Here is a 144,179-nt window from a genome sequence, read left to right as displayed (position 1 = left end):
TTTATTCCAATTTTGAGTCAGGATAAACTTTCAATAACTATCTTGTTTTTCAACAAAAATGGTTTACAAGAAAGTGAGAACTTCAATGAAATTAAATATAAATACAAAGAAGTTGAATTTCAGAAATAATATATTATACAATAAATAATTTTCGTTAAATTTTATGTTGACCAATCACAATAAAAATGTTAAATGTTAAAATTAAGGTAAAATCTAATTTCCAACCGCACCCTATTATAAGAAAAGAAAATTTCTAACATAAATGGTTTTAGGTGTTGCAAGCTTATTTACAAAGGAAAAATTCCTACCTAAATTGTTTAGAATAGATATCCAATAAAACCTAAATCATTTCAAAAATTATTATTATATCAATTTCACATGTGAGCCCTAATGTATCATAACAACATTATCTTACGCTGCTTAACATGAGTGAAACCAACGGTAGAAGCTAGTTTTTTATTCATTCTCATGAGTAGTGTTTTCTTTCGCTTGTGACCTTGCATGGATATCCTTTGATGCCCATGCAATTTTTCCAAAGCACGTGTGAGTGATCTCTTTGCACATTAATTGCCAATAGGTCTGGCTCATGTGTCCCAAAAAAATGTGTATAAAAAATGGTGTATAACGTAAATTTGAACTTTGATATTATTAATTAAGTAATTTGGTCTCTCAAGGGTCTCTATCAAGTATTAGAGATTTTATCTCAATGAAGAGCATTTACATTAGAAGTGATTCTTCATTTGAGCTCAAAGTTTGCATATAAATAAAGTCCATGGGTGGTTTTTAAGAAGAAGAAGAATTGCAAAGTTATGTTAGAGGAAATTATGAGTTTGAAGACTAATTATCTCGCTCTCTCATCTCTACCATGCATTACCCTCATGCTTTCATGTGTTCTTTTTTCAACAAACCAATGATTTTAAGAATAAAAAAGACTCATCCCAATGAGTGTTGGAGCACACTTGTCTCTAGTTATTCTTCTCATGTATGTTATTTTGTTGCTTATTTTCTATTGTAATATATTTGTGCTTGTCTTGCAACTAACCAATGTAAGGTGAGGTTTAAATCCCCCCTAAATTACAGTGTGGGTTGTGCATGGTAGTGCATATGAGTTCACCTAGAGGTTATAGTGGCAACAACCTTGTGTCATGCAAGTACAAGCCATTACAAATTCCTTTAGATGCCAAAACAAAAACAAAAAACATTGTATGATGTTTAGCTTACAACCTAGTTAAATCATACCAATTTCACTAACTAATGCAACAAGTCCTTAGCGCAAATAATTTTGGTTTAAATTATTTAATATTACCTATTAGGTTGTTTTTAGTTGATTTCTAACCGCTAGTGACTTGTAGGATCATTATTCATTGTATAGCTTCACTTAACAACCACCATTAGTAGTTGGATTTTGAAAATTTTCATTCTTCATAATCTTGACTATTTTCCTAACCATTTTTATTTGTTTTGCTCAATTACTTTGGAAAATCTTCAATTTTTATGATACTTTTATGGCTCAACTTAGTGTTTCCATGTCAATCTCTTTCATTGTTAGTGTAGCTATCACTGTGTGAAACAATGTGATTTTCCTTGTAACAATCCATTCAAGTAGGCTTAAAATATATTTTTAGGCATCCAGAAAATGTTCCTTGGAATTTAAATAGCATGTTCTAATTTCTTAGAAATGATCAATGGTTTTAGCTATTGTTTTGCATTGTAATTAAATCACATAATTGCTAGGAGGTGGAATAACATTTCCTAGCATTTTACTTGTGGATAGACATGGATGCATAGCTTAGAAAAATATTTATTTGGTTATTATCACAATCACACAAACAATGGACCTAAAATCTCTCCCAACCTCTAGTTTGCTCTTGTCTTTACACTCACAAGCAACCTTGGCAAATTAAAAAAATATTAGAGAGTGCAATGCCTCCATTAACACATTTTCATATGTGGTGTGATTTATTGTTTGCAAAAGTTTATAAAATTTAGAAATTAATTGCTCAAACGTTCACATATTTTATTTTCATCAAATTTCTTTAAAAGCTTTTTGCAATCTAGCTTCATGCATTCCATTGTTGAGCATTATTGTTTCACCATTTGAAGCACATAGTTGAAGAACATAATGAGTCACCTTTTATCCCAAGTATGCTCTGCATCATGTTCCCACAAAAGATCTTGGTGAATAGAAAAGGTGAAAATTCTAAAACACCCCCTTCACCACACCATAAATAAATCCACTAATTCATGATCCCACTATAGCTGCCTTAAATTAACTAACATAAGCATATAACAATCTTAATTCCTCCATTTGATGTAAAAAATAAGTGATATTCTAACTTATGATTACGGGGATAGGCATCTCAATAACTCCCCATACTCATTTCTTAGTGTAAACATGCTAGTTTTTTTATGGAGTTTAAGATCCTTTACTTTAAATGTGCAAAATTCAAGTCAAGGAAATAACTTGTCAGAGCATAGGTTGATATTGGGTTGTTTTTACCATTAAACCACCTAGCTCCCATTTGGTTATGACCCTTGATTGATGAAGGGTAAGATTCCTTTTACCACACTTGAAAATGTATCTTAGTGGCCAAAATTTAGGATTTCTAAGTAGGTGGCAATTATGGGCTATATTTGTACTCGAGAGAGATAGTAGTGGCCTTTGGGAAATATAATTAGTTTGAGTTGAGTGTGGAATAGCATGTTCAAAGTTTTTAATCAAACACAATGTTTCAGACTTCTACGTGAGTCCATCCTCACGGGAACACCAATTATTTTTTAGAAGATTAATGTGTTTGGTGTAGAGATAATTAAAGTTTGATGTGTGTGTGTGTGTGTGTGTGTATATATATATATATATATATATATATATATATATATATAAGCATAAAAAAAATTATGGGTCAGCTTGATAAAATTGATTATTATTTATTTTATAGTTATTATTATATTAATATATATGTCAAAAGGTAGTAATTAGTTTAAGTTGTTATTATGAGTAGTGTGTTTTAATAAAGGTTTCCAGGTGTTGCTAAAGTTTAAACCCTCATTATTGTTCATGTTGTTTTTTCTTTTTTCAATTTCTATGACCTCTTTAATTTTTCTTTTTAGGTAATGCTCTTCTTTTTTGATAAGTTTTTCTTCTTCCATATAGATTTAGTGAGAGGATGAGTGGGCATGTTCTGCAGGGGCATAATTTGTAGTTTTGTTCCTTGATATGTTTGCAGCATGTTATTTTAGTCTAATGTTAATTGATCTACTAGTTTCACTTATGTATTCTATTCCACATGAACAAGGAACTATGTAAACCCCTTTTTTGTTGGTTAGGGTTTGCAGGGTCTTTTTCGGAGCCTGTTATTTTTATAATGGTATTAAGGGGGGTGAAATCTATATTGATATTGTGATTGTTTAGAATTTTAGCAATTTTATCAGTGGTACCTTTTATGCAGATATTTTTGGTATGTCTAAGGTTATTTTTACATTTTTCCTTTTTAGGGTTTGATGAATGGTTTTATTAATGGTGTTTCTTTTGTATCCATTTTGTTCAAAGACTTGGCGAAGATGGTTGAGTTCGTATTTCAGATGATCGGAGCCTGAAATTCTGGTAGCTCTTGTAGTTAGGGTTTTAATGATACTAGATTTTTGTTTGGGATGGTGATGAGAGTTAGCGTGTAGGTATCTTTGATGGAACAGTTGCAGGTGTTAAAGTCAATTTTCCAAATCTGTCAGCGAGGTCTTCTATGCCTTCGTCAATTCCCTGTTCTTCAGGTCTGAGCGCCTCAGTCATCAAACTTATATATTCATTTCAAAACCTCACTGTCGAGCCTTACAACAACCCGTGGCTTTTAAAAGAATTTTAAAAGAGATGCTGTTGGAGGACTTATGCGCATAATACACACATATATCCACCTTATACATATACATTCATAGCACGTTTATTATTATTTTTTTTTTTTTTTTGTAGGCTGGGGTAGGACCATTTTTTACATCAATCTCAATTTTTCTTACATCAATCTCTCACATTTACATCCATCTCTCAATACCATCACTCGCCTGCCTCGGCAGGATTCGAACCTGGGTGGGGGGTGCTACAGGCAACCGCCCTCACCATTACACCGTGCACCGAAGTGCATAGCACGTTTATTATTAACAAGGCTCCAGTACATATGTTATAATGACCTTACCAAAGACAAGGCGCATAAAGAGATATCATAACGTATTGCCATATGCTAGACTCGTTTGTATAGATATATCACACCGGTTGTATGCGTTGGCTTTAGCCACGGCTGAAGGCTCTTAAATCATGGACCGAAACCCAAGTCAATATATATAACCGCTTGCTGTAGTTAAAGTCGAAATACACAGCAATTCTATCTCCGCTCCTTATGCTTGGTTCATCGCACATATACGATTCGGCGATCGCTCCAGCAGAGGTCTCTTAAGCGGAACCGATACACTATTATTCAGTAATTAAAACTTTCGCTAGTTCCGCTGCCCGGCGATTACTCAAGCGATGTTCCTCTGTTCATCCGGAACCGATACCATTATAAGCTACGTTTAATTGACTCGGCGGTTCCACTATTCGGTGGTTGCCTTACCAAACAATTTCTCCACCTCCGAATGCCGGACCTGGCGATACAATTGTATAACGGTTTATATTAATTCGCCTCCAAGGTTGGAACTCGTCCCCTGTTGCGATAAGACTCCTTTCGGATGGCAGACTTTGCAATTTGAGCGTATAAGTAACAATTTCAACAAACCTTTCTACACTAATATGCCTCAGAACCTCGATGGTAAGGGGATTCCGCTTATAAGGTTCTAACATTCACTACAGTCACTTTAAGGAAGTCGCAAGAAGCTGAATACAAACAGAGAAAGCTGCGCTAATGAAACTCAAAGCCAGCATAACCAGAAACGCAAAGAAATGATTCAATAATTTATATACAATAGTTGCAACGGAAGGAATTAAAACCATTTAACGCTATCTATCTCATAGTCCAGGCATGCATATACAGAATCATTGATAGAGAACAAATTTTCAAAACAATATTTTGGCACTCGCCCCTCTCCTCTGTTTGATGAGAGCTTTGCTGCCATTTTATTTATAATTAAGGATAGGCACTCTTGTCCTTATCCAATACAAGAAAAGCATGCTTTACAGGTGATTTAAAGCTTGAAAGCTCTGTTACAATTAGCATGATTTATTGCTAGATTTATTCTAATTTTTAACTAAAAAACATAGAAATTGCAGGCTAAAGGACCCCACTCCCTTGCCTGTAATTTTTTTTGGATTTTTGGAATAATTTGGAAGATTCTTCCCCTCTGAGTCATATGCTCCCGCATCAGACTCTTGAGGACAAAACTCTTCATGGGCTCCTGTCCATGAGCTTATCTACAGATTTGCCCAATTTCTGTAGAATGTCTTCTGTAACCCAAGTAGCTTCAGTAATCGGCTGTCCCTTCGATTTCACCAGATACTGGAAATACTCCTGTGCTCTTGTCTTCTTATACAATTTCTTGTCCAGAATTCTTTATGGCTGTAAATTCTTGGCTGTGGGTAATTGTTTTACCCAGTCAATCTCTGGAGTCTCTTGATCTTGTGTTGTATCATCTGCAGCTTCATTCTCATACTTGTACAGGTCTGAAACATTAAAAATTGGTGATATTCCCACACCAGGTGGTAATTCAATCTCATAAGCATTTGCAGAGAATTTCCTCAGTATTCTGCATGGTCCAATTTTCTTGGATTTTAATTTGTTATATTCTCCCTTTGGAAATCTCTCCTTTCTGAGGTGTGCTAAAACCAAGTCTCCAACTTCAAAATTCATTTCTCTTCTCTTCATGTCTGCTCTGGTTTTATATTTAATGCTGTTGTCCTGTAGCTGTTGTTTCACCTGCTCATGTATTGCCTGCATTCTTGAAGCAAAGTCTTCACCTTCTGCACTTCTTATTTCTTCTTTTCCCAGATTTCTTAATTCAGATATTCCCCTTGGGTGCATTCCATAGACAATATGGAATGGGTTCTGTCCTGTGCTTCTGTTCGGTGAATCATTGTATGCATATTCAACTTGTGGTAACACTTGATCCCACTGCTTTGGATGCTCTGCAGTAAAACTCCTCAAAAGATTGCCTAAACTTCTATTCACCACCTCAGTCTGTCCATCAGTCTGTGGATGATAGGCAGAACTGAAATTTAATTTAGTTCCCAGTTTCTTCCATAGCGTTCTCCAGAAATGTCCAACAAATTTTGAATCCCTGTCTGAAACAATGCTTTTGGGCAATCCATGTAATCTTACAATCTCTTTAAAAAACAAGTTAGCAATATGAGAAGCATCACTAGTTTTATAACATGGAATAAAGTGTGCCATTTTTGAAAATCTGTCCACTACCACAAAAATTGAATCATAGCCTCTTTGAGTCTTTGGTAATCCTAACACAAAATCCATACTTATCATATCCCAAGGCCTATCTGGAATTGGCAATGGAATATACAACCCTGTATTCTGGCTCCTTCCTTTTGCATACTGACAGACTTTACAATTCCTTACATACTTCTCTACTTCAGATTTCATTTTCGGCCAGAAGTAAAATCTGTTAAGCTGTTCAAAGGTCTTCTCTCTACCAAAATGTCCTGCAAGTCCTCCACTATGCTTCTCTTTGATTAAATTTTCTCTCATTGAACAGTTGGGTATGCACAGCTGATTTTTCTTGAATAACAGTCCATCTTGTATAAAATAATCCAGCCACTTGCTTCTGTCCGCCAAAACAGGATTCTTACAAGCTTCATATGCCTCCTTAAAATCTGAATCGGTCTCATATAATTCCTTAAGAAAATCAAAACCCAACACTTGGATTTGACTTTCTTGCAGCAATATATTCCTCCTACTTAAGGCATCTACAACTTTGTTTGACTGTCCAGTTATATGTTTCAACACAAAATGAAAGCCTTGAATATATTCTACCCATTTAGCATGTCTCTGGCTGAGTTTTGGCTGCTGCATTATAAACTGCAATGCATGATTATCTGAGTAAAGAATAAATTCCTTTGACATTAAATAATGTCTCCACTTCTTTAGTGCCTGTACAACTGCATAAAACTCTTTATCATAAGAGGAATACTTCCTTTTTGCCTCATTCAACTTTTCACTGAAGTAAGCTATTGGTCTATCTTCTTGGCTCAAAACTCCTCCAATTGCTTCTACGTTGGCATCACACTTAACTTGAAAAGTTTTGTTAAAATCAGGGAGAACCAAAACAGGCTTTTCAGTTATTTTCCTCTTCAACAGCTGAAAATTTCTCTCTGCTTCAGCAGTCCATTTGAATGGTTGTTTATCTTTCTTTATGGTCTCAATAATAGGTGCATTAATCTTACTAAAATTCTTAATAAATTTTCTGTAAAAACTAGCAAGACCATGAAAACTCCTTACCTCAAAAATACTCTTGGGTGAAGGCCACTCCACAATTGCTTTGATCTTTTCTAGATCCATCTTCAATCCTTCAGCTGAGATAACAAATCCCAAGTACACCAGCTCTTCTTTCATAAATAAACACTTCTTCAGATTCAACAATAATTTTTCTTGCTGCAGCTTCTGTAGAAAATAATTTAAATGCCTCAAGTGTTCTTCCTTGGATCTACTATAGACTAATATATCATCCAGATATACGATTACAAATTTACCAATGAATTCTTTGAGGACTTCATTCATAAGTCTCATGAATGTACTTGGTGCATTGGACAGCCCAAAAGGCATTACTCTCCATTCATATAATCCCTCATTGGTCTTAAAAGCGGTTTTCCATTCATCCCCTTCTCTTATCCTTATCTGATGATAACCACTCTTAAGATCTAACTTTGAAAAATATTTTGCGCCAGATAAACAATCCAGTAAATCTTCAATTCTGGGTAATGGAAATCTGTACCTGATTGTGATCTTATTAATGGCTCTTGAATCTGTACACATTCTCCAGCCTCCATCTTTTTTCGGGCTCAGCACTGTTGGCACTGCACAAGGACTCAAGCTTTCTTTAATTAACCCCTTGTCAAGCAATTCTTGCACCTGTTTCTTAACTTCTTCATTCTCTACAGGAGTCATTCTATATGCGGCTTTGTTAGGTAGACTTGCTCCAGGAATCAAGTCTATATGATGACTGATTTTTCGAATTGGCAGTAATTCATTAGGCAAATCATCAACAATAATATAACAATAATTCTCCAGCATTTATTGAATTTCAATGGGTAATTCAAAAATTTTAGTAGAAGTCAATATTACCTTGGGCTTGCAAATCACAGCAAAATTTACCTCATTTTCTTCAATCTGCTTCAAGTATTCTCTCCCTCCAAGCAACAGAGTTTTTGGATCAATCTTCTGTCCTGATACATCTTCTTCTTGCAAAGGCAACAATGTATGATTAACACCATCTTTTCCAAACTTGTAGGTGTTCCGCTTCCCGTCATGTATGGCTCCTCTGTCATATTGCCAAGGCCTCCCGAGCAACATGTGACACATGTCCATAGGCATCACATCACAAACAATTTTATCCTTGTGCTTGCCCACTTGAAATTCCACTTCACACTGTTCACTTACCAACAGTTGATGTCCCTTTTGTAACCATGACACCTTATAAGGTGTTGGATGCTTCATTGTCTTCAGCTTCAATTTCTCCACTACCTCTGTAGAGACCAAATTATCAGTGCTGCTACTATCAATGATCATCTGGCAACATTTCCCTTGGACTTTGCACACTGTCCTGAACAAATTTTTCCTCTGCGGCGGTTCAGAAGTCACCTCTTTCACTGGCTTAAGTAAAACTTTATTTATCACCAGAGATTCTCCCCTTTCTGGTGTGTTTTCTTCTTCTATCGCCGCTGCCGCTGGTGCTTCTACTTCAGCTGGAGCAACAATTGCATTTCTTTGCTTTGTGTTAGCATTCTCTGGGCACTCAAAAGCTCTGTGTCCCAGTTTGTTACACCTGTAACATCTCATTTCTCTGCCTCTTCCTCTGCCTCCTCTTCCTCTGGAAAAACTCCCTCTGCCTCTTGCATCACCTTCTCTGGGTGCATGCTGGGTTGAGCTGCTGCTAGCTCCTTCTCTAGGTGTTGTAGATCTACCTCTACCACCTTGACTTCCTTTTCCTCTGAAAGTCCCTCTCCCTCTGGCAGACTGCTTCCTTATGAGCTTTTCCTCCGCTTTCAGTGCTATCTGATAAGCTTCCTCTACTGTTTTAGGAGACAACAGGTTTATATCGTCCTGAATGTCCATTCTGAGGCCATTCATGTATCTAGCCACCTTCTCATCTGTGTCTTGGGCTTCTCCAGCTCTTGTACTCACTTTATAAAACTCTTCTGTATACTCCTTTACTGTTAAAGCTCTCTGTCTAAGATTTTGCACTTGTCTAAACAATGTTTGCTGATAATTACTTGGCAAGAACTTACCTCTTAACTTTGCTACCATTCGGCTCCAGTTCTTGATTGGCTGCTTACCAAGTCTCTTCCTTTCCGCCTGCACACCATCCCACCAAAGTGCTGCATGGCCTTTTAATTTGGTAACATCAAACTTCACTTTCTTCTCATCCTCTGTTTCTTCGTAATCGAAGAATTTCTCCATGTTGTTAATCCAGTCGATCAATTCTTCTGGATTCAATCCTCCTTGATATACTGGTACTAATTGGTTCCATGGCCTGGATGTAGATTTTAACACTGACTGGAAGAATCTCATCTCAGGAGTAACCTGTACAGCTTCTTCTTCTTCAGCAGCTTCCATTTCAGGCTCACTGACATCTCCTTCATCTATATTTCGATCTGTAGTTAAAGCATCTACTCTAGCTCGCAGTTCCTCCACTGATTCAAATAATTCAGCATGTGCAGCAGGTCGTCCTCTTCCACCACGTCCTCGTCCTATTCCAACTCTGAAAGCCATCCTTCTTCTGCTCCTGAGATTCAATTCAATGTCAGTTGTGGGCTCCGATACCACTAATGATGGAACAGTTGCAGGTGTTAAAGTCAATTTTCCAAATCTGTCAGCGAGGTCTTCTATGCCTTCGTCAATTCCCTGTTCTTCAGGTCTGAGCGCCTCAGTCATCAAACTTATATATTCATTTCAAAACCTCACCGTCGAGCCTTACAGCAACCCGTGGCTTTTAAAGGAATTTTTAAAAGAGATGTCGTTGGAGGACTTATGCGCATAACACACATATATCCACCTTATACATATACATTCATAGCACGTTTATTATTAACAAGGCTCGAGTACATATGTTATAATGACCTTACCAAAGACAAGGCACATAAAGAGATATCATAACGTATTGCCATATGCTAGACTCATTTGTATAGATATATCACACGATTGTATGCGTTGGCTTTAGCCACGGCTGAAGGCTCTTAAATCATGGACCGAAACCCAAGTCAATCTATATAACCGCTTGCTGTAGTTAAAGTCGAAATACACAGCAATTCTATCTCCGCTCCTTATACTTGGTTCATCGCACCTATACGATTCGGCGATCGCTCCAGCAGAGGTTTCTTAAGCGAAACCGATACACTATTATTTAGTAATTAAAACTTTCGCTAGTTCCGCTGCCTGGCGATTACTCAAGCGATGTTCCTCTGTTCATCCGGAATCGATACCATTATAAGCTACGTTTAATTGACTCGGCGGTTCCACTATTCGGTGGTTGCCTTACTAAACAATTTCTCCACCTCCGAATGCCGGACCTAGCGATACAATTGTATAACGGTTTATATTAATTCGCCTCCAAGGTTGGAACTCGTCCCCTGTTGCGATAAGACTCCTTTCGGATGGCAAAATTTGCAATTTGAGCGTATAAGCAACAATTTCAACAAACCTTTCTACACTAATATGCCTCACAACCTCGATGGTAAGGGGATTCCACTTATAAGGTTCTAACATTCACTACAGTCACTTTAAGGAAGTCGCAAGAAGCTGAATACAAACAGAGATAGCTGTGCTAATGAAACTCAAAGCCAGCATAACCAGAAACGCAAAGAAATGATTCAATAATTTATATACAGTAGTTGCAACGGAAGGAATTAAAACCATTTAACGCTATCTATCTCATAGTCCAGGCATGCATATACAGAATCATTGATAAGAGACACTGAGAGAACAAATTTTCAAAACAATATTGTGGCACTCGCCCCTCTCCTCTGTCTGATGAGAGCTTTGCTGCCATTTTATTTATAATTAAGGATAGGCACTCTCGTCCTTATCCAATACAAGAAAAGCATGCTTTACAGGTGATTTAAAGCTTGAAAGCTCTGTTACAATTAGCATGATTTATTGCTAGATTTATTCTAATTTTTAACTAAAAAAACATAGAAATTGCAGGCTAAAGGACCCCACTCCCTTGCCTGTAAATTTTTTTGGATTTTTGGAATAATTTGGAAGATTCTTCCCCTCTGAGTCATATGCTCCCGCATCAATCTTCCAGTGTGCGTTTCTTTCTGAATACTCTGAAACCAAGTTTTCTGTATTTTTTGGTTAGAAGGATCTCAAGAAAGGCTAATTGGTTATCCTTTTCTACTTCAATAGTGAACTTAATGTGTTCTGAGAGACTATTAATGTGAGCTAATAATTCTTCCATTTTTTCTTTACCATGACTCCATTTTGTGAATACATGATCGACATATCTTTTCCATTCTTTTGGAGTGTAAGGGAAAGATGAGAGGGATTTTTGTTCAAAGTGTTCCATATATATGTTTGCAGTTATAGGAGATAAAGGTGAGCCCATGGCTACACCATGAGTTTGTTCATAAATTATTCCTTCAAAACTAAAATATGAAGATTTTATACAAAGTTTTAAGAGATCTACAGCTTCATTATCAGTAATTGTTCTCATGACATTGATGGCTTCATCTACAGGAATCATTGTGTAAAGGCATACTATGTCAAAACTAACATGGGATCTTCATTATTCATTTCTAGGTTCTTTAATCCATTGTACAAATGATGCAGAATCTTTTATATATGAGGAGGTGTTTCCAGATAAGGGACCAAAATTCTTAGCAAGGTATGGACAAAGAAGGTAAGTGGGTGAACCTATGGGATTGATTATGGGTCTTAATGGGATGCCATCTTTATGGACTTTAGGAGCTCCATATATTCTTGGAGTAATGGAGCTAGTAGGAGTGATCATCTTTTTTGTGATTGAGTCGAGAGATGATTCATTGATTTTTTTTTATGACTTCCCAGAGGATTTTTGTGCATGGGTCTTTTTCTATAATTTTATAGCATATGCTTTTGTTTAGGTGCTCAATTTTTTTATCATATTGGCAATGTCTTATCTTATCTATTCGGCTTCGATTGAGTTAAGATCTTTTATGGCTACTTTTATATTTCTAATTATATCTTCCATGGGTATTTTATTAGGTGTTATAGTGGAATTAAGACCTTTGTGTAGAAGGGATTCTGCATAATGGTTCAAGAAAATGTTGGACAATTTGATGATCTTCGGTTTGTCAGGCTCTTTATTGCTGATTGAAATTGTCAAAATTTGTGAGATGGACCTGTTTCAATTTTTCAATGAGTGTGCAAAACATGCACACTCATCCTCTCACTAGATTTGCATGGAAGAAGCAAAACTTATAAAAAAAGAAGAGAATTACCTAAAAAGAAAAATTAAAGAGGCCATAGAAATTGAAAAAAGAAAAAACAACATGAACCATGATTAAACATTAGCAACACCTGGAAACCTTTATTAAAACACACTACTCATAATAACAACTTAAACTAATTACTACCTTTTGACATATATATTATAATAATAATAACTATAAAATCAATAATAATCAATTTTATCAAGATGACCCCTAAAATTTTTTTTATGCTAATTCATATATATATATATATATATATATATATATATATATATATATATATATATATATATATCTCAAACTTTCATTAGCTCTACACCAAGCACATTAATCTTCTAAAAAATAATTGCCATTCCCCTGAAGATGGTCTCACATAGAAGTATGAAATGTTGGGTTTGATTAAAAAGTTTGAACAGGTTATACACTAAACTCAAAATAACTTACATGTATGGACTCACTACTCAACATCATCAAGTCGTGCCATGGAAGGGACAAGATGGAAAACAAAACCCTTTTTGAGAAGCTTTGATTATCTAGAGCTAAAAACCTATCAAATCTCATCTTTCTTAAACATTGCAGAGACAAAAGTATTATTCCAAAATTCGTTATGTGTAAACATCCTCTCCGGCGCGACCATAACTTATCCATCTTCAACAAAATAAACGAAACCCTAATCAGGAATGAAATCAAAACTACAAGACTCCATTTAATTAAAATCTCATAAGAACTATTGAATCTTCACCTCTCGTTGGTTTCATCTCTCTAATTTGACTTATGGCAATCCCTAGATGCCCTCACATACACGAAATATGAAAGGTAGCTTGATAAAGATAGTGAAAAGAAATTAAGAAAAATAAATAATCTATCACGTTCTCAAGATAACACTTTCTCCTCTGATCTCGTATGCTCTTATTCAACTATCAACCCCATCCATTTGGAACGATATCCCTCCTTCCCAGGATAACACTCACTCCCCCAAACTCGTCCGCTCCTCTGATCCCGTACGCTCTTGTTCGACTATCAACCCCAACCATTGCAATGATATCCCTCCTACCCAGGATAACACTCACTCCCCCAAACTTGTCTGCACTAGTTCAAGAAATTTAACAAAAAAATCTAGCCATGGAAATGACATCGCTCATCAGACGTCATCACCCCCACTTACAACTCGTATAATTCAGAAACTAGTCTCACGCATTGGGAAATCTTACAAACCATCGATAGAAGACTAGACTCCAAGTCTGATCACACGAATTCTCCAGATATGAAAGATGCCCGTAACAAATCACAAAACTACGTCAACATAGCTCAGTCAGTCTCAAACACTAAACACACTCAGTCGAAATTCTCAGTAAATACAGTGAAGATTGATGACATTGACTCATCTTCGCACCAGATCGAATATCAGGACACGTCCATCTCACAAATTTTGACAAATTCGATCATCAATAAAGACCCTGACAAACCAAAGGTCATCAACTTGTCCAACATTGCCTTGAACCATTCTGTAGAATCCCTTCTACACAAAGGTCTTAATTTCACTATAACACCTAATAAAATTCCCATTGAAGATCTAATTAACAATATAGAAGTAGCCATAAAAGATCTTAACTCAATCGAAGTGAAGAGATAAGACCAGACATTGCCAATATGATAATAAAAATATGAAGGAGTGCCTAAACAACAGTGGATGCTATAAAATTATAAAAAGAGATCCAAGCACAAAAATCATCCGAGAAGTCACCAAAAAAATCAAAGAATCATCTCTCAACTCAATCACAAAAAAGAAGATCACTCCCACTAGCTCCATCACTCCAAGAATATATGGAGCTCCTAAAGTCCATAAAGATGGCATCCTGTTAAAACCCATAATCAATACCATAGGTTAACCCACTTGCCTTCTTGCTCAATACCTTGCTAAGAAATTGTGTCCCTTATTTGGAAACACCTCCTCATATATAAAAGATTATGCAGCATTTGTACAATGGATTAAAAACCTAGAAACGAATAATGAAAATCTCATGGTTAGTTTTGAAATATTATCCCTTTACACAATGATTCCTATAGATGAAGCCATCGATGTCATGAGAACAATTACTGATAATGAAACTGTAGATCTCTTAAAACTTTGTCTAAAATCTTCATATTTTAGTTTTAAAGGAATAATTTATGAACAAATTCATGGTGTAGCCATGGGCTCACCTTTATCTCCTATAATTGAAAACATATATATGAAACACTTTGAACAAAAATCCCTCAGATCTTTCCCTAACACTCCAGAAGAATGGAAAATATATGTCGGTGATGTATTCGCAAAATGGAGTCATGGTAAATAAAAATTGGAAGAATTCTTATCTCACATTAACAGTCTCTTAGAACACATTAAGTTCACTATTGAATTAGAAAAGGATAACCAATTGCCCTTTCTTGACATCCTTCTAACCAAAAAGGACGGAAAACTTGGTTTCAAAGTATTTAGAGAGAAAACCCACACTGAAAGATACCTACATGCTAACTCTCATCACCATCCCAAACAAAAATCTGGTATCATTAAAACCCTAAATACAAGAGCTACCGTAATTTCAGACTCTAATCATTTGAAACACGAACTCAACCATCTTCGCCAAGTCTTTGAACAAAATGGATACAAAAGAAACATCATTGATAAAACCATCCATCAAACCCTAAAAAGGAAAAATGTAAAAAGAACCTTAGACATACCAAAAATATCCATGCCATACATAAAAGGAACCACTGATAAAATTGCTAAAATTATAAACAAGCACAATATTAATATAATTTTCACCCCCCTTAATACCATTAGAAAAATAATACACTTTGCAAAAGACCCTGTAAACCCTAACTAGCAAAAAGTGGTTTACAAAGTTCCTTGTTCATGTGGAATAGATACATAGGTGAAACCGGTATATCATTTAACATTAGACTAAAATAACATGTTCCAAAAATATCAAGGAACAAAACTATAACATATGCCCTTGAAGAACATGCAAATTCATCCTCTCACTACATCTGTATGGAAGAAGCAAAGCTTATCAAAAAAGAAGAGCATTACCTAAAAATAAAAATTAAAGAGGCCATAGAAATTGAAAAAAGAAAAAGAAAAAAACATGAACTGTGATGAGGGTTTAAACATTAGCAACACCTGGAAACCTTTATTAAAACACACTACTCATAATAACAACTTAAACTAAATACTACCTTTTGACATATATATTATAATAATAATAAGTTTATATATATATATATATATATGTAGAGAGAGAGAGAGAGATCAAATTTTCATTAGCTCTAGACCAAGCAGATTAATCTTCTAAAAAATAATTGGCATTCCCCTGAAGATGGGCTCACGTAGAAGTCTGAAATGTTGGGTTTGATTAAAAACTTTGAACAGGTTATCACACACTCAACTCAAAGTAACTCACTTGTATGGACTCACTATTCAACAATACAACTGGTTCCATTAAGACATACCCCTAATACCTTTCACTATAACTAACCCTTTCATGTCCTCACTTGTTTTCTTTGATGGGTTTACACCCCATTGATTGAGAGCTTTTGGAATGTACAATTACATTTGAGTGAAAGGTCATTAGAGTAATGTGACACATGTTTGTATTTTTCAAAACCATCACGTGAAAAACCTCTACATCAAAAAACATGTTGTATAGTGAAATTTAATGAAATATTGTTGCACCATATTCACATGTCATTCAATTTTACACATGTTTTCTTCAAATGGACCTTCATTTTTTATTAGCATTGTTTCATTGGCCCTTTAATTGTGTTGTAGTTGCAACAACCCTCCTCAATTTCGCTCTGAGCGTTGTTCCTAGAGGGAATTGAAGGACCCACTTATTCAAATCAATGTAGAGATCACCTTGTGAAGCCTATCTAACACTTGTCAGCTATGACCAACCATCCTAACTTGAGATAATGGAGGAATACTTGTGAGGCTAAGAAAACTTTGTGGGCTAATCTAGAAGCACAAAGTGACCTTTCATGCTTTATGTATAAATTCTCATTGTAGATCACCTGATAATGCAATATAACTAAAGAAAAATACTTGATCTAGTTCTACAAACAAACTTGTAGAAGCTTAATCAATTTTGAGCAAGATCAAATAGAACACATATAACAGATGAAGAAGAAATCAATCACACATGAACACAGTAGAATACTCTGGGGAAAGCCTCAGCTAAAAACCTTGATATCTGTATTATCATACAAGTGGAAATATCTCAGGATTACACAAAGTTTTAGCTCACAAGCTATCTAGCTCTCAGTACAATCCCTCACTGCTGCTCATAGACAGAATAGACAACACATGTGCCTTTCCTCTGCCCTCCAAGCCTCCTATTTCCTTGCGCAGTTTCTCCTGGGTCCTCAAGTTTCCACCTGTGTGTAATTACCTCACGCACTGCACACTAACCTCTGAAATAACTGCGCAATCCTCAAGGAAAGAATTCTTTCTACATGCAAGAGATATCCTCCTGGGAATATTCCTACAACTGATAGTACACTGTCCCATCCTTTGATCTCAACTAGGTCTCTGTCTGAACTGACATGCATGAGTTATTTATGAGAGAATATTCAGCTATCTGAAGTACACTAATTGCATGCATGCATGCATTGACTAACTAAACTCACAATCAGTTCCACAAACTATTGGAACTAATCTAACTGGACTTAACTTAGTTAACTGAGCTAACTAATTACAACTCAAAGTACAACTCAGCCTGATCTCCTTAATTAAGGGATAACTTCCTCAATCAAAGGGATAATTGTTGCATGTCTTCACATAGACTTCATGTTTGATTTTCTCCAACTAATTAACTCAAGATGAATTAATTAATTATTTTACAAACAATTGTTGAGATCAAATTCGAATTTTAATTCTCAATTTTAATTTAGGGACTAATTAAAATTGAAATGTATCCCGAAATGCTATCTATAGGAATGTTATTTTTAGCATTTCTTGTCACTATTTTCAACACTCCCTCTCAACAAGAAAGGGATTATCCATTACCCCGATCCTGTCTCTGTGGAACTCGAAATTGCATTTTGACAATGCCTTAGTCAAAATGTCTGCATCCTGCTCCTCGGTTGAAATATACTACAACAACATGATCCTCTTCACCACACAGTCTCGAAGATGATGATACTAGATATCGATGTGCTTGGACCTATCATGAAATACTAGATTCTCAAAGAGTTTGATACAACTCTGATTATCGCAGTAGATCATAGTTGGATCCATCCTCTGATCAAATAATCCAACTATAATTTTCCACATCCACATGGCCTCACATGTTGCCTGGCTTGCAGCCATGTATTCAGCCTCTGTTGAGCTAAGTGCAACTGACCTCTGTTTCCTGCTGTACCAAGAAACTGCAACTAAACCAAGGTTGAAAATTCCTCTTGAAGTGCTCTTCCAATCTAATGGACTCCCTGCCCAATCTGCATCTGTGAAGCCCTAAAGATTCACTCCCTCTGTCCGTCTGTACCATAATCCATACTGAGATGTGCCTCTGAGGTATCTTAGCACATGCTTAGCTGCCTTCCAAAACAGCTTGGTAGGTTGAACCATAGCTTGACTCAGCTGGTTCACCGCAAAGCACAAATATGGTCGTGTGTTCACTAAATACATCAATGAACCCACAAGCTACCGATACACAGTAGCAGCTACTACCTCACCTGAAGTAGCATCCTCCTTCCTCTAGTTACCTGCTAGAGGAGCCTACATGGGCTTTCATTTCTCCATGTGGAATCTCTTGAGTATCTCATTGGCATACTTGCCTTGAGACACAAACACTTCCCCATCTTTTTGCCACACTTCCATGCCTAGAAAGTAGTGCATGAGACCCATGTCTTTCATCTCGAACTCTCTTGCAAGGTCCTCCTTGCAATACATGATCAATTGATCATCACCTGTCAATATCAAATCATCAACATAAAGAACAATGATCAATTGCTTACCTTCTACCATGATGTGGTAAAGGTTCGCATCTGCTTCACTCTTTGTGAAGCCCAACCCGGTGAAATAGTTGTCGATCCTGGTGTACCAAGCACGAGGTGCTTGCTTCAGCCCATACAAATCTCTCTTGAGTCGGCACACATGTGACTCACGATCGAAGGTCTCAAATCCTTCCAGTTGCTCTATGTACACCTCTTCCTCAATCTTGCCATTGAGGAATGCAGTCTTCACATCCATCTGATGGATCTTCCAACCCATCTGTGTTGATAGTGCCAACATTGATCTGATAGATGAGTACCTTGCTACAGGAGCAAAAGTCTCATCATAGTCGATCCCCTCGACCTGTGAGAAACCACGGGCAACAAACCTTGCCTTATGTTTCTCCACACTACCATCAGCTGCTTGCTTTACCTTGTAAAGCCAACAGGAACTCACCACTGACTTGTTCTCTGGTCTTGGAACAACATCCCAAACACTGTTCCGAACTATGGAGTCATACTCCTCCACCATAGCATCAACCTAGACTGGTTGTTGCACTGCTTCCTTGAAGGAAGATGATTCAGTCTCTATACATTCCCCAACAAGGGCCATGTACCTAGTGTACCACTCAGGTGACCTCCTCTGTCTGCGCTAAGAAGATGGCTCTCCCACATTCTCTCTCACATCCATCAACAATTTGTCATCTTCCCTTGAGCGTTTCCGCCCATCTCTAGAAGACTCTGCATGAGTGGATGTCTCCACTCCTGGATCCTCTGCATGTGGCTGCTCCACATCAGTCTGAGGCTCCTCCTCCTTAGGAACCAAAAGTTCCTCCTCTGCATGCAACTTGAGCTCCCTCTCAAGGGAAACTCGCATGGCCTTCAACTCATCGAACTTAAGATCTCTGCGAACCACTGTCCTCTGATTGGTAGGCAAATACACCCGATAGTAGTGGGGAGTATCAATGTACTCCACAAGTATCCCCAACTTTGCTGTTGGCTCTAACTTCTTCCAGGCATCTTTGGTCACATGGAAAAATACCAATGAGCCAAAGATCCTGAATTGACTCACATTTGGTCTCTTCCGAGAGAAAGCCTCCTCTAGTGTCTTCATTCGAAGTATGCGATGCGGGCGTCTATTCTGCAAGTATACTGTTGTATTGCATGCCTCAGCCCACAAATGAAGTGGTAGACCTTGGTCATGCAGCATCGCCCAAGCTGCTCCCACAATCATTTTGTTCTTCCTTTTGGCCACCCCATTCTGCTGTGGGTTATGGGGTGTCATCAATTCTCGTTTAATTCCTTCTTCTGCACAGAATTCCTTAAACTCTTGAGAGACATACTCTCCACCATTGTCGCTTCACAAGGCCCTGGTATTCTTTCCTGATTCTTTCTCAACCAAGGCTTTGAACTCACAAAACCTTGAGAAGGTTTGATCCCTCTTCTACATGAAATAGATCCAGCATCTACGAGAAAAATCATCAATGAAAATAACATAGTACCTTTGTTTGGCATTGGAGGCTGTCAAGAATGGTCCACACACATCTATATGTACTCACTCCAAGATTGCTTCAGCTCGACTGTCTCGATCATGAAAGGAAGATTTTGCATACTTACCTAAGGTACAACCTTTGCATGTGTCCACTTTCTCAAGTTTACCCTTGGGAAGTCCGATAGAAATCTGCTGCATGATCTTTAAGGCCCCATGGTGCAATTGGCCCAATCTTCTATGCCATAGCTCACCAATATCTTGGCTTTGCACCAAATCTACTTTGGAACTCAATGTAGCACAGTCATCTACCTCCAGCTTGTAGATATTCTTTACTCGAATCCCAATCCTCTTGGTCTGACCCATCGCGATGTGTCTTAGGAACGCCTTTCCTTTACTGAAGAGTACATCATAGCCTTTGTCTTCCAACATTGCGATGGATACCAAGTTCTTCTTCACTCTAGGCACATAATTTACATCAATCAGGGTGAGAGGAGCTCCATGCTCCCTCTGAAACATAATCTTGCCTTCACCTGAAACACGGTACTTTCCATCATCGCCCATCTCTATGCGCATCTAGAGGTCCTTCTCCTCCAAGGTACTAAATAAACTCTTGTCGCCGGTCATGTGTAATGAGGATCCACTGTCCAGGTACCAAACACAACCCACCATCGATGAAACCATGCATGCGATGAGGGTGAAATCCAATTCGAACTGTGAGGCCAGTGCCTCACCATCTGATCCTTTCGAGGATCCCTTCTTGGATTTCTTCTATGGACAATTTGTTGCATAATGGCCCACCTCATGAAAATTAAAGCATCGCACTTTAGATTTGTCAATCTTCTTCCCACCATGGGAAGAAATCGATTTGGAATGGGAAGCCTTCCCTTTCCCTCTCCTCGCCTTACTTGCTAAGGCTGGATTTTCTTCATCATCATGCTTTGATGAAGAACCATCTCTGGTGCTTCTCCTAATCTCCTCTTGCATGAGATCCGACCACAGTCATTCCCAATCTGGCAGTTTCTCTCTTCCATTCACTGAGTCTTGATAGCTATGCCAGCTCTTAAGAAGACCGAAGAGAGCAAGACTCACCATGTCATCATCAGCTGTCGTGATTCCTACACTTCCAAGCTCATCCCTATAGGTGGTGAGCTTGTTCAGATATGTAGAGATCGTGTCGCCCTTTTCACACTTGATTTTCTAAAGCTTGTATTTCAGCACCATGGTGAGCTCCAGTATTGCAACAATGATGTTGCAACTCCTGAGACTCCCTACTTTACTTTTATCAACCCGGTAGTTCGTAACAAACTTGGATGCGACGGTGCTATATGCACAAGTACTAGCTCTTACTGCAGGCTGTCACTTGTTCAGCTGGCACAAGTTCGCTAGGAGCTTAAGCCAACTTCTATGAGTTCTCAGAAGAAGCTTTTAACTGTGACGGAAGAAAGCTAACTCAAAAGAGACTAGTCTACTTGCAGAAAGAAGATGAAAGCTGAAAGGAAACACAAACCCTAGCAAACCCTAGTTTTACCGACTAACCCTACTTATGCAAGAAAAGAGATGTAAACTACTAAAATGGATGCCATTGACTATTGAGAAGGTAAAATGCAAGTGTTCAAGCTACTTCTAAAGGAAAATATGGAAAAATCATCTTTTTGTATTTCTGAGCAATTTTATGTAGAATTATTATGCTTGTGTTTTAACTGTTTATGACTGTGCAGAAGTTTAGAGGCGAAAGGAAATGGAGTGGGCGTTTGTAGGAGGTTGGGAAGGTGTGGGGAGGACCTAAGGAGTCCCTGGTACCCTTATGGAGATTTCCACTGCGCTCAGATTTAGAAAAATTACTCGCATGAACTTCTACAGGAGGCTGCAGGGGATCTACAGGAAATTCTACAGGAAGTGGCCGAAAGTGGTTTTTTAGAGGGTTGGAGGTGGAAAAACAGTGGGAAAGTGGAAATTAAGGATGGATAGAGATGTTAAGGGGTTTAGGACCAGGTAAATGAAGCTCAAGAGTGAAGAAGATGGTTGGATTTGTTCAAAGGTGAAGGAAGCAATTTTGCACAAGAATGTAGAAATTAGGGCAGTTTGGGAAAGTATGGCGAATGAGTGAAGGAAATCTTGAGAGAGGGGCTGGAGCAGGTTGTATGATGGAGGAAGGATAGGTTGGAGTGTCTTATAGGTGTTCTACACACTTCTTTTCAAAACTGACCCAAGCAAACACTAAGAAAACAGAGTTTTACCTATTTTGACCTAATTCTGACCTAAAAACCAGAAAAGTGATGAAAAGAACTTTATAGACAGGAAGTTATGCAAGAAAGCTATGGAAACTGAGCAAGAATAGATCTAAGCATGAAAACACAACTAATATCAACTTTTCCAACTCAAAATCGAACACTAACAATTGCATTGGAAGGCATCACCAGTGTTTTTGTGGCAGCAAGAGTGCCTTGGTCTCAATTCATGGTCCTGTTGTGATCACCAACAACCCCCCTCTTTGTTTGATATTAGCAATAACATCAAGCAAATGGGGACCCTTAACAAAAAATCCCAAAAATATTTTTATCAAAATTTTTGTATTTAACTCCCTAAAAGCTATATAGCATCGCAAAGAGAGAGTGAAGCATTTTCCTATGCGCGTAAATAAGCTGCAAAGAAGCGATGCGAAATTCATCGCATCACATATTTTGAAAGCGACCATAAAAGAAAGGAATCGCCGACGGCCGATATGCGACGTTGCATATCGCAACGTCGCATAAGCAGCGCACATTGATCAAATGAAAAATGCGATATTGCGATCTGCGATCTGCGATCCTACAATCTGCGATCTTGCGATTTGCGATCTGCGACGAATGAGACTATCAAATTGCTACGATGCGAATCGCAGAAACCACTCATCGCAAAGTCTCTTCGGCATGATCTGTAAACCCAAAATGGAGCACGCACCTTAAGGGAAATTAATGATTGCACGCCTGAGTATCCAAAGATGATCGTGTTGCGTTTTTCGAAGAGTCAAGTCATTATGAGTGTCATGATTATGCATTCATTAGAACTTAAAGCTTTCATGTCAATCTTTTCGTCAATTCTCTTTTCCTTTGCGTGAACTGTAAGGCAGCAACTAATATAAATCTATATGAAGGAAACATCTAAGGAAAAGGGGAAAGCGCCAATATTAGAAGAACAGAGAGGAGATGCCTTTGCAGATGGATGCCGCATGCAGCAGAGCCGCGGATTCCAGAGTATCACTCAACAGACACTGATGAAAATAGACTATCCAAGACTCAGAGTCAAAGGCACACAAAAGCAGCATGTTTGCAAAAGATCCTGAAGCTCAGATTGGATAAAGCAAAAAGAAAAACGCTAAAAAGGGATGATGCTTCAGAAAAGCCTGGAACAAACAACGGAAGCAATTTTCAATACGTAAGATTGTTCAGGCAACGAAATCCCTAACTCATTGAGTCATTCGCACGGCCGGAAACCGAAATAGCAACAGCACAATCAGTTTGAAAGAAATCTGGGTTATACTAAGTATACACACAGCAAATACACCCAGCGAGAGGAAGATTTTCAAAAATATCTTCTAGTTTGTCAGAGAGAGGTGCCAGCTTTTGTTATTTCTACTTTGATCGCTCGAGCAAAGGAAAAAGACAACCATCCGACTCTTTCCAGGCGAACCTTGCATTGCTTATAGCACTAAGGAGCAGATACAGAAACGGTTAGAAATTAGATTCAATTTTTAGAAATAAATTTGTTTTAGTAAAAGGGCGGTCATTTGAAGCCGTTTCCTAAATTTGTGTAATTAAGATTAGTTAGTTAGTAGTATTTAACCCTTCTCATGGCATTTGGAGAAGGGTCCGGAAATTTGTCAAAAAACTTGTCCTCAGAACATGCACTTTTGCACCCTCGAAGGGGGTTTTTGATGAATGGATGGATTGAGATTTATTTATGTTTGCATTTTAATGTCTGCTACTGATGTTGCACTTCTGTATTCTTAGTAGATGTTAGAAGTAAGTAGAGATAAATCGTTATTGCTTGAAGTTTGTGAGTGAAATCAGTCATAAATGGTACTTTTATCTCTTGATTAATTTCTGCTCATATTCTTAGAGTGATATACAGCTGAGTTGTTTATATGTTAATGTATGAATGTTTGGGTTACCATTTGGCACTTTTGTACGGTGGAGTCATTTGTTTGTGCTTGACATATGAATAACTGATTATGCAATATGTTGTTCACAACTGTTTTGCCTAACTTCTTATGCAGAATGGTTTATCTTAATTGATTTATATTCGTATGATAGCTGAATGATCTTTATTACCAGTTGTTATATGAAATATTTTTAGATCGCATAATGAAATAATTTTACACCGGGTTAGTATAGATTAGATGTGATGTTTTTGTTAGATTACAGTAGCATAGAGTCATTTTAGAGTTTAGAATTAAATTAGCTTAAAATTACCTTTAGATTAGCATCGTCAAAATCTACACACACACACACACATCTTTTAGATTGGGAAGCTGGTCCCATTATCCCCAGTCGGACCCGCTACACCAAATGGGCAAGGAGCCTCCAACCAGGTTCTTGACCGGGTGAGTATCCCCCTTGTTGTTGACCCGATTTCGGGGCCCTCAACATATTTGGCGCTAGAAGGAGGGCACGAACTATGAATGGCAACTAAGTCAAAATCTAAATGCCATTCCGAGAGTAAATCACCCTCATCAACTCCCCCGACTTCTCCAGAACGGTTAAACCTGGAGTTAGGAATCGCTCGAGTATCCACCGCTGCTACCTACTCTAATATATCAGACCAACTCATTATTGAACCCCCTGAAATTCAAACTTTGATTCATAAACTCCAGGGATTCTCTATCTTTTCTCATAGGTCTGATAAATCTAACAACAGTGTGACTTCGCAGTACAATCCTGCTCATCCTCTGACCAGATTGAAGAGTGAAAAATTTGGTATTCAACCAAGTGAACTCCCTCTCCCTACTAGGAAAAGAGCAAGGAAAGCACCACCAGAGTCTAATCGAGAGACTCTTTCATCTACTTCGTCCATTTCAACACCCTCACCACGAAGTCAACCACCCACATCCTCATCCCAAATCACTCATCCATCTTCCACAACACTTCCTCTTCAATCATCAAAGATCATAATATCTTCATCTTCTCAGCATCAGGGATTATCTTCTGCACTTTCATTAACTAGCAGCTCAACGATGGCCCAGTCTCCATGGAACAATCCTGGGGCGGTTTTAATGCCTCCACCCCTGAGCCCAATACCGGCCCATCCTGAGAAATGGCTACCTAAGTTCAATCCAGAAACAGGCATGCTAGCTGAAGAGCATATCAATAATTTCATGCTTTCTGTTAATCTCAACGGAGTTACTAACGAAGATGCTATCGTCCGACTTTTTCCTTACACAATGCAAGGAACAGCCGGGTCATGGTACTTTTCGTTACCTTCCGGGTCCATCACAAGTTGGGACATTTTTCAAAGTCAATTCCTCACCAAGTTTGGCGATGACAGATCAACAGCGACATTGATCAATGACCTATCTAATCTTAAAGCTGAGGCTAGAGAACCCATTAAAGATTTCAATTTACGGTTCAATAAGATCCTCAACAAAATTCCCGCTGCTTCTCAACCCAGCGAGGAAGTAAGATGTGAATGGTACATCACGGCCTTACCATCTAACTTGGCTATCTTCGTAGATAGGGCAAACAAGACGACCTTAGTTGAAAACTTAACTGAGGCGTTAGCAGTAGAAAAACGCGTAGTTGCCCTAGAAAAGAGATCTGCAATAGAAGAACGCAAATCTAAGAAGATCTCTTACAAAGAAGACACCAAGAAGAAGCAAACGAAAGATCCTTTCGATATGGAAGGATTACAAAAGGTGTTAAAGGCCATGTCCAACAAGATGATTGATATAAGAAAGCAAGTAGCAGAAGCTTCTTCAAAAAATCCCTACAGATCTTTTAAAAGAAATCCTCCCATGGAGGTGAAACCACCCAATGCTGTCTCAAACGTCGAATCTGAAGAAGAAGAAGAAGAAGAGAATACCACTGAAGGGCAGACCGATGATGAAGAAGTTGTGGAACTACAAGGAATGTGGGATTTCATCTTCCCACAAGAAGAGGATCAAGAAGCATTTCCGGTTAGCACACGAAGCAAAAATCAACTTGATCCTCCCCAAACTACCCCTAAACAGAAGGGCGCAAGCCCTGCAACAAAAGATAAGGTCGCAACAAAGAAAACAACTGCTAAAGCGACCCAATTTAGCCCTGTCCAATTAGATCAAGCACCTCCATCAAGAACACTGATAGTGTCGGATGAAATGGAGTATAACATTATCGATGACGTGAAAAAGACTAGGGCTAATATCACTCTTTACGAATTGAGCAAATTGAAACATCAACAGAAAATAATGATGAAAGAATTACATGCCGTGCCTACTACATCTTTACCTACAGCTGTAGCTTCCCATAACATGGGAAGACCTCCAACCAACATGATCAATAAGATTGATCCGAATGATATTGCTTTGATTGGAGGAAGGTCAAGATCCCATACTCCTCCTTTTCTTCTCACTTATGAAATTTTTAATAAAAACGTGCACAATTGCTTGGTTGATTCTGGTGCTTCGACGAATATTTTACCCAGATCAATATGTGCCAAATTGAATGTTCAGCCTCAGAAATTCGCAGTGCGCATAGTTCAACTTGATCGATCTCAAGTCGAAGTGATTGGTGAACTTAACTAGGTGACCATAAGATTGTCGTCTAACCCGAAAGTATGTCAGGTTATTGACATTCTAGTAGCTGATATCCCTGAATTCTATGGTTTAATTCTTAGAAGGGATTGGTCCGAAAAAATCCACGGATATTTCTCAACCGACTGGTCGCACATGTGGTTACCCTACAATGGTAAACCCAATCAAATAAAGGTTGAGCGAGAGTTGCACCAAAAGTACATAGTGACAAAATTGGAAGGAGAGAACAAAGCAATAGCATACAACAGCAGTATCATAGGCAATTACTCGGTAGATTCTTTCCTCGGCAATTTCAATGCTCACACTTCACCTTACTTAGAAAATTCAGTTGTGTCCCAAGTTGAAAATTTTTCCCAAACTGATGATTCAAAGTGTTTTAATTTTTTAGATAACTCTGTAAATACATCTTTATTTTGGAAATTATATTTTGATGGCTCTAAATCTAACGAGGGAGCAGGAGCAGGATGCGTTCTGATTAACCCAGATGGGAACAAGATCATGCTTACATGCAGACTTGAGTTCGATTGCACAAACAATACAGCGGAGTATGAAGCCTTGGTGCAAGGCCTATACAAAGCAATCGGGTTGAATGTTAAGTATCTTCAAGTCTTTGGAGATTCCGAAATTGTCGTCAAACAGGTACGTAACACCATACATTGCCTGTCAAGTCATTTAAAGCACTATCAATCTTTAGTACAAGATCTGACTTCACATTTCATAGCATTCAATATTTCGTCAATCCCAAGACTCCAAAATGCGAGCGCAGACCTGTTAGCTAACGTAGCCTCTAGACTGATTCCCTCCGAAGATTTTAGTCCAGATAGGTTTTCAATAGAATTAATCTTTAGACCATCCATCCCTGACAACATCACCAACTGGAGAGTATTCAACGACGATCCAGACATTGTAAATTTCTTCACTTCCGAAGGCTCCTACTCAAATCAAATAATTGACGAAGACCATCATGATCACCAAATTCAGCAAAATAGCACTGATAATGCTATACCTAAATCGGTGGTTAAGTTAGAAGATTTATATGATTTGAAAAGTCGGTTTAAAAGGTCTACCAATTCTAAACTCTACAGTTCAACTCTGAACTATGAATTAGTGAACCTAGGAACCGATCAGAAGCCGCAAAACGTTAATCTAGGCCACGACCTAGCCCCTGAAGAAAAATCAGCATATATCCGTCTTCTGAGACAATACAAAAACGTTTTTGCATGGAATTACGATGAGCTGAAGACATACAACACTTCTATCATTCAACACACTATCCCTATGACTGACAATGAAAAACCTGTCCAGCAGAAGCTCAGAAAAATCCACCCCAACTTAGAAAATCAGATAAAGACTGAGCTAAATAAATTGTTGAGAGCCAGAATAATTTTCCTCGTCAGACACTCCAAATGGGTATCCAATATGGTGCCCATTAGAAAGAAAAACGGAGATATTAGAATCTGTATTGATTTCCGGAACCTCAACAAAGCCTGTCAGAAAGATAATTTTCCCCTCCCACCTATGGAGCAAATACTACAGGCAGTAGCGGGCTCTGAATTAATGTCTTTCCTGGATGGATTTTCAGGATACAATCAAGTGCTGGTACATCCCGATGATCAGTTGAAAACCACATTCCGAACCAAATGGGGCACATACGCATATCAGAAGATGCCATTTGGTCTGATCAATGTCGGCGCTACCTTTCAGAGAGCCATGGACATCGCGTTTAAAGGTTTAGTCAATAAATCGGTAGTGATTTACCTGGATGATATAACAGTGTACTCCAAGAAGCGAAGCGACCATCTCAAAGATTTGAAACAAATCTTTCAAAGATGCTTAAGGTATGGGATTTCACTTAACCCAAAGAAATTTTTTTTCGCATTAAGTGAAGGGAAATTGCTTGGATGCATAGTGTCGAAATCTGGTATTCACATTGAACCTAACAGAATCAAAGAAATTTCCGAAATATCCATACCCCATAACAAAAAGGCCATGCAATCTTTCCTTGGACAGATCAATTTTGTAAAAAGGTTTGTCCCGGATTTTTCACGTATTATTTCTCCTTTACAAAATATGATAAAAAAGAATTCAAATTTTAAATGGGGCCTAGATGAGCACGAAGCATTCAACTTGATCAAACAAGTTATCATCAACGCTCCATCTTTAGCTACCCCAAATTTTTCAGAATCTTTCATCTTATACACTTTTGCCTCAGAGAAATCTTATGCCGCGATTTTGACTCAAGTAAATCAAGAGAAGGCGGAAGCTCCAATCGTATTCTTTAGCTCGAACTTACAAGGTGCTGAACTCAATTATTCAGACGTGGAGAAACAGGCATATGTCGTTTTCAAAGCGATCAAATATTTCAGACCTTTCTTACTTAAAGCCCATACCAAAGTCGTAGTACCGTTTCCAGCGGTAAGAAACCTTTTGGTACAGAAGGATGTGGGCGAAAAGAGAGCAAATTGGATTACTGATCCAGGTGGATGTTGGTGGCCACCCACCAACCCATTTGGACCCCCACAACTGTCTCTTTCAGTCTTTTCAGTTTCCTAAATTGTAGCACAGTTTACTATTTTTAGCAGTTTTTCGGGTCCTGAACTTCCGGAGCCGTTTTGAGGCCCTAAACGACGTTTTTTTGGGATTCTGGGGCAACATGGGTCCATGGACCGATGTTGCCTCCCAAAGTGGTAGTACTCGGATAGATATTTCTAACGAGCTATCGTATGCGTCAAACGGAGATCGTATGCCAAAGTTACGACCCCGGGAAATTGATGTACCAATTTACCCAAACGGGGCCCACAATTTGGCGTTTCATCTTCTAGGGTTAGGTTTCGGGATGTGAAGGGTTTTCCATTGTTTCTCAACAATAAATAGGTCTTCGAGCCTCATTGTAACACAGTTTTGGAACAGTTCAGAGGCATGTAGCCGCCACATCTCTTCTCAGAGATAAGCTACCATCGCCCTAGCTGGTTTATTTCCATTTCTGGTTGTAAGCATATTTCAGTATTTTCCATTAATGAAATGAAGCATTATTTCCGCTACATCTCTGTGTTTATGGTTATTGCATCTCTGTTTTTATGGTTATCTCTATAATCTATTGCGTTCCCATTTAAATCCGGATCAGTGGTATCAGAGCGGTCTGCTTTTTCTCTGCTTTTCTTTGCATGTCCCCAACGAGGTCGGGATATAAGGAGTTAGGGCTTGAACTGGTCGAACCTTTGCAAGACCAGCCTGGCAAATCCCGACGGCCTCCCAAGGGGGATGAGAAGAAAGACGAGGGAGTAGGAGATCCTATCAAAATCTTGCTCGAAGAAGCACTCGAGCAGCAAAGGAACGCGATGATGGATAGCTTTGCGCAGATTCTTCAGCGGCTACCCAGAGGCGACGCATCGGCTTCCAACAGCGACTCTGGAAATTCCACACCCTTCAAGGTACAAGTTAATTTTGAAATCCCCATCTTCGAGGGTCAAATAGACGCAGATGCCATAGATAAATGGTTAAATCTGCTAGATGGGTATTTTTCTGTTCATGAATTTTCAAGTCGGGAAAAGATTGTTTTCGCTCTTCTCAAAGCAGCCCCCCACGTCAAGGACTGGTGGGAAACCTACTGCGAGCAGAAGGATGAAAGTACAGGCTCACTATTTTCAGCCGCACCCACTTGGAATGACTTCCAGGATGCCATCAAGGAGCAGTACTACCCTGTCGGAAGCTATGAGGACAAATACATCAAATGGACCACACTACGGCAGGGACGAGACCAAGATGTGCCGGAGTTCACAAACATTTTTCATACCCTTCGCACACAGTTGGGTATCAAAGATTCTGAGCTGCATCTGGTACTCAAATACCGTGGCTTCCTGCACAGATACATCCAGGAAGAGATGGTGTTTTTGAACATCCCCTCACTCGGCACAGCATACCGATACGCTGTCAAAATCGAGCAAAAGTTCAAACAGAAGAAGCGAGACTTTGGATCTGCAAATCCGAAGCCCAAAGGACAAAGCCAAGGCGGGGTGACCCAAGACAACCCGTCAAAGCCGCAAGAAAAGAACAACACCATGAAGCCAAAGAAGGACACAGGGAAGTGGTGTGAGCTCCACAAGAGTCCCACTCATAACACAAGTGAGTGTCGGACCAAGCAGTCGCTGGTGGCTGAGTTGAAGGCTTCCGAATCAGATGCATGTTCCGACCCTGAGCCAGAACCCGACAAGGGAAATGGCAAAGGGAAGCAGATCATTGATGCGGATCCCAGCGCCACTGTTGCCACTGCCAAGATCCAGAAAGATGAGCCCGAAAATCCAGAGGAAGGGGAGCGCCTTTTCCACTCATAGATGTGGGTGAAGGGTTCGCCGCTACAATTCATTGTCGACAGTGGCAGCCAAAAGAACCTTGTTTCAGCAGAGGTCGTGAAGCGGTTGGGCCTACCGACTACACCACACCCACAGCCGTACAGTATCGGGTGGCTTCATGAAGGACGAGATCTCAAAGTTCGCCAGCAGTGCCGCCTTCCCTACAGCATCAAGCCCTTCACAGACGAGGTATTGTGTGATGTTACACCTCTGGATGTTTGTGATGTATTATTAGGCCAACCATACTTGTGGAGGCGACATGCTTTGTATGAGTCCAGGCCTCGTGCTGTCATTATTTCTTTGAATAATTCATTATACAGGATACCAGAGGTAGCCCCACCTACTGCCACATCTTTGATCACTGCTAAGAAAGGCAGCAAGCTTATCTCCCAGACCAGGAAATTCATCTATCTGGTTCACTCCCAAAATAAGGGGAAGATTGTTGCTACATCCATGACCCCTGCAAAGGGTTCCTCTACGCAGCAGCAGCAACAAAGGGATACGGTCATGACAAAACACAGGAACAACTTCTCCTCACCCACATGGGTACCACACAAGTTTCAGGTGGGCAACAAAGTCTGGTTGCATATGCAGAAAGAACGCCTTACCAGAACCCATCAGAAGCTCAGATCACTCCAACATGGTCCTTACAGCAGTACCAAGGCTATGGGGAACAATGCTTTGGAGCACATCATTCCTCCATTCCTTCGCCTGCACCAAATGTTCAATGTGGACCATCGTCGACCATGCTTCCCACCATCACTGGACACATCAGAGATTGCAGGACAAGTTCAGCAGATGGAGGAACTCAACGCAATGGGGACCATTGCTTCCTAAGGGGGGAGGAATGATCCAGGTGGATGTTGGTGGCCACCCACCAACCCATTTGGACCCCCACAACTGTCTCTTTCAGTCTTTTCAGTTTCCTAAATTGTAGCACAGTTTACTATTTTTAGCAGTTTTTCGGGTCCTGAACTTCCGGAGCCGTTTTGAGGCCCTAAACGACGTTTTTTTGGGATTCTGGGGCAACATGGGTCCATGGACCGATGTTGCCTCTCAAAGTGGTAGTACTCGGATAGATCTTTCTAACGAGCTATCGTACGCGTCAAACGGAGATCGTATGCCAAAGTTACGACCCCGGGAAATCGATGTACCAATTTACCCAAACGGGGCCCACAATTTGGCGTTTCATCTTCTAGGGTTAGGTTTCGGGATGTGAAGGGTTTTCCATTGTTTCTCAACAATAAATAGGCCTTCGAGCCTCATTGTAACACAGTTTTGGAACAGTTCAGAGGCATGTAGCCGCCACATCTCTTCTCAGAGATAAGCTACCGTCGCCCTAGCTGGTTTATTTCCATTTCTGGTTGTAAGCATATTTCAGTATTTTCCATTAATGAAATGAAGCATTATTTCCGCTGCATCTCTGTGTTTATGGTTATTGCATCTCTGTTTTTATGGTTATCTCTATAATCTATTGCGTTCCCATTTAAATTCGAATCAATTACCGCTCTACAAGAATACGATCTTGAGATCAAACCAGCAAACATCGTAAGGGGTCAAGGCTTCTGCAAGATGTTAGCTGGAGCGTCGCAAATTCCTGAGAATTCATCTGAAGAGGTACACACGTATGAGGTAAGCCTAAACGACGCAGAATCATTATATGCGGACACCATTTATTATCTTAAGAACGGGTATGCTCCATTACACATGGATCACACCAAGAAAAGAGCTCTGAGGTTGAAAGCTAAACAATACCAGCTCATAAATGATGTTCTGTTTAAAAGGAATTATGATTCTGTACTTCTTAGGTGTCTTGAGAAAACTGAAGCCGAAAAGGTTTTGCAGGAACTCCACGATGGACCAGCAGGTGGACACTATGCTGGAGAAGCTACTGCGCATAAGATCTTACGTGCAGGATATTATTGGCCCACGCTGTTCAAAGACTCATACAATTACGTAAGGAAATGCCAAATCTGCCAGACTGCTGCAGGGAAACAAAGGAAATCGTCCATGCCACTACAGCCGGTTAACATCGAGCAACCATTCAACCAATGGGGCTTGGACATAATAGGTGAGATCGTTCCTCACTCTTCTAAGCAGCATAGGTATATCCTCACAGCAACAGATTATTTTACTAAATGGGTAGAAGCAGTTCCTCTCAAGACAGTTAATTCTGAAAACGTTATTGAATTCATAGATCAATTTATCATCACTAGGTTTGGATTGCCAATGGCCTTAATGTTTGATAATGCATCATACTTTTCTGGAAATGCAATGACTGAGTTTGCACTGAAAAGAGGGTTCAAACTGAAATATTCTGCCAATTACTATCCGCAAGGTAATGGGTTGGTTGAATCGACAAACAAAAACCTAATCAGGATTATCAAAAGAACAATCGACCAAAACCAAAAGAATTGGCACAAAGCGCTGGTAAATGCTTTATGGGCAGATAGAATCACGAATAAAGCTTCAATCGGCACTTCTCCCTTTAATTTAGTTTATGGGAAAGAAGTGGTTCTTCCAACTCACTTATTCATTCCCTCTTTGTCTTTAGTACAACACATCGATGAAGTATCTACTTCCTCTTTGCAATTGAGACAAATGGAGATAATCAAACTAGAAGAACGTCGAGAACAAGCTAAGAAAACCCATGCTCACCACCAAGCGCTAATAAAATCCTCTTTTGACTCAGCCATCATAACCAGAAAGAACTTTCAGATGGGAGATTTAGTTTTGAAATGGGATAAGGCTCATGAAGAAAAGGGCAAACATACGAAATTTCAGAAGCTGTGGCTTGGTCCTTTTCAGATTGTAGAAGTCATAGGCCCATCGACGTTTGTGTTGCAGGATTTGGCAGGTAGAAGAGATTCTTTGCCTGTGAATGGACAGATTATTAAAATGTATTTTCCATAGAAGATCATTCTTCTATTTTTGTAGGATAGTTTTAGTTTTTTTTATTTTGTTTTTCTCTTTCTTATAAATAAAACCGGTTGTAAATGATCATTGAAAAGGATTCATGAAAGAGCACACCAACTCTCTATCAGATTTTGATTTCACTTGTACAAATAGCAAAACTTTTCGAAAAATCTGACTTTTATTATTGACAAATAGAGTTAACTTTAACCTGGATTTGATATTAGTTTCAACCTCTCAAAAAACTTTGATGAGAACAACCTTTGGTAAAAAATTGTTTTATGCCAGCATAATGAAAGGTATCATCAATAATAAAATAAATATTCTCTGTAAAGTTGTTGTTTTCAAACTCTATTATTGTCGTCCAGAGCTTTCTTAAGGAAAAACAATGACTTCCTCCCTGCTAAAGGAAACCGCAGCATTCAGAGGAACAATCTGAGAAAACACTATATCTCAAAGAATAAGAGGTCTCATCACGAGCCGGCTTATCATGATCACAGATATTATAACTTGCTGACTTTGCCAATACTGTCTATCAAAACAGGGCAACAACTCAAGATTGTTGCAATCAAAAGACAAGGGGTCTCATCACGAGCCAGCTTGTTCAGCAAAAGTGTAAATCAAGTGAATGACTGTGTCATAATTTGGCCACCAAACCAAGACATTGTTCTTTAGAGAATAAAAAAAGAAAAAGTTTCAAAAAGGATTTTTCTCTGAAATTTTGTAAATAACCTCAAGCAGGAAAAATGATCATTGCTGGATAACATGGTAACCCTGTCGAGGCTATGGACGCTTGCGGGCAGCAGAGGCTCTACCTATGACAAATGAGCATATTTTAAAGCCAATACGCAGAGAAGACTTTATTTTATCTTTAAAAAGGACCGAGTAATGTCTGGTATGAATGCAAGAACTAAGCCTTAGGAAGTAGACAATTGGAATAAAAGAAAAGTTGAGACAAAGTATCATTGACAGGATAAGGGGTACTCTACTCTATCTGTCCATAACAAAATTTAGACACATGAAAATTTTTCTATTTCGGAAGTGGAAATGTCAATAGAAAAACAGAGATAACTGGTTCTTCACAGTGAATCGCCATTGTTGTGGTCACCAACAACCCCCCTCTTTGTTTGATATTAGCAATAACATCAAGCAAATGTGGACCCTTAACAAAAAATCCCAAAAATATTTTTATCAAAATTTTTGTATTTAACTCCCTAAAAGCTATATCGCATCGCAAAGAGAGAGTGAAGCGTTTTCCTATGCGCGTAAATAAGCTGCAAAGAAGCGATGCGAAATTCATTGCATCGCATATTTTGAAAGCGCCCATAAAAGAAAGGAATCGCCGACGACCGATATGCGACATCGCATATCGCAACGTCGCATAAGCAGCGCACATTGATCAAATGAAAAATGCGATATTGCGATCTGCGATCTGCGATCCTACAATTTGCGATCTTGCGATTTACGATCTGCGACGAATGAGACTATCAAATTGCTGCGATGCGAATCGCAGAAACCACTCATCGCAAAGTCTCTTCAGCATGATCTGTAAACCCAAAATGGAGCGCGCACCTTAAGGGAAATTAATGATTGCACGCATGAGTATCCAAAGATGATCGTGTTTCGTTTTTCGAAGAGTCAAGTCATTATGAGTGTCATGATTATGCATTCATTAGAACTTAAAGCTTTCATGTCAATCTTTTCGTCAATTCTCTTTTCCTTTGCGTAAACTGTAAGGTAGCAACTAATATAAATCTATATGCAGAAAACATCTAAGGAAAAGGGGAAAGCGCCAATATTAGAAGAACAGAGAGGAGATGCCTTCGCAGATGGATGCCACATGCAGCAGAGCCGCGGATTCCAGAGTATCACTCAACAGACACTGATGAAAATAGACTATCCAAGACTCAGAGTCAAAGGCGCACAAAAGCAGCATGTTTGCAAAAGATCCTGAAGCTCAGATTGGATAAAGCAAAAAGAAAAACGCTAAAAAGGGATGATGCTTCAGAAAAGCCTGGAACAAAGAACGGAAGCAATTTTCAATACGTAAGATTGTTCAGGCAACGAAATCCCTAACTCATTGAGTCATTCGCACGGCCGGAAACCGAAATAGCAACAGCACAATCAGTTTGAAAGAAATCTGGGTTATACTAAGTATACACACAGCAAATACACCCAGCAAATACACCCAGCCAGAGGAAGATTTTCAAAAATATCTTCTAGTTTGTCAGAGAGAGGTGCCAGCTTTTGTTATTTCTACTTTTATCGCTCGAGCAAAGGAAAAAGACAACCAGCCGACTCTTTCCAGGCGAACCTTGCATTGCTTACAGCACTAAGGAGCAGATACAGAAACGGTTAGAAATTAGATTCAATTTTTAGAAATAAATTTGTTTTAGTAAAAGGGCGTTCATTTGAAGCTGTTTCCTAAATTTGTGTAATTAAGATTAGTTAGTTAGTAGTATTTAACCCTTCTCATGGCATTTGGAGAAGGGTCCGGAAATTTGTCAAAAAACTTGTCCTCAAAACATGCACTTTTCACCCTCGAAGGGGGTTTTTGATGAATGGATGGATCCCGATTTATTTATGTTTGCATTTTAATGTCTGCTACTGATGTTGCACTTCTGTACTCTTAGTAGATGTTAGAAGTAAGTAGAGATAAATCGTTATTGCTTGAAGTTTGTGAGTGAAATCAGTGATAAATGGTACTTTTATCTCTTGATTAATTTCTGCTCATATTCTTAGAGTGATATACAGCTGAGTTGTTTATATGTTAATGTATGAATGTGTGGGTTACCATTTGGCACTTTTGTACGGTGGAGTCATTTGTTTGTGCTTGACATATGAATAACTGATTATGTGATATGCTGTTCACAACTGTTTTGCCTAACTTCTTATGCAGAATGGTTTATCTTAATTGATTTATATTCTTATGATAGCTGAATGATCTTTATTACCAGTTGTTATATGAAATCTTTTTAGATCGCATAATGAAAGAATTTTACCCTGGGTTAGTATAGATTAGATGTGATGTTTTTGTTAGATTACAGTAGCATAGAGTCAGTTTAGAGTTTAGAATTAAATTAGCTTAAAATTACCTTTAGATTAGCATCGTCAAAATCTACACACACACACACACATCTTTTAGATTGGGAATCTGGTCCCATTATCCCCAGTCGGACCCGCTACACCAAACGGGCAAGGAGCCGCCAACCAGGTTCCCGACCGGGTGGGTATCCCCCTTGTTGTTGACCCGATTTCGGGGCCCTCAACAGGTCCCTAGGAGGGAGAAAGGAGATCAAGGCCTGCTTGGTAGCCTTTTTGTGGATCTTTTCTGTTATCAAACTATCACATCAACCTGAAGCAAGAACAACTATCTTAATCATCAAAAATAACCTAAGTAGCAAAGCAAGATTTAACCTAAATAGCAGAAATTATTCTATGAATGCAATAAAAACACATAAAAGTACACAAAGGAGGTACTGGGCGCTTGGGTTGGGCCCAACCCCAAGATCTACAACCCCTTAGGAAAGTTTAGTGCTGGTTCAAAGCTAGGTTCATCTTCATTGATAAAAAAAAATAATAGTTACATCACAAAACTCTCTGCAAAAGGAGCTCGAAAATGAGCTGAGTACAAGGCTGCACTAAAGTGCAAAAATAGACTATCAAATGGCTAAACTACTAAGGCTTGAAGCCTTCCTATTTATGTAAGTGAGGACTCCCAACAGTCCTCCTAAACTTTAGGAACTCGGCTGCCCAAAACTGCAGATAACAGCCACTTCACTAGACCTGCTCGGCTGCCCCTTGAAATCATCTTTGGTGGGTTGTTGAACTTCGAGCTGTTGATGGAGAACTCGAGGAAGGGGTCATTTAGTGCAGGAGACACCCATCCTATAAATCCTCAGCCTTGTTTCTTCGAGTTTGGCTGCCAATCTGCTCATAAATGCCTGGTCTTGGTCCAAAAATGTCCAAAAATATGCAATAAACACGTATTAGACTTTGTGGTAAAGTGACTATTCCCATTCACTCAATTAACATAAATATATTCAAAAGCATGCACAAAACTATGGAGAATGGTGGATTAAATGAAAATAATAGGCAAAACGAACTCATATAGTTACCCATTTCCGGGGCTCATCATCACCCCCTGCTGAATGTGTTGCTCATTCTCTGAGCAACTAATCCAGTTCTTCATCTTTGATAGCTTTGACTACCTCCATGACATCACAGGGCTCTGAGGTGATGTCCTCTTCTCTGTCATGAAAACCTGTCTTTCTGTCCACTTCCTCCCATTGTTTTTGTTCCTCTTCTTCCTTAACCCCTTCTAACAGCCTAACCGTAGTGGAGGGCTAAACTTAAGGCCAATCCATTTGGCTTTCAAGTTCTACATTGATTTTTTGTATAGGGGTACTCTTCTCATAGCCTCCCTCATTCTGGTTGGGGAGTGATACTCTCTTATTTTCAGACTATGGGACAATGTATTCTATCTTCTTGTGCAAGCATGAAGACAATTATCACCAAACAGTCTTTCCATATCTTCAACGTGAGGAATGGCCTATGCTTGCCTTTCAACATAGTCAAGTGCAATGTGAGGGTTATCTGCAAGGTGCCGATGGGCATATATGAGAGTTAAGGGATCTTCTAGTTATGCCCTTATCATGAGTGGCTCACTTAGTTCCCTGGTCATAATCTTTTGAATCTCTACTGCCCTCTTTTCCTCATGGCTTAACCAAGAAGCCATAGCCATGAGTTGTGTTAGAGTTGGTCTTTTCAGTCCTCCGTCAGAGATCAAAACTCTTTCTGCATCTCATTTTTAGGTGTCTCGCTCCATTCACTCAGCTGCATTCCGCTAGAGGCATGCCATAATCTGATGGAAGGGTCTTGTCAATTCATTCCCCTCATGTCTTGTATCTGCTGGCTTAGGTCTTTTCATAAAATTTCTTAAGTTCCATGATAGTAAATGTTTGATATTTTAATGGACAAGAGTCATTTCAGTCATTAGGTGTAGGGTTTGCAAATTGTTGTTCTCAAATAATACTTGCAGGCCAGAGGAAGGTTCAATAATTCACTCAAATGATGTTTCCAAGAAAGAAAAGATGAATTTTGGAAAACTTAGAGAGATTTTTGTCCACAATAGGCCAAGGAAGAAAAACCTCCTTCACTTTTTACACAGGTGTCATGGTTTAAGAGAAATGTCAAAAACTATCATTGCCTCAGGGAATTGAATGCACCTCTGGAGTGACCTTGGGACAATCAAGTTTTCTCCTAGCTTGGTTGGCCAAATGACTTGCTTGATGATTCAAACAATGACTAGACACAAATATCTTTCCAATGAGCTATCATGAGCTCAATTTGGAGTTGAGGAAAACCTTCACAAGTTGACTGCAACATCACTCTGCCTTGAGGCAGCCTCATTGGGCACATTTTGACCAGTCTTGGGAGATTTGAATTTTGACAAGGCAAATGAACTCTAAATTGAAAAATTGCAGTTGGGTTGTAAAGTAGACTGAAATACCTTTCCAATGAGCTATCCTCCACCCAATTGGGACACCGGGAAGGCCTCCAAACATCTCCTGAAAAAAGCGCTATGCACAGGCTCTATGCGCCGCGCCAAAATTGGGAGCTCCAAATGAAGAATGGTTTGCATTTTTGAATTCAGCATGAAAAATCACGACCACTGGTACTTGGCCAAGAAATTTGGAGAATTTTTGGGGCATTTTTGGTCATTTGACAAATTTTTGTGCACAAACAGGTTTTTTCTCCCTGTGGCGCGGCGCTAAAATTTGGGAGCTCCAAATGAAGAATGGTTTGCATTTTTGGATTCAGCATGAAAAATCACAACTGCTGATGCTTGGACAAGAAATTTGGGCAAGATCTAAGTCTCCAGGAGGTCAAAAACACCCAAAAAATGATCTCTCTGCCCCTACTTTGACACACAGGAAGCAGTCTTGGGAGAATGAAGATTTGGAGGGGCAAATGAGCACCAAATTCAGAAATTCCAGTTGGGTTAGAAAGTAGACAGGACAGGATTTCCAAAAAACACACTTGGGAACATTTTGGACACCTAAAAGTGCCTCAAATTAGGCTCCAAAGTAGTGTAGCGCACACAGGAAAAATTGCTAAATTTGCTTCCGTTCCGCGAAATTTCGATTCACGACTTCTCCAAGTGGGCCCGCTCATCTACATTTCAGTTTTTTTACACCTAAGGTGGCATTTAAAGTATTTTCTCTCTAGATTGGCTTCTATCCAAGTGGCAAAAGAAGGCAAAAGGTCTCCCAAGCCATTTTTCATGTTTGCAACGCTGCACCTGTAGCTGATGGTTGGCTCTTGATCTCCATTTTGTAATGATTCGATTAACTCCCCAACCCTTGGGCATTCTATCTCTTCATGGCACATTCTATATATTGTATGTAAACCATTTGAAAAGGGTTGGTTGGCTTGTAACTTCTGGGAGACTGTGGGGAAAGAAACTCTGTTTCTTCACTGTGTATTTTTGACAGCGAATTAATGAAAGGTAGTGGCTCTGTTTCATGAGATTCATGTGGTTGTGAGTGTAGTAAATGTGTGTCTTCTGTTTCTTATGTATTTTGAAATGTTCATAGTTCAACACATATCCATTTCCCATGAAATTTTCTGAGTTAGATAAGGTAGAATTCAATTTTATTGCTCTGCCTGTGGGAAAATTTCATGTTCAGTGTTCTTCTTCTGTTGAAAAGGATTCATGAATGTATGCCCTTTTCACTCTCCTAAGCAATCTATCCATTCTGCCTTATATCGAACTAAATTGCTACACTTTCCACCTGTCTTGCCTCACGAAGTAATCTGTGCCTTTGTATTAAATTCTCTGTTCATTGATGTCCGTTGGTCCCATACCATCCCAGAAACTCAGTCATTCATAAAAAAAAGTTTCTTGTATCCATATTCACTTACTAGCCTAAGATCAATATTTCACTGTAAGTCATCTCAGACTGTTTCATTTATCTATTCACTGAGCGTGACTCGGAGAGAACCCTCTCCGGTTCTGGTAGGGCTAGCTACCAGACTGAGCGTGGTTTGTGGTTACCCTGAATTTTTCCTTCCTTCAACCTAAGGGAGATTTAGGTGCTAACAAGTTGTAGGTCTCCTAATACAGTGTTTGGGTCCCATAGATTCATGTTAGGAAGTGTCAGGTTGTGTAAATAGAATTCTGCTAACTTGGCCTTATCTTTAGCTGAGCTACTGTCACACAAATGCATAAACTGATTGTAATTCTGGAATGGGATGGTGCCCCTTTGGGCCAATGTTTTAATTTGAAATTGCAGCCATTAGTCTTTAAGATATAATGCATAGGATCTAGCAGGTTTCCTACATTGTAAGGCTTCTATTGCCCAACTGGCCATGCAGGCTGTGATGCAGGAAAGTGTTCTCTCTGCGAACAGAGGCAACCCCTCTAGCCCTAGAGTGGGTCTAGTCACAAACAAAGACAGATCAATAATAGCTTTCCTTAAACAGTCATAGTTGGAGGCCTACCTCAACCAGTGGTCGATGGAATTCCGTTGCACTGCTCCAACTTCCGCTTCCTTCTCCTTAACGAGTGATCAACCTGAAACAATGCAAAGGAAATACAACAAAGCACGTAACCAGAAAACAAAAATGATCTATTTACTCACAAACTCAAGAAGTCATCAGCTATCAAGTACATTACATACAAGACATAGGAAAACATCATTGATTGTATTAATAATGGAATAAGAGTAAGCTTACAACCAAAGTCTTGACGTCACAAACCTTCTCAGAGGGATCCAGCCAGCATGCTCCTCAAGCATTCACTCTTTGAAGATGGATCTCCCAACATGTAAGTCTCTCTCACTCATAAGTTTTACACAATATTAAGGACACTTCACAACCTTCCACAAGCTATCAACAATCCCACACTTGTCACACTCACACCAGCTATCTAGCAAATTCACAAACACTAACAGCACTGCTCAACTAGCCAACTATCAGAAACTAGCAATGCATAGCAATGGTGAGAGTTTAAATAGGAGAAGGAGTCTCCATGAAAGGTGGAAGAGTGACCTTATCTCCAAGGAAGGTAGCACAAATGACGGAACAACCATGCCAGAGAAAGGAAGGCGATACAAACTATGCCAACAACGAGGTCTGGAGTCATCTGGAAGGCCGACTGTTGGAACAAATTCGCCCAATTTGGATCATCGCGGGGGCATAACTGATCTATAGCCTTGACATCGCTATTGAGTAATACAGCCATTCAAGTCATCGCTAAAGATTACAAGTAACCTCGCGCTAGGACATGAAATTAGACCATCGTGGGAATCAGGTGTACTTCTGCACTGGCAGAGCGGCTGGACTGTTTATAGGCACCTTTCAGCGCGTATATTTAGTCCACAGACGTGATGAGGCAGATAACTTAGGAAAAGTGGGTCATTTGGCAGCACAAGAGAGCATTTGTTCAATATGAGCATGTTTGACTTGGACAGATGACACAGTAGGAGGACTGGAGTGAAGACAGTGAAAAATTACTGTGTAACAGATGCCCCCTAAAGTATGAAGCCCGAGAGAGTGGGAGGGGTGAAATTCTTTACGAAACTGACTGAGCTGGAACACCATCTGGAAGAACCTGTACGCAAGTAGAACTGATATCTCTGATAATGAAATACATGTAGTCTAGGCATGGGCGCAACCATTTAAGAGACGTACGAAATAGGTCTGTGGTATGGACGCAGCCATCCAACGAATGAGACCATTATAATGATAAAGGTATGGTCGCAGCCATCCATGAAGACTCAGGTATGGTCGCAGCGATCCATCAATGAGTCATGTAATCATAAACCAATCCACGCAGCCCGAACATATGTAATCTGAGTTTGGGCCCTTGAACCCATCCGATCATAGTACAAATTCTAGCATGTGAATAGTTGTGCTGAGGTCGAGCATGATAGAAAGTCACTTGATTACCGGTCAATGATGAAAACCGTTAACAAGTGCGAGAGAAACCACCAATAATGCCAATGCTTCTCAAGGTACTAGCTAGCACAATCCACGAAGTGTGAAAAAGGAGCTGAAGTCGAACACTCGTGAAATCACCAAATCAACGACCAATGATGAAAGTTGACTGTCAAGTGCGAAGAACTTGCCATTGAGGCATGCAAGCTCTAAGGTACCAAAGGGGATCTCTAGATCAATCTCCTAGATAATGAGCTGATGTCGACAGGAGATGACCTATCGCAAGAGGGCCATAATGTTTCCCCCATCAACGACACGAGATAAGGAACAAGTGGTATATGGTGAAATATAGTATCAGAGGAGAAGGCGAGGGTGTAAACTGCAGAAGGATTATACTCTTGAACATGTCGGCGACACGACTCCGGAGGGTGGCAACATTTAGGTACCAAGGGATTAGAGGCTCGATGAAGATGGTGTGAATCAAATGGAATGAGGCTAAATGACAACCCAAACTTGCAGAAGGCCAAATGATGATGTATGGATGTCCCAACTCAACAAGAAGCAAAAGTATCGATGTTCAAGAGTGACTAGCCGCCATGGACAATCAATGATAACCCTGTTGTTGAATCCAACCTAGTAATAGTTTAACGAGCCCTAGGGAGGAGAAGCTCGAGTCTCGTCATGGTGACGAGTCCAATGCTGTCAAGGTTTAACGAGTCCGACATAGGTAAAACTTAGAGTCTTTTTCATGTTTAGAGAGTTTGAAAAAGACACGGAAAAGAAAACTCCAGGGGGGTTCTTTTTCATAGATTTGTGTCTCCCGAGCCTGAAAAAGTATAAAATGATACTTGAAAGAACCGCTTGACCATTACGATCAAGGAGTACTTTTCGTGATTAGTGACCTCGACCCGAAAAAGTAGAAAAGCGATCGAAGACACGTCGTTTCGTAACCAATATTGAACCTGAAATGACAAAAGTTCGACAATCTTTTCGTGTTTACACGGTCAGAAAAGAGCTTAAAGGGGACCGCCTTTTTAATTCCATTTAACGAGTTAAAAGGGAAAACTCAGCAATCTTTTCATCTTTTACGAGTCAGAAAAGGGCTTAAAGGTGACTCGTCCTAGAGGAACGAGTGGTATAAAGGGTAGCAACTGGTTCCGGCAATGGTGGAACTACTCAAAACATGTAATGGTCAAGAGGCTGGCTAATAAAACCACTCATCGCTACAGTTCCTCAAGAAAGGATAAACAACCAAGTGAAAGCATATGATTAGCCAAAGAGATGGTGGCGATGGAATGAAACAACCAAGGCTCATCTAGCAAAATTTAGCAGATAAAAACGACAATCACGAGGTGTAAATTAGGTATGGGTTCATTTTTACACAAGCTTGAACCATGGAGAACTCTGCTTGGATTCGGTTTCATGTTTACACAAGCTTCAAACGAAAAACTATGCTTGTTATAAGTTCACATGCCCCCAGCATAATGACACAAATTGAGGTGCATGCCCCCCAAGCTTCATTGCATTCAACAAGGTGGATGGAATGAAGGTTCACATTCGAGATCTTGGAAAGACTCGACTTGGATTTTACGAGATCTTAATCAAAGACTCAATTTGGAAAAGGAGGAGTTGTTTCATTTTTTAATGAGGTTGACACGGTAAAAGAACTATCCTCATAACCCTTGTTTCATTTTTTAATGAGGTTGACATAAGATCAAGAACTTTCCTCAAGACTCCTTGTTTCATTTTTTAACGAGCTTGACACAAGACAAGGAACAATGCTCGTGACACCCGGTTTCATTTTTTAATGAGGTTGAGACAGGAACAAACTATCCTCGTGATTCCTTGTTTCGTTTTTTAACGAGCTTGACACAAGATCGGGAACTATGCTCGTACACCTTGTTTCATTTTTTAATGAGGTCGACACAAGATAAGAACTATCCTCGAGACTCTTGTTCATGGGCCATACAAGAACATGGCTCCCAAGAGGTCTTCGCGGGATGGAAGAAACGCACTCTAGGAGGAATACATGTCATGAGGCGCTAATGACAGATCAGGTTCCAATGCCCCCAGTACATGATGTACCAAACCATCTGCATGATCATCAGTAGAGGCGGAGATGGAACAGGTAGCCACATAATTGACCTGTGGCAAGGAAGGTACTACTTGTGAGCAAGAACCGATAGGGGATGACAGTTGCGCAGGAGGCACCGGGGGACTAAAGAATGATAATTGATCTATGGTCACCATTCTTCTATCGTGTGGAAAACAGACCACATGGAAAAGTGAAGAGACGAGGGCCCCCATGGCATAAACATAGTCACAGCCAAGGAGAAGACTAAAATCTAAAGCACCTTGGACAACCATGATGTCTATATAGACGGTTTTGCCCCCCAAAGTAACAGGAAGCTTCAGGAGGATCCCTAAAGGTTGACTGGTTCCTCTGTTAAATGCCAACAGATTCTGCATGACTAGCACAAGCTGTGGGGAGCTCAAAGCTTGCCAAGTAGTGGAAGGCATAAGACTGATAGACACACCCTCATCCAAGATAGTGCCAGGTACTGCCTTATCATAGGCATGTACTGTAATCTGAAAATGCACATAGGATGGAAGGTGGAATGCAGTCAAATGACTCCAGTCAAAGGAAAAAACTGAACTACTCGGTGGGGGTATCGTATGATTGCCCCCCTGCTCTACAGGAACCGAAGAAGGACTCTCGTGATCAGCAGGGATAGGAGGGTCATTCTTAGACTCAGGAGAATCTGACGAGACGAGAAGAACATGAGCATGACACTCTTCTGAAATAGAGTGATCAACAGGTGGTGAACCTAAGTTGACACTCTCCCCGACCAATGGTTGGTTTGGAACAGGCTTAGCACAGCCAGGCTCGGAAGGAGGAGGACAGACAAGAGAAGAATCTAAGTCAATCTCTTTGTCAATCGAGAGAGGGTCTGAAGAGAGCCTCTGATAACCAACGGGAAGTTGGGGTGAAGAAGCTGTAAGACTTTCCAAAACGGCGAAAGCTTTATCCATGAGCAGACAAAGGTGAAGGGGATGGTTGCCTTCACATAGCCTACAAGGGAATCGAATCTTCCCTTTCTTCTTACCATTGCCAGTTGATAGGGTAGCATCGCCATGAGCTTCAGAGGATGATGAGGGACAAGCCGGATTGTGAGACCATACTTCTAAGATCCTAGAAATGCCAGGACAATCACGAAGAAGATGGTCACCCTTTGTTATGCTCTTAACCTGCAAGACGATTACCAGAACACCAAATATGCGAAGAAATATACCTAGAACATAAAATAGTGAGAAACAAGAGCAAGTATTTTATTATTCAGAAAGCAATGTTCACTTGCCTCTTCGAGGGGGCAACCTCCAATAGAGCAGAGCTCGATTACAAAATAAGATACAATGCTCCTCGCAGGGAGTCTCTATCCTTTATATATGACTCATACATGCAATACCATGGATCAATACCCTGGTTCTTATTAATACCATCTATCTAATACCATGGCCCATTTGCAACTAACTGTGGTCCCGTCATTAATTGTGGGTTAACCACTTACAATTATTAATATGGGCTTTATTGACTCCTTACTTAACTATAACTATGACTTGATTCTACTACATAAATAAGGGGGTTAGGGTGGGACCCTAACATGCCCTCCCCCTTAAGAATAGCCTTGTCCTCAAGGCTGAAGCTGCGGAAACTGCTGAAGAATAGTGGTTGGTTCCCAAGTTGCATCTTCCAGAGAGGTGTCTTTCCACTTGACGAGGACTTCCCTGATCATGCGGCCACGCAGGTGCCGTTCTCGTGTGTCTAGGACTTGTTCAAGTTGGAGCCAGATTGACCCTTCTTCATCCAATTTAGGTAGACTGGTTTGAATTCTGCAATTGTTCCCAATCACTTTCTTGAGGCATGAGACATGGAAAACTGGATGGATTTTTACAGTGGGTGGCAAAGCTAGCTTGTAGGCCACTTCTCCAATGCGCTGAAGTACTTGATATGGTCCATAGAATTTTGGAGATATTTTATGACAACCCTTGTCTTTGAGTGAAGTTTTCTTATATGGTTGTAGCCTCAAAAATACCTGATCCTGTTCTTGAAATTGGCGCTCTGAGCGATGTTGATCTACCTGTTGTTTCATGTGGTTTTGAGCTTGATGAAGATGCTCTCTAAGATGGGCGAGCATGGTTGTGCGGTTTTGTAGGAGTTGATCCATTGCTTGTACCTTTGAGCACCCCTTGATATCAGAAGTAGGGGAAGGAGGGAGTTGACCATAAACTGCTTCATAGGGAGTCACTTTGGTGGTGGCATGATAGTTGGTGTTATACCACCATTTAGCTAGAGGCAACCACTGTACCCATAGATGTTGCTTTTCTAAAGTGAAACACCTAAGGTAGGTTTCGAGACATTTGTTGACGGCTTCAGTTTGACCATCCTTTTGTGGATGATAGGAAGTACTAAGTTTTAGTTGGGTGCCTTGTAGCCTGAAGAGTTCCTGTTGTAGGGAAAAGTATCCGACTCGGATGACCCTATCCCACTCTAAGGGTGATAGTACCTTAGCAACAACTGTAAAACAAACTACTTAAGGTTTACTTCTTTATGAAAGCAAAAGAGAATGGAGAAATGCACTAACCGTTGCCTTGCGCTTAATGTCGAATCCAAACTCTTCTCTTTGGCTGCTTGCTCCCAGCTCCTTGCTCTTTTGCTGGCCCAGCTACAATGAGATCCTACAAAATAACAAAGAAGGAAACTACAAGAAGCATGCAATCATAACTGGTTCAAGGATTAGTGTAAACCAAACATGCAATTATCACAATATATTATTGAAACAAGAGCACATAGAAGAACCTCAATAGCTTTTATTAATGAAGAAGTAAAGGTTCTGAGAGTATTACAACCATTGGAGGCTCCAATCCAGCAACACCTCCCAGCAGAAAGAATTTCTCCTCTTCACCTCTCTCAAACAATCACCCAATAGCTCTATAGTGAAACCAACATCATATCATTACTTTGCACCAAATTCCAGCCTCCTGAGCTCATAGGAGAGAGCTCAATATATAGATGAATTGAGAAAGGATGAGTCAGCTTGCAACTGATGTGTAGCTGCCTTGTGTCCTCTCTCTCTTCAGTTAATCTTTAGTTGATCTTCAGTTCTTGAGTCCACTTGGAGAACCTTGCTTCCACTTGGAGAAACAGAGCCTCTGACTCATCACAAGGCGAAATCCCTGATCCAAGTGTCATTTTTGGAAGATTCCAGAGCAATGACTCATTGTGCCACTTGTCCCATCTCACTCAGCGCAGGTGGCCTTTATTCCACTTGCTTTGCAACGCAGGTACACTATGGAGCAACTGAGTTTCAGCGCAGAAACCTAGTGGAGCACCTGCTTTGATTTCATGATTGCTTGTTTTTGAGTGTTTTCAGGTGGAGAACTGATCTGAGAGCTGTTGGTTTGCTGACCTTGTTCCTCTAGGGGTAGGAACATCATGTTTAGGGAATTTTGGATCCCTTGGATTATTGACAATTCATGCTTGTTGCTGTAAGGCACAAAATTGTCTATAACAGATGCCCCCTAAAGTATGAGGTCGTTTATCGGGTGAAATGCTTTATTGAGAGGATCCGAAGTTCATTCAATCTGCTGAGAAGTGTCTTGTAATAAGATACAATACAATACATTATTTTTCATACATTTTCATGATCTAGCTGAGGCGGGCATTCCCATGCTCAGCTTTATAAATACATTTTGGTACATAGAACAGACGATCGTCTGATTGTAGACTGATAATCCTCTGCTGAAATTATCATCCTTTGAGAAGGATGATCATCTGCTGTAATGATGTACATATCAAATGTCTTTATGTCCTGAATATATATCGCAGCCCGGATGGATGAAACTAGATCCGGGGTCTTCAATCTCTTCCGATCTTCACTCGATGTACAAGTCGATCCATGTGAGAATTTTTTGAAGTCGAACATGGAAAGACATCGCTTGATTACCGGTCAATGATGTAAACCGTTAACAAGCGCGAGAGGAATCACCGATAAGGATGATGACCCTCAAGGTACGGCAGTACAATTCACATGGCGGGAATAAAGGACTTGGCGTCGACCACCATGCAAAATCTTCTGGTCGAAGGTCATTGATGTATACCTGTCGCCGGAAGTGAGAAACTTGCCATTGAGGCATGCAAGCTTCAAAGTACTGAAGGGGGTGTTCCTAGATCAACTCCTTGGATAATGAGCTGATGTCGACAAGGAGCGATCCGTCAAAGGAGGGCCTTAATGAATCCCACATCAGTGACACGGAACGGAGCTAGTGATTGTGATGAGGTGAAAACAAACTGTGATGTATGATTCAGGGTGGCGGTCATGAAGTGGATGAAGGATAATGTATGGAAGTGGATGGGACACGGTTGACTCTTTGCAGAACCACATCTCTTGAACATATAACGACACTGATGTGATGGATTGGTAGCATTACCCCAATTGAGGATGGTGTGGCGAGGACCATGGTTATGAGACCGGTGAATGAAACAACCCAACCCGATGTGATACGGAGGACAAAGTGTCATGTTCAAGAGCGACTTGCTACCATTAATGCTGTGAGGTTCTCCCAATTTTTCCCCAGTCATTGCTGACCAGTACCTCTTTATTTTTGTCAAGCTTGAGGAGGATAACATATGCTTGTTCTATAACCTGCCCTTCGGGCAAGCCCATCGCTATGTTTTAACGAGCCTAGCGATAGGGAAACTCGTTCTCGTCTAAAGACAAGTTTGTCGCTATTTAATCATTTTAACGAGTCTAATGACAAGGAAAACTCGGTCCTTTTCATTTTTAGAGAGTCTGAAAAGGTACGAAAAGTTAACTCCAAAATTCCTTTTTCGTCATCTAATCCCTTAAGTCCGAAAAAGTATAAAACCATACAGAAGGGATGAATTTTCGATTTCTTTAACGAGCCGAACAAAACAAGCACTCGATCTTTTTGTGCAATAATCCCTCAGGTCCAAAAAGATTAAAATCTAGAGGAGGGATAGCTCTTCCGGTCCTTTTAACGAGCTGGAAGGCCAAAACTCGACAATCTTTTCATATTTTACGAGTCAGTGAAAAGAGCTCAAAGAAGACTCGTCTTTTGAGGAACGAGTGATAAACAGGGATAGCAGCAGATTCCAGGTACAGGTTGGAATTTTCCAATCACGGCAGTGTCACAAGGATGGCTAAGTGAAATCACTCTTCGCAGCTGTTCCTCAAAATGGGTAAACACACATATGGAGATGAACGATTGGCCAAAATGAACGGATGGAGGTGATGGCATATAAACACGACCAAGAGCTTTTAATATGGCTTTCAAAGGTTACTTTTCTCAATGGTTATTTACCGGTTCATTTTTTCTGAGTGAGCTTGAACTGCTAGGGAAAGATTGCTCACAATTTATGTTTATTTTTTAACGAGCATGAACTCTTCTAAAACTGCTCAATTCTTGCGTTTATTTTTTAACGAGCATGAACATTGCTAAAACTGCTCAATTTATACCAGTCTTAATACAAGGAATGCTTTAGGTGAGGTAATCTTATTTAAGGAGCGATACCTCACTAATTACTCCAATTTGGCAGGTTTTAACTTTTGCCTTTCATCCTTTCTTTATGCAAGCTGGAAACGGCTAATCCTACGAGTTTAACAGGTTAGACCTACAGGTTTAAAGGGAGGACCTAAAAATTTAAAAAAAATAAATAGTCGTCCCGTGCTTGCACTCCAAAAGGTTTGCATGCCCCCAGGTATAAAGTATAATTTCGAGATTCTGTCCTCTTACTTATTATCCGAAAAATGGTTTTGTTTGCTGCCGCAAATTAAACTCTCTTTTCGGCGATGTCTATCATTAGGTTGCTAAGGATGGTGACTACTTGTTGCAGCAATTTCCTCTCTTTCTTTGAAGACTGCCCCTACTCTCTTTCAAAACATATTGTTTTAATGGGTGAGGCTTGACATTCAAAGATGGTGCCTATTTGCTGCCACAAATAGATCTCCTCCTTAGGAGAGCCTACTTTTTTAGACAAAGGGAGCGATTCTTCCGCTTCACATAACTTTGACAAAAGAATTTTATTCTAGAACAACCCTCTCTTCCTTTTTCGGACGGGGTACGGACTAGTCCATTCTTCTGCGGAAATTAACTTTATACCTAAGGTTTCCTCTGCCCAAGGCAGGCCAGGGTGCATGCCCCCTGGGTCCCAGTTCTTTCTTTCCGAATTACTCACATTCATCGGGAAGTAGAACCGGGGGTGGTGGCATTCCTTGAGTGAATAAACCGTTAAGGGATGGTATTTGACTATTTGCGATGCGTGATCCTGGAAATGAAAGTTGGTCTACGAGCTTGACCATTCTTCCTTCGTGCGGAAAACACATGACTCTAAAGAGCGAGGACACTATTGCCTCCATGCAATATATATAGTCTCGTCCAAGGAGTAAGTTATAAACCAAGGGTCCCTGGACGACCATGATGTTCATATGAACTGTCTTCCCTTTCAATGTAACTGGAACATTGGGGAGAATCCCTAACGGGTGACTGGTTCCTTTATCAAAACCTGATAGATTTCTCATCTCAGGTAAAAGCGCCGGGCAACCCAGTGCTTTCCAAGCAATAGAGGAAAGGATACTCACAGATGCCCCTTCATCAATGATAGTTCCAGCCATCACCATTCTGTAGATTTGGACTATGATTCTGAATGGGATACTGGCTGGTAACCGGGGTCTGCCTAGTTGATTCCAATCAAAGGATACGACTAGGTTGCTTGGTGGTGGGACCGAATATACGGCCGGATACGACCCTGACGATGTTCCTTCCTGCGATAAAGGAATGGGCACATTGCCCTGATGCTCATCAGAGTCTGTGTTGATGAAAAGAATATGGACGGTGTCATCCTTATCCTCTTCAGTGAGGGTGTCATTTGAAGATGGGTCTTCAATGACGGAGTCATTGGAGGATGAAACCTCTGAAGGAAGAACCGGGTCAACTGTCGTTTCGACCTTTAGACTTTTGTCTGGTCTGGATTCAGTAGGTTCATTCTCAATGACCGACACTTCAGCCGACCACTTGAGCGGGTCAGCTGGATTTTCAACTGTCGAGGGATTAGGCACGAGTTTTTGGTATCCAGGAGGAAGTCGTAACGGTGAAACCGGACGATCTTCCAAAACTCTCTTTGCCTCATCTAAGAATGGACATCGATGGATGGCATGATCGCCTTCACACAACATACAGGGTGATCTTGGTCTCCCTCTTCGTCCTTCACTCTCGCTAGTTGACGGACTGCAATCAACATGACTACCAGAGGTCGATGCTACCGGATTGTGCAACCTTGGGGACCAGTCCCTTAGTATCCGGGGAATACAAGGACAATCACGATTGAAGTGGGTCCCTTTGCAAATGACACATGGCGATTTAGGCCCGGTCGGTGCAGTGTGTGGGTTTTTGTCAGCTGTCTTTTGCTTGCCCCCAGTTGCCTTCGCCATAGGCCCCTTCTGCTTCTTTTCTCTTTTCTTCTTTTCCTTCTTCTCCATGGGAGGCTGACTTTTGCCGGCTCTACCTTGTGAAGATGAAGGATCAGAGGAAGAATTGTAAGAAGTGGAAGGCTGGTGGGTAGTTTTAGACTGGTCTGACTGTTGATTCGACTGCTCAGGATTAGTGGCGATCTGAACTACATTAGTTGAAAAGAGCCATACAGGTAGGCCGATTGTCAATCCTGGAAGTGACAGTGTGGCCATATGAGGCGCACCAACATCTCCCCAAGAGGAGAAGGGATTTGGACTTCCGCCAAGGTTACCTCCTTGGTTGGTGGGCTCCATACTTTTCAATTGAAAGATCAACGTGGGAATAACAGGTGATTATGTTCCGTTTAAAATAAATTTTATTAACGACGCTTTTAGACACAAACTTGCTTTTTCATGTTTTAAGAGTCGAGAAAAAGCTAAAGATGACTCTAGTCGCCTTCGATGTTTTAACGAGCCCGAAGTGACAAATGATCGGATGGACTTTTTCAGTTATAGAGTTTGAAAAAGGCCAAAAGAAACTTCTCTGGAGTTCTAGGCAGAGGGTGTGCCAAACTTTTCGCGAAACCACAGAATACGTTTTACGGTACGGGTGGTCGATCTTCGTGAATGCTGTGTTCACTGCATCGCGATCAGTAGGGCGGCCGACACGGCTTCCTATGGATAAAGGATAATTGCCTATAGGGGTCTCCCAATATATACTCGACGGTACGTGGGAGCACAAGTCCGTATTAGTGCCACCGACTCTCAGGAGGAATCACCCACCTTCGTAGAGATCGACAGTCACTATGCTTAACGACGTCGGAACACGTCTCTACCTAGACCTCTATGTGTTTGCGTTATGTTACAAAGCGTTGTTATGTAAATTGGATTTATTTTAATGTTGATCTTGCTTAGCAGTTTGCCTTTAAGGATCACCACGAGATGTATATAACAAATTCCTGAATGCAGTCTAAGATGAGAAGCAAACTTTTCAATCTTTCAACTTTGAAAACCTTAACTACTGAGGGAAGAGAAAGGCAAATCTTTTCTCACAGATCATAGAGCACACACTAAATGCAAATTTTTTCTAAATCGTCAAGCAAACAGTCAAATGCAAAATGCACAATGCATGTATTTTCTTTTCCCTTTCTTAATGTGGATGGGTTACAAAAAGAAAGTGGTTATATAACTTTGATTTCAATTTAGAGCGAAAACAAACAAGTTGTCCAAAATCAAAAGACACCTTAAGATTCACTTGCTTAATCACTGGAAATATATGAAATCAAACCATACTGACGAAAGTAAAATGACTAATCAGCTATGGACAGCAAACAAGCTAACTCTTTAGACCAGCAAAATGCCTAACACAGGTTCAGATCTAAGAGGCCAAAAGCAAGACTAGTTTACTCTTCGTTATGGGAAATTGTAAATGAGTAAGAAATACAAAGAACAAGTACAATTTCGTTATATAACAGAGGCAGAATGATGGCAAGTAATATTGGTTTCAGAACAGGTACAAGACTGACACCTAGCAGCAAAATCTAAGTGAAAACAGGCAAGAGAAAGTGAGGAAACCCCAAATGCACTAGGCAAATTTGGGCCAACGCAGGTGCTGCACAGCCAATCTGGCTCTCAGCGCAGGTAGCCCCTTCGGGACCTGCGTTGCAAAGCAGGTAGCCTGTGTACTACCTGCTTTGGAAAACGAAACTTGCGTTTTCACAGTTTCCGGGTCATAATTTTCTCAAAAATGCACAGTTTTTGCTCAAATCAGAGACAATCAGTCAAGCACACTCAAAGGGATGATTAGGAAGGTGAAAAGCTATCACTAAGAGCTTACAAGGATCTTTGTAGATCAGCTCTTCAAATCATGAACTTGCTCAGAAATGAGCTAGAGTAGCTGCCCTCTACTTCGCTTTTGATATAGTCAAAAGCTTTTCGATTTGGTACTCTTTTGTTCAGGAAATGAATAGCAAAATACTACAAACACAATCAAACGGATACGATCCCCAGTGGAGTCGCTAGTTTGTTGTAGGGAAAAGTATCCGACTCGGATGACCCTATCCCACTCTAAGGGTGATAGTACCTTAGCAACAACTGTAAAACAAACTACTTAAGGTTTACTTCTTTATGAAAGCAAAAGAGAATGGAGAAATGCACTAACCGTTGCCTTGCGCTTAATGTCGAATCCAAACTCTTCTCTTTGGCTGCTTGCTCCCAGCTCCTTGCTCTTTTGCTGGCCCAGCTACAATGAGATCCTGCAAAATAACAAAGAAGGAAACTACAAGAAGCATGCAATCATAACTGGTTCAAGGATTAGTGTAAACCAAACATGCAATTATCACAATATATTATTGAAACAAGAGCACATAGAAGAACCTCAATAGCTTTTATTAATGAAGAAGTAAAGGTTCTGAGAGTATTACAACCATTGGAGGCTCCAATCCAGCAACACCTCCCAGCAGAAAGAATTTCTCCTCTTCACCTCTCTCAAACAATCACCCAATAGCTCTATAGTGAAACCAACAGCATATCATTACTTTGCACCAAATTCCAGCCTCCTGAGCTCATAGGAGAGAGCTCAATATATAGATGAATTGAGAAAGGATGAGTCAGCTTGCAACTGATGTGTAGCTGCCTTGTGTCCTCTCTCTCTTCAGTTAATCTTTAGTTGATCTTCAGTTCTTGAGTCCACTTGGAGAACCTTGCTTCCACTTGGAGAAACAGAGCCTCTGACTCATCACAAGGCGAAATCCCTGATCCAAGTGTCATTTTTGGAAGATTCCAGAGCAATGACTCATTGTGCCACTTGTCCCATCTCGCTCAGCGCAGGTGGCCTTTGTTCCACTTGCTTTGCAACGCAGGTACACTATGGAGCAACTGAGTTTCAGCGCAGAAACCTAGTGGAGCACCTGCTTTGATTTCAGGATTGCTTGTTTTTGAGTGTTTTCAGGTGGAGAACTGATCTGAGAGCTGTTGGTTTGCTGACCTTGTTCCTCTAGGGGTAGGAACATCATGTTTAGGGAATTTTGGATCCCTTGGATTATTGACAATTCATGCTTGTTGTTGTAAGGCACAAAATTGTCTATAACAGTTCCTGCCAAAAATCACTGGTGAAGATCGGGTCACGATCAGACACAATAGAAGTGGGCATGCCATGCAATTTGAAGATCTGATCCATGAAAGATTGAGCGACCAAAGTCGGTGTAAACGGGTGGGGTAGGGCACAGAAATGAGCATACTTAGAAAGTCGGTCCACAACCACCATGATGACTGACTTGTTTCCTGACTTTGGAAGACCTGTAATGAAATCCATAGAAACCTCCGTCCATATAGATGTCGGGATGGGCAACGGTTGTAATGTGCCTGGTGCTTTGACTGTCTCCCCTTTGTGGCGTTGACAGACATCGCATTCCGCTACAAAAGTAAGGATGTCCTTTTTCATGCCTGTCCAAAAAAATGATCTTCTAGTGTGAGCATATGTCTTCTGAAAGCCTAAATGTCCTGCAATGGGGGATGAGTGCAATTCTGCCAAAATGCGGCTTTTGAGGGTGGATGTTGGTGATATTACGACTCTATCCTTGTAGCGAAGAATCTCATCCTGCCACGAGTAGCCCTTGGTGGAATTTGGATCCGCCTGCAATTGAGTAATGAGTTGGGAGAGCCAGGGATGTGAAAACCATTCCCTACGAGCCTCTTCAATCCATTCTGGAATGGGAAGGGAAATTGCGAGCAGGGTACTTTCCTCCTCAAATTGGCGAGATAATGCATCTGCTACACTATTTTCGCGCCCTTTCTTGTAAATGATCTCATAATCATATCCCAGCATTTTGGCGAGCCATTTATTTTGTTGTGGGGAGGATAGGCGTTGCTCCAAAAAATATTTAAGACTGTGATGGTCTGTGCGGATTTGAAAACGTCGGCCCAGTAAGTAAGGTCGCCAGGTATCTACTGCATGTAAGATGGCCATCATTTCCTTCTCATAGGTAGATTGTCCCAGATTCTTCCCACTTAGTTGTTGGCTTGTGAAGGCCAAGGGTCGACCTTCCTGCATTAAGGCCACCCCAATACCCGTACCCGAAGCATCACATTCAATGACAAAAGATTTGGTGAAATCAAGTAGTGCTAAGACTGGAGTGGAACACATGGCATTTTTGAGAGCCGTAAATGCCTGTTGTGCATCATCATTCCATAAGAATGAATTTTTCTTGAGGAGTTGAGTGAGGGGCTTCGCAACGCAACCATAATTGCGGACAAATTTGCGATAATAGCCTGTGAGACCCAAAAATCCTCTCAGAATCTTCAAGGTCTTAGGTTGAGGCCAATCCTGCATTGCTCGGATCTTTTTGGTGTCCACCTTGACAGCTTCACGCCCCACAATGTGGCCCAAATACCCAACTTCTTCCATGCCAAAAGAACATTTGGACATCTTAACAAATAATTTATGCTTGCGGAGCAGTTGCAAGAGCAGATCTACATGCTAAAGATGTGCAGTCCAAGTGCAACTATAGATGAGGATGTCATCGAAGAAGACAAGGACAACTTTCCTGAGATATGGTTTGAGAAGGTGGTTCATAAGGTTCTGAAAAGTAGATGGGGCATTACAAAGACCGAATGGCATGACCAGGAACTCATAATGGCCTTCATGAGTTCTGAAAGCAGTCTTTGGAATGTTGACTTCCTTCATGCGAATTTGGTGGTAGCCTGAGCGAAGATCCAACTTAGTGAAAAATTGAGCCCCATTGAGTTCATCCAGCAAATCATCAACAATCGGGATGGGAAATTTATCTTTGACTGTCAACTTATTGAGGGCCCTAAAGTCTGGACACATCCGCCATTCCCCATCTTTCTTGAGCACCATGACCACCAGTGATGAATAAGGACTAATGTTGGGACGAATGACACCTGCTTCCAAAAGTTCCTTGATTATTTTTTCTATTTCATTCTTTTGGGTGAACATATATCTGTATGGGCGCACATTTGGTGGTTGGGCCCCTGGAACCAAGGTGATGTTATGATCATGTTCCCCTCACGAGGGTGGAAGCTCATGAGGCTTGTCAAAGACTGGCAGATGGTTATTTAAAATATGTTGCATCTCTGGATGAATCTGCAGAGAATTGGGTTCGATGGCCTGGATGGCATTAAATTGAGCTATAACTCCATGATGGCCCTTTTTTAGCAATTTTTCCATCCTATGTGAGCTGATGATAGAGGGAGCTCCTGTCTGGAGTCCACGGGGGGTATGTGTGGAGTTGTTCAGCTTAAAGCTCATATATAACTCCTGGAAATCCATTGTGATTGGCCCAAGAGTGCGAAGCCATTCAGCACCGAGGACAATGTCGCACCCTCCCATGTGTATGGCAAACATGTGGGTCTTCAACTGATAATCCCCCATTTGAAGTTTGACATTTTCACAGCGGCCTTCACATTTCATTGTTCCCCCATCCACAATTTGGACTTGGAAGTTAGAAACTGCTCGTACAAAACAATGCACTGCTTCCGCGACTTTTTGATGGATGAAATTATGTGTACTTCCACTATCAATCAAGACTATTACTGGGTGATGTTTAATAAAACCTCGGATTTTGAGAGTATGAGGTGAAGAAATCCCCGCCAAAGCATGTGGCGAAACAACTGGTTCGTCAGGGACATTGTCCTTCTGGTTGTCCTCTTCTACCTCCTCCGGTTCCTCAAGTGGTGGGGCTTCCTTTAATGAGCTGTAATCAGTGGCATCAATTTGAAAAAATTTGGGCTCCTTGCATTTATGACCTGGGGAGTATTTTTCATCACAGTAGTAACATAATCCCTGCTTTCTTCTTTCGGCCATTTCTGCAGGTGACACCTTTTGAACCTTAAGTGTTTGAGTCGTGTTGTGAGCCTGTGGGGGGCGACCCTTGGCGGTGAAATTTGGGTGAATGGACTGGGTTGCTAACGCACGTTCCACGTTACGAGCTACCTTGCAAGCCTCCGACCATGTGGGAGGGTGGTGCAGTCGGACGTGGGCTTGTATGGCCTCTTTAAGACCGCTGATAAAACATTCCATGTAGAACGCATCTGGGAGATCCCTAGTGCAGAAAGCTAAGGCTTCAAAGGCTGTAACATATTCATCCACTGTGCCAGTCTGTTGGAGCTTAGTGAGACGACCGAAAAAAGCAGATTCCTGGTCAAAGCGCTCTGTAAGAGCTTTTTTGAAGGTGGCCCAAGTCATAAAACTTCCATTTCAACGTTGATGCCATTCCCACCATTGCCATCTTTCATTGTCCAAGTACATGCTCCCCACCATAAGTTGAGTCTCATTATCTAAGATGTTATTCAGATTGAAATACTGCTCCATTTGTGCTACCCATGCGGCCGGGTGAGAACCATCAAATTTATGCATATCCAGCTTGGGAGGTCGTGAACGGGATTGTTGGTGGGTGCCCCAGAGGTGAAGAGAGTGGCTAGACTCACCCTCCCTGTGGGCTTCCTCCTTGCCCTTAGAGAGTGCGTCAGTTAGTTTGTCAAGCTGAGCTTGGATGGATTGCAAGGATTGTTCAAGTTTGTCGATCTTCTCATTGGCCATAGTTTAAGCTCTAGTTTCTACAATGCACTGATCCGATGTACTTGAAATTTGGGACCGCCCGAATTTTTTTCACTAACAATTGAATGGTACCACCTTGCCCAGCTTGTCATCCTGATTCTTATGGGCTAGATTACCAATAAGCACCCCGGGCTCCTTAGGAATACTGTAGTAGCCGAATCCTCAAAATGTCAATGCTGCCAAAAGTCCTGCGAAAATCATGCCCCGGTATAGGAACCCCACACAACTACTCAGATCTGGTGGATCTGAGAGATCTAAATTGCTGATCGGATAGCTCTGATCGGTGGACAGATTGCTGCTACGGATCTGATGGATCTAATAGATCGGAAAGGCTAGTCTGCTAACTTGGAACTGCAGGACTGATGTCTGCTGCTGCTGCAAACCCCCTTGCGAGATCTGATCTGGCAGAGATTATGCATTATCCCAAGATAGAAAAGGGAACTATGGTCTCGAGGAGTGTCAGGTGCTATAGATCGCAATATACATAAGGGTCTAACAGTAGTACTCGGCCCAATGTTTCAGGGCTCTAACTAAGGAGGATCAACTGTACCCTTAGCCGTACAACCCGACTACCCTATCATACGGGCGAGTAATCTCTCCGAGTGTTGTTCTCGGCGTACTGTAGTAGCAAGACGGCCGACGGTTTATCTATGGTGAGGTTTCAAAGGAGATAGGGGGCTTCCCATATACCCAGAGGGTACTTGGAAGTCATTATGTGCGCGGTTCTATCTAATGCGCTACTACTCGAAGGGGTACCCACAGGGGTTACAAGGGAGTCCAACAAGCGTGACCACCTCTTGTATTTCCTGCGTGCATGCCTCCCCAAATCCGCAGGTTTATGCACTCAACTACAGATCTCGTGGTTTAAAGATGCTGCAACACGTCTCTAGCCAAAAAAAAATTTGCTATGAAATGGAGATCCCACCTATCCTGGAAAGTGCTTTGATACCACTTGTTATGCTCTTAACTTGCAAGACGATTACCAGAACACCAAATATGCGAAGAAATATACCCAGAACATAGAATAGTGAGAAACAAGAGCAAGTATTTTATTATTCAGAAAGCAATGTTCACTTGCATCTTCGAGGGGGCAACCTCCAATAGAGCAGAGCTCGATTACAAAATAAGACACGATGCTCCTTGCAGGGAATCTCTATCCTTTATATATGACTCATACATTCAATACCGTGGATCAATACCCTGGTTCTTATTAATACCATCTATCTAATACCATGGCCCATTTGCAACTAACTGTGGTCCCATCATTAATTCCAGGTTAACCACTTACAATTATTAATATGGGCTTTATTGACTCCTTACTTAACTATAACTATGACTCGATCCTACTACATAAATAAGGGGGTTAGGGTGGGACCCTAGCACCCTTGCACAATTTACAAGAAAACTTAACCTTCCGCGGAGGAGCAGGAGGTGGTTCGACCTGAGATGTACTAAGAGCAATAACTGCACAGGTGGCCTTGCATTTATCAGACTTCTTCTTCTTCTTCTTCTTCTTCTTAGTCTCCTGGGTACTAGATGTGAAACTATCACCAAGCGAAGGAGGAGAGGAGGAAGAAACAGGGGAAGAAGGCGTAGGCTCAACCTTGGAATCATCATGTCGTGGTTCAGACGAAGGAGATGGTGGAACAAGATTCATGACACTCGGGACCACCGAGGTTGAAAATAACCATACGGGCAAACCGATGGTTAACCCAGGGAAAGACAATGTTTCCATATACGGAGCACCGACATTTCCAAATGAAGGAAACAAACTAGGATTTCCATCTGGGGGAAAACCTTGGCCAGTAGACTCAGGTAATGTTGCCATCGAGAACGAGCTTGAAAGACACTCTTCTCACAACTAAGAACTCAAACCATTACCAGGAATATTTTGTGGGCAGTAAATTTTATGACACAGGAACAAAACTTGACCTTTTCATGTTTCAAGAGTCGAGAAAAGGACGAAAAGGTGACTCTATCTCTTTCGAGGTTTAATGAGCCTGAAAGGACAAGTGCTCAAATGGACCTTTTCTTTTAAGGAGTCCGAAAAGGAACGAAAGTGACTACTCTAGAGAACTAGGCAAAAGGTTTACCAAACAACCCATAAGACTGCATATACACCTTGGCGATCGTATGAAAACCAAGGACTTTCCGTACGACAATCAATCTTCTCGAATGCTATGTTCGGTGTGTTACGGTTTGCAAGGCAGAAGACACGGATTCCTAAGGATAAAGGATGATAACCTAGTGGGGTCTCCCAACATATACTCGACGGTACATGGGAGCACAATTCCGTACTAGACCACTATTGAGTCACAGAAGGAGGAATCACCCAACCTTGAGTGAAAACAAAAGTGACTAGGTTTAACGACGCCGGAGCACGTCTCTAGCCTAGACCTCTAAATAGTGTGCGTTATGTTCCAATGCATTGTTAGGTTTATTCAGTTCATTTTAGAGTTGATCTTGAATTATGTTTCAGTTTTTAGGCCTTACCGTATGTATACAACAAATCATAGGATGCAACTAGAATGAATGAAAAATCATTTTTCTTCGATGAACACCTACCTACGGGAGGGTAGAGTGATCATTCCCAAAACAAGAAAACCAAGATAAGCGAATGAAAACACTAAGAAACACAATGCATCAATACACTAATCTCACGATGCATCGATACTACTAATGAAAGATTTAAAATTCGCTTTCCAATTTCTCAAACCTGAAATTTCGTAATGCAAATGTACTTTCACTTTCGTACACTAGATGAATGTAATCCTTTTGATTTTGATGTCTTTAAATCTAGAAGAAACAAATAAGCAACAAGCAAGTGTGGAAAAAACCTGGTTGACCCAAACAATTGTGATCTATGTTCGGTAGCGAAAAGAAATCGAATCAATGCCAAAGATTGGTTCAATAACAGTCACTAAACAATCAACCAAGAACAAGCAAAGGGGAAGGCTCAATCAAACCAACAACAAGCTGCAAACGAACCTTGAGCAAACAAGCAACCAAGCCAACAGATTCAAGGAACTTGAAATAATGATCTAGGTCACATAAGCAAAAAAGCAAGATTCATTCAACAAAGCTCACAAGAGAGTGCCTTAACCATGAACAGTGAAAAACAAGTTATCAAGCAAGTGAGAAAAGCAAGGGACCAACAGGACTGATGGACTCAGGAGGTAGAATTGAGAAAATCAATTCTACAGCAATCAGCGCGGGTAATACACAAGCAACAAGCGCTGATAAAGCACTAGCCGCAGCAACAAAGCAATGTCAGCGTGGAAGTACACGACTTTTCCGCGATGGTCGGATTTCCAGAACCGTCGTGACTGTGAGGCGTAATTATGCGATGCACAGAATATTACAAAAGGGTGAGCGCGATGACAGCGCGACTGTTAAATTTAAATCCATGATGACTTTCAAAACAATGACAGGCAAACAAAAACTCCCAAATCAAAAGTAGTCAATCCTTCAATCAAATAGGGGTATTTCCCAGATCAACCCAGGAAACTCAAAAGACTGGTAACTAATCCCCAAAACTTCAAAAGAGACCAAATCAAAAATCAAGACAAGAGTAAACAAGAAAAGAACAAAGGCCAAATCTCCCCAGTGGAGTCGCCAATTTGTGATGCAGGAAAGTGTTCCCTCTGTGGACAGAGGCAACCCCTCTAGCCCTAGAGTGGGTCTAGTCACAAACAAGGATAGATCAACAATAGCTTTCCTTAAACAGTCATAGTTGGAGGCCTACCTCAACTGGTGGTCGATGGAGTTCTATTGCGCTACTCCAGCTTCCGCTTCCTTCTCCTTAACGAGTGATCAACCTGAAACAATGCAAAGGAAATACAACAAAGCACGTAACCGGAAAACAACAATGATCTATTTATTCACAAAGTCAAGAAGTCATGAGCTAGCAAGTACATTACATACAAGACATAGGAAAACATCATTGATTGTATTAATAATGGAATAAGAGTAATCTTACAACCAAAGTCTTGACGTCACAAGCCTTTTCAGAGGGATCTAGCCAGCGTGTTCCTCAAGCATTCACTCTTTGAAGATGGATCTCCCAACATGTAAGTCTCTCTCACTCATAAGTTTTACACAATATTAAGGGCACTTCACAACCTTCCACAAGCTATCAACAATCCCACACTTGTCACACTCACACCAGCTATCTAGCAAATTCACAAACACTAACAGCATTGCTCAACTAGCCAACTATCAGAAACTAGCAATGCATAGCAATGGTGAGAGTTTAAATAGGAGAAGGAGTCTCCATGAAAGGTGGAAGAGTGAGATTATCTCCAAGGAAGGTAGCACAAATGATGGAACAACCACACCAGAGAAAGGAGGGCGATACAAACTATGCCAACAACCAGGTCTGGAGTCATTTGGAAGGCCGACTGTTGGAACAAATTCGCCCAATCTGGATCATCGCGGGGGCATAACTGATCTATAGTGCTGACATCACTATTGAGTAATACAGCCAGTCAGGTCATCGCTAAAGATTACAAGTAACCTCGCGCTGGGACATGAAATCGGACCATCGCGGGAATCAGGTGTACTTCCGCGCTGGCAGTGTGGCTGGACTGTTTATAGGCGCCTTTCAGCGTGTATATTTAGTCCACGGACGCGATGAGGCAGATAACTTAGGAAAAGTGGGTCATTTGGTAGCACAAGAGAGCATTTGTTCAATATGAGCATGTTTGACTTGGACACATGACATAGTAGGAGGACTGGAGTGAAGACAGTGACAAATTACTGTGTAACACAGGCCATTTGGGCTTCTTTTTCTTATAACTGCTGTTTTAAAATCTGCACTTCTTCTGCTGCCTGAGACTCCTTTTCTTGCAGCAGTTTCATTAGCATTTCCACATCAGCTTGTGGCTCTCCCTCTTTCTGTTGTTTCTTGGTTGCTACATTGTCTGTTAGAGGACCTTCTTGCTGCTGCTGCCCTCCCAAAATGGACAGCCTATCTCCCTTATGAACTTCCTGTTGCTGCAACTGCTTTTTCAGCAGTTCATTCTCTTCTTGTAGCTGGGCTCTTTTACTGCTTTCTATGTGCCTTACCATGGCCAACTCCCCTCTTAATTCTTTTATCTTGTCCTCCATGTGCCCTATGTCCTCAACTCCTTTAGATTTAGCGATTTGCATCCATGTGTGGGTTCTGACCCTCTCTTTTTCCAATTCGAAGAATAGAGGCACAACAAATTTCTGTGGGATGATTTTCCCACCCTCTAATAGATTATAAAAGGAGCCTAAATTAGGATGAGGGCTTGGTTCAGGTATTTCTTTGGCCTTGCTCTCCTCTTGTGACTGTTTGGCTACTTTCTCCTCCAATTTCTCAATTTCTTTTAACTTGGCTAGAGTTTCCTGTAGAGATGTTTCAGCTTCCTGTAGAACTACCTTTGAGTCCATCAACTTGATTCTCTCTTTCTAGGTGGAGGTTTTGGGGCTTCCTCTTTCATAGGTGATAGATATCTTGGAAGGAGATTCTTCCTTCTTTTCAGTGGGTGTATCCTCAATGAAAATTGGTTCCTTTGATGGTGGCTGGGGTTTGCCCACTTTGATCCTTGTGCTTCTTCTGGCTTTAAAATACATGGAGGTTTTCCTTTTTCTTTTTCCTTTTTGTTTTGTAGGTGTGCTTAATGCAGCAAGCACAGCTGTTGCTTCCCTTGCCAATGTTTCAGGGGATGTTTCTTTCTGCTCTTCATTTCCTGCAACCTTGCCTATGTCCACTGTTTCTGCTTGTGTCACTGATATCTCAGGGTGTGTCTTTTCTTTTTCTTGCTGGGTCCCTGCCTTGGCTGTGGCAGTCTTCTTTTGGGCTTTCTTGGCCTTTTTCTTCCCAACCTTTGTCCTTTTTCTCTTCTCTGTTTTTGAGGTTGTCTCCTTTTCTGCCTTAGGCTCAGTAGTAGTCTTGTCAAATTCCTCTTTTTCTTCCTGTTTCTCCTCTGTTTTTCCCTCTGCTTGAATGTCTTGTGCTTCCTCATTATTGTTCTTCTCAATTTCTTCGGTTTGCTCCTCCTCATCACTGCTGGATGGGCTAATGTCCTCAGTCAAAGTTTTGATGTCATCATCCCTGGACATATTTCTGAAAATTTCCCAAGCTATGGGGATAGTATAGGTGTGTAAGGCATCTTCCACCAACAGTTTGATGAGCCCATGGTGGGCCAACTAATCTAGGACCCCTGCATTTAGCTTTGTGCCACATTCAATCAAAGACTGGAGGAGGAAATATGGGAGGCTCAGTTTTCTAGCTGGAGGTAAGTCCATCCCATATCTCAATTCATGCAACAACCTGAAATGATAACCATAAATTATGTTGAACCTCCCTTCACATGTGATATACTTCATTATTTTGTAACTGACTTCACTCTAGAGAGGAGGCAAGCTTGTCCTTCTGACCCCGTTTTTATCTTCTACAAGATGCTCCTCAGGCTGAAAAAAATGTCTTCTTAGCAACTTCTCCCAATGATTTCTCCTCTTTTCTCCAAGGGATCCCCAATGGAAGGCCGGTGATTCCACTGATGAAATCAGGTGTAAGCTCTGGGGTCAGACCCCTAAAACTAACTGTGGCATGTATCTTCGAATGTGGTCTTAGGGACATCAAAAATTCTTCAGTCACCTCCTCATCATATCCCTGAATTCTTTCAAAGAAGGATATCCAGTTTTCCCTGGTGAAGAGGGCCACCACCTCAGGGTGCTCATGCAATTTTCTAGAGTTTAAAGGTTCTTTTCTCATGAATCCTCCTGGCATGGTGTTGAGTGCTTCCTTTTTGTGTTTTAACCAGAAAAAAAAATGCTCAGGTGAGAAAAGCAGGCAAAACTGAAACAGAGGATAGCTAAATTCTGTCTTTTTCTGAAATCAAAGAAGGAATTTCCTGTGTGCTTCTCCTTACAACATCAAATTGCAATAATTCCCCTGTTTTAAACTGTTGTTATCCTGAATTTGACTTTCTGTTTTTGAAAATAATTTTTTTTTTTTACAGAACAGAGGATAAGGACACAGGTTCTTTTCAGCAAGTAGATAGATATGCAAATTCGGTTTTTTTTCACACACATAGGTTGGCCTCTACGGTTGCATGTATCTTCCTTACAATAGAATTTGAAAAAGGAGGAGGCAGATTTTGGATGCAGAGAAGAAAATAGAAAACTGTGTAGAACTCAGGGAAAATATGCAGGCAGACTTTCACTCTCTTTTTTCAATCTAATGTCGTGTTTAATTCACCACCTTACTCAAACAAGTCATATGCAGAGAGGTTTTCCCGAGCCTACCTCATTTGAGCTTGAATTTCGACGAAAATCTCGGGTTTTCCTTCTGCAGAGCTGTTCTCTGCCTTTCCTATAGAAACCTTCCTATAGAAATCTCTCAGCTCCTGTAGAATGAAACAGTGCTCCTGTAGAGCCCGATAGGCGGGAGGGTTTTAAAAAAACTGGCAGAAAACTGGCGGAGGACGACTGGTTGGCTGCTCTGGAAGTGGTAGGTGCGTACTGCAGTCGAGAATGTCGTGAATGAAAAATGAACAAAGGGTGGCGAAGGCTTCAACCGAGCTGTCTTTTAACTGTTGGCGTAATTCGTGGTGAGGAGATGAGGTGGCCGGATGGGTACATTATCCCCATCCGGACCGTTGGTCCTACGTCACGGTCATAATGGTTTTGCATGCCGTCTGACCGCCATCACCTCCCTTACTCCCATTATCCACTGCCACCACTACCAGTCCCAAATGTTTTTTCCTGAATGGACATACCACACATGCTGACTGCGTATCTGATCAGCAGTTTTGAATTTGACTGGGCTCATTTGAATTGCACGAGGGTGTGTAATTGAACGAGTGTGGCCAGTTAACTAGCCATCGATTCCATTCAATCGTAACCATTCCCATAGTTCATGCAGCTTTGAAATATGATTCATGCAATCGAGGAATAGGTTTAGGCACTTACCTGCTCAGTCGCGACCGTGTTATGCATATTTCAGATTTTGGCACCCATTTCTTCACTGTTGTTGCTGCTTGCGCTCTGCATGCTCGGCCTCGGGCTTTTGTTGATGATCTCATGTTCAAACAGAGCTCCTTGCATGTTTCATACACCCTACTGTGCTGACCCTGTCTCTGGAGTATGCTTTTCAGAGGGATCAGTTGCTACAGGAATCCTGTAGGATTTCCTATAGTTGCTTCTCCTTCTAAAATTCAAGCTAATATCTGAGTAGGGCTACAACTGCTGAAGAAGGTCTCGGCTGAAAAGGAATCACAGATGGAAGGTATCAGGTAGGGGTGAGTGAAAAGGCTGCTGCTTTTATTTGTCATTAATTTTTTTTTTGTTTGCAGCATGAAGGAAACAGAATTTTTGTGTGTGACTGTGCAGGGACATAAAAACGAGTGCAATGAAGGTGTACAGGGATGGAATGGTGACATAGGGAGATGGATGGTGGCAGGGAGGTTCACAGGCCTCATAGACAGATTTCCAACCTTCGGGTCCTCCTCTGAGATTGATTTTGGCCTTTCTGTAGTTTCTACAGGATCCTCCTGTAGAAGATACAGAGTTTCCTGTAGGATGCGAAATTTCAGACCAAATGAGACCAAAACTTGGGAAAGGGTAATGGTGATGGAGGAATGGACTGTGAGGGATGCATGCAGCCTGGTCATGTCCTTTCTTTTTTTGTCTTGTGCGATCCTCCTACAACCTGCAATGACCTTCCTGCAACCTGCAATTTATTCAAAAGAAGTTAGGTTTATATTCTCTTTTTTTTTTTTTTTTTAGTTTGAGACAGCTGGGACGCCTCCAGGAGGTTTTCACCCTCACTGTCTACCCTGGGCGCCTCCAAGAGGTTTTCACCCAGGGATATTTTATTCCATTTTCTTTTTTTCTATGTTTTTTTCTGTTTTTTTTTTTTTTTTTTTGCTCATGGTGTAGGTGGAGTGGAGACAAGGACCTGCTCCACTACCAATACTGATTTACCCAGTCTCAATGAACTCCTACTTAGAAAGTGGCTTCCTGTAGATCTCTAATCTATGCCCATTGATGAGCATGGGGATAGTTTCTTCATCAATGGTCCGAATAAGGACTGAACCATTGTCATTGCATGTTTCCACTGTATATGGTCCCAACCATCTTGTCCTTAGCTTACCCTTGAAATCCTTGTATCTTGAATCATACAATAGCACCCAATCTCTTGGCTGAAATTATTTCTCTTTGAGGTGTCGGTCATGCCATATCTTTCTTTGAAGTTGGACTACCTCTGAGTGGAGAAGGGCCTGCATTCTCTGTTCATCTAATCCATTTAGCTGAAGAAATATTTCCTATTGTGCATGGCTGAGATATAGGTCCAACTGAGCTGCCATCCTCAATGTGTTATATTCAAATTCTATGGAAAACAAATCCTTCTTCCCATAGACCAGCTCATAGGGTGTGAAACCTGTTGTAGTTTTCCAAGTAGTGTTATAGGCCCAGGTGGCCTCAACCAAGCAATCTACCCAATATTTTTTGCTGCTGCTCACTACCTTAGTCAAAATCCCTTCCAAAGCTCTGTTAGTAACTTCCACCTGTCCATTTGCTTGCGGATGATAAGGGGTGGAAGTTTTGTGCTTAATCTTGTGATGGGTGAGCAGGTCTTCAATCAGGTTAGAGGTAAACTGACTTCCTTGATCTGTGACTAATTCTCTTGGGTAGCCAAACTTGTAGAATATATTTTCCCTCAAAAACTTAGCTACTTTTTCTTCTGTTGTTGCTTTGATTGCCTTTGTTTCCGCCCACTTTGTCAGGTAATCCGTGCACACAATGATGTAGGACTTATGTTTTGAAGGAGGGTTGATAGGACCCACAAAGTCCATGCCCCACTTCTCAAATGGCTCGAAAGTCACTTGAGGCTGCAAGGGCATCTCATCCTTTGGAGTAGGTTTCCCCATCCTTTGACATTGGTCACATTGGCTGATGTATCTCCTGACATCTTGATGAAGAGTGGGCCAATAGTACCCTGCCTGTAGAATTTTGAAGGCGGTTCTCTTTGCTGCAAAGTGGCCCCCATAGGGCCCATCATGACAGGTTAGGAGGATGTCAAAAACTTCCTCCTCCCTGACACATCACCTCAAAATCTGATCTGGGCCAAGTTTAAAAAGATTGCCCCCAATCCAAGTGAATGGGGCACTTTTCCTCACGATCTTGCTCTTCTCTTTTGAGGACAAGTATGGCGGAAACTGTGCTGAAACCAAATAATTTGTTATATCAGAAAACCATGGAGAGAGTACTGAAATAGAAAATAGGTGTTCATCTGGCATTTGATCATCCACCATCCCTTCTTCACCTGCAGGCAGATCTAGTCTAGACAAAAAATCAGCAACAACATTTTCCTTACCTAGCTTATCAACAATGGTCAAATCAAATTGCTGCAATAAAAGTAACCATCTAATGATATGAGTGTTTACATCAGGTTTATTCATCAAATACGTAATTGTGGCATGATCAGTATACACGAATGTTTGATAGCCAATGATGTAGTGTTTGAACTTGTTTAAGGAATGGACTACAGCTAGGAGCTCTTTTTCGGTTACAGTGTAGTTTAATTCTACCTTGGACAGGTTTTTACTGACAAAATATATGGCATATGGTAGCTTCTCTTCAACTTGTCCTAAGGCTGCTCCTATAGCTTTGTTTGAGGCATCTGTGTGAATGTGGAAAGGTAGGGCCCAGTTTGGACCTCTCAAGATTGGGGCAGTTACCAACTTACCTTTCAAAGCATCCAAAGCCTCTTGACAGTTGTCAGTCCATATGAACTCAGTATCTTTTCCCAAAAGACCAAACAATGGAGAGGCTAGCTTACTAAAATCTTTAATGAATCTTCTATAATATCCTACTAAGCCTAGAAAACTCCGAACATCTCTTACCTTTTGAGGAGGTGGGACCCTTTGGATGATAGCAATCTTGTTGGGATCCACCTGTAAACCTTGCTAAGAAATTGTATGACCTAGCATGGTCCCTTCAGTCATTAGGAATTCACATTTATCAGGACTGAGGGACAGGTTCATTTCAATACACTTGGCTAAAACTTTCCTCAGGTTAGTCAAAGCTTCTTGGAAGTTAGAACCATAAGGGGTAAAGTCATCCATATAGATTTCCACTGAATCATGAACCAGCTCAGCGAATATACTCAGTACTGCTCTCTGGAAAGTGGCAGGAGCATTGCACAACCCAAAGGGAAGGACCCAGTAGGCAAAGGTACCCCATGGACAAGTGAAAGTGGTCTTATCTTGGTCTTCCAGGCTGATTTGGATTTGATTGTACCCACTAAACCCATCTAGGAAGGAAAAGAACTTCTTCCCTGCCAGGACACCCAACACTTGATCTATGAAAGGCAAAGGGAAATGGTCGTTTTTGGTGGCTTTGTTAAGTTCTCGATAATCTACATAGATTCTCCACTTCCCGTTTTTCTTGGGCACAAGCACCAAAGGAGAAACCCATTCGCTATCAAAGATGGGGTAGATGAATCCTGCATCCAACAACTTTTGCAGTTCTTCTTTGACAATGTCCTTAAGGGCTGGATTCATCCTCCTTTGAGGCTACCTGACTAGTTTACAATCCTCTTTAATGTAAATGTGATGAGTACAGACTAAAGGGTGAACTCCTTTCATCTCCTTATAGCTCCAAGCAAAAGCATCTGTTGGGTCCCTATAATACTAGTGATTACCCCATTACTATTGTAGTTATACCCCGTATTTATATTTTTGTGCCCCTATTACCCCCATATTGTTATTTCTGTGCCCCATAGAATCCCTCTATTGTTATTTTTGTGGCTTTATATTATTATTGTTAGGTCGGCTGGATTATATTGTGACTCCTTAGACTCCTATATATAGAAAGGAGGTTTTGTCATTTAAATCATCCAAGAATTGTTCATTTATGTAATGTAAAGGAGGTTGCCCCCTCGAAGAGGCTGAATTCTAAGGCGTTGATCTATCTTTTCTATCTTCTCTTGAGCTGGTTTCATAACATTTGGTATCAGAGCTTTGGATTCTAGGGTTTCGCTGCTCCAAACAGGTCATCGTGGCATTTTCACTATAAATTTTTTTTCTGTGATGTTTCAGAAGTCGCAAAAAAAACCCATTTGAGAAGAAATCGCGCTGAACCTTGGGTCCAAATTTCAGAGCCTTTCGCGAGATATTTGCGGAGATATGATCTGAGGAAGTTGGTATTTTTGCAGACTCCTGAATTACATTCAAAACAGGTGACCTGGGGAAAATCGTCATAACTTTCTCTCTGAGGATCGGATTGAAATTTCTTAAGAAGGTACAGAAAGAGGATGGACTATAGTTTCTTTTGTGTGTGTTTCAGATTCAAAGGTTGAAACAGTGACTCGTGGCACGTCGTACAAGTTCACTCTACTGAACCAGTCTAAAAGCAAGTCACTGTGGGAGATTTCACATAACTCTTCCTTGGAGAATCAAATTTGGCTCAGACTTGTGGCATTGAAAAGAGGACACAGAAGGCTACTACAGGTAGCAATTTCAGAACTGGATGATCCGAAATTACAGAGATACATCAGATTCAATATTAGGCTTCTATAAAGTGAAAAAAGGTGTGTAGTTTTTTTTTTTTTAATTTTTGTGTAAGCTTGGTTTAACGGAATTCAAAGGGCATAGTAAAGCATTATTATCGGTAAGTGATGCCCCGAGGAAAGAAAATGCAAACACCTAGTAAAGAACCTGAAAGCTCTAGCATGACTCATGAAGAAGAGGAAGAAATGCTACATGATATATCAAAATTACAAGAACAAGTGCAACAAATGTCACGCTCACAAAAGCTAACAGAAGCTAAGATAAGTGGCGTGGAATCTAAGATAAATGGCATGGAATCTAAGATAAAGGGCATGGAAGCTAAGATGGAGGATTCGATGGCAAATTTGAAGATAGATTTGAAGACAAACATGGAAGAATTGAAGAAGTTGTTACAAGAAAGGGTCACTAATGGTGAAAAGGTAGTAAAGGAAACTCATGATGAGAACAAAAGAAATGTTAATCATGATTCCATAGACAATAATGTTGGATCGAAGAATCACCATATTCCAAAAATCGATATGAGGAAGTTTGATGGCAAGGATCCCGCCACATGGATATTACAGATGGAGCAATTCTTCGATCTCAATAATGTGCAAAACGCACAAAAGGTACGTATGGCAACTGTATATTTGGAACCAAATCAGTTTGTATGGTATCAATGGCTTTGCTCTCGTAAACAATTTATCACTTGGGCAATTTTTACGAAAGAATTGATAGCACATTATGAAGATACAAAAAGCAACACTTTTTTTAGCCAATTGATAAGTCTCAAACAAAAGGGTTCAGTAATGGAGCACATTGAGGAGTTCCAAAAATTGAACATAAGGGTAAAAGATATTCCAGAGGAGCATAGGATTGATGTGTTCATAGGGTCTTTAAAGGATAATATCCAACATGATGTTCGCCTTTGGGAACCTGATTCATTAGAGAAGGCATTCAGGTTAGCAAGAAAAATGGAAAGCAAAATTATGGCAACCAGGAAGCATACCACTCACAACTATAAAGACGGAAGTGTTGTTGCCCCTAGTCTTCCACAACCTATAAGGTTGACACCACAACAATTGGAAGAAAAAAGAGCAAAAGGGCTTTGTTACAGTTGTGATAGCAAATACACTAAAGGTCATAAGTGTGCTGAGAAGAAATTATTCTACATAGATTGTGAAGAGGAAGAAGAAAAGGAGCAAGAAAGGTCAAAAGAAGAAGATATACTCCAGGAACAAAGCCTAGATGAAGAACAAATAAATCCGACCATCTTGTAATGCATTGGCGGGAATTACCACTCCTCAAACCATCAAGATAGAAGGACAAATCAAGAAGAAAAAGGTAATAGTGTTGATTGATTCAGGAAGCACCCACAATTTTATTCATTGTAGGGTAGCAAAAGAATTGAATTGCTTCCTATATCCAGCACCAGAGTGTGAAGTGATGATTGCAAATGGAGGAACAATAAATTGCTCTGGAAAGTGCCATAATATCAAGCTATCCATGGGAGAATATGTATTGACTAGCCCAATGCTTTCCATTCCAATGGGAGGTGCTGATTTTGTACTAGGAGTCCAATGGCTACAATCCTTGGGTACAATAGCTTTTAATTTTCAAGAACTTTTCATCAAATTTTCTACGGAAGGAAAGGAAGTTGAATTAAGGGGTATTGCAGGGAAACCAGGAAAGATAATCAGCTCTAATGGCATGACAAAGCTTCTAAAAAGGAGCAAAGAGGTGTAATTGCACAATTATGTTCGCTAGATGTTTCCACATTGGAATCATCTATTTCTCCAGATCTCCAAAAAGTCCTGGACAATCATTCCAAGGTATTTGAGACTCCCAAAGGTCTCCCACCTATGCGTGATCATGATCATGCTATTCATCTGATTCCAGGAAGTGTTCCTCCAAACATCAGGCCGTACAGATATCCCTATGCCCAAAAAAGTGAAATTGAACGTATGGTTGCAGAAATGCTAGAGGCTGGTATAATTCAACCAAGTCAAAGTTCTTTCTCAGCTCCAGTAGTATTGGTGCACAAGAAGGATGGATCATGGCGCATGTGTCCGGATTATAGGGAGCTCAACAAGCTCACTATTAAAGATAAGTTCCCCATTCCTGTCATTGATGAATTACTGGATGAATTGCATGGATCAATTTACTTCACCAAGTTGGATCTTCGTTCGGGATATCATCAAATCAGAATGAAGATTGAAGACATTCCGAAAACGGCATTTAGAACTCATGAGGGTCATTATGAATTTTTGGTCATGCCTTTTGGCCTTACCAATGCACCTTCAACATTTCAAGGTTTGATGAATTCAATTTTCAAACCATTCCTTAGAAAATTTGTGTTAGTATTTTTTGATGATATACTAATCTACAGCAAGTCTTGGAAGGATCATGTTGAACATGTTGACAGGGTGCTACAACTATTGGAGGAGAAACAATTATATGCAAAAAGATCCAAATGTTTCTTTGGAGTCCAGGAGGTGGAATATTTGGGTCATATTGTATCTCATGGAGTTAAGGTAGACCCTAGCAAAATTAAAGCCATTAAGGAATGGAAAATCCCCACATCCATAAAGCATCTGCGAGGATTTCTTGGGTTGACAGGGTATTATCGCAAGTTTGTTAAGAATTATGGGAGAATAGCAGCACCTCTAACAACATTATTGAAGAAAGATTCATTTTCATGGACTCCGGAAGCAACAAAGGCCTTTGAACATCTTAAAGAGGCAATGTGCCAAGCACCGGTCTTAGCTACACCGGACTTCACAAAAACCTTTATTGTGGAATGTGATGCTTCAGGAAATGGAATTGGTGCTGTTCTAATGCAAGATGAAAGACCCATTGCTTTTGAAAGTCGTCCAATCAAGGGAAAGTTTTTAAGCAAAGCTATTTATGAGAAGGAAATGTTGGCAATACTCCATGCACTTAAGAAATGGCGACCCTACCTAATGGGAAGACACTTCAAGGTAAAAACGGATCATGATAGCCTTAAATACTTTTTAGAACAAAGATTATCCTCTGAAGAGCAACAAAAGTGGGTCACAAAGATGTTGGGTTATGACTTTGAAATCATCTACAAAAAAGGGAAGCAAAATGTGGTGGCAGATGCACTCTCAAGAAAGGATGAGGATGTGGAAGCATTGTTGTGTGCCATTTCTATTATCCAACCAGATTGGATAAACGAAGCAAGGGAGGAATGGAAGAATGACGAAGAAGTGTGGGCACTTATTCAAAAGCTACAACAAGATTCCAGTACTTCTGATACATTTAGCTGGAAAAATGATTCGTTATGGTACAAAGATCGCTTATACCTCTGTAAGAATTCCCAGCTAAAACAAAAGATTCTTATGGAATTGCACACTTCTCCCTTAGGAGGGCACTCAGGATTTTTAAAAACTTACCACAGGGTTAAGAAGGAATTTTTTTGGGATGGCCTTAAATCAGATATTCAAAAGTTTGTGGCGAAATGTTTGGTTTGCCAGCAAAATAAAGTTGAAACAATTAAGACACCAGGTCTATTACAACCTTTATCCATTCCAAGCCAACGTTGGGAGGAGGTTTCAATGGATTTTATCACAGGTTTACCCAAGTCTGAGGGAAAGAGTGTCATCATGGTGGTAGTTGACAGACTTACCAAGTATGCACACTTTTGTGCATTATCACATCCATTTAAAGCCAGTACAGTTTCTACTGCATTTATGGAAACAATTCAAAAGCTACATGGAAACCCAAAGATTATTGTAAGTGACAGAGATCCCATTTTCACTGGAAATTTTTGGACAGAATTATTTTCTTGTCTTGGTACTCAGTTAGCTCATAGCTCATCTTATCATCCTCAATCTGATGGGCAAACTGAGATAGTAAACAAAATTTTGGAAGGATATCTTCGTTGCTTTGTATCTGATAAACAGACACAATGGGTCAAATGGTTGCCTCTGGCTGAATGGTGGTATAACACTTCCTTCCATACAGCAACAAAAATGACCCCATTTATGGCACTTTATGGGTATCAACCACCATCCATCACATCATATTTAAGAGAAAATTCTAAGGTTCAGGCAGTGGAACATCACATCGAACATCAACAACAAGTCCTCCAACTCTTAAAGGATAACCTCGTGTTGGCACAAAATAGAATGAAACAACAGGCAGATCAACATCGCAGTGAAAGAAGTTTTGATGTAGGTGATTGGGTATTCCTACGGCTACAACCATATAAGCAAATGTCCCTAAAGCAAGCTAAGAAGGATAATAAATTATCACCAAAGTATTATGGTCCATACAAGGTGTTGGAAAAGATTGGTACTATGGCATACAAATTGGAGCTTCCTGCAGCTTCTCGATTGCACCCAGTTTTCCATGTTTCATGTTTAAAGAAGGTTATAGGTGACAAGCTCCCAATTCAAACAATATTGCCAGAACTTGACGAGGAAGGAAAAATTATATTGGAACCGGAAGCAGTCACAGAAACAAGAACTCGACAACTACGAAATCGATCAATTTCAGAGTATCTTATCAAGTGGAAGAACTTATCCAATGAAGATTCCACATGGGAGGATGAGAATTTTATGCAGAAGTATCCAGAACTACTCAAGCGTTGAGGACAACACTTTTTTGAAGGAGAGGGGCATGTTGGGTCCCTATAATACTAGTGATTACCCCATTACTATTGTAGTTATACCCCTTATTTATATTGTTGTGCCCCTATTACCCCCATATTGTTATTTTTGTGCCCCATAGAATCCCTCTATTGTTATTTTTGTGGCTTTATATTATTATTGTTAGGTCGGCTGGATTATATTGTGACTCCTTAGACTCCTATATATAGAAAGGAGGTTTTTTCATTTGAATCATCCAAGAATTGTTCATTTATTAATGTAAAGGAGGTTTCCCCCTCGAAGAGGCTGAATTCTAAGGCGTTGATCTATCCTTTCTATCTTTTCTTGAGCTGGTTTCATAACAACATCCAAATGGTTGTTCAATAAGCTACACAACTCTTTCTCCTGAGAGGTGGATAGGGATGAGTTGATCTTCAAGTTTTTTTCAGGGCCAAATTCCACATTCTTAACTCGGAGAGAGGTCGGATCAGCCACACAGAGATCAACTAAAGCATTGGCTTGGGTTTCTTCCACCAACTCTTTTAATGGCAACACACTGAGGGGTGGATTTTGAATCAAATTCTCAATAAGATCATCCTCGGTCGGAGGACCTCCCCTGCTGGCTTCCACTGTGCACAATGGTGCGGAGTATACTTCATCCTCATCTTCCTCCTCCAACCAGAGAGGTAAGTCATGTTCTAGCAGAGGTTGGGCAAGAGGATATAGGACTAGTTGTTTGGACATATGCCCATTCTTGATGGTCATGCTCCCAGCTCGACAACTGATGTAAGCATCTATAGTAGCTAACCAAGGCCTCCCTAAGATGAGGGGATACCCAGTGAGCTTTGCCTTTGGCTGAAGAACCAAGAAGTCAGCAGGGTACTCCCAGGAATCAATGGAGACCATGACATCTTCCACAATCCCCTCAGGAGTCACAGTGGAGCGGTTTGCCAACTGCAGTACTGTTGAGGTCTTTCTTAGGGAACCCTGAAGGTTGAGTTTGAGCATAGTGTCCCTGGTCATTACGTTAATGGCAGCCCCTAGATCAATCAAGGTGTGGGGGATTATGGTGCCATTGATGTGGACATCGACTACAAGACTCCCAGGGTCTAGATATTTTGGACAAATTACCTGTCCCAACATCAAGTCAGACAGTTGTCCTATGACATTGATAGTTGGGGAATCTCTCTTGCACCTGCCTAGGTGCCTGAAACACTTCTCTTTGATCAACTTGTTGTATATTGGTACATCTTTTATGGCCTGGAGAAGTGGTATTTTCACACATAACTGTTTAAGTTCTCCCAGAAGTTCAGTTTCTTCTGGGGTTGGTTGCGTGGTTCCAGTTAGTCTCTCAGGAAAGGGTGGAATGGCTTTGGGTTCACTTTCCTGTTTCTCTTCCTCATCCTCCTTAGGAGAAGGTTGACTATCTGGGAGGACCTTCCCAGATCGTAGGTTGATCTCCTGAATCTCCACATCATAGGTAGGGCATGTTGTTTCTCCAGTATATACCTGCTGGTCCTATCTGTTATTGGGGTTCGGGTTCGGTTGAGCAGGTATCTGGGGTTGTCTTGGAGGAGTAGGAGGTAATGGTTGTGGTTGAGCAGGTGGTGGAGGCAAAAAGAGCGAGAGGAGAGTTGTATTGGGGCCTCCACCCCTGATGAGGTGCATTCCATTGAGGTTGTGGCTGAGCGTGAGAATGAAACGAGTGAGCAGCTGGTTGAGTATGGTATTGAGGAGGATACGACCAAGGAGGGGGTGTGGACCAGGAAGGATGAGCAGGGGGACCCCAAGAAGGCATGGAAGTGGCTTGATTAGGGTTGTAATAAGTCTGGGATGTCCCTTGCATTACCTGCTAGTAAGTTCTGGGCCCATGTGGCCTCCTCTGGTTCATGAAGTAGAGTGGTTCAGTGGCTCCTTCAGCCCCTTGGTACATAGCTTTAAATTCGGGCAAGGAAGGGCACTGATTTATAGGATGGTCCTCTTCATAGACAAAACACACTTCTACAGAGTGCAATGGACATTCATTCCTAGGATGCTTTCTAGTGCACCTGGGACAAAATATGGCCAAAGCCCTCTTGGCTTCCTCTTGCTTCTTTTGGATTCGCAAGGTATCCATTTGCATGGCAATAGTCTGTCTCATCTCGCTTTTAAAGTCTTCCATCTGATTTGCAAATTCGTTTTTAAGGAATGAAATAGATAAGGGGGTACTGGCTGAGAGTTGACTTCCCCTACCTCTCTTTCTGGCTGCCCTAGAATGGTTTCTAAACACAGTCTTTATGTCATCATAAGGTAGCTGGTAGATGTCTCCCCCAGCCAACAAATGGAGGGTATCTAGAAGGTCTTCAGGGACTCCTCTGAGCAGAACCAACTTCAGAGATTCGGGGTCAAGTGTGCACCTGGTACTTTTATAACTGAGTTGAAACCTCTCTTCATAGTCTTCTAAAGATTCATCACTTCCCATGGTCATCCGAAAGATTTCTTCCTTTGTATCTTTTGACCTATAGTAGTCCCAGTGTTTGTTGTTAAAGGCTTGTTGCATCTGAGCCCAAGTTGTGATACTGTTTCAGGTAGCCCCATGAACCAGTGTAGTGCTACATCCTTGAGGGTAGAGGGAAAGAGTTTCAACTTTTGCTCGTCTTCTGCATAGTCATAAGTTCGACAAAGAACAACAAACTCAAACAAGAAGGTATCAGGGTCTTTAGTAGTCAATCCATGGAAGTGAGGTAAGGCTGAGGGACTTATGTTTTTCATTTTTGTGTCTCCATTGGTCTCTCGAATGGGAAAGGCACCTTCTATTCTCTCCGCATTTCCCCTACCGTTTCTGTTTTCAGCCATGGTCTCAAGAGGAATGGTTTCTTGCTCTTCTTCTGTTATAGGATCTTTGTATATCTATGGAGATTCACCTATAGGTTCTTCTGGATCACTGCCACCAAAGAAGAGAGAAGGGTGACCTAGTGATGTGGTGGAGGAGTTGGGTAGGAATTTTCCTGAATTGTCTCTATTCCTACGAGGCATGAAAGGAAATCTATTTTTTGGGTGATTTTTGTTTCTTTTTTTCTGCTTGTACCTGCAAAAACTAAAATAGATTGAACTGAAACTAACTAAAATCTATCTTGCTGAAATGAAAATGTTGAATTGAAATGAAAGCATGAAAGGACTAATCTATTTTGCTAAAATGAAATTGCATAATTGAAATGAAAGCAGGAAATGCTAATCTACGCTTGCTAAAATGAAATTGCGGAATTGAAATAAAAGCAAGAAATGTTAATCTACACTTGCTGAAATGAAATTGTGGAATTGAAATGAAAACAGGAAATGGTCTAATCTACTTTTGCAGAATTGAAATTACAGAATCGAAATTACAGAATTGAAATGAAACAACTACTCTACTCTTGCTGAACTAAACTACTTTAGTAGAAGGCTGTAGTAGAAAATAGAAGAAAAGAAGTAATCACAAAATACTCTGACGCTTCCCAGCAACGGCGCCAAAAAGATGGTTAGCTTCAGTATTGCAGCAATGATGCTACAACTCCTGGGACTCCCTACTTTACTTTTATCAACCCGGTAGTTCGTAACAAACTTGGAAGCGACGGTGCTATATGCACAAGTACTAGCTCTTACTGCAGGCTGTCACTTGATTAGTTGGCACAAGTTCGCTAGGAGCTTAAGCCAACTTCTATGAGTTCTTAGAAGAAGCTTTTAACTGTGATGGAAGAAAGCTAACTCAAAAGAGACTAGTCTACGTGCAGAAAGAAGATGAAAGCTGAAAAGAAACACAAACCCTAACAAACCCTAGTTTTACCGACTAACCCTACTTGTGCAAGAAAAGAGATGTAAACTACTGAAATGGATGCCATTGACTATTGAGAAGGTAAAATGCATGTGTCCAAGCTACTTTTGAAGGAAAATATGGAAAAATCATCTTTTTGTATTTCTGAGCAATTTTATGCAGAATTATTATGCTTGTGTTTTCACTATTTGTGACTGTGCAAAGGTTTAGAGGCGAAAGGAAATGGAGTGGGCATTTGCAGGAGGTTGGGAAGGTGTGGAGAGGACCTAAGGAGTCCCTAGTACCCTTCTGGAGATTTCCACTGCACTCAGATTTCGAAAAATCGCTCGCATGAACTTCTATAGGAGGCTACAGGGGATCTATAGGAAATTCTACAGGAAGTGGCCGAAAGTGGTTTTTTAGAGGGTTGGAGGTGGAAAAACAGTGGGAAAATGGAAATTAAGGATGGATAGAGATGTTAAGGGGTCTAGGACCCGGTAAATGAAGCTCAGGAGTGAAGAATATGGTTGTATTTGTTCAAAGGTTAAGGAAGCAATTTTGCACAAGAATGTAGAAATTAGGGCAGTTTGGGAAAGTATGGCAAATGAGTGAAGGAAATCTTGAGAGAGGGGTTGGAGCAGGTTGTATGATGGAGGAAGGATAGGCTATAGTGTCTTACAGGTATTCTGCACACTTCTTTTCAAAACTGACCCAAGCAAACACTAAGAAAACAGAGTTTTACATATTTTGACCTAATTCTGACCTAAAAACCAGAAAAGTGATGAACATAACTTTATAGACAAGAAGTTATGCAAGAAAGCTATGGAAACTAAGAAAGAACAGATCTAAGCATGAAAACACAACTGATATCAACTTTTTCAACTCAAATCTAACACTAGCAATTGCATTGGAAGGCAAAAATAGTGTTTTTGTGACAGCAAGAGTGCCTTGGTCTTAATTCATGGTCCCAAGGAGGGAGAAAGGAGATCAAAGCCTGCTTGGTAGCCTTTTTGTGGATCTTTTCTGTTCTCAAACTATCACATCAACCTAAAGCAAGAACAACTATCTTAATCATCAAAAACAACCTAAGTAGCAAAGCACGATTTAACCTAAATAACAGAAATTATTCTATGAATGCAATAAAAACACATAAAATTACACAAAGGAGGTACTGGGAACTTGGGTTGGGCCCAACCCCAAGAGCTACAACCCCCTAGGAAAGATCAGTGCTAGTTCAAAGCTGGGTTCATCTTCATTGATAAAAAAAATAATAGTTACATCACAAAACTATTTGCAAAAGGAGCTCGAAAATGAGCTGAGTACAAGGCTGCACTAAAGTGCGAAAATAGACTTGCAAATGGCTAAACTACTAAGGCTTGAAGCCTTCCTATTTATGCAAGTGATGACTCCCAACAATCCTCCTAAACTTTAGGAACTCGGCTGCCCAAAACTGCAGATAACAGCCACTTCACTAGACCTGCTCGGATGCCCCTTGAAATCATCTTTGGTAGGCTATTGAACTTTGTGCTATTGATGGAGAACTCAAGGAAGGGGTCATTTAGTGCAGGATACACCCCTCCTATAAATCCCCAGCCTTGTTTCTTCGATTTTGGCTGCCAATCTGCTCATAAATGCCTGGTCTTGGTCCAAAAATGTCCAAAAATATGCAATAAACACGTATTAGACTTTGTGGTAAAGTGACTATTCCCATTCACTCAATTAACATAAATATATTCAAAAGCATGCACAAAACTATGGAGAATGGTGGATTAAATGAAAATAATAGGCAAGATGAGCCATATAGTTACCCATTTTTGGGGCTCATCACACGAACTTCCTATGATCGCTATTGTTCTGATATAGATCCTTCAATGTCTTCCACATTGAAAACGATGTCTCCTTCCCATGGAGACTTGAGATAATATGATCTCGAACTCCCTCCAGAAGAATCCTCCTCGCTCTAGCCACACATTTCTTCCATTCCACCAATTCTTGGGCATTAGCTGCTGCTGGCTTGGGGACTTCTTTAACAATGAATTCCTTCAAACCGTTGTCCTCTAATATGGCTTCCATGCGATCCTTCCAGGCTATATAATTCGAGCTGTCATCTAGGGCATACTCGAGTCTCAAACCATTGAACGCCATTGGTGAACTTTGAGATGTGATAAGAATTCAATTTCTACAATCAAGAACTTCAAACTTTGAACTTCTCCCTTCTTTGTATATTGTTCTCTACTTTGATCACCTTTGCTCCGATACCATGTAGAAATTCTCACTATAGATCATCTGATAATGCAATATAACTAAAGCAAAATACTTGATCTACTTCTACAAACAAACTTGCAAAAGCTTAATCGATTTTGAGCAAGATCAAATAGAACACATGTTATCACCCTAAAAATTTTAAAACTTCGGAAAGTTTGCCTCGTTCCTAAGTTTTGTGTTAGACATGGTCAAGTCATTTTTATGTTTTTAGAGTCTAAGTCATAGGGTTAGAGTCTCATTTCCATCATCAAATAAAGTTCAACAACCTTGTTTTTCCCCTTATGGATCCCATATCATGTTTAAAGTTTCATGTGTCTGGTCATTTCAAAAATCTGAATGTGCTACGAAACTGTCTAGGTGTTTTCGTAGCGCAAAGTCCTGAAATTACACTGGATGCGCTACGAAATCGGGGATTCGTGAACAATCATGTCTAGCTGTCAAATCCACCAGAATCTATTAAAATTTCATCATCAGGTGTCAGTCCATGAACCTTACCTCTCACATGCAACCATTCATATCCATCATTAGATTCGTTAGGGGTCATTTGTCCGCAATCATTTCAAATTTCAAAAAAGGAAAGGGTTAGTTGATCCTGGTCATATCTGTGTTGATCTTGGTCATATTCATGCAAGAGACACTTGCTGTTGTTCTTAATTTCGAAGTAAACAAGCCCAAGGTGAGTAGAGACCAGAATTCTTCCACAGGCTTCAAGCGAGGCAGTTCCTAAATTAAGCAAGGCAGTTTCTTCCAGGTCTTCTATCTACAGGGATTTCAAAGGAGAAATGTCGGAAGAAACAAAGAGTCACAGGAGGCAGAGCCGGAGGTAAATGAGGCAGGGAAGATATCAGGATTCCATGAAGAGCTCGTAGTTCCAGTAATGCAACCATCACTCATGCACAAATATGACAGAAACATAGCAGTCGGTACTCAAGAAGAAGAAAATAACTATGAGGAAGTCAAGAAGAAATTGAAGCTTTCCAATCTTGAGATTGCCAAACTTAAGAAAAGGGCAAGGAAACATGCAATTTAAAAAGCCAATTTCAAAAGAATGAAGGCCTTGTGAGAATATGGAAAAGCTTCAAAACCAGAAGTAGTTAGCAGAGACGCTCAATACTTCACCTGGACTGTCCCTGCAATCAAGGAAGCAAGGTATGTCAGATGGATCAATGACAGACTAAGAACTAATATCAGGGTGATGAAAAGACAAATTGAAGACCTTGAAATTCAGCTAAGCAAGTTTGGAGGTCAGCCTCAGCACAAATGAACAGGGCAGTAAGTAATGAAACCCTAATACAATTTTGGTTGAAACAAAGACATTACTTTTTAAATATGTTTCATGGATGGGTGATTTCAAGTATATGTGACATATTTACATAATGAAACAACTATGAAGAAACCTTAGAAGAAATTTTTTTGAAAAAAACTATGTAAATTAATGACATGCACAACAATTTCATAGTGCGCTACGAAACTGTTGTAGGTGCAGTTTTGTTCTTTTTGACCAATCTTCAAAGGAAAGAAGGGGCTATTTTTGGAGAAGGATGCTGCTGGAGAATGTGAGGAGGTCATTTGAGAAGGTTTAAAGCCCAAGTAAAGGAAAAACTCAAGGAATGAAAGATATATGCAAGAACAAAGTTTTGCGCTACAAAAACAACAGTTTATTTCGTAGCACATCCAGATTGACTTCCTTCAAGCAACTTCAAGGAGTTCAATTTTTTCACAAGTGTAAGAGCAGGGTTCTATGGCTAATTCAACATGTGTTATATGATTAAAGGGGCTATTTTGGTTAGCAGGAGATTCGAGGAACACCATTGAAGACCAAGGCTACACTGTAGGGGACATTTTCCTAGTTTTCAGGACAGATGAAGGAGAAGTTATTGAAGGCCAGCAGGAGGGTTATGGACATCACCAAGGTTGAAGTTAAGGAGGAGCAGCTGTCAAGTATCGAATTTAATTCATAGTTTAGGTTGTTACTATCATAATAAGGAGTTTTACTCCTAATTGTATTAGGACTCTAAGATTGTTAGTTAACTACCACTCGTAGTTAATAGTCTATTTTAAGGTGTGAATAGGTGTCAAGCTAGGAAATTCGAATTCCCCTCATGTTGGATTAGGGAATCCAAGATTGTAATAAAAACTCTATAAAGGACAAGAGGTGGAATTCCTCAAGGGTTGGAAAATGTTATAGAAAAATACTACTTTTGTAAATGTTGTGCAGGGACTGATATATACAGAAGCAGTTTGGCTTTTCTGAATCTGAGATTCTTAGTGTACTTCAGTGAGATTTATCTTTTATCTTTGATATGTTTTACTTCCATAGTCTTAATGATTATTACTCAGAATTCATGGAGGAACATGCTCTGACTTCCTTTAAGTGTTAAACTATGGTGAATTGAGTTCTTGGGTCCTATCTTTGGATGTTTTTCTTCAATGTTTTTATACTTATTACTCAGAATTCATGGTTACTAATGCTCTGACTTCCTTTAATTAATAACCTCTGATGAATCACTTTAAGTACTTTCCTTTTGAATACCTTGATGTATCATTACTTAGAATTCATGCCCACATGCTCTGACTTCTATGAACTTCAAGTTATTGAGACTTTCCTGAATGTGTTACTCTTTCATTGAAGTATATACAAGCCTCAGTTTTATAAGAAGAGCTATTTGTTATCTTTATCTCTATCACTGACTCCATAGCCCAATGGTAGCAAGTATCCATCTTTCAACCTATAAACATATAAAACCACAAATCATAGAGTTAGCCATCTATCTATATCTTTAATAAATATCATTAACCCTTTGAGAGAGCCCTCTCAGGCTGAGGAGGCTAAGCCTTAGCTAAAAGATTGGTTTGAAATAGTTACACTGAGATAATATGATTAGTAGCCTATCAGGGTCCTATTTTGGTGATAACATTTTGGTGCATCTGCTGGGAGTCTGAAGATATAAATATCCCGAAAAATCATGAAGCTGAACTCTTGAAGGTAGCAGGAGCTTCAGAATCTGTTCGAGGCTGCAAAACTACCTTGGCGACTCCACACATCAAATAACGAATTGGAAGGTGACTCCACTGCTAGAAGATCAATAGCTTGATGAAGTTTCAAGATGAGTTCCATTGTAAGAATGAATGCTAGGTATGCCCTTATGAATCGGTCTCATATCCCTGGTTTTCCAAATCCTATGCCAAAGGTTGATTGGTTAGATGATCTTCTAGTATTCAGAAATGAAAAGAAAGATAATGTTGCTCTTCATTTGGTTAGGTTTCATCTGCATGTACATAGTCTTAAGGTTCAGTTCCCTGAAGACTGTCTTATGAAGATGTTTATGACCACTCTAGAAGGAGAAGCATGGTCTTGGTATAAAGGTTTAGCAGATGGTTTATTGTATTCTCTTGCTAATTTTCATGATGAGTTCTATGAGATGTATAAATAATGTTATCCTTCCTTATTGCTGGTCAAAGATTGCTGTAAATATTCTCTGAGTCTTTTTCAATATTTTGAGGATTGTTATGATGATGATGAATTTATGGATGAAGAAATTTTAGAGGCTCTTCATAAAAATACATTTCAACAACTAGAAGAAAGGATAACATCCCATGACATGCAACATAGAAATCAGCAAGAGTATACCTATGAAAATCATATTACATCCTCCGAGATTGATGTAGAGATGCAACAGACTTGTCAATCTTCGGATCATTATGAAGATGAAAATAATTGCAAACACCAAGAAGAAATACTGGAAGAAATTTTTTATAACCCTCAAGAAGAGGAAAAGGTTGATCCTTTCTGTAATTCCTTGCAGCAGATTACATCAAAGAATGATCATAATAATGAGGAAAATTACATTGTCTACGGGAATCATGCAGAAAAGCAGTTGGATAACTTGTCAAATAAATGTTGTGTGACTAAAGATCAGTTGTCTGAAGTAACAGGATGTTATGAGGATCATCAAGCTGATCATGTATTCTGGGATCCTATAGCTAAATACATGGAATGGTTTTACTCTCTAGTGTTTCAGTTTTTCTATGAAGATTAGAGGCAATTTCAGTGGTAGTGGTCATCACAGTGTCATAGTTGCTTTGAACTCCGATGCAATCAAAAAACTCAAATATCAGATAAAACAAATGATTGGCTACATTGGAAATTTCACATTGATTGAGCTGAAAGAAGTTTGCAATTGATAGGGTAGGTAGGTAGGAAAATGCAAATAAGCTCAAGGTTGACTAAGCAATTTTTACTAGGTACAGTTTGAAGCAGATTCGGCAGAATTTCAGAGTTTTTATTTTTAGAGGAACGGATTGCGGCACTGGAACTGCAGGTTCTTAGCATACCATAGGGGGTATACTATCCCTAGTGGAGCCACTGTTATCACCCTAAAATTTTTAAAACTTTGGAAATTTTGCCTTGTTCCTAAGTTTTGTGTTAGACATGGTCAAGTCATTTTTATGTTTTTAGAGTCTAAGTCATAGGGTTAGAGTCTCACTTCCATCATCAAATAAAGTTCAACAACCTTGTTTTTCTCCTTATGGATCCCATATCATGTTTAAAGTTTCATGTGTCTGGTCATTTCAAAAATCTGAATGTGCTACGAAACTGTCTAGGTGTTTTCGTAGCGCAAAGTCCTGAAATTACACTGGATGCGCTACGAAATCGGGGATTCGTGAACAATAATGTCTAGCTGTCAAATCCACCAAAATCTATTAAAATTTCATCATCAGGCGTCATTCCATGAACCTTACCTCTCACATGCAACCATTCATATCCATCATTAGATTCGTTAGGGGTCATTTGTCCGCAATCATTTCAAATTTCAAAAAAGGAAAGGGTTAGTTGATCCTGGTCATATCTGTGTTTATCTTGGTCATATTCATGCAAGAGACACTTGTTGATGTTCTTAAGTTCGAAGTAAACAAGCCCAGGGTGAGCAGAGACCAGAATTCTTCCACATGCTTCAAGCAAGGTAGTTCCTAAATTAAGCAAGGCAGTTTCTTCCAGGTCTTCTATTTATAGGGATTTCAAAGGAGAAATGTCAGAAGAAAGAAAGAGTCACAGGAGGCAGAGCCAGAGGTAAGTGAGATAGGGGAGATATCAGGATTCCGTGAAGAGCTCGTAGTTCCAGTAATGCAACCATCACTCATGCATGAAGATGACAGAAACAGAGCAGTCGGTACTCAAGAAGAAGAAAATAACTATGAGGAAGTCAAGAAGAAATTGAAGCTTGCCAATCTTGAGATTGCCAAACTTAAGAAAAGGGCAAGGAAACATGCAATTGAAAAAGCCAATTTCAAAAGAATGAAGGCCCTGTGGGAAGATGGAAAAGCTTCAAAACCTGAAGTAGTTAGCAGAGATGCTCAATACTTCACCTGGACTGTCCCTGCAATCAAGGAAGCAAGGTATGTCAGATGGATCAATGAAAGACTAAGAACTAATATCAGGGTGATGAAAAGACAAATTGAAGACCTTGAAATTCAGCTGAGCAAGTCTGGAGGTCAGCCTCAACACAAATGAACAGGGCAGTAAGTGATGAAACCCTAATACAATTTTGGTTGAAACAAAGACATTACTTTTTAAAGATGTTTCATGGATGGGTGATTTCAAGTATATGTGGCATATTTACATAATGAAACAGTTGTGAAGAAACCTTATAAGGAAAGTTTTTGGAAAAAACCCTGTAAATTAATTCACACAGCAATTTCGTAGTGCGCTACGAAACTGCTGTAGGTGCAGTTTTGTTCTTTTTGACCAATCTTCAAAGGAAAGAAGGGGTTATTTTTGGAGAAGGATGCTACTGGAGAATGTGAGGAGGTCATTTGAGAAGGTTTAAAGCCCAAGTAATGGAAAAACTCAAGGAATGAAAGATATATGAAAGAACAAAGTTTTGCGCTACAAAAGCAACAGTTTATTTCCTAGCATATCCAGATTGACTTCCGTCAAGCAACTTCAAGGAGTTCAATTTTTGCACAAGTGTAAGAGCATGGTTCTATGGCTAATTCAGCATGTGTTATATGATTAAAGGGGCTAGTTTGGTCAGTAGGATATTCAAAGAACACCACTGAAGACCAAGGCTACGCTGCAGGGGACATTTTCCTAGTTTTCAAGACAGATGAAGGAGAAGTTATTGAAGGCCAGCAGGAGGGTTATGGACATCACCAAGGTCAAATTTATGGAGGAGTGGCTGTCAAGTATCAAATTTAATTCAGAGTTTAGGTTGTTACTATCATAATAAGGAGTTGTACTCCTAATTGTATTAGGACTCCAAGACTGTTAGTTAACTGCCACTTGTAGTTAATAGTTTGTTTTAAGGTATGAATAGGTGTCAAGCTAGGAAATTCGAAATCCCCTCATGTTGGATCAAGGAATCCAAGATTGTAATGAAAAATCTATAAAGGACAAGAGGTGGAATTCCTCAAGGGTTGGAAAATGTTATAGAAAAAGACTACTTTTGTAAATGCTATGCAGGGACTGATATATACAGAAGCAGTTTGGCTTTTCTGAATTTGATATTCTTAGTGCACTTCAGTGAGCTTAATATTTTATCTTTGATATTTTTTACTTCCATAGTCTTAATGCTTATTACTCAGAATTCATGGAGGAACATGCTCTAACTTCCTTTAAGTGTTAAACTATGGTGGATTGAGTTCTTGGGTCCTATCTTTGGATGTTTTTCTTCAATGTTTTAATACTTATTACTCAGAATTCATGGTTACTCATGCTCTGACTTCCTTTAAGTATTAACCTCTAATGAATCACTCTAAATACTTTCCTTTTGAATACCTTGATGTGTCATTACTTAGAATTCATGCCCACATGCTCTGACTTCTATGAACTTCAAGTTATTGAGACTTTCCTGAATGTGTTACTCTTTCATTGAGGTATATACAAGCCTTAATTTTATAAGAAGATCTATTTGTTATCTTTATCTCTATCACTGGCTCCATAGCCCAATGGTAGCAAATCTCCATCTTTCAACCTATAAACATATAAAACCAAAAATCATAGAGTTAGCCATCTATCTATATCTTTAATCAATATCATTAACCCTTTGAGAGAGCCTCTCAGGCTGAGGAGGCTAAGCCTTAGCTAAAAGATTGGTTTGAAATAGTTACACTGAGATAGTCTGATCAGCAGCCTATCAGGGTCCTATTTTGGTGATAACAACACATATAACAGATGAAGAAGAAATCAATCACACATGAACACAGAAGAATACTCTGGGGAAAGCCTCAGCTGAAAACCTCGATATCTGTATTATCATACAAGTGGAAATATCTCAGGATTACACAAAGCTTTAGCTCACAAGCTATCCAACTCTTAGTACAATCCCTCACTGTTGCTCATAGACAGAATAGACAACACATATGCCTTTCCTCTGCCCTCCAAGCCTCCTATTTCCTTGCACAGTTTCTCCTGGGTCCTCAAGCTGCCACCTGTGTGTAATTACCTCACACACTGCTCACTAACCTCTGAAATAACTGCGCAATCCTCAAGGAAAGAATTCCTTCTACATGCAAGAGATATCCTCATGGGAATATTCCTGCAACTGATAGTACACTGTCCCATCCTTTGATCTCAACTGGGTCTCTGTCTGAACTGACATGCATGAGTTATTTATGAGAGAATATTCAGTTATCTGAAGTACACTAGTTGCATGCATGCATGCATTGACTAACTGAACTCACAATCAGTTCCACAAACTGTTGGAACTAATCTAACTAGACTTAACTCAGTTAACTGAGCTAACTAATTACAACTCAAAGTACAACTCATCCTGATCTCCTTAATTAAGGGATAACTTCCTCAATCAAAGGGATAACTGTTGCATGTCTTCACATAGACTTCATGTTTGATTTTCTCCAACTAATTAACTCAAGATGAATTAATTAATTATTTTACAAACAACTACTAAGATCAAATTCGAATTTTAATTCTCAATTTTAATTTAGGGACTAATTAAAATTAAAATGTATCCCGAAATGCTATCTATAGGAATGTTATTTTTAGCATTTCTTGTTTTCAACACTTTATCCCATTGAGGTAACACTTAAAGAGAGGATTCCACATTAATTTTTCTTGCAAATCTAAGTGTTTCTAAGCCTGTGTAGCACCCTATTGGGCCTCTAACCAGTGCTATAGTGCTCCCCTAGTCTTCTAACCAACACTACAACCTCATACTTGAGCTTCTAACTTATTTTTAGCCTTACAAACTTCGTATAGTGCCCTCATGGACCTCAAGCTATTGTTATAGCACCCTTCTGAGCACCATCCCAGTGCTACAACCTTAAAACAGGATTTGTATTGAGCTTTCCTCTCAAAAATTTTACTTTTCAAGGTGCCTTAGCACTCCAATGAGCAGTAGTACAATGTTACAACCCTGTGATTTTTTCCTGAAGACAATTTTTCTCCTCTCCTAAGCCTCCATAGTGCTACATTAATGCTCTAGCCTACACTATAGTGCCAGATGACCCTTAGTCCAATACTATAGCCTCATTTTCTTTGTCCTAAGTTAATCTTTATCCTTCCTTCACCCATATAGAACCCCACTAAGCCTCTTATGAGTCTTATAGCACATCATTGGACCTCTTCCAAGTGCTACAGTGCTTCCTTGAGCCTCAAGTTAGAGTCATAATTCACTCTTTCAAGCTTCTTTCTCTCTCAAAATGGCTTCTCTCAGGTTTTCCTTGCATAACAGATGAGTATAATGAAAGTAAAAGGAAATTTAAATCAATGGTATAATCAATAGAAAAAAGCTTAGAAACTCTCTGATCCTAGTTCAATAACCATCCGTTTGTGTATCCTCAACTCCCTAGGGTTTATCTATCTAGGACATACAAGGTTTCATTTTAGAAGTCATTCTAGTTCTTTTAGCTCAATGCTTGGAATACCTTTTTGTTTCTATTATTTGCTTTCAAGGCTACGTACATGAACCAATGCTTTTATGCCTAAAAAACCTAATTATTTTTTCTTAGTTGTATAAGAAAACTTCTACTTGGGAGGATAAATAGACACCCCAGTCAAGATGGTGAACTTGTTTTAATTGTAATGATAAAGATTACTTCCAATATGTATCTATTAGAATTTCCTTTTCCTCACTGTTGAAGTTTCTAATTTACTTAGTTTAGAAACCCTTCATGCACTTATTTTGATTTATTCCTATCTACTTGTTATTTTTATTTAACAAGTTATTTACAAAGTAAATACTGAAAATAAACACCAGTGCATGCTCAACATATTACAGATCAGCAACTAAAAGAAACAAGAACAAACACACCACATGACACCATTATTTTTGGACTAGTGTCCCTAGAAAAACCCAATGCGGGAAAACCGATGCAGCTATTTGAGGGTTTCCTTATTAAGCAATATCATAGTACAATCTGGGTGCCGAAACTGGCCTACCCAATAGCGAATTTCCTTAGTAGCTATACCTCACAGTTTGAGAGAAATCTCCTGGCTGAAACCCCAGAAAATCCTTTCGGTAGCTCCTCAGCACAAAATTGCTCTACAACCCCAGCGTCTGCCCAAACTGGACTGTGTCAGCCCCTCTCTGCCTCATGTTGGCCCTGCGTCAGCCTATCTTGGCCTGCATTAGCCCCAGGAGGCCCTTCATCAGCTTTCTGGGCCTCTGCGTCAGACACGCTGACCTCTTTGGTGATCTGCACAACACTTGGTTGCCTCTGCATGGCCCTGCATGAGCCCTTGCTAGCTCTATGTCACTCTCCTTAGCTGCTGCACTGCTCTCCCGACACAATCTCTTCCTTCTCTGTTTCTCTGTACTCAATGCCCCTCTGTTGCTCTCCCGATCATTGATTCTATCTCTCTTAGCAAACCCTGCTCTAGAGAATAGAATGACTGATCACTCTTGTGTATTCTCCAAGTGACCCTCAAACCTCCTCTTATACTTTTCCTGTTGACATCTCAACAGCCGAGATTGAGTCCCTAATCAACAACTAAGATTAGATCTGGCTTGATCCATGTCTTTTGGACCACTCTAACACAGATTCATATTAATACACATTAATATTTTATTTTCCCTAGGTTTAGACATAGGGACTCCATTAAAAATATTAATTATGTTAATATCTCCTGATGTGTTTATAATATGCCCAAACCCTTTCTGGGTATTGGATATCTCATTTGCCCCAACCTCTCCACCAAATTTCGTGGCTAGAGCACATTTGATGCTACCCCAAATCAACACTCACCACAAAATACCAATGCATGTACTTAGGAACAACCATACTAGGATCAAACCTCTAAGTTTTTGCACACAACATTTTAAACTAATTTGCATAATGGGTGCCTATTATTTCATTTTTTTTATAAAAGAGCTACATTTGTGTCTAACATGAAAGCATGCTAAACTTCAATGGTTGAGTCCTTAGACAAAGTTAAACATGATAACTTAGCTAATCAAGAGTTCTAGGATATACATGGTCAAAAGCATATTAGTTGTTTCAGAGAGAGGATGTTCTTGTAGAGGAAATAGACTAATGTATTTGCAGGGTTGATAATAGATATAAACCATAGAAGGAATCCTTCAATGGGCAAGCCTCTTGCATACTTTCTGATGGGAAACCTTCAACAAGCTCAAGAATTCAAGAAGAGATTAGACAAAGTGAAGAAAAACCGAGGAATTAGAGAAGCTACAACATACAAAAGAGTTGACATTTAGTGCCTTAATTAATAATCTCACTAAAGATAGTTTGAATTAACACCTTGCAAATCTCGCTAACCAACAGACAATGTTTAACTCATGTATTGTCTCATGAAAGAAGAACATGTCAACCCTCTCCTGGAATACCTCAGAAAACCATGTCAACATGAAGAGATTGTCACTTGGTATAATTAAAATGATTGCATCATACTATGAAGTCTAGGTGGCTTGTCTTCAAGGCATCATGAAATTCCCAATTAAAGAGCCAATTAGATTGAAACAACTATTAGACTAAGGTTACTAACTCAATCTGTAAATATTGGAACCCTATCAATTTGAAAGGGGGTGACTTCGGAATTTTGTTGATATACATGCAAACTAGAGCTATATTCTTGAAGGCCATCATTGGAGCTATCTTCTAACATGCATCTTGTACTTGTTTCAAACTACTTTGAATAGTTCATGTATTTGTGTACTTTGTGAAATGTATACTACTAGGCTATGGACTAATCTGTGAATTAGATGGTCTCTCTCACATGCTTATTATTTCAATTATGCAACTTTCATTTTATGAACACTTATTATACCTGCATATTAGTTGGAGTGCATATTAGTTTGCTTTGACTAAAAAAATTACCAACTTTGTCCAAAGTTGAACATGAGAAATTAAATTTTGTTTTTTTTAATAATGTTTTAATTTATTTATTTTAAATTCAATTGGTTCACCCTCTTATTGTGTAATGATTATACTCTACCATCAAATTGTACTTCATCATCCACATGTACAGTCTCATCTTTAATTATGTACAGTGAAATATTAGTTTAAATATGTACATATTATATACAGTCAAATCTTGGTTTAAATCCATACATAATTAGTTATTGGTCAGTGCACCAAACTGATAAGCAACACATACAAAACGTCAAGAAAAGTTTGTTCTACACATCTAAAAATTGCAAAGTGACAAGATTTTGTTCTAGTCATCTAAAAGTTGCAGAATGACAACATTCTCAATCTGTCATAGGCATTGTTTATTTAATTATGAGTAAACAAATTGTAGTTTAACTTTCAAATAATTATATACCCGAGCCATGACATTGTTTATTTAATTATGAATAAACAAATTGTAGTTTAATTTTCAAATAATTATATACCCAAGCCTTGTGTGGAATTGTAATTTAGCAAGTAAAACTAAATATGGAGAAAAATACAAATAAGTATTGATGATGTGATTGAAAGATATAGGATGAAATGTTTTATAATAATTCATAATAATTATAACTAATAAAAACTTAATCAATAATCATAATTTTAAAAATTAATTCAAAGATAATTTAATTTTAAAGATAAAGATTTTTTTAATAGGTAGTGTTTTAAAATGTGAAGGATAAAAATATAGGTAGTTACCTTGATAATATATTAAGAGAAATGATATAATGGAAAATAAACTTAGTTTAAAAATGGTTAATGACATTTTAAGTTGTAAATGCTAAAAATTATAGCAAATAGTGATGTGGTGTAAATTTTCATTTTTAAAATGTGAAGGATAAAAGTATAGAAAGTTACTTTTATAATATATTAAGAGAAATCAAAGTTATAGTGCAATTTCCTTTTTGTTATAAAGCCAAAATGAATCAAAGTTGCAATGACCAAAAACACAGAAGGCAAGTATTTACAAATATTGTTTCTACTTCTCTTTGGTTATTTCATTACATATATATAATGCTTCAAATGAAGATCTCGAATGACAATTTTTTTCACCGTGACTTGTGAAGGGTGCTTTTTAAAGTTATAAATTAATATTCCTAAATATTTATTTCTAATCTTAAAAAAAGATAAAAATATATGATATCATTGTAGATTTTGACTAGTATAATTAATTATAGCCTTTTTTTTTTTAATCTCATGTTTTGAGTTTTTACCTTTTTTTTTTCAAAGTTGTCTTTAGTGCAACTTTTTGAACTTCTTGGTGTGAGAATCAGATGGAAAAATTTGAGGTGAAATCTTGATTTGTGTTATTTAAACTGGTTTTTTGACTATATATGGATTGGGCGCCATGAAAAACCCCTAGGTCACTTCGATGGTGGAAAAGTTACCTATCAATCTTGTGATTTCAATAAATTCCTGCTAGATTTTACAAAAATTAGACCAAAAAAACCCACCTGAAAAACTCCAAAAAATCGCACTAAAAACAAGTCGTTTTTTATTATATTCTTAGATTCGCTTAGATAATAATACCGCAGGGTAGGTGAGATAGAAGATGGAAACTGACAAGCCTTGAAAGGGACCTATTTTTCCATCTAGCCAAAACCACCCCAAAGGAAAGGACTGCGAGGCTAGTTCATGGGAAGTAGTATGGGCTCTGTAGTAGGTGAGAAAATAACCCGTCTGATCGAATGCCCTACCACAGAATCTCTTCTATTAATTATGGTGTGTGCTTATGGAGAAGCAGGTGTATGCTTCTATTGTTTTAGATTTCCATTTTGCTAAATTTTCATAATTTTTTATTTTAATTTAGTTATATTTTAGAAAAACCACAAATATTCACTACCATGTAGCTTGTTAGATCAACCTACCGACTATTCTAGAGTTTTTCTAGTAAATTAGACATCCGTTGTTGCCCTGGGGTGTGATGCAACGGCCTGAAAGCGAACTTGATAAGCAGTGCGAGACATTGAATTGGTAAGAAGCAGAGTACATACTCCCATACTCTGCTCTGATCTTGGGGATCAAGAACTTAGTAACACTGGATTCTGGAAGGAAAACGAAGGATATGAATTGGAGTTGGAGTTGCAGTGCAGAAATCTACTGCATAGTGAACATGCCAACCAGAATTTATTTCTTTCAACGCGAAAAATCTGGTATAAATCTGGTATACCGTGATTTTTAATTCCACGAACTAGCAGTGTGGCTTCTCCGGTCCATTGCACTGTTTGCTTGACTGTAAATTCCACACGCCTTTTCCTTTCCCTTTTCCGAAAATAACTGTACAGTGATCTAGACTTGAAGACTCTGCCGAAGGGAGATGCACAGAGTGTTTTCATTCAAACTTATTAATGTCACGTTCACACGGTGTGGCCAGACTATCTACAAAGGAGGGAGTCCGTCGACATGACTTGAGAATGGCCGAATTCTTTGCCTCGCAGTTGAAAATTCAAACTCGAGCAACTCGTGGCTGAATTTATCCCCACTCTATTAAAACATTGCAAATTCAAAAAATATTAAAAAAAAAAAAAAAATCTGTACGGCACGATGGGTAGAGACTAAGAATTTTAAATACGATGGGTTCAATTGCGGCAAATATTAAATGTAACTTAAGTAAGTTAATACTATTTGTTTACTATTTTTCATTTTGTTTTTTGGAATATTAATTTATTTTTATTTAACTAATAAAATAGTAAAACACGCGTTGTTTAGTTAGGTCATAATTTTACTTTCTTTCTTTTCTTTTGTTTTTAGGACATTTGGTTTTTTTTAATGTGAGAAAGTTTGAATTTCCGTAGTTTAACGAGGTAGATGAGTTGCCCAGAAAGTTAGTTAAATTAGGGAATGATTTTTGTAAATCCAAGTTATAGGTGTTAAACTTTAAAATTTTAGGTCTCCTAGACGTTTTTGATGGTGTTGAACCCATTTCCACCATCAAAAACACGATTCAAACACTGCCTCTACAAAAAAATTTGAAATTTTTTTGCCCAGATTCTGGCTACTTTTGGCTGTCCGGGCAATTCATCTACTTCGTTAGACAACTCCCTTTGAATTGTATTTTTATTGGTGAAAATGAATTCAACACCATTAACAATTTTGATGGTGGAAATGAATTCAGCACTACCAAAAATTTTGAGAGACCCAAAATTTTGATACTTTATAACTATAACTAAGATTTCCAAAAATTTCCAACTAATTTTATCAAAATTGTCTTAAAATTTTCATGGTTTTCCTAACAAAAATATACCTTAATTAAATTAAATTAAATTAAACAAAATTAAATAAAACTTAACTTAACGAATGCATGCCCCTTAATATATATGGACGGCAGCGGCTAACCAGCCTGCCATAGGGCATTAAATGCCCGGGGAGATGCAGGCTGGATAGCCCGCTAACACGCAAATTCCGAAACTGGACACTAAATAAAAAATGGGATTTTGCGTGTTAGCCGGCTATTCAGCCTGCATCTCCCCAGACATTTAATGCCTATAACAGGCTGGTTAGCTGCTGCCCATGTCGACAGTTAATCGCTTAAACCGCGGTTCGCGACACATTAAAACCTTAATTAAAATTTAACCTTTTTAGTAATTAGTTCGATTTTTGATATGATTGATTTGATGGATAAACTTTAAAATTATTTTGTTTTTCAACAAAAGATAGTTCGCAAGAAAGCGAGAAGTTAAATGAAATTAAAAGAAAATCCTAAGAAATTGTGTTCAGACCTAATATATTATACAATAAATATTATCGTGATCTTGAGTATACGATCTTCTTTAAATTTTACCTTGACCAATCCCACTAGCTTGAATTTCCAAGAGAGCTTTTAAAACGTTAAGTTAAGCCTCGTAAAATCTAATTTTCTGCCGCACCTTGTCAAATTAATGGTTCGGAATGTTGTATACCTATGTAGATGAGTATCCAATAAAATCTTCTATTTCACTTCAAAAATTGTTATTTTCTCCATTTCTCTTATAAGAGATATTTGAGCAAAGTAGTTACCCAAGTATCACCAATGGGCATTAATGCATCATAACAACATTATCTTGTGGGTGTTTAATATGAGTGAAACCAACCTTAGAAGCTTGTTTTCAATTCATTCTCATGGATAGTGTATTCTTTCACTCGTCACATTACACGGAGACGTGCAATTTTGCCAAAGCGTGTGAGAGTGACCTCTTTGGTACATTAACTGCCAATAGGTTTGGCTCATGTGGTGTACAAGAGGATGGTGTATAGGGTAAATTCAAATTCTTATATCAAGTAATTTGGTCTCCCTAGGGTCTTTATTAAGCGTTGAGATTCCATTTCAATTAAGAGCATTTACATTGGAAGTGATACTTTAGTATAGTTCAAAGTAGTTTGCGTACAAATAAAGTTTATAGGTGGCATTTAAGAAAAAGAAGAATTGCAAGGTTATGGCACAGGAATGAGCTTGAAGATTAATTGTTTCACTCTCTTATCTCTATCATGCATTATCCTCACGTTTTCTTATCTTCTTTCCTCAAGGAACTAAGATTTCTTCACTTACCATGGTTAGCAAGAGATTTTAGGAATAAAAAGACCCATCCCAATGAGTGTTGGAGCCCACTTGCCTCTAGTTATTCTTCATGATATATGTTATTTTGTTGCTTATTTGTTATTCTAATACTCTTGTGCTTGTCTTGCAACTAATCATTGTATGCCACCCCCAGGGGGAAGCTTGATTGGTGATGATCGTGATATGAAGTATTTGTGAAGTTTGAGGTTTGAGGTTCAAATCCCCCCTAATTTACTGTGTGGGTTGTGTGTGACAGCGCGTATGGGTTCACCTAGAGGTTATAGTGGCAATGGTCATAATCAACCCTGTGTCATGCAAGTACAAGCCAGACCCTATTGCAAATTCTTTTAGATACCAAGAAAAAAAAACATTGTATGATGTTTAGCTTACAACCTAGTTAGAGTAAACTGGTTTCACTCACTAATGCAACAAGTCCTTAACACAAATACTTTGGGTTTATATGATTTAATATTACTTCTTAGGTTGTTTTTAGTTGTTTTCTAACCTCTAGTGACTTGTAGGATCATTAGTCATTGCATAGCTTCACTTAGCAACCACCATTAGTAGTTGGATTTTGAAATTTTTCATTCTTCGTAATCTTGATGATGTGCACAACCATTTTTTTTTGTTTTTCTCAAGTCTGTTGGTAAAGTCTTCAATTTTTGTGATAGTTTTATGGCTCAACTTAGTGTTGGCCACACCAATCATTTTCAATGTTAGTGTAGCTATTATTGTGTGAAACAACATGATTGTCCTTGTAGTAATCCATGTAAGTAGGCTTAAAATATATTTTTTAAGCATCGAGAAATCGTTCCTTAGAGTTTAAATAATAGGTTATAATTTATTAGAAATGATAAATGGTTTTAGTTATTGTTTTTCATAGTAATTAAATCATATAGTTTCTAGGATGTGGAAATATTATTCCAAACATTTTCCATGTGGATAGCTTATTGTTGGAATTTTGGGTAGCTTGGAAGGTATTTTCAAGAAGGATACCCACCAAAAGTTGTTGGTTGGGAAATTTACCCAAAAGTGGGGTTTTGGACCCAAGATGTAGGTCTATGACCTAAAAGAAAAGAATTATTTATTCTAAAGGGTCAAGAGGCAAAAACCCTAGATCTAGAGGTTTCCTAAGTGACCCAAGGAAAAGGATAAATAAAGGAGATCTAAGGTGAGGTCTCACACATTGTGTGTAAGAGAGATGTGAGCTCTCTTGTGCTAAGAGTGCCCTAGGAGAGCCAAGTTCTTCTCAGGAGGTCGAGATTATCTTTGGAGAGGGAAACAACTCCTAGATCATCAAGAGGACTGAGGGTTTGGAGAAACTGAGATATGGCCGAGTTTATTTAGGGGCTGATCTAGGACAAGAAGTAGATCCATACAAGCTGTTGAAAGAGGCCTAATGAATAGAGATCTAGAAATCCCTAAGAAATGGCTAACATCCATCGCAAAACCATTCTTGTGAGAGAACAAGCCAAGAAGAAGAGGTCACGGATATAAATGAAGGAGGTCGAGTTTCCTCCAAGTCTTATATATTGATTGAAGTTGTGTATCAATTGTTTGCTATCTAGGCCATATTTTATCTTTGTGTTGCAGAGGGATGAATCCCTAGCTTCTATTACAGGGATGGGCGAAAGCCTAGTGTAAGGCCTGGAAAGGGTCAAAAGGCTTCAAATCCAAACAAATGAGGGTCACAAACCATTAAAGGAGGGATGCATATCAACTAAGGAGGCTGCAGGTAGAAGCCCGGGGGCTTAAAAGCATCAAAATTATTTTGGCACAAGTTCGAGTAGTCTTAGGGCTAAGTGAAGGCTAGCATGAAAGGGGCTTTATTCTTCAGCATAGATGGTTGTTGAGCGTATTTCATAAAGTATGTTCACAAACAGAGTTGTGAATAGAGTGTATTTTGAGGCTCGTGTATAGTGCCTTTGAATGGAAAATCTACTGTGAGTGTTGACATTTTGAAGGCTTATTATGCAATGAGTTGGAAGGATAAAACTTGTTGTGAGTAGATATGTTTAAGGGCTAATGTACAATGCATTTGAAAGAGAAAATACACTATGAGAAGCTAATGGACAAAGGGGTATTTCTCTGTGATCAAGGAGGAAAAGAACCTACCAGGTTTGAAGACAAAAGTGTACTAAAAGGGTTGATCTAGAAGGGTTACATTAGCAAGTAAGTTATGTGTTTTTCTTGTCAATTTTTTCCGGGTAGATTGCAGATCTGAAGTAGTACATTGCAAGCCCTAATTTGTATACCATGTATACTAAGTGTACTAGTGATTGAGGGCCATGATCCCTGGTATGGGAGCCCCATGATTCTTTTGTTAATGGATTAAAAAAATAATCAAGATTTGGGTTCAAATCAATGTTTACAAAATTGATTTCACTGCTAAAGATTCCCACTGTGAAAAGTACTAGTTAGTTTGGTTTCTAGTGTGTCTATGTGTGTGATTAACATCAAACCAAATCTATGTCCTTAAGAAAAAATTAACATGGTATCAGAGCTACTTTGAAGGCATATGGATCAGAGTGTGCATAGGAAGTAGAGTGAGATAGTGGAGGTTGTGTAGACTCAGAGGGAGTATAGCTTTAGAGGGAGATTTTAAAGGATTTTAGGTTACATTATCAAAGTTTGAATCTTCAGGGTCTATCAAGATGAAGGACATTTCAGCCCATGCAAGGTCAGTAGCAAACCATGAGAGGAAATTCATGGTGGTGCAATAAAGTCATAGATCCTACGAAGATAAGCATGGATCATGTTGGAAAAATCATGTTACATGCGAGAACATTCAGGCACCACACAGGACAACTATTGGCCAAAGACAAAGAAGTTGTGGCACATACAAGTTCATATATGACTATGTAAGGAAAGTCGTGACTCATGCGAACATGTTCATGAGCATGCAAGGAAATTCATGGAGTTGGAAGTGTGAAGGAAATACCTTCCTCATTAAGAGGGAGTGTTGGAATTTTGTGTAGCTTTGAAGGTATTTCCGAGAAGGATGTTAGCCAAAAAAATTTGTTTGGGAAATTTACCCAAAAGTGGGGTTTTGGACCCAAGATGTGGGTCTAGGACCTAAAAGAATTTTTTTTATTCTAAAGGGTCAAGAGGTGAAAACCCAAATCTAAAGGTTTCCTAAGTGACCCAAGGCAAAGGATAAATAGAGGAGACCTAAGGTGAGGTCTCACACATTATGTGCAAGAGAGATGTGAGATCTCTTATGCTAAGAGTTTCCTAAGAGGTTCGAGTTCTAGTCATGAGGCCAGGATTATCTTTGGAGAAGGAAAGACTCATAGATTAACAAGAGGATCGAGGGTTTGGAGAAGCTGACATCTCGTCAAATTTATTTATGGCCTCATCTAGTCCAAGAAGCATATATGTCCAAGTTGTGAAAGAGGCCTAGTGAATAGATTTCTAGAAGGGTCGAGGGTAGAGTTAACACCATGGAAAAACCATCTTGTGAGAGAACAACCCAAGAAGAAGAGGCTGAAGATATGAATGAAGGAGGTTGAGTATCCTCCAAGCCATATCTATTGATTGAAGTCGTGTATCAGTTGTCCGTTGTCTAGGTTGATTTTTCTATTTGTGTTAGAGAGGGTTGAAGCCCTAGATTCTATTATAAGGAGGGTCGGAAGGTCTTTGTAATGGTTGGAAAGGGTTGAAAGGTGTAACAACCTCCTCCCACATTTACCCAAGATAATTGGTCAACTGGGGTAAACATGTGACAAAGAGTTACTATGATATGATTCAACTCCCCAAGTACAGTTAAGGAAGTGGAACTGACAAGACAAGACCAATTTGACCTTCCTCAGGAGCTACAGAACCTTCAGGAGACAACCAACCCTTCCAAGTGCCCAACCCCTAAGACAACTTGATGTTTTGCTGATCTAGACCCCCAGTAACTCCCATGACAATTCATGCATGCAACTGAGACCCTCCAATCACTCCCACAACAAGGAATGCATGCCACTGTAGCCTTTCTCAGGTATTTTTGTGCTAGTAACCCCATATTCTGTGCCACTTTTTCAGGACTAGGATTCAGGCCACTACCCAGAACTTCATGAAACTTCCAAGAAAAATAATTAATATTGAAACAAGGATACTAATGGAAAAACTTGAACATGGAATTGATATGAACCCATGTTGTTGATAAGACATACAAATGGATACGATAGTGGGAATATAAGATAACATTAAAATCTAGGAATGGAAACCCCTCTCTCCCATGTGCCTTAAGTAGATCAACCTCTGAAGAATATCTATGTTGGATTGACTTCCAACTTTTTATGTCCTTCCCAAAATCCTACTATCCAATCAACAGGGGTGGATTTTCATTGTCAGTCAGTAGGTTTGTTTCTTGGAATTTGTACTTTGATGGTTGATTTTCCAAATGGAACACTATAACAGATGGTCAATGGTGGGGTCCAACAACTAATCAACCAACCAAAAAAAGAGGGATTAATCCAGAGACATTGATAGGTTTATCAATAGTTTTTATTATGCCCAATGAGAAGTATGTTTTTAACTCCACCTAGAGAGCCAATTGTACCAATGGATAGTGAATAATATTCTTACTTATTCATCGACATTGACAGACCTAAGAGGTATTTTTTGGCAGTTGATTGGAATACTTTCTCACTGTTGGCGGGTGGTGGATACCTTTTGATGTTTTTATAAGATACGCCATTACAAAAACTGCCAATTGAAATCCGCACCATTTTTCCAAATTGGTCAAACACCGCCAGCCAAACAACATGGAGAGTCAGACACCCATCGATGAGCTAGATTTGGATGTTGATAGTTTAATCGAGGTCATGGTGGTTGTAGAGAAGGAATTGGATTTCCGAATTCATATGAAGGATCCTAAATTAGTGATTGTAAAGGATCAGGGGGAGCTCTTACCAGAATCGACAAACATAGGTGAATGCAGATTGTGAAACTTCAATTTTAACTCACAAATTGGGTCGGAGCTAGAATCCACGTCCCTAGAAATGAATAGATTGGGTTAGATTTACCCCTACATAATCGAAATATGCAAAAAGGAAGAAACATAGACAAGGGTAATAAACCCATCAAGGCAGTGGAGGAGGTCTAAAAACTGATATTAGGGGTTGATTTATATTGGGAAAACGCGGTCAAACTGAGAAAAAGAATCTTGATGGGGCGATGGGAGTTTATAAGAATGAACGGGACACAGATGAAAGAATGGATTCAAAAAATTTGGTCTTCACTACTTGGATATAGGCCCAAGGTTAATGTAATGGTAAACGACTTGTTTGGGTTTCATTTTCTAAAGGAAGAAGATGCAATAAAAATAGTAGCGCTACCCTGGATCCAAGGGTGAGGCTTTATAGTATTACAAAATTGGAAAGTTGGTTGTGATCCTATGATGGAGGTACCCAAGAGAAAAATTATCAAGGTCAAATTGCCTGCCCTCCCTATAGAATGCATGAATGGAGAAATCAAGGAAATCGCTAGTAAAATTGGAAAACTATATTATGTGGATGAAGGATGTATGGGGTTTCTCTACAAGAAAGTCGCATGGTGTCTAGTCAATTTAGTGTGTCCTAAATTGCTACATAAGTTATCAATCCGGGAGTCGTAAACTGATGAAGTGTAGTGCACTGTATGTGCTAGACAACCCTTTTCTTTCCTCGTTGTTTTCAGTTTTTATCTTGTTTTGGGGTTTTGTTCTTGTTGGTCTCATAAAGTGTTTAATGAAAATGGAAATCCTAGTCTAAATTTTTAATAATACTTTTAAAGATCAAGTGTGGATGTAGAATTGAAGACAAGGTTTATGCTTCTTATGATAATTTATGTTAAACACACATGGGTAGCAAGAACAATATGAAAGATAAATCATGAGAGTACAATTTTTATTAACAAATGATTTACATTTATAGTACAATATGTGACCGTTGGGTTCCACATCCCAAGGTCTCTTGGACTACTTAGTCTATTCAGCTTCCACACTAACCCATTTAGGATTAGGTGTCCAACATTCCCCCCCTTAATCCGAAGGGTTATGTATGAGTCCAAGAAGAGAGTTGTAATACAAAATGTGCAAAAATGCATGGCAGCACTAGGCTGAATGTGCTCTCTGAAATGTTGGTATAAAGGGTGGTGGTTTAAGGATGACCACCAACACTGGAATGCTTAGTGTAGTTCTCGGAACTCTTCCAAAACTGGCAAGAAACTGAAGTCTTCTGCTATAGGAAGTGATCCTATTGTTTTAAAGAGGGAAACCTTCAACCATGAAAGGGAGGCCTCACCTTGCATAAAAGGGAGAACTTCAACCTGAAAAGGGAAGTCTCAACCTGTGATGGTTTAAGGATGACCAACAACTTTGGAATGCTTAATGCAATTCCTGGAACTCTTCCAAATCTGGCAAGAAGCTGGTGTCTTCTACTAGAGGAAGTGTTCTCAATTTTGTTCCTGGAATTCTTCCGAAACTGGCAAGAAGTTGAAGTCTTCTGCTAGAGGAAGTGTCCTAGATTGCCAACTGAAGGCATGTTCAGGGGCATCTTTGTCTCTGGCTACAACTCTGAAACTGGTGTGGCAGGTTGTGGCTCAGGCTTGCTTGATGTGGCTTTGAAGCTTGTAGATGACCATCATTTCCCCCCCTGTCAGATACAAGGTGAGAAGATGGAGAAAACTCAACTGCAAGACTATTCAATACTCTGGAACAAGTTCTGACATGTGATTGGAATATCTTCTTGGTTGTTGATGCCCATTGCCAAGAAGCGATCCATCCAAGATGAATCTTTGTTCTTGCAGGACGCTTGTTTTTGAAGCATCTGTGTGAAGAATGGGTGGTTTTATGACAGTGCTTGCATGGATGAAGATCAAAACATTGATCTTTCAAATGGCCAACTAGGTCACGGTGTTGACATTTTACAATCTGTTGTTGTTGTTATTGTTGTGGAAGAGGGGAAGAATCTGGAACAGCTGGAGGTCAACTGTCATGAAGAGCAGGTGAACTGTCATGAATGAATCCAACACTCTGAAACTGAATGGGCTTTGAGTAGTTTGGAATATGAAAGGACAAGTCCTTGTCATATCAAAGACCAGTTCTGTGCTTGTTGTGGACAAGTTGTTCCCAAGGTCTGATTATGGGCTCGGGAAGTGCAGACTGAGTTTCTACATCTGCATGTAAAACTACTGCTTTATTTGAATGAACGATAACATTATTGACTTGCTGTTGATGGGTGGTTGTCTCAATGTTTTGAACAGAAACAGATTCAGAATGATGACTCCACTGTTGTAATTCTTCTTGTTGTAGCTGAGATTCAAGCTGCAAAAAATCAATCTTTTCCTGTGCATTTTGTAGACATGTCTGAATTTCTGAGAGAGATCCTATGCTGATTTGTAATGTGTCATCAACAGTAGATTGTATAAGAGTTTTCATGAACTCTAATACTTCACTGATTCTGGCCATTTTTCTTCAATGTCAGATTTACACCTTAAAAATTGATCACAATTATTACTTAATGCAGAAAAGTAATATCCACTCACAGTACACAACAATATCTTGTATAAATGTGCAGCAAATGAATCAGGGAATCAATGCATATATATGTAGACAAAAACTATAATGGGTTTTAAATACAATGCCACAATTGGGGCAACAACAACCGCAAACTTGCTTGGATCCTTCAAGTACTCCTTCACTTTCAAATCATAAATGATGGCTATCAAAACTTCAATAATTATAACACCATGTCATGGGCATTGGAATGAATCTCTAGCAAGCTGAAACAGTAGTGATAGACCTCCTTACATGTCCAAATACTTAGCAAACTGTATAGTGCTGGTCATATATACCATAACATTTTACCATGACCTTTCAAAAGCCTTCCAACTATGCACAGTTTTAGGAAAACCTCCAAGAGATTAGAGAATACTCGCCCCTGCTTCAGATGTATATGCAGCCAATTATTAAGGAGATTTGACTCTTTGACATTGCTAAAATCTGCCCACAAAGGACAACTCGAACACAAACTGATAGAACTTGATTTGAAGATGCTTTTAAAACATTTGATTTTAATAATATATCGGCCTGCAACGTATATTATTTTTCATATAATACCAAGAAGTCTTCTAACAAACACAGAGCATACACTATCTAGTACCACAATCCAACAGAAATTGTTAAGACACCGTATTCACCATACTATTGCATATATGCCACTTTTTTATTGCAAATTTTACATCGGAGGCAACACTCCAGGGACCGAGAATCATTACAACACATTATCAATACAACCCTCAAAATTTCAACAGACTTTCCAACAAATATATACCATTGCTTGCATCAATGATGAAATATTTGATGCCTATGACCGAAATACATCGACTTTCAGTGTCGGTGGTTAACACTTCTCAATCTACGCTATCGAATTCAGATTTATTACATCAACCGACAATCTTTTATCAATCCTACAAACATTGTATGTCATGTACTCCATTTCCAGACTCTTTGTCAAGTACGATTATTCTTACCAACGCTAGAAATGTCATTCCATCTGCATTCCAGAGCAGTTCTACTCTGCAAGACAATTCATGAAAACACCCACAAATTTCTGCAGTTTCCTATTACTTGAATTCACGATTTCCTATACCATGATAATTATATGGCTTGAACCCTAGGTGCGCATGTGGAGGGATGGAGTTTCAGTGGTGTAATACCACTGTGACTGTAAAGCCTCTACACGATCATGGACACAGCTAAACTGGCGCTTCCTTCCATGGTGTTTTCAGTACTACGGTTGTTGAATAGAAGTGCTAGCATCGATGGAACACTTTAACTTCTCCGAAATACCAACAGCGTTAATACCATTCAATACCGCATTCAAATACCATTCAATAACACATTCAAATGGAAACCATATAAATGTCGATACCAGGAGCTGTCTCCCACGCAGAGATACCATTCAAATGTTATTATTCAAACGCATTCAACATGACATATAAAATTTGAACAATGCATATACCAAGTGAATGCAAGCGTTGTATACACCAAATCAGTTCAACGCATACATCACTTTTGTATTCACCAAAACTCTTCTCAGCCAAATCAAAAGAATACCAATGAGCGCCTGAAAACCGCCAAAGCTTACCATTCAAATGATTTTAAATGATTTTTAAAAAACCGCAGAGCGCTGTATAGTTCAACGCATATACAGATTTTGGACGGGCATATGTATAAACCCACAACGTTAATATGATTCAATACCGCATACCAGGAGTTGGAAAACTTCGGACCTTCATCGATGGTGGCGTATCTACCACTCAGCATTCAACGCATATTCAATGATCTCTACTTTACTTTGATTCCATGTTAGGCAACGTAACAGTAGGAAATACCAAGCGTAACAGTAGGAAATACCAAGCGTTCATCAAACAGTGGGAGCTGGGCGTTCATCAAACAGTTCTGACATCAAAACGTTCTTCTGGGCGTTCATCAAACGGTTCTGACATCAAAACGTTCTTCTGGGCGTTCATCAAATGGTTCTGATACCAATGGGCAGCGTAACAGTAGGAAATGCCAAGCGTTCTTCATTAAAACATTCAATCGATTCCTTCACGTGAATTGTTTCATTGATTCAGGACAGACAGAATCCTGACAAATTCTGCGTCTAGATCAACCTCTGCACATCGATTAATCAGTGCTAAAACAAATTAAATTGCTTTAATTCATGACTTTGTCAGATGTAATTCTTCAGCACTCGACTTTACCAAGCAACTCCAGGTGTGAATTCACTGCATAATGCTCACAAACAGAAATCGACCCAACAAATCCTGTCTTCCTGTTATGAAATTCGATTGCACAAAAATCGATTTATTAACCTCAACAACGCTGTCATTTAGTTTAATTGTGATTGCCCATTTCATGCAATTCAACCAGCTTCAAATGCCTTTCCTCAACATGTGCAAACAAAGTCAATATGAATCGATACTCATTTACAAGTAGAGCTTACAATCTTTTAATACAAATATTGCTCATCATCCAAGAAAACAAAACATACTTCGATTACAAAATTCCTCTCATAGGCACACACAACAAATTGTTGCTAACGTTTGAAGAGCATACATTACAATTCTTCTCTTATAAACCAGCAAATTAAATACTAGCAAATTCATCATTTCAACTCTTAACACAAAAATTGACCCATACACGAATCGACCAAGTTAAGGCTCATAACTCAAATCCAACACTTTCATAAAACAAATGGTTCAAAGAAATTACGCAGGGCAGGAGTATGCCCACTCTGATACCATGTTAAACACACATGGGTAGCAAGAACAATATGAAAGATAAATCATGAGAGTACAATTTTTATTAACAAATGATTTACATTTATAGTACAATATGTGACCATTGGGTTCCACATCCCAAGGTCTCTTGGACTACTTAGTCTATTCAGCTTCCACACTAACCCATTTAGGATTAGGTGTCCAACAAATTCCAAACTTAGAACTTCAAAATTTCTCAAAACATGCTGTCTACAAAATCAGAACTTTGAACAAGAGTGTAATCATGCAGCTACATAAATCAAGCTAAAAATGAAGTACTGAAAATGAGGTTACTATCTTTGCTGTCCACTCTAATTACAGAATTGAAATCTAATAAAATACTACACTGAAAATCAAAAAGTAAAGAAACTGGAAACTAGTCAATGATTTCACCTATAATCACAATATTTCGTCAATTAACTTCTAAAACGGGGTTAAGCTAAAGACTCCGGAAATATCATCATATGGCATGAAAATAATGACATCTAAATTGCACACTAATGAAAGAAAAGTCAATTATTTCATCTATAATCACAATATTTCGTCAATTAACTTCTAAAACGGGGTTAAGCTAAAGACTCCAGAAATATCATCATATAGCATGAAAGAACTGACATCTAAAATATCTACTTGCAGACTAATGAAAGCAAAATCAATTACTTCACCTATAATCACAATAGCTCGCCAATTAACTTCTAAAACAAGGTTAAGCTAAAGGCTTCAGAGATATCATCATATAGCATGAAGAACTAATATCTAAACTATCTACTTGCAGTAAACAAATCTCACTAAATAAAAGCATAAACAACTGAAATTGAAAACTAAAGTTTAGCAGAGGAAGCAAGTCTCAGATCACCACTTGATGCAACAACTACATTAAAAAGCTCAAGCATAATCTATTCTGAAATGCACTGATTAGTGTTAGTAGAAGATATAACAAGCTGCAAAAACATGTACATGATTTAGAATGATTAAAACCATAAGCAAAACATGAGAAAGGTACAACTCAAATAAGAGAAAATATACATGAAAACTATACAAAACAAAAGAAGAACCTCAGCCACGTAGGGGCCCTCTGCACAGCTTTGGATTAACATGTTGTCACTTCAAACCACACTTAAACAACCATGTGAAAAACAGAGTTTTTGTATTATGAAACAGAGGATATGTCTCTCGGTTACACAACAGCAAAGTAAAGCTAAAACAACAGTATCAAGAACTAAGAACTAACTATCTGTGTTGCAAATGCTTATATTTATAGAGGAAAATAGATAACTGTATTCTAGAGGAAATTCTTCAGCAATGGACATGTGAACAGGCCAGAATCTGAAGATTCAGCCTCTCGGTTGCCATGAGTAGTAAATCTACGCAAAGTGGATGTTGGATTGCGTTATGGAGATGACCTACAGGTGGCAAAAATGGATCCACAAGTTCAGGAACGACTTCGGGCTTTTTTTACATGCAAGAACAAAGTCCTAGTTGACATAGGACTCTCTGTTGACCACCCTTTGACCGGTACCTTTCTTCACAAATTCGGCTAAGAATATAGGACCTCATCCATGTGTGGATCATTCTTGAGCTGCCCATGTGTCCCATTTCTCCTACCGACACCTGTAACCTATAGATCAATGGAAACGGATGTGGAATTGTGAGTTAGCTACGGAAAGTGGCTACATTTCATAGTTGATAAACAAAACCTAGATCAAATAGCACACACAATGATATAATTTGAAAATCACTCAAATATACTCCTGAAATCAACATGTAACAACTTTTGATAGCTTATGAGGCATTGATATGGGAAAATAGAATAGAAAAGGTTTAGGAAAGCGTGTAGAAGAGAGGTAGTTATGGGGCTCAACATAACCCCACTGTGAAGATGTTGCATGTCCTCATGCAACCAAAACTGTAACTATCCTTTCTTCAATTCATCTGTTCTGAGACTTCTGCTAAGACATCTAACCTTTTCTTCTTCTTCCTTGCTGTCACTGTCATCCTGGGCTTCATCATAAGGCATCTGTACTTGAGATTGATGAGGGCTCTACTCAACCTCCTATTTTTCTTCTTCAGTTTTCTATTCTTCTTGTGCCATAATCCTAAATGCAGCATGGTATTGTCATGGATAACTTTGTCCAATTTGTTTTGCTCTTTTAATGTCTCATTTTCCCTTTGAATATGTCTGTTCAAGACTTCCAGCTCATAAATTTCTTGTTTTAATGACTGGATCAAAGTTTCCTGAGTTGTACTTGGCTGATTAGATGAAGTTCCCTGTTCTGTTGTAGTCTTTTCCAATGATTCAATGAAATCATACATCTGTTGCTGAGTTTGATCAATTTCTGGTGTTGTCTTTCTTGGACTAGTTTCAAAATCTAATTGAGGAGAAGGAGAATACTGTGGACTTTGATCAGGAGGAGTTTTTTCTGGTGACTGATTTGGAGTTTCACCTCCCAGGTCTATGAAGTGACCTCCTTTGATTTGCATTTTCTTCAATTTTCCCTTTAATCTAGAGCTTCTTCTTAGACCTTGTCAGCTTGTGTCCCCCTTTTCTATGCTTTGTTTCTCCTTTCCTTTTTCTTTTGCCTTAGTTGATTTTTCTTTAATATGAATTAATCTTTCAGAAAGCACTTGCTCTTCTTCTGAAGAAGGCTCAGGAGTCTGGTAAATATCTTCAATAGTCCTCTTTCCTTTCTGTTTTACTTGTTTTCTAATCTCAGTCAATGTTTCGGAAGGCAATTCTTCTCTACTGGTTTCCTTGGTCACATTAGTAGGAGTATCTTGGATTGTTAAATTTGTTCTTTTGCTCCTACTTTTCTTTGTTGAACTTCCCTCAGGCACTTCAGGAGGGTCTTGGAAGAAATTCCTAACTAGGAATTTTTCCCATGTATCTTTCCTCTCTTTCAATTGATTCTCAACCAAGATCTTAATAAGGCCATGATGATAGAGATGAGGCTCCACATCATCTATATTATTTTGCACAGTAGTAGACATTTTTCTCAAACTACTCAACAAGAAATAAGGAAGATTGATAGTTTCATTCTCCAAGAAATTCATTAATAATCTGATATGATACATGTACATGGAGCCATACCTGCCCTCGCATGTAATGAATTTCTGAATGATCAACAGGAGACTAGTCCATTTTTCCTTTAAGGCTGAAACATGAATTCCTCGTTTAAAAATTGATACGTCCATGCCTAGATTACGAAGAATGACCCTCCAGACCTTTTCATAAAAGTCCTTATTCTTAAACCATCGTTCTCCTTCTTGTGGAAGCTCTGTTGCTGCTGCAATGGATGATTCTGTCACTGGAAATTTGATGTCCCCGATTTCAACTTCTACACCATTGAAAGATCTTGCAAATGTTTTCGTAACTTCCTTATTATGACCCTTGAACTTCTTAGTGAGGTGCAACCATCTCGCCTTCCTCAACGTGCTCTTTAGCTGTGGGTATCCCTCCATAAATTTAGCTCCTTCAGGCTCTGTTCTTACTATAAGACCCATTCCTCCTTCTTATTGCAAAGATACCATTGTAGATGATAGTTTACGGGAGCAGAACGATTATGTGAGCGGAAAATGGAAGAGGGTTGTCGAGAAAATCAGTGATTATGAAATGGGAAGAATACTGAGCACGAAATGAGAGTGGGTTCTCAGAGCAGAAGTCTGTGTAAACAAACTATGAACCGAAAATTGTAAAACCTGGTATGAATGTGTGGAGGTAGAGTATCACTCATGAAAACTTGTGAAACTGAATAGAGTTCGAGTTCATAAAAGGTTGCGGAGTGGACGTCAATGGGTTCATAAAAAGGCTACAGAGTGGAATGTCGGTAGAAGAGAGCCGTATTCAATCAGCTCACGTCTACATAATTAGCCGTTTTAACAAGTGTAATACGGATGTACGACTAAGTACGAGTTAAACTCGGAAGTAGATTATGAGACCATTAGGATTGATGCGGAGGATATGTTAGAGTTAAGGCAGCCATCAAGTCAAATCATTACACATTATGAAGCTTTTGATTTAAAAACTATACAAATTATCCGTTTGAAATGCTATTTGAAAATGGTTTTGTTCATACCTTGGAATCATGCCTCTTTCATTTTGCTAACTTTTAATTGGCTGCTTCTATAGGTGCTTTTTAGGTGTTGATGTCTTCAAAGATCTTCTTCTTCCATACTTGCATTTTTCTTTTATTATTATTTGGCTAATCACTTGACTGTCACTGCAGAGTAACAGAGGATTAGCTATGGAATCAGCAATCAGCTACGGAATCAGAATTCAGCTGCGGAAACTGACATAGTGAATAACATATGACTTGGCGAATGAATGGAAATGAAAAATGACTGTATGAATGATATATGGAAAGGTGAACATGAAGATAAACAGAAAGAAATTTTATTGATGGAATGTGGTGGCGAGATGAAGCGAAATGAAATGAAATGGAATGAAAACAACTATGAGTGAAATGAGAGATTTTTTTTGGAAAATATAGGGCGTCAGAGGCTTCTGATTTTCGCCCTGTATTTTCTGTATAAGACTGCCAATCAGTGATTGGTTTTCAGGCTTATCTATATATATATATATATAGATGATGATGAAAAGAACAAAGACTAGGTTGGTGGAGAAGAATGATTCTTCTTCACCAGCCTCATTGCAGAATTATCTTGAAAGATTTTGATAAACTCCTCCTTTGAGAGTGGCTTATGATAGATCTTCAATCTGTGACCATTCACAATGAGAGGAGTTTGATACTCATCAATTGTTTTGATTCTTACTGCTCCATTGCTAAAAACATTTTCAATCTCATATGGCCCAAGCCAATGAGTCTGAAATTTACCTTGAAAATCTTTGAACTTTGAATCAAATAGCAATGCCCAATCTCCTTCTTGAAACTTTTTGTCCTTGATGTATTTGTCATGCCACTTAGCTCTTTGATGTTGAACTAGATCAGTTCTTTGAATTGCTTCTTGTCTGATCTCATCTAGTTAATTCAACTGCTCTAGTCTATGATTTTGAGCTTCTGATAGATCCATTCCCAATTGAATTGCCATCTTGAAGGTCTTGACTTGGAACTCAATGGGTAGCAGAACTTCCTTCCCATAAACAAGTTCATAGGGAGTGTGTCCTATTGTGTTCTTCCATGTAGTTCTGTAGGCCCATAAGGCTTCAAGAAGCCTTTCTGCGCAGTCTCCTATGTGTAGATCCATAGTCTTGGTAATGATGCCTTCAATTACTTTATTTGTGGACTCCACTTGACCATTTTCTTGCAGATGATAAGGAGTGGATTTTCTATGCTTGACCTTGTACTCTTCCATCAACTTCTCCATCATTCTGGATGTGAATTGACTTCCCTGATCTGTCACAATTTCTCTTGGAACACCAAAGCGAGTAAAAATATCCTCATAAATAAAATTAACTACTAAATTTTCAGTAGCAGAAAATAATGCTTTGGCTTCTACCCATTTAGTGACATAATCAGTACATACCAATATATACTTTTTCTATTTGGATGGAGGATTAATAGGTCCAATAAACTCTAAAGCCCATTTTTCAAAGGGTTCAATGAGTACCTGAGGTTGTAATGGCATCTCATTTGAGGGGGTAGGTTTCCCTACCCTTTGGCAGCTGTCACACCTTTTGACATATTGTTTTTCATCTTTGACCCAGGTTCGATCCCCGGTAATGGCGCTAAAATGTTTAGTCAATTTAGTGTGTCCTAAATTGCGACATAAGTTATCAATTCGGGAGTCGTAAACTGATGAAGTTTAGTGCACTGTATGTGCTAGACAACCCTTTTCTTACATCTTTGTTTTCAGTTTTTATCTTGTTTTGGGGTTTTGTTCTTGTTGGTCTCCTAAAGTGTTTAATGCAAATGGAAATCCTAGTCTAAATTTTTAAGAATACTTTTAAAGATCAAGTGTGGATGTAGAATTGAAGACAAGGTTTATGCTTCTTATGGTAATTTCCAAACTTAGAACTTCAAAGATCTCAAAACATGCTGTCTAAAAAATCAGAACTTTGAACAAGAGTGTAAACATGCAGCTACATAAATCAAGCTAAAAATGAAGTACTGAAAATGAGGTTACTATCTCTACTTTCCATTCTAATTACAAATTGAAATCTAATAAACTACTGCACTGAAAATCAAAAAGTAAAGAAACTGGAAACTAGTCAATGATTTCACCTATAATCACAATATTTCGTCAATTAACTTCTAAAACGGGGTTAAGCTAAAGACTCCGGAAATATCATCATATGGCATGAAAAGAATGACATCTAAATTGCACACTAATGAAAGCAAAGTCAATTATTTCATCTATAATCAAAATATTTCGTCAATTAACTTTTAAAACAGGGTTAAGCTAAAGATTCCGAAAATATCATCATATAGCATGAAAGAGATGAAATCTAAACTATCTACTTGTAGACTAATGAAAGCAAAATCAATTACTTCACCTATAATCACAATAGCTCGCCAATTAACTTCTAAAATGGGGTTAAGCTAAAGGCTCCGGAGATATCATCATATAGCATGAAGAACTGATATCTAAACTATCTACTTGCAGTAAACAAATCTCACTAAATAAAAGCATAAACAACTGAAATTGAAAACTAAAGTTCAGTAGAGGAAGCAAGTCTCAGATCACCACTTGATGCAACAACTACATTAAAAAGCTCAAGCATAATCTATTCTGAAATGCACTGATTAGTGTTAGGAGAAGATATAACAAGCTGCAAAAAACATGTACATGATTTAGAATGATTAAAACCATAAGCAAAACATGAGAAATGTACAACTCAAATAAGAGAAAATATACATGAAAACTATACAAAACAAAAGAAAAACCTCAGCCACGCAGGGGCCCTCTGCACAGCTTTGGATTAACACGCTGTCACTTCAAACCACGCTTAAACAACCATGTGAAAAACAGAGTTTTTGTATTATGAAACAGAGGATATGTCTCTCGGTTACACAATAGTAAAGTAACGCTAAAACAACAGTATCAAGAACTAAGAACTAACTATTTTTGTTGCAAACACTTATATTTATAGAGGAAAATAGATAACTGTATTCTAGAGGAAATTCTTCAGCAATGGACACGTGAACAGGTCAGAATCCGAAGATTCAGCCTCTCGGTTGCCATGAGCAGTAAATCTACGCAAAGTGGATGTTGGATTGCATTATGGAGATGGCTTGCAAGTGGCAAAAACGGATCCACGAGCTCAGGAATGGCTTCGGGCTTCTTTTACGTGCAGGAGCGAAGTCCTAGTTGATGTAGGACTCTCTGTTGACCACCCTTTGAATGGTACCTTTCTTCACGAATTCAGCTAAGCAGATAGGAACTCATCCATGTGTGCATCATTCCTAAACTGCCCATGTGTCCCATTTCTCCTACCGACACCTGTAACCTATAGAACAATGGGAACAACTGCGGAATTGCGAGTTAGTTGTGGAAAGTGGCTACATTCTGTGGGTGATAAACAAAACCTAGATCAAATAGCACACACAATGATATAATTTGAAAATCACTCAAATATACTCTTGAAATCAACATGTAACAACTTTTGATAGCTTGTGAGGCACTGATATGGGAAAATAGAAGAGAAAAGGTTTAGGAAAATGTGTAGAAGAGAGGTAGTTCTGGGGCTCAACACATGGTTCCTGGTGGAGGTGGAACTATTGGTTGGTTAACCTACTACAATTGATATCTATTGGGCAACCTTCTCTATATGGCATCAAGTAGATTACTAGGGAATCCCCTTTAGGTGTCTGGAATGTCATAAAATTGGGCACTTGTTGGTTGATTGCCCCTCTCGTTATGGGGGGAAAAGGGAGTCAATATATAAGCTTAATCTGGAAAAAAAGCTACCTGCTAGACAACATAATAAAAATCCACAAGGGGGATACCCTTAAACAATGTTGAAGCTTAAAATAGAAGGTGCTCCATCTAATGAGATACTATAGAAGGTGCTCCATCTAATGAGATACTTCCTAGCAAGGCTAAAGGGGATGGCTTTGAAGCTTACTTGGACCTAGAAACTAGCAACAAATCTAATTGGGACTGTGAAAAAGCCTATATTCCTCCAAATCAGTGATCCAGGTGGATATTGGTGGCCACCCACCTATTCCACCTAAACCTATAGTCAATTTCATCAATTTCCTTGTTTATAGCAGCATTTACTATTTTTAGTAGTTTTTCAGGTCCTGAACTTTCGAAGTAGTTTTCACCCCCTAAATGGTATTTTTTTTAGGTCTACAACAGGCCATAGCCATAGGTAAGGTACTACTTGCATCAAATACTGTAGTACTCGGAGAGATATTTCCAACAAGGTATCGTACGCACCAAATGAAGATAATATGACCAAGTTACGACCCTAGGAAGTTGGTTGCCCAAATAACCTTAACGAAGCCCACAAACTCTTGGCGTTCTATCCCCTGGGGTTAGGGTTTTTTTGTTTAGCGTTTTCCCTTGTTGTTCAATATTAAAAAGGTCATTTAGCCTCATTGTAACACAATTTAGAGGCATGTAGTCACCACATCTATTATCAGAGGTAAGCTACCATTTCCCGAGCTAGTTTATTTCCATTTATGTATGTAAGCATATTTCAGTTCTTTGATATTATTGAAATTAAGTTTTATTTCTATTGCATCTTTGTGTTTATGTGTATATCCATATTTTTTTGTTCCTACATAAGTCTAGATCAATGGTATTAGAGCGTTCTACTCTTTCTCTATGTTTCTTTGCATGTCCCTAATGAGGTCAGGGTATAAGGAGTTAGGGCTTGAACTGGTTGAACCTTTGCAAGACCAGCCTCACAAACCTCGACAAACTCCCATGGTGGAAGAAAATAAAGATGAGGGGGTAGGAAATCATTTCAAAATATTGCTCGAGGAAGCCCTCGAGCGACAAAGGAATGTGATGATGGATAACTTTGCCTAGATCCTTCGGCGACTACCCATAAGCAACGCATCTTCATCCAACAGCCACTCTGGAGGTGCCACTCCTTTTAAGGTACAAGTTAACTTTGACATTCCCATATTTGAAGGCCAGATAGATGAAAACGTCGTAGATAGATGGTTAAATCTGTTGGAAGGATATTTTTCAGTTCATGACTTTTCCAATCGAGAAAATATTACTTTTGCACTCCTCAAAGTTGTCCCATTGTCAAGGACTAGTGGGAAACCTACTATGAATAAAAGGACGAGAGGGGATCCTCATTTTTTCTAGCCGCACTCATTTGGAATTATTTATGAGACGCCCTCAAGGAAAAATATTACCCTGTTCGGTGCTATGAAGATAAATAACTAAAGTGGACCACGCTGCACAAGGAAGGGACCAATATGTGTCGGAGTTCACAAATTTTTTCCATACCCTTCACACAAAGTTGTGTATCAAGTATTCTGAGTGGAATTTGGTACTCAAGTACCGTGAATGTCTACACAAGTACATCCAAGACAAGATGGAGTTCCTGGACATCTCCTCGCTTGGTGTCGCCTATCGATACGTTGTCAAGATCAAGCATAAATTTAAAAAGAAGAAGTGAGACTTTGGGTGTGTGAATCCGAAGTAAGGGAAAGACGCCCCCAAACTGTAAAGTAAAGGACAAATCCAAGGCAGGGTGACCTAGGACAACCCGCTGAAGCTTCAAGCAAAGAACAACACCATCAAGGCAAAGAAGGACACAAGGAAAAGGTGTGAGTTCCATAAGAGCACCACTCACAACACAAGCAAGTGTTGAGCCAAGCAGTCATTGGTAGCCGAGTTGAAGGTTTGTGAATTAGATGCATGTTCCAACTCTGAAGGGGAATGACAAAGGGAACCAGATTATCAATGTGGAGCCTAGTACCATTGTTTCCACTACCAAGATCCAGAAGGATGAGCTTGAAGATCTAGGAGAGGGGGAGCGACTATTCCACTCACATATGTGGGTGAAGGGTTCTCCATTGTAGTTCATTGTGGACAGCGTGAGCCAAAATAATCTCATTTCAGTAGAGGTCGTGAAACGGTTGGGTTTGCTGACCACACCACAGTCGTAGCCATATACCATCAAGTGGCTTCACCAAGGGCAAGATATCTGTGTCAGCTAATAGTGTCTCCTTCCTTACAACATCAAGCCCTTCACATATGAGGTAATGTGTGATGTTGCTCCTATTGAAGTTTATGATGTATTATTAGGCCAATCAAACTTGTGGAAGTGACATGTTGTGTATGAGTCTAGGCCTCACATTGTGCATGGGCAATAAGTTGTATAATATACCAGAGATAGCATCACCTACCTCCATTTCTTTGATCACTATGAAGCAATGCAGTAAGATCATTTCCTAGACCAAGAAATTTGTTTTCCTTATGATTTTCCCTCAGGGAAAGAAGAAGATTGTGGCTACGACCTCTAGATAGGGCTCCTCCACACGACAGTAGCATATGGACAAGGTTGTGGAGGAGTACAATGACATCTTCACCTCACCCCCAAGGGTACCTCTAAACTGTCAGGTCAAGCACTTCGTCGATTTGATCCCAGGCACGCCACTACCCAATGGACCAATCTATCGATGCTCTATTTTGGAGAACGATGAAATAAAAAGGAAGATTCAGGATCTATTGCAGAAATGGCACATCAAGCCAAGTTCATCACCATGTGGGAGCTCGATCATGTTTTTACAGAATAAGGATGGGACCTGGAGACTTTGTATTAACTATTGGGCGTTGAACAAGATCATTGTCCAGAATAGGTATGTAATCCAACAGATTGATGACCTTCTTGAACAGCTCTAGGGGGCCAAATATTTCAGCAATATTGACTTGAAGTTCGGTTATCATCAAGTACCAATCGAACCCTCCGATGTGTGGAAAATTGCATTCAAATGCAAGGACAACCTTTTTGAATGGCTAGTCGTGCCTTTCGGGTTGATGAACGCCCCCATAACCTTCATGAGGTTGATGGATGAAATATTACTACCCTTCACCAACTCATTCGTGGTGGTGTATTTGGATTGCATTATGATATTCAGTCAAATTTGGGAAGACCACCTCCACCATATTCGACAGGTCCTCCAAAACTTGTGGCAACACAAGTTGGGTGCCAATTTGGAGAAATTCACTTTTAGTATGACCCATGTTCAATATCTAAGGCACATTATTGATGAGATGGGTGTGCGTGTGGACCCAACCAAGATACAAGTCATTCGATATTGGCCAACCCCAACCACTCTAACAGAGCTTCGCAAATTTCTGGTCGTCTTGCCAACTTCTATAGAAGGTTCATGTTTCGGTTCTCTCATATCACTTGACCTTTGCATCAAGTCAGCAAGGGAGGAGTGAAAGCAAATTTATTTTTGTCTGAATCCCAACAGAAGTTGTTTGACGACTTGAAGCATCACCTCTGCTTTGCACAAGTTCTCACATTACCAAACCTACAATAACCATTTGAGATCGAGAGAGATTCCTACGACTATGCTATTGGTGCAGTTCTTACTCAGCAGGGGTATCCAATGGCCTATCATGGTAAGACACTTTTAGAAACAATGCAAAAGTATCCCACCTATGACAAAGAGATGTATTCCATTTTGGAGGCTTCGCAACAATAAACGCATTACATTCCGGGGAAGGAAACAATCATCCACACACAACACCGACCCCTGCAGTTCATACAAACACAAGGGAAGTTGCAGAATGATGGCCATCAGAAATGGTCCACATACCTACAACAATTCCATTTGAACATTAAGTACAAGAAGGGTAACACCAACAATGTTGCAAACTTCCTCAACTGACCGTCATTCATGGCGCTGACCATTGTGCTTGACTCTTGTGGGTAGGAGATTGCGGGGTGGTCGCACTTTTACAAGAGCAATCAAAATTTTGCAACACATACCAAACGCTCCTGGAAGGAAAGAAAGTTCCAAATTTTCACCTCCAGGATGCACTATTATGCCACTTGGGACACCTCTGTGTTCCTTGAAGTGAGCATGCCAAGATGATTTTGGATGCACACTACAGTTGGGTCGCTGGAAATGTCAGGGTAGAGAAGAGAATGGCAGTGTTGTAGAAGTATTTTTATTGGTTGAACCTTCGACATGATTTTGGGAAGTACTTCAAATCCTCCACTCCCCATGTCATTGCCAAACCAGCCATCAAGAAGAAAGGCCTATATACTCCTCTGCCTACTCCTAGTCAGCCTTGGGAATCCATCTCCATGGATTACATGTCGGGCTTGTAGAAATTCTCACTGTAGATCATCTGATAATGCAATATACTAAAGCAAAATACTTGATCTACTTCTGCAAACAAACTTGTGAAAGCTTAATTGATTTTGAGCAAGATCAATTAGAATACATATAACAGATGAAGAAGAAATTAATCACATGAAACACAGAATAATACTCTAGGGAAAGCCTCAGCTAAAAACCTCGCTATCTATATTATCAAACAAGTGGAAATATCTCAGAGATTACACAAAGCTTTAGCTCACAAGCTATCTAGCTCTCTATACAATTCCTCAATATAGCTCATAGACTGAATAGACACAACATATGCCTTCCTTCAGTCCTCCAAGACTCCTATTTCCTTGCGCAGTTTCTCTTGGGGTCCAAAAGCTGCCACCTGTGTGAATTATCACCTCACACACAACACTGACCTCTGAAATAACTGCGCAATCCTGAAGGAGATGATTCCTTCTGCATGGATAAGTTCCTTTATAGGAAAATTCCTCCAATTGATAGCACATTGTCCCTTCCTTTAATCTCAATTGGGTCTTTCTCTGAACTGACATGCATGAGTTATCTATGAGAGAATATTCAGTTATCTGGAGAACGCTAGTTGCATGCATGCATTAACTGACTGAACTCACAATCAGTTCCACAAACTATTTGGAACTAATTTAACTGGACTTAACTTAGTTAACTGAGCTAACTAATTACAACTCAAATACAACTCATCCTTATCTCCTTAATTAAGGGATAACTTCCTCAATCAAAGGGATAATTGTTGCATGTCTTCACAAAGACTTCATGTTTGATTTTCTCCAACTAATTAACTCAAGATGAATTAATTAATTATTTTTCAAACAGTTAGTGAGACTAAATTCGAATTTTAATTCTTAATTTTGATTAAGGACAAATCAAAATTGGAATATATCCCGAAATGCTATTTATAGCAATGCTATTTTTAGCATTTCTATTTTTTGTTATTTCCAACAGAGTTGGAGTATATCCTAAAATTCTATTTATAGCAATTCTATTTTTAGCATTTCTTGTTGCTATTTTCAACACTCCCTCTCAACAAGAAAGGCATTCAACTTGAACCCGATCCTGAACCTTTGGAATGTTCTACATGCAACACTTCTCTCAAGTGTTTTTGCTCCAGCAACTCCAGAAACAAAAAATATCCAACCTGAATCAGAATGATGCCTCTGTTATCAAAGACTCTAACTGCTATTGCCTCTGTCGACTGAAAACTCTGCACCTCTATTCTCTGTAGTATTTGACTACTCTAGCCTCTGTCACTTTGATCTCTGACTGCATCAATCACACTAATTCCTACTGCTGCTGCTGATCCTTTCTCCCAGCATTGCATCCGCACAGCACCTCCTCTCATCATGTTGCATCGTGTTGCCCATTGTTGCACTGCAACTCAGTTACTGAGAAGTAAGTAACTGATCTCCAAACTAACCTCCCTGTTGGGCTAAAAACACCCTCTAATGTTGAAGCTCCCTCTGTCGCTCCATCCACATCTATCTCTACCCACTCAGCTAGTCCTACTACTCGTCGGGGCTCCCGTAGCAAGGTATAATCAAAGAGGCTGGGTACCTCAAGGATCTTGCCCATATTTTAGCCTTCTTGGGACTATCACTTCACATCACCCCACCTGGAGGTATGGCTGCATGTGATCCCTCTGCTGACTCTAATTGTGGCTCGTCCACAGTTGTCTGAGACTTCTTTTGGGACTACATGTTAAGAGGTAATTTACTCTCCCTCTCAACCACCAAGTCTCTAACATTTGCCTTGCTCCTCAAGGATTTACATGCATCTTGAACCTCAAGACTATACAGGTTCTTGGCTAGCACACCAATCTGTTTCATCTTTCCCACTGTCATGAAATTTTCTAGAAAAAGAGCTTATTTTAAATCAGTGATATCTCCCTCATCTGAACTCCGATTCAGCCGATTGTTTTTTTGAATTTGGGTATTTTTTCACAAGGAATCTAGATCTGCTATTTGTTTCTGAAAATTTTGCACAAAAAATTCAGATCTGCTATGCAAACTCGTGGCCCAATTTATTTATTTATTTTTTTACTTTGAATTCTCTTCTTCTTATATTGTTCACTGCTCTGATAAAATTGGTTCCGATACCATGTAGAAATTCCTCTATAGATAAGCTAGCTCTGATACCATGTAGAAATTTCTCTATAGATCAGCTAGCTCTGATACCATGTATTATCAAACAAGTGGAAATATCTCAGAGATTACACAAAGCTTTAGCTCACAAGCTATCTAGCTCTCAGTACAATTCCTCAATACAGATCATAGACTGAATAGAAACAACATGTGCCTTCCTTTAGTCCTCCAAACCTCCTATTTCCTTGTGTAGTTTCTCTTGGGGTCCAAAAGTTGCCACCTGTGTGAATTCTCACCTCACACACAACAGTGACCTCTAAAATAACTGTGCAATCCTAAAGGAGATGATTCCTTCTGCATGGATGAGTTTCCTTTATAGGAAAATTCCTCCAACTGATAGTACACTGTCCCTTCCTTTAATCTCAACTAGGTCTTTCTCTGAGCTGACATGCATGAGTTATTTATGAGAGAATATTCAGTTATTTGGAGAACACTAGTTGCATGCATGCATGCATGTATGCATTAACTGACTGAACTCACAATCAGTTCTACAAACTGTTTGGAACTAATATAACTGGACTTAACTTAGTTAACTGAGCTAACTAATTACAACTCATCCTTATCTCCTTAATTAAGGGATAACTTCCTCAATCAAAGGGATAACTGTTACATGTCTTCACAAAGACTTCATGTTTGATTTTCTCCAACTAATTAACTCAAGATAAATTAATTAATTATTATTTTTCAAACAGCTAGTGAGACTAATTCGAATTTTAATTCTCAATTTTGATTCAAGGACAAATCAAAATTGGAATATATCTCAAAATTCTATCTATAACAATGCTATTTTTTAGCATTTCTATTTTTTTCTATTTCCAACAGAGTTTGAGTATATCCTGAAATGCTATTTTTATCATTTCTTGTTGCTATTTTCAACAGGGCCTTCCTTCTACTAAGCATGGCAACGACTGTGTTTTCGTGTTCATCGACAGATTCTCTAAGATGTCCATTCTAGCGGCCTGCAAGAAGAGTATCACAACAGAAGCCATTGCTAAGATCTTCTTTGAACAAGTGTGAGTACACTTTGGGATCCCACAATCCATTATCTCAGATTGGGAAAAAGGATTCCTAAGTACATTTTTGTCAAGTCTCTAGTCGATGTTGGATACCAAGATCACTATGTCCACAACTTTCCACCCCCAAACTGATGGCCAAATAGAGGTAGTCAAGAGGATGATCGTACACATTCTACGCATGTATAACTTGAAGCATCCATGCACATGGGATGAAATCCTCCCCAATGTCCAACATAGCTACAATAGAGCTCTCCATAGCTCAACTAAACACATCCCCTTTCAGGTGGGATTAGGATTCCAACCACTATGTCCCATTGATGTGGCCATACCATTCACAGCTACTTAGGGAGATTCGGCTCATGTCCAATTCGAAGCTGGCAGGGATAACAAGTTAATTGAGTGCATTCATAATATTCACCAGTAGGTCCATGACATATTAGATAGAGCCAATGCTAAGTACAAGAAACGACATGATCAACATTGGGTGCCACACAAGTTCCAGATGGGTGACAAAGTTTGGCTACATTTGCAGAAGGAACACCTTGCTGGGGCCCACCACAAGCTTCAGCCGCTCCGATATGGGCCATACACCATCACTAAGGATGTAGAGGGAAATGCCTTCGATCTCAGTATTTTGTTGAAAATGCAACAAGATGATGGAGCTTAGTGAAAAGGAGTCACCTTCACTAAGTGGGCTCGCGGGCTATTTTTGGCGCAAAGTCTATTTTTAGACATATGGATCATGGTCTATGAGTTGCAGTATGCTGTTTATGGATGATTGGTAATTTTGAGAAAAATAGATGGACTTCTATTTTTGGGTCACAGCAGTGTGATCAGAGTCTATTTTTAGACTACAAGGCTAAAAATAGAAAACTCAAATATTATTGTCTCATAATAATATTTAGACTATAAACTTTATCTTATCCTCTTGGAGCACTTTAGTTTGAGCTACAGATGTGGCACATGCAGCTGTCAGAAGGAAATACACTTTCTTTGTGGGTCAGTTGAGCTATTGCATGCATGACATCAGTTAGAACTCATGTGGTTGAGTTCTGTGGAGTTGGATGCGGAGTTAATGGAGTTGTGTTCAGTTTGACTTAGTTGAACTAGTTGTATTTAGTCTAACTAGCCAATAGACTAAGTGATGAGTTGTGTGAATTAGTTATTAATTAATTCACTAATTATTAACTCATAATGCAACTTAAGGATACATCAGTTAACTCAGTGCATGTATAGTTCAGTGGAGACAGGTGTTAGAGGTTGAGATTGCTATCAGTTGTGACTATAGTTGTGCATGAGATCTTGCACAATCAAAGGATTGAGTATGCCCATGAGAATTGCATATGCCCAGTGATATAGCCTGTGCTCACGTGATTTCCAATGTGAGTGATTTTCCAAGGTAAATAGAACTTGGAATGAGTTTGGATTCATTCATTCTCATGCAGGTATTGTGCAATAGAGGCAGGCAAGCAGTGGAGGAGATTTGGAGATCAGATCTAAGCTAGTTTGTGTGTAACAGGTGGAGATAGTACTGAGTACTTGTGAGGAGTATTGTACTATGTATTTTTACATTTTCTCAATCATTATAATATACAGATAGTGTGGGGTTTTCAGCTGTATGCTTTCCCCGGGTTACATATTGTGTTAATGTGTGCATGCGATTGATGTTTCATTATTTTTAATGCTACTAAATTGATGATCAACGTAGAGGAGGTTATGTATTATGCATGTATTCCGCAATAGTGTATAATCGGGATAATATCTGTGAATAAGTGTCATAATATTCAAAATTTCTACATGGTATCAGAGCTAGTTGATTTGTAGAAAAATTTCTACATGGTATCAAAGTTGTTGATCATCAGATCTACTATTCAGGAAGTGTTTACATTCTATTTCTTCAGGCAGAGTCTGTAATCGGGCCAGGTAGCCTCTGGATTCATCCTTCCTTTGGAAGGTGACATATCCGGTAAAATCCCATACAGTCAATCTCTATACGAGAAATACTTTGTTCTCATGAATTCTAGATCGGAGGCGGTTGAGTTTGGAGCTGGTGGAATTCGAATTTGCAGCAGTGTTTTCTTGGTGTCAACGTTGCAATGTCTTTCAACGGATTGCGATTGGAGTATGCTCTTGAGGGCAACTCAAACTATATTGCATGGAAGGACAGGATGGAGGCAATGTTGGATGATAATGGGCTGAAGGAGTTCATAGAGGCCGATGTCTCAAAGCCTACTGATGTTACTCAAGCTGATGCTTGGCAAAAGAAGACAGCAAAGTGTCGAAGGATTCTGTTGGAGGGCGCGAAGGATCACATTGTGTCCAGCCTGCATGGTAAGACTTCTCCATACTTGATGTGGAAAGATTTGACAGATCTATTCCAAATCAAGAGCGATCAGAGGAAGCTGGTGCTCAAGGATAAACTCAGAAACATTAGGTGTGATAATGGAGACAGTATGCCCCAATATCTCACGAAGTTCACCCAATGCCGGGATGAGCTGGGAAGTGTAGGGGTAACTATTGAGGATGAGGATATGGTGAGTCTGGCACTCCTTGGCCTTCCTAAGAGTTGGCATAGTTACCAGGACTCGGTGAATGGAAGGGAGAAATTGCCAGGATGGGAGAGACTTTGGTCGGATCTTGTGCAAGAGGAGATTAGATGGCACACCAGAGACAGTTCTTCATCTATGCATGATGAGGAGAACTGTGCCTTAGCGAGTAAGGTGAAGAAGGGGAAGGTGAAGGGTTCTATTTCTGAATCCAGATCTTCCAATGATGGGAAGAAGGTTGACAAGTCAAAGGTGAGATGCTTCCGTTGTCATGAGTTGGGCCATTATGCTACTAATTGCCCAAAGAAGAAATCCAAGAAGGGATCTGTGGAAGGATCTGAAGGTGAGGCACTTGCTTCACAGTTTGAGTTGGATTTCACACTCTTCACATGCATGGTTTCATCCATGGTGGGAAGTGGTTGGTTTCTTGATAGTGGAGCTTCTTTCCACATGACCGGTGACAAAAGTTTGTTCAGTACTTTGGAGGAGAAAGATCTCCAGATACTCATAGCAATGGGTAATGATGAGAAGTATAGTGTCTCAGGTGTGGGCACGGTTATTTTTCAGAGGGAGCATGGAGCTCGCCTTACCTTGACTGATGTCAAGTATGTACCAGGACTGGAGAGAAACTTGGTGTCGATCGCGATGCTAGAAGACAAGGGATATGATGTAGTCTTCAGTAAGGGAAAGGTTTTCCTTAGACACACCATCACTAGACAAGTGAAGCAGATTGGTTCACGGGTCAAGAACTTGTATGCTCTCGAGGTTCAAGATGCATGCAAAGCCTTGAGCAGCAAGGAAACTGATGGAGACTTGGTGGTTGAGAGGGAGCGTATATTACCTCTTAACATGCAGAGCTAGAAGAAGTCTCAGACGATTGTAGAGGAGCCACGATTGGTGCAACAGCTTCAGGAGGTTGTGGAGCAGCCACAACAAGGGAAGTTGAGAGGAGATCGAGTAGAGACATCTACTCATGCAGAGACCTCCAGTAGGGGGAAACTTCGAGCCAGGTGGGCTGAGGGATCGCATGCAACCATACCTCCAGGTAGGAGGTGGGGTGATGTGGATTGATCGTCCCAAGGAGGAGGGGCAGAATCCTTGAGGTACCCAACCTATTGGATGAGACCTTTCCACCGGAGCCCCGATGTGGAGTAGCAGGAACTGACTGATTGGATAGAGACAGATGCGGATGGAGCGGCAGAGAGAGCGAGAGTGCAGGGAATCCCAGGACAGCGCATAGCTAGCAGGTTGCAGCAATGTGAGAGGCACAAGTGTTTTGCACAGTGCTAGGTGGCACAGAGAAGTGTGCAATGGTGCGAGATGCATGGAGATGTTGCAGTAGCACAGATGTCAAAGGGGGAGCACTTGTCAGCAGCAGGTAGAGCTTTAGCATCAGAGTATGTTCCTAGCCCAACAGAGTGGTCAGTTGGGAGTGTTTTTGTTCCAAGTGTTGTTGGAGCAGGTGGACCAGGCAAATGTGTTGCATGCAGAAAATTCTAGAGTTGTAGGATAGGGGTTGCAGATAATCCATAATCTTGTTGAGAGGGAGTGTTGAAAATGCAACAAGATGATGGATCTTAGTGAAAAGGAGTCGCCTTCACTAAGTGGGCCCGCAGGCTATTTTTGGCGCAAAGTCTATTTTTAGACTATGTCTATTTTTAGACATATTGATCATGGTCTATGAGTTGTAGTATGATGTTTATGGATGATTGGTCATGTTGGGAAAAATAGATGGACTTCTATTTTTGGTTCACAACGGTGTGATCAGAGTCTATTTTTAGACTGCCAGGCTAAAACTAGAAAAGTCAAATATTATTGTCTCATAATAATATTTAGACTATAAACTTTATCTTATCCTCTTGGAGCACTTCAGTTTGAGCTACAGATGTGGCACATGCAGCTGTCAGAAGGAAATAAGCTTTCTTTGTGGGTCAGTTGAGCTATTGCATGTAGGACATCAGTTAGAACTCATGTGGTTGAGTTCTGTGGAGTTGGATGTGGAGTTAATGGAGTTGTGTTCAGTTTGACTTAGTTGAACTAGTTGTATTTAGTCTAACTAGCCAATAGACTAAGTGATGAGTTGTGTGAATTAGTTATTAATTAATTCACCAATTATTAACTCATAATGCAACTGAAGAATACATCAGTTAACTCAGTGCATGTACAGTTCAGTGGAGACAGGTGTTAGAGGTTGAGATTGCTATCAGTTGAGACTATAGTTGTGCATGATATCTTACACAATCAAAGTATTGAGTATGCCCATGAGAATTGCATATGCCCAGTGATATAGCCTGTGCTCACGTGATTTCCAATGTCAGTGATTTTCCAAGGTAAATAGAACTTGGAATGAGTTTGGATTCATTCATTCTCATGCAGGTATTGTGCAATAGAGGCAGGCAAGCAGTGGAGGAGATTTGGAAATCACATCTGAGCTAGTTTGTGTGTAACAGGTGGAGATAGTACTGAGTACTTGTGAGGAGTATTGTACTATGTATTGTTACATGTTCTCAATCATTATAATATACAGATAGTGTGGGGTTTTCAGCTGTATGCTTTCCCCGGTTACATACTGTGTTAATGTGTGCATGTGATTGATGTTTCATTGTTTTTAATGCTGCTAAATTGATGATCAACATAGAGGAGGTTATGTATTATGCATGTATTCCGCAATAGTGTATAATCGGGATAATCTCTGTGAATAAGTGTCATATTATTCAAAATTTCTACATATTTCACCATTCCTTGGCCTGCACCTAGTATTCAATGTGGACCACATTCAGCCATACTTTCCACCATTGTTGGACGCATCCGACATTACAGAACAACTCACACCAATGGAGTTAAACCCACACTGCATGGAACATGCCACAACTAATCGGATCATGAACACACAGATCAAGAACACTCACTAATAGAGTATTCAACTATATTGAGTTGTCAAATGGGTCAACTCCTTCACTAGGGAAAGGGGTTCACTAAGGACGAGGTTCAACAGAAATTTCCTCACCTCATGGAGGCTTTGCATGTAATGGAGACAATTGCTTCCTAAGGAGGGAGGACTGATCCACGTGGATATTAGTGGCTACCCTCCTATTCCACCTATACCTCCAGTCGGTTTCATTAGTTTCCTTGTTTATAGCAGCATTTACTATTTTTAGCATTTTTTCGAGTCCTGAACTTTTGGAGCAGTTTTGACCCCCTAAACGGAATTTTTTTGAGGTCCGCAGTAGGCCCATAGCCATAGGCAAGGGCCCATGGAAAATCCTATAGTACTTGAAGATATATTTCCAACGAGGTATCGTACATACCAAACAGAGATAATATGACCAAGTTACGACCCTGGGAAGTTGGCTGCCCAACTAACCCCAACGGGGCCCACAAACTCTTGGCGTTCCATCTCCTGGGGTTAGGGTTTTGGTTGTTTATGGTTTTCCCTTGTTGTTCAATAATAAAAATTCCCTTGAGCCTCATTGTAACATAGTTCAGAGGCATGTGGCCGCCACATCTCTTCTCATAGATAAGTTATCATCGTCCGAGCTAGTTTATTTCCATTTACGTATGTAAGCATATTTCAGTGCATTGATATTAATGAAATGAAGTTTTATTTCTATTTCATCTTTGTGTTTATGTGTATATCTATATTTTTTTGTGTTCCTACATAAGTACAGATCAATCAGACTCCTACAAAGAGGAAGGGTATGATTTTTTATAAAGGAGCAAATAAGTCCTGCAGACTCTCCTTACTATCTCCAATATGAACCAAAAATGATCATGAATCTAACATATCACCAACCTCAGCAGATATGGAATTATTGTCTCTTCCAGAAAATATGAGACATGGATTGGAACCCATATCAATAAGGAAAAATCTATTTCAAAATGTGGAACTGTTAGAAGGTAGGGGAATGGACAAAGTCACACCAAGTTGTAGGAGGAAAAAAAACTAAATATAAGAATATTATGCCTAATGGTGAGATTGAGGCAGATCTTAATTCACAATTCTTTGTAGTGATGCAAGAGACAATATATCTGTCTTTCGATCTGGGCCCCTCCAACCTATCAAATGAATCACCTGATAACACATATTTCCGTGACCTTAGAGCATAGTATCCCACTCCAAACAATCAGATCTCTAAAACGCTGCATTAAATAAAAAAACCCAATCATAGTTTTGTTGTAAGAAACAATGATAACAAAATATAAGGCCCTTGAAACTTTACTTAAAATTTTCCCTGGTTAGTGTGCATGTGCCACAAGTTTGAATGGAAATTTTGGTGGCCTCGCTTCAATCTAGGATCTGTCAATCTTCACTTTCCAGGGATATCAGTCCTATGCAGCGATACTATTAATTGGTAATGGTTTGAGAACAATCTACAAAATATGAATTACGAACATCTATACTGCTTACAACAATCAGAAATCATTTTGGGAATTGGTGGATTCAAGCGGTATCCTAGACATCCATCCGATCATAATCATCGGAGACTTGAATTTCACATTGGGTGTTGGGGAAGTATGATGTCAGAAGGTAGTCTTGGATCATATGGAAAGTTATTTTAAAGATTTTTTTGACCAAAAAACACTTATAGATGTAGCTCTTGTTTCTCTATGCCCGACATGGAGCAATGAACGTATTGGGGAGGAGGGTATAGCGAAGAGGATTGATAGATTCATTGTGGATTCAATATGGTACTAGAGGGTGAAACAACTGTAGAACTGGAACCTCTTCTCAGATGTTTTAGATCGTGATACAATAATGTTAGAATGGTAGGCCGAACAAGAGCAGCTAAAACTTCCCTTCAAATTTAACCCTGTTTGGTTAAACAATCCAAATTTCCAGAAGTTGGTCCACAACTCTTGGACTTTACCAATCCCTTTGAACATGGTTAATCCATTAGTGCAGATCCAATATAAACTTAAAAGGCTAAAAATAAAGGTCAAAGACTATTTAATTAACCACAAAAAAGAGATAAATCAGGAACTATTAAATATAGAGAACGAAATTGCTCTATTAATGGAGTTGATTGCTTCGGGATATTTTTCTTAACAACAACATAATTTCATCTTAAAGTTGGTGACTAGAAAGGAAAAAATTCTAAAGCTTCATGAAGAGTAATGACACCAAAGAAGTTGGTTGGTCTGGATCAAAAGTAGAGATAGAATACATTTTTTTCCCTCGAGTTTGCATCAAAGAGGAAACACCTTAACACCATATGGGAAATAAAAGACGAAGTTCAGATCAACCTCACCTCTTCCAAGGATATAAAAAAGGAAGAATTTATATATTTCAGAAATCACATCAAGGAACGAAAAGGAGATTACATGGAAGAAAAATTGAAGATGGTCAATTTGTTCCCTCATATGGTCAACAAAGAGGACGTTGCCATAATGGATGAGCCTATCACGATCGAGGAACTGCTGCAAACACTTAAGAAAAGGGCTAAGGATAAGAGTCAAGGGCCAGATGGATGGCTTTTTGACCTATTATGTTTCTTCTTCAAGATGATGGGTCCTAAGCTGGTTAGAATGGTGGAAGCGGCCATAAATTCAGGGCGTTTTACATGTGCTATAAATTCTACGTTTCTTACATTAATCCCAAAGAAATCAAATTCTCATTCATTTGATGAGTATAGACCCATATGATTATGTAATTCAATCTATAAAATGATATCAAAACTCCTTGCAAAGTGAGTAAAAAAGGTATTATCTCCTCACATTACGTTGGAGCAATTGGGATTTTTGTCTAATAGGAGAATATATGATGATGTTGCAATTGCCTAAGAGTCCATGCACTTGGTCAAAACAAGAAAATTAAAATCATGCCTTATGAAAATTGATCTTAATCAGGCATATGATTGTGTGGACTGGGAGTTTCTCATCACGATTTTACAAAGTCAGATTCTCCCACAGACATGTCTAGTGGATAAAGGCCTACTTCTCTATGACTTCTATGGTGGTAATTTGCAAGGGTGAGCCCACTCATTTCTTTAAGATCCACTGGGGGCTTCGCCAAAGCTGTGCATTGTCTCCCTTGATCTTATTCTGGTTATGGATGAATTCAGTAGAGGGATAAAATCTAAGATGAAGGTGGGCTCAATAACTGGCTACAAGGTTGCTAGAAATTGCACATTGTCCCACATATTATTTGTGGACGATGTCCAATGCAATGGGGAGGAAAAATATGATGAATGGGTGTCCTTCCACATAAACAAAAGAAATACTAAGATAATCTCAGATGATGTATGTTCAGAGAAGATTCATGAGATTGGTTCATTATTTGGGGTGAAAATCCATCCCATGTTTTCCAGCTTCAAATACTTGGGGTGCAATCTAAAACTTGGAAAGTATAAAAATCAAGACTGGACATGGTTGTTAACAAAATTTGAAAAAAAATTGACTTGGTGGGATCATAAGTGGCTTTCACTTGGTAGAAGGGTCATCATGATTAAGACTGCATTACAAGGAATTCTAGTTATTTGGATGCATCTTTTCCATATCCCGCTGGAAATTATTTACAAGATTGACGCCCTTATCTCAAAATTTCTATGGTCTGGAACCAAACCCAATAGTAAGAACCATCTCATCTGGTTAAATGTAATGTCAATCCCCATTCAGTTGGGTAGATGGGGAATTATTGATACCAAGAGGTTTAATCTCGCTCTCTTTGCCAAAAATTTGTGGAGGGTATTCAATGAAGGAGGACTTTGGTAGAATATTATATATAACAAATACATCCATCTACACAGATTGGAGGAATGGGTTCCTATAAGGGTGCCATCTAATTCTTTCTCATCTATCATATGGTGAAGTCTCAGACATACGATCTTGTAGTTTTGTAGTAACCTTCATTCGTTGGTGGGTAATGGACAAAACACCCATATTGGGATGGACGCCATAAAGGGTTTCTCTGGCTCTCATCTACTTTCTGCCCCCATAATCTATTTTCTAAATCAACAAGGGATTAATACCCTTGTCAGTCTGTGCATTGGGGGTCGTTTCCCTCTTGTTTCCCTTTCTTGGCCCCAGGCTTGGAAAATTGACATTCCACATCATTTATAAGGGGAATGGGAAGCCTACCGAAATCTCCTATGTCAAGTCTACATCACTCTTTCTCAACGAAGCGACCAATTGGTTTCGAGTGACCACATAGTGGATGGGACGATTTCTACCAAGGAAGTATATGCGTACATTTCCTCTATCATCCAACCTTTACCCTTTGTTGTCTGGACAAATCAGATGTGGGGATGGGATGCCCCTTTGAAGATTAAATGTTTTGTGTGGTGAACTATCCGCAATCATATTTTAACATGGGACATCTTAATGAAGAAGGGATTTAGTGGACCAGGTATATGCATTCTCTACAAAACAGATTAGGAGGATTGCACTCACTTATTTCTAAATTTTCCCTTTGCTACTATTGTTTGGGAGGAAGTATCATTATTATTAGGGGTTACTGTCTCAGAGATATATCTTCCATCATGGTTTGGATTATTTGTTGGGCTCGTCGTGTTATCACCTTCAGGGAGATCCCGTATATATACTGTGGGGGATTTGGTGGGTGAGAAACGATCTAATCTTTGAAGGAACAACTACAGATATATAGTTTGTAGCCATGAAAATCATTGCATACTTTCATTAAATTGTTCCTTCGATTCCTAAGGCTAATTCACGATCCGTTACACTTGTTGACTTGGAAGGTATCTTCCCCATTTGTTATTTTGATGGAGCATTCTCAGGGGGCGGGTGTGGCTATGGTGTGTTTATGCAGAATGACCCCTCATCACATTATCATTTTTACTGGTTTGGCGGCTTCGGGGATAACTACAGGGCTGAAATGATCGCATTATGGGGAGCCCTTCAATGTATTTTTTGGATGGGCATAGAGAGGATCACAATCATTGGTGATTCTTTTACCTTGATTGAGTGGATTCAGGGCAGGAATGCGCTGGAGGTCCCTTCTCTATGTAATTGGATGCAATGAATCTGGGACTTAAAGGTGATTAGGTGCTCAATATTTAGTTCAAAAATCAAAGTTTTCATATTGGCTCAAACACTGAACGACTATGTCCATCTCGTCAAGACGATCACAACGCAATTCATTTCACTGAAAATCGAGTTTGGATGAAGGAGAAAATGCCTGCTGTTCGTTTTCCTAAACGACTAAAACAATTGTAGAACAAGACAAAATAATGACATGGCAGTATAATCAGCATGATGGGAATCGTCTTCAGTTTTTCCCAATGAGCTTGTGACAAGTGTCACTTCAGGATTCGCTAGTTTGGTTGTGTGAAGGTGAAATTGCCCAATGTCCTCCAAGGTGGAATTATGAGTTCATGGTGAATATTATGTGGAAATTGTATTTTATATACATATTATTTTATATGATTTATTATCGTATATTATATTAAAATTATTATATATTATATATAAATATTATATAACTTTGAACTACATAAATCCGAACCATATTACATAATTCCAAACTATTTGAATGGTCAAAGTCCAAAGTTCGCATGTATATATACAATTTAATGGCGCAATGTATATGGTTGCAAAATGTATTAAGGGATGGGCAGAGGGTGGGTCGAACCCGTGACCTCCCCCTCCCAAAATCTGTTACATATTTGTATGACCATATTTGTATAACCGAAAAGCACTCTTTTTAACGCCATGAAAACAAGTATCACTTGTTCAAGGATAGTGTGGAGTATATAGTGAGAGCCCATCACAAAAAGTTAAACATATCAGTTGCTAATGCAGGGCAGGCAAAAATACTAGTGAATTCAAGTGAAAGTTTAGTACTTCTCATGTTCAAGCCAAATGATGATATTGTTTATGAAAATGTTGTTGTATCTAATGCAAGTTTCAATTCTGATTTGGTTGGCTCAATTCATCAGAGTGATGAAGTATTTCAGGTTGTGAAAGAATGGTCCTTTAAAGAGAAAGAAACTTCACATGAAATATCTTTGCAGCAAGAGGTTTCTCTTTGTAATGTTAGCATGCAAGGGTTGACAACGTTTCAAAGTTTAGAGACACCAATGCAATGCAAAAGTGTTTTGAACAATGGGCTCATTCAATCATCCCTTACGCCATGTTGTGCACCGATGGTTATGGTGCCAAAGAGGAATGGTAAGTATTTCAAGAAAGAGGACAAAAGGAGTAGTTTTCACCAAAGAAAAGTTGTAAAAAGAGGTCAGTGCAAGAATATACATAACACCAAACAAGAATGGTTTGTATGGATTTTAATGTTGTATGTTCTTTGTAGCACTTCTATTACATACATGTATTTGAATTATGGCAAAAAAGAGTCTTTCTTGAAGAAATTGTCCACTTGGGTGACATAAACATGTTTAGAAAATTTTCTTATGCACATGTCATCTATGAAGGAAAATTGTTTGATGTTTTGGAGATATCAAATTACAAGCTGGGTTTCACTTCTTTGATGCATTTCGGCCATGATATTGGAGGAGGTAAGTTGAAGGCAAGCCTCTCCAAGTTGGATGCCATTGTTGATTGGTCAACGCCCAAGATCATCATTTTGATAAGAGGTTTGTTGGGAGCAACCCAATGTTGGAGGAGAGTTGTTGTTGAAATTTCTTATTTCGAAGCTCCTTGGCATGCGTTGTAATGTGTGTGCAAAATCTTCCCATGGGGAGGCAAATAGCAAGAGGCATGTGTTCATGCTTCAAACGAAAAGATTAGTTCAATTATTTTTTATGCTCTTTCAAACTTGAAAGGTTCACTTGAGTTTCAGGTTTATGAAAACAACTTCACCATCTTATTTCATTCAGAATATTTCCATGGTGTAAAGATTAAGTTGCAACGATCCATGCACTTTCATTGGATGGATACTTGTCAAAATTTTCACTTAGTTTGAAGGTACAAAAGAGGTATAAGCAACAAGTTCATTGTTATGCATTTTAGGCTATTGGTTATGTAACCGTTGTACTCAGGCATGCGTCACTATGTTTTACATGAAAGTTATGTTCAGAAAATTTCATATGTTCAAGATGTACAATCGGGCTTGAGTCATGTAAACCAAGTAGTGAAATTTATCATCCATTTTCATTATATTTTGTTATGTCGTCTTGGTAAGAAGGATGTTTCTTTTGATGGCAACATGGAAAAAATCATGAGTTGCTATGAGCAACTGAAAAAGGTGCAACAAATAGTGCAAGATCAGCTTGAAAAGGGCAAAGACAAGTACAAGTATTATGTCCATCATAGGTTTCAAGTCGACGATGCAAGCTAGTGTCAATGTTGCAAAAAGAGGCTTCAAGTTGTTGAATAAGGAGACAATGTTTAGATTTCACATTCTTAATGCATTCCTACAAAATTTCTGAATCAGTTTCAACAAGACGCCATCCATGACAGAGGAACGGGATCATCAAGGCAAGTGAATGTTGATTTCCTTAGAGAGGAGCTCAAATAAACAAATTCGTCAAAATACAATTATATTGAGCTTGGAAAGGTGAGGGGGTTGTACCCTCATCTACTTGTCAGATAATAGTGATCTTTTGGGGTCCAAAAGGCTTCTAGTGGGGAGGAATGATCAGGTGCTTAGTATTTAGCTCAAAAATCAAAGTTCTCAGATTGGCTCGAAAACTAAACGAATGCGTCTGTCTCGTCAAGACGATCGCAATGCAATTTGTTTCACTGAAAACCGAGTCCGGATGAAGGAGAAAAGACCTATTGTTCGTTTTCTTAAACAGCTAAAAAAATTACAGAACAAGACAGAATGATGACATGGTAGTACAGTTAGCATGATGGGAATCTTCTTCAGTTTTTTCCCAATGAGGCTATGACAAGTGTCACTTCAAGATTCGCCAGTTTGGTTGTGTGAAGGTGAAATTGCCCAATGTCCTCCAAGGTGGAATTATGAGTTCATGGTGAATATTATGTGGAAATTGTATTTTTTTAGAAATATATATATATATATATATATATATATATATATATATATATATATTATTTTACATGATTTATTATCATATATTATATTATAATTATTATATTTATATTATATATTATATATAAATATTATATAAAACCGAACCATATTACATAATTCCAAACTATTTGAATGGTCAAAGTCCAAAGTCTATGTATATATATATATATATAGATATATATACAATTTAATGGCGTAATGTATATGATTGCAAAATGTATTAAGGGATGGGCGGACGGCGGGTCGAACCTGTGACTTCCCCCTCCCAAACTTTGTTTAATAACCATTAGCCCAAGCGTTGTGTTTGTTAAATGATAACCACTACATTATATTTAAACTTACCGTGTTTTTCGATGGCGGGAGCGGAGGGAGATAGCCCCGCGGGCCAACTCCCTCACCATACAACCTCACCATATAACCAATGGCCAATGCTAAATGGATAAGCGAGATTAACGCCACTAATCAAGCTTAAATTTAATTAATCTGAAGTTTACGTTGGCGGCAGTTTTGGAGGTGCGCCAAATTCAGCAGGACTGCTAATTTTGGTAGTGCTAACTCGAGTCTTCTCCCGTTTTAGCGGGGTTTCCTAGGGAAAAAATGACTGAAGCATATCTTGAGCAATTTTCGACCAAATTGAGCTTAGAAAGAGGTGTTCTTGGCTAATTTGGATATTCTAAACACATTGGTGCAGGTATTAGGAGCCATAGAGCTTTGTTAACAAAATTTTTTCCACATTGAGCTAATACAGAGGCCCAAGCCATGGAAGCTGGACCAAGGAGATATAGCCCAGGAGGGTGAACTCCTTCATCAAAACACTGTGTTAATGTTCTCTTTGATGGTTTGCTGCACTGTACATGTTTGTTGTTCAATAAATTTTTTTGAAGCTATTTTTCTCATGAATGTCATTTTAAACTTAAGGAAATTTACCTGATTGTATGCACAAACAACTAATGAAACCTCATGTTGGCTTGTTGGGGCCTGACCCAGGGTCAGAAGTGTTTTAGCCAAACAAATCCTGAAATTACTGACCCTTTCGGCAACAGTCCGCGGAGTGCGGACTGAGGTCTCACCCGAGGTAATATGGGAGGGTGCTGGAACCAGGTTTCCACACCCTAGGGATGTCTTAATGAGGTCTGGAAAGGTCGCGAACCAATCTTGTGCTGCTCCGCACAGCTATCTGACCTTCGCGTAGCTCTGTATAGAGCGCGAAGAGGCACTGCCTAGATCCTTTACCCTTACGGTGTTATTATTATAGATCTGACTTAATTTTGTGGGCCCAATATTCTTATTTACTCATTTAACATTTATAACCAGTGTGTGCAATCATAAACTGTAAAGAGATGCAAGGATATAACCGAAACATAAACACACAGATCAGATGCACAATATTCCAAAATCAACTTATCTTTTATTAACCTTCTGTTCCAGTACAATCCAATTCCACCCTGCGCACTCAGCTACAAGGGTCTGCGCACACAGCTGTAGACTCTACCAAGTCTCCATGCACACAGCTGCAGAGCCTCTTCCTACTCCTACAACCCAAGACTTAGACTTATAGACTCAGAGTGAATATCGCATTCAAAAACCCATAATAATCCAGAACAAACTCAAAAAAATTGACTTCTACACTTAGAGCCTCGCTCTATTTATACATTCCCATGGTCCGCGAACCATGGGTAGGCCGACCCACTCTATATTAAATTACAATATTTGAGGGAGGACAACCCATTGACTTGACTCATTACAATTCGTGCTCTGCGCACTATGCGTAGCCTTTATAATACCATTACCCAAAATTGTGGGTTTTAAGCCCCAAAACCATTACACGAGGGATCCACTGCCCAACACCTCAGCACAAAGAGCAATAAGCAAGCACATATTTATAAATCTATAATTGTTATTAGCACAACAAAACTAATCATACAAAAACAAATCAAAATAACTCCATACTTGATGTTATCGGGAACAAAACCTTGAAGTGGATGCTCTCTCCAAGCATGGTCTAGCCCTTTCTCCTGTGCACATGTCGTTTGAATACATTGCTGATGGTAAGATATGTTGACAGGGATTTATTGAGATCTGATTGATGGCTTCGCTAGTGATATTTTTTCCAACTCCTTGAAGTTTTTCATTGCCTATTCTCTCCAATATATCACTCTGTGTTGGTGTCTATTGCATTTTCGTGGATTTGTTGCTGTGATGACTCCTTGAATTAATTGTTGCATAGTTCCCATACTCGGTGGGGTTTTTTGTACTGCTTTTCCTTATAATTTATGTACTTCAGGCCTGCCCCTCGGTAGTTATCTAGCAGTTTTAAGATGAAACAGAGCTATATAAATGTAAAATATTTCCTCATTTTTAATGAAGTTATGTTTTTGTTTTTTCTTCTAAAAAAAGTAAAATTAACTCCCCTGTAAACTATAGAAATTTCACCTGTAGAACAAATCGATATATGCAATGTCCTAAAGCATAATACTTGTTCTACTTCTACAAAACATTAAGCGGAAGCATAATCGAATTCATGAGCAACATCAAGTAGAAACATGCATAACTGATCAAGAGAATTAATCACACATAACACAAGATATATCCAGGGGAAAGCACCAGCATAAAACCCCAATTGTGTATTATCAATCAAGTGGAAATCCTTTTCACAATACAAAAATAATTAGCTCTCAAGATATTCAATTCTCAATGAACTATGAAGATATGAAGATATGTATCATGAACCAACCAAGCCCTGTTTATATAGGCTTTACCTATGGTCCTTGCATAGTTTGCTTAGGAAATAATAACAAAAGCATATGCTATTAATTCCAACATACCAAAATTAACCAATGGTCCAACTATGCAATCCTTGAGGACACTAGTTCCTCAACCATGCAAAAACTATTTACTAGAAATAATCAAGCATCCGATAGTACACCGTCCCTTCTCTGATCTCAACTGGGTCTCTGACCGAACTGACATGCAACAGTTATCCATGAGTGAATCCTTAGTTATCTAAAATAATAGTTGTCACATGCATGCAAGCATTAACAAACTATATTTTATTATTTTAACAACTTGTTAAAATAATCTAACTGGACTTGACTAGTTAGAGCTAAGTCAACTGATTCTCTCATTATAGAACTCATACTTATTCCCTCAATCAGTGGAGAAAATTAAGGATAAGTTCCTCAATTAGTGGGACAACTCATGTGCATGCTCAAAAAGACTTCAAATTTGAATTTCCTTAGCTAATTAACTCAACTGAATTAATTAATTAATATTTCCAACAGCTGTTAAGAGCAAAATTAATTTTACTTCCTATAGATAGACTAGGGACTACTATAAATAGGAAGGGACCCAAAAATGCTATTTTTAGAACTTTCTATTTTTAGTAGTTTCACCTCTCACCCAATGTGGCCAATGACCTCATTGGCCAAACTACTATTTTTAGACATGCTATTTTTAGCAGGTCTATTTTTAGCACATTCTAAATTTAACATTTCTTGTTGCACATTTTTCAACACTCCCTCTCAACAAGAAAGGCTTCCTCTCGAACCCGATCCTGTAACTCTGGAATGTTCTGCATGCAACACATCCACCAAGTCCGCTTGCTCCAAGAACTCTTGGAACAAAAACACTCCCAACTGACCACTCTATTGGGCTAGGAACATACTCTAATGCTGAAGCTCTACCTGCTACTAACAAGTGCTCCCTCTCTGGCATCTGTGCTACTGCAACATCTCCATGCATCTCACACCATTGCACACCTCTCTGTGCCACCTAGCACTGTGAAAAACACTTGTGCCTCACGCATTGCTACAACCTGCTAACTATGTGCTGTCCTGGGATTCCCTGCACTGTCGCTCTCTCTGCCACTCCATCCACATCTGTCTCTACCCAATTAGTCAGTTCTTGCTACTCCACATCAGGGCTCCCGTAGCAAGGTCTCATCCAAGATCTTGGGTACCTCAAGGATCCTAGCCCTCCTCCTTGGGACGATCACTCTATATCGCCCCACCTCCTACCTGGAGGTATGGCTGCATGTGATTCCTCAGCCCACCTAGCTCGCAGTTTCCCCCTACTGGAGGTCTCTGCATGAGTAAATGTCTCTACTCGATCTCCACTCAGCTTCCCCTGTTGTGGCTGCTCCACAACCTCCTGAAGCTGCTGCACCAATCGTGGCTCCTCCACAATCATCTGAGACTTCTTCTAGCTCTGCATGTTGAGAGGTAATATACCTTCCCTCTCAACCACCAAGTCTCCATTAGTTGCCTTGTTGCTCAAGGCTTTGCATGCATCTTGAACCTCAAGAGCATACAGATTCTTGACCCGTGAACCAATCTGCTTCACCTGTCTAGTGATGATGTGTCTAAGGAAAACCTTTCCCTTACTGAAGATTACATCATAGCCTCCATCTTCAAGCATTAAGATTGACACCAAATTTCTCTTCAATCCTAGTACATACTTGACATCGATCAAGGTAAGGCGAGATCCATGCTCCCTCTGAAAAATAACTATGCCTACACCTGAGACACTATACTTCTCATCATTACCCATCGCTATGAGTATCTGGAGATCTTTCTCCTCCGAAGTACTGAACAAACTCTTGTCGTTGGTCATGTGGAAAGAAGCTCCACTATCAAGAAACCAACCACTTCCCACCATGGATGAAACCATGCATGCGAAGAGTGTGAAATCCAACTCAAACTGTGAAGCAAGTGCCTCACCTTCGGATCCTTCCCCGGATTCCTTCTTGGATTTCCTCTGTGGAAAATTTGCAGCATAATGGCCCACCTCATGACAATGAAAGCATCACACTTTCAATTTGTCAACCTTCTTCCCATCATTGGAAGAACTAGATTTGGAAAGAGAAACCTTCTCCTTCCCCTTCTTCGCCTTACTCACTAAGGCACAATTCTTCTCATCATGCATGGATGAAGAACTATCTGTGGTGCTCCGTCTGATCTCCTCCTGCATCAAATCCGACCATAGTCGTTCCCAATTTGGCAGTTTCTCCCTTCCATTCATCGAGTCTTGGTAGCTATGCCTGCTCTTAGTAATTCCAAGGAGTGCTAGACTCACCATATCCTCATCCGATGTCACGACCCCTACACTTGCAAGCTCATCCCTGCATGTGATGAGCTTGGTCAGATACATAGAGATCGTCTCATCCCTTTCACACTTGATCTTTCAAAGTTTGTCCTTCAGTGCCAGCTTCCTCTGATCACTGCTATTTTGATATAAATCTTTCAATGTTTTCCACATTGCATGCGGAGTCTCCTTCCCATGGAGGCTCGAGACAATGTGATCTCACACTCCCTCCAAGAGAATTCTCCTAGCTCTAGCCACACACTTCCTCCATTCCACCTGCTCAATCTTGTTAGTAGGCTTAGGAATTTCTTGATCAATGAAATCCTTAAGGCCATTATCTTCCAAAACTGCCTCCATGCGATCCTTCCAAGCTATATAGTTTGAGTTGCCATCAAGGGCATACTCAAGCCTCAAACCATAGAACGCCATCGATGAAATATATGTGATAAGAACTTGAGACCTATATCGTGAATAATAAACTTCGAATTTCTTCTGCTAGTATATTGTTCTTGCTTGATCACCTGTGCTCCGATACCATGTAGAAATTTCACCTGTAGAACAAACCGATATATGCAATGTCCTAAAGCATAATACTTGTTCTACTTCTACAAAACATTAAGCGGAATCATAATCGAATTCATGAGCAACATCAAGTAGAAACATGCATAACTGATCAAGAGAATTAATCACACATAACACAAGATATATCCAGGGGAAAGCACCAGCATAAAACCCCAATTTTGTATTATCAATCAAGTGGAAATCCTCTTCACAATACAAAAAGAATTAAATCTCAAGCTATTCAGTTCTCAATGAACTATGAAGTTATGAAGATATATATCATGAACCAACCAAGCCCTCTTTATATAGGATTTACCTATGGTCCTTACATAGTTTTCTTAGGAAATAATAGCAAAAGCATATGCTATTAATTCCAACATACCAAAATTAACCAATAGTCCAACTACGCAATCCTTGAGGACACTAGTTCCTCAACCATGCAAAAAGTACTTACTAGAAATAGTCAAGCATATGATAGTACACTGTCCCTTCTCTGATCTCAACTGGGTCTCTGACAGAACTGACATGCAAAAGTTATCCATGAGGGAATCCTTGTTATCTAAAATAATAGTTGTCACATGCATGCAAGCATTAACAAACTATTTTTTATTATTTTAACAACTTGTTAAAATAATCTAACTAGACTTGACTAGTTAGAACTAAGTCAACTGATTCTCTCATTATAGAACTCATACTTATTCCCTCAATCAGTGGAGGAAATTAAGGATAAATTCCTCAATCAGTGGGACAACTCATGTGCATGCTCACAAAGACTTCAAATTTGAATTTCCTTAACTAATTAACTCAACTGAATTAATTAATTAATATTTCCAACTGTTGTTAAGACCAAAATTAATTTTACTTCCTATAGATAGACTAGGGACTGCTATAAATAGGAAGGGACCTAGAAATGCTATTTTTAGAACTTTCTCTTTTTAGTAGTTTCACCTCTCACCCAATGTGGCCAATGACCTCACTGGCCAAACCGCTATTTTTAGACATGTTATTTTTAGCATGTCTATTTTTAGCACATTCTAAATTTAACATTTCTCATTGCACGTTTTTCTACATAAACATTTGATCCTAGTATGGTAGAGATTTTAACATCTT

This window comes from Pinus tabuliformis, chromosome 4_1, assembly GCF_031772625.1.
Source record: "Pinus tabuliformis cultivar Carrire ecotype Pingquan chromosome 4_1, CPIR1, whole genome shotgun sequence".
Taxonomy (NCBI): Eukaryota; Viridiplantae; Streptophyta; class Pinopsida; order Pinales; family Pinaceae; genus Pinus; species Pinus tabuliformis.
This window is presented reverse-complemented; position numbering follows the sequence as displayed.